The sequence below is a fragment of the Chlorocebus sabaeus genome, chromosome 1 (genome assembly GCF_047675955.1).
Source record: "Chlorocebus sabaeus isolate Y175 chromosome 1, mChlSab1.0.hap1, whole genome shotgun sequence".
In the NCBI taxonomy this organism is placed as follows: Eukaryota; Metazoa; Chordata; class Mammalia; order Primates; family Cercopithecidae; genus Chlorocebus; species Chlorocebus sabaeus.
The window spans coordinates 84,344,707-84,488,885 of NC_132904.1; the positions used below are offsets into that span (position 1 = coordinate 84,344,707).

General features: G+C 36.7%; 1 long non-coding RNA gene across 1 annotated transcript; it reads left to right on the forward strand.

Annotated features, from left to right (window-relative positions):
* The first annotated feature begins 13,755 nt into the window (after window positions 1-13,755).
* On the forward strand, window positions 13,756-110,384 carry LOC119626595 (uncharacterized). Its single transcript, XR_012092660.1, has 3 exons — window positions 13,756-14,200; window positions 108,462-108,585; window positions 110,259-110,384. It is a non-coding gene; the product is annotated as an uncharacterized lncRNA (long non-coding RNA).
* The last annotated feature ends 33,795 nt before the right edge of the window (window positions 110,385-144,179 follow it).

Below are 144,179 nucleotides of genomic sequence, written 5' to 3' on the forward strand. Positions count from 1 at the left end.
ACAAATGAGAAATCAAACACATAATAAATCTGTACATGCAGTGACATGGCAACAGAAAATGATAACATTAATCCAGTTATGACCATTTGGCTATCTAAGTCATTTCAAAGCAAATCTCTGGAACACAATTTTGTCTCAAAGACTGGAGAGAACAAAAATCTGAGTCAGAATTTTAATTCTCCATTTAATAACCCCGTAACTTGAGACATGTTACTTTACATTTTAAGGCTGTTTCATTATGTGTAAAATAAAGATACCGGACTGGAACAAATTCAAGAGCTATATTGTACAATGTAGTGACTATAGTTAATAACAATGTATTGCATTCTTTTTTTTTTTTTTTTTTTTTGAGACAGGGTCTCACTCTGTCACCCACATTGGAGTGCAGTGGCACGATCTTGGTTCACTGCAACCTCTGCCTCCTGAGTTCTAGTGATTCTTATGCCTCAGCCTCCCAAGTAGCTGGAATTACAGGCACATTCTACCACACCTGGCTAATTTTTGTATTTTTCATAGAGACGAGGTTTTACCCTGTTGGCCAGGCTGGTCTCGAACTCCTGACATCAAGCGATCTACCCACTTCGACCTCCCAAAGTGCTGGGATTTAGGCATGGCCACCGCGTCTGGCCTAAATATATTGTATTCTTGAACATTTCTAAGGGAGTACATTGTGTTTCCAACACAAATAAATGATTACTATGTGAGAGAATGCATAAATTAATTTGCTCAACTTAGCCATTCCACAATGTATACATATTTAAGAACAATAGGTTGTATAAAATAAACATATACAATTTTTATTGTAAGATAAAAAATTATATTAGAACTTCCTCACAGGTTTGTGTGAAGATTAAACAAAATTTATGTTGCATATTTTGTTGATTCTAAGAAATCATTGATTATAAATAGCATGGATTATTTTATTTTCAGTTAAGAAAAAATACAAAAAATTGTAAATTGTCATTGATTATGAGACACATCTGGATTTCAGATATGTTAAAGTGCAGAAGATGTATGTCTTAAACATCAATAAAATGCTTACATGCCTGCTCCATAGGCTCCCACAAAATGATTACCCTTGGGATTTTTGTTATTATCACTATTATTATCACCATGCACACGCATAAAAAACTGGCACAGAGAGAAGTTCCTAGAAAAAGATGTCTCAAAACATAGAAAAATGATTCCCTGAGGCCTCCAGGTGTTCACGATTCTCTCCATTGGTATATAAATCACTGTGATACCAGGAACTCACTCATTTGCCAACTATAATATCTGCTTTATTTTATTTAAATTGTGTTAGCATTAAACCACTATTGGTGAGAGGGTTTTCCAGAACGAATTATGAAAAGGACCAGAGAAAAATTCTCCTAGTGATACAAATAAAACCAAGTCCCTCTTGGTTATGTGTCCTGAGCAATACAGCTCTCATGTTTAAGGTATTTTCTTCTATTAACATCCATGAATATGGAGGAAAAAAAATCCCTGACACAGAAAAGTATCTCTTTTTTAAAAAAGGTAATATACTGATGATGGATGGATAGAGCCCTTTTATATATTCTATAAGGAAGATAACTCCTTAGGAAAAAAGATGATTTGAATTCAAATCTGGAGATTCAGTATTTTCTCATGTGTGATCTTAGAGCTACTCACCTCTCTGAGCCTAAGCATTCTTAGCTGTAAAATGGCACAATATCACTTGCCTTTCAGGGTTGTTTAAATGTCCTTCCCATGTGCAATTCCTTCTGTTCTTCTTGCTTTCTCCTGGTAACCTCTACTTGTACTTTACATCTTAGTTCAAGTATCTTCTCCAAAGAAAATTATAGCAGTACCCCAAATAACTCTCTTTTTGGGACATTATAAGTTTAATTGGAAAAATTGCCTTTGACAGATATGTTTTAAATTTGTCTCTTCCGCTAGATTATGGCTTCTGTGTTGTTAGAAACCATGTATATCATTGTTTTATTCCAAGTCCCTACTACAGCACCTGGCACACTGTAGGTGCTTCATCATTTTTTTTTTTCAAATGAATGCATGAATAAATGAATGGATGAAAAAAATGAGGTAGAATGCCTAGCTTAACTCTTAGCAATGAACAAGTCCTCAAATGGTAGCTATTGTAATTTCTCCAATAGCTCAATGCCATTTTTATGAAAACCTTTGGAAATTCCATTTTATCTTCCTCCTGTGATGCTGTGTTGCAATCATTCTAACCGCATTAAGCCTTCCTGTTTGGGACCTAGCTCTATTTTCAGAGAATGTTTGGACCCACATGTCTGAAGGAAGCTTTCTGAGCATGTTTGTCATTGCATGGTTGGTTGCAACAATCTGTATCCATCTGATCGGACTTTAGTGAAGATTTGTTTCTTTACAGATTTTGGCATTTCCTCCTACTGTGGGTGAGGGCAAATCAACAGCTGTTGTAGAACTGCCAGCACCTACGGAGGCTTTCCAATTATCCATGAAGCCCAGGTGACAGAAAGAGCAGCAGTCTTTGTTTGAGAAGTTGCCTTGGGGAGAAGCATAGCCATTTTCATATGCACTGAGCCAGTGGATTGGAAAGAATAAATGAGAGCACCTGAATGGACCCTCGGTAAGGGAGAATATTTTCATCATGATAATCTCTGCCAGGTCCAGTCCATCATTCTTAGGGTGCGAAGAGTCCTATTTCCACATGGCAAAGATGTACAGAATGAGCTGGGTAAATATTCTTAGAGATTGCTGAAAAATAATGCAGCTTATTTCCATGTGTATAAATTAGGCATGCAGAGACCATTGACCAAAGCTGTAACAGTCTCGTTTTAATCTAACAATGGAGTTTTTTCTACTTCACCTGGATTCTGAAGTCAGACTGTGTGGGTTTGAATCCCCATTCCATCACTTATTGGATGGGTCTAATACTATGTCCATTACCAGTGTTATTCGAGTGGTTCTAATAATCGTGTAATGCAACACCACTTTAAAGAAATGTCACAGGTAGTAATGCAAAGAATAGAATTTTAACCCAGTTATATCTGGTTGGAAAGTTCATGTTCTTTCCACTGTACAATGATATTCACTCTAATAACACCATTGACTAAAGTGTGCTTAAGTGCCACCCATCACAAACAGAATGCCATGAGGTATTTTTGACACAGCTTTTACTATTTAAATCCACAGTATTTGGATTCTGAGGATGAGTGATTGGAAGCCCCAGGGGCTAGGGTCAGAGACCAGGCCCTAATAACCCTTATTTCTCCAGTGCCCATCACAAGGCATGGTAGACAATGGGACGTAGTGTATGTTATAATGATACTGTCAGGAGGAAATGAGACGTCAGAAAGAAGAACAAGCTGGGTGGGAAAATGGCCAATGGTCTTGAACATCCTAGCTGCTTTTATTGTTTTTTGATATGTTTTCCAAGTCACTAAGTATTTTTCTTGTCCCCCAGTTTGTGTACACTCTGTTTATCCACCACTTCAGATACGAACACACAGTCCAGGTATTATGTGCTAATTGACACGTGATTGATGCCACATATAAAATGACGATTGTTTCTGCTAGGTTAGTATTCTTCTGTTAATGCAACCTCAGACTAAGAGTTTTTTTGGCAACTGCAACCCATTTACCCAGGTCTAGTCTAAGTTTGTTGTTAATCAAAACCCAAGAACTTTGTGACTTAATCTCCAATCTCTTGCACATATATAATTGATGTTCTTGAGCTAAAACTCAGGACTTGACAACTAGTTCTGTTGGGTTACTCATTGTGAGGTGGTTTTTTTTAAAGAAGTAGAGTTGTAGGAATTGTTTAGATAATGGAAGTGGATAGGTTGAACTTAAATGCAGGTAGAAAGGACTTGTCTGGTTGAGGGTATGTTCTGGAATTGCTAAAGAGATTGACAACTCTAAGGTCCGAGGGATGGCCTGGCAGAGGAAGGAAGACAGCTTGAGAGAACATCCTGCAGCAGAGGATGAAGGATCTAGAGACATGTGCTGTAATGAAAAAATGGCTGTAAAGCCTGGTGAGGGCTAGGAATATGTGAGCTTTGGGGAACTTAGAGTCTTTCATCTTTCCCATCTCCTTGAACCCCTTCAAGAAGACTTCCTGTACTTCAAAATACCAAACAGTGGCTAAAGTAATACATTTTCTGTGCCCAGCAAATTGGAATGTCTACCTCCATTGGTTAAAATAAGGGTAAAAATAACTTGAGCAATGCAAGCTTGATTTGAGGGCAGCATTTCTTCTATAAGTCCCATATATTGAGGATGATTCATAATTACAGTGGACGCTAGAAATAGGAATTCCATTGTGGCACTGCAGAATATTCAAACATTCAATTATTGCCTTTTGCATGCTATGCCTAATGACTCTCAGCAGTTAATAGCTAATATGAAAAGCATAAAGCCGTTTGTCACATTTTAAAAATATTCAATTTCTGGCTGCTTTTGTGGTTTTCTACTCTGAAAGCCAAGATTTATCTTCACTACCCCTTCATTCTTTTCCTTTTTACTCATTCTAAATAACTAATTTTCTTCATGCCCTGACATCATTTCTGCTTGAACTTCTTTCTGGAAAGAGTTTACAAAGTATTTGTTTTATAGCCTTAAGATTTGGGTAGGGACATTGTGATAAGTGAATTAAAGGTGGGAGCACAACCTAAAATGTATTTAAAAAATAATTATAGAGCCCATCTGGCTTCAGTCATCATAAGCAGAAGCTATTCTTGCTTTCAATGGCTTAGAGTATTATTACTAAAAAAAAATAAAGACAAAAAATGTAGTCATTTAAGAAAGATTAAAGAAATGGAGTTCCTAGCATGCTACCATTAACAGATCTTTTGAGAACAGCATACCTTTGTTAAAGCTACCCTGGACAACAACAACAACAAAATGAAACTATTCAGATCTTGTCAATCATTGGTCTCTGCAGCAGTGGGTGGGGAGGAGGATACTGGCATACGCACAAACGATACACCCGCCAGGGGCCACACAGGGCTTTGTCCCAGTTACCTGTAAGATGGTATTTAGAATAGGGTTGTCTTTAGATTATAGCATTGCTCCATCAACCTCAAGAAGCCTAAAATCCTCATCTCAAAGATAATCAAAGTATATAGAATATCTTCTTGGAAGCCACAGCTTACTCTTTCAACAAAGGTGTCAGTTTGTGTATTATTCTCTCCTTTTGCCCTAATTTCTCCATCTCCCTAAGTTGTTGTCATTGTTCTTTTTTTGTGAGACGGGGTCCTGATATGTTGCATAGGCTGGCAGGCTACTCTTGAACTTCTGGGCTCATGCTATGCTCCTGCCTTGGCCTCCCAAATCACTGGGATTATAAGCATGAGCCACCTTGCTAGCCTTTTCCTTCTTTCTTTCTTGCAGGAAATAACCTCCATTTTCCCATCCGCAAACATAGTGGATAACCATTACATCACTACTTCACAATGTAGATGGATTTTCATAGAAAGTGGTAATCACACATGACATATGCTATTTGTACTTTCTGGGTGAGTCAAGGGCAACATCTTATTTGTGCAGATGAGAAGGAGTTCCTTCTGTCACATAGATCCTTCTCGACCATAGCCACCCAGCTCAGATTGTCTGTCACCCAGAATAGATTTTCAGCTCTGCTGTTCCATAACTGTACTTCTTAGCTCCAGCGACAGTGAAATTAAGATCTTAGGAGGCTGAAAATTGGCCTAGTCAACATACTGGGCAGATCTGTGTCTGTGATGAAGAAAGTAGGTTTTCTTTATATTGTCTCATCCAGACACATGAGTGGAAAGACATATAGCATCAGCAGGGCTATGCAGATGAATCCTGGTATATATGCAATATTTTAGCTAAAATCCTCCGCTAGAATTCAGCAAATTTTGGAAGACGTTTAGGTGTTAGGAGGAAGGTGTGTCTTGATCTGGTAGTTGGAGAGGGCCTGTTTTGTAATCCAACATTGGAGGCCATCCTAGAGATTGAACGGCCACCTGAGAAGGTTGAAAGGTCTGGAGAGGGGCAGGTAATATTTTACTTACACATGAGTTTAACTGTTAGTTCTGCTTCTCTCAAAAATATTTTTAATAACGATGTGTGCATTGGAATACATTATTTTTATCAGTAGAGACATGGCTATAAATAGAAAAGATAAAGAATAAAATCCATATATCACAAACAAGGGAAGAGTAGTACATATGACCAGGCGAAGGTTATTCTCAATGACATCTGGTATAAGATCCAAAAGGAATACATTTATACTACCCAAAGAAGTTTAGGTTAGACTTAAGAAAGCATCTTTTCTGGGATAATTATATGATACTAGAAAATTTCAGTGGTTGTGGAATCTCCGGTGAAATGTCCAGTCATTTCCATTTATGTTCCTCATTTTCTTTCCCTTAAACTTTCTTTGGAGACTATTTGAACTAGAAAACTGATTTACTTTGTTTGTTTCATTGAGACTAACTAGACTTTGGTCAAGAAGTAAAGACTCTTGATTAGTTTAATTTTAGATTTGAGAAAGAATTAGAAAGACATTTTATTTCTATTCTTGTTAAACTCTTTTCAAGGTCTCTTTGAACCCAGTGCCTCTGCCTAACCAAGTCAAATATAGTGAATATTGGTGAAACTGTTTATTTCAGATAATGACCACAGTGACATACTTTTCACTCCAGTCAACTGAGCATTCACACGTGGGCCTAGTGACGCAGTAATGCCTAGTCACAAATGAGATGGGCAAACAGATTATAAACATAAAGACTCAGACTCTGCCATTAGAATTATTACATGTTATATAATATTATATATTATATTTGTATAACATGAATATATATATGTGTATATATATATATAAATATTTAGTGCAAACTTTTGTGAGAAGAGACAATGCCCAAATGAAAGAAGAGTGATGTCATGTTCAAGGTGAGGGAATAGGGATAATAATAAATGTAGGGCCTAGTCCTAGAAATGAAATTGTACTAACTACCAACTAACCCAAGGAAAACTAGTAGGAGTTGCTACATGAGGATAAAATGTTAACAAACAAATGCTGAAAACTGCTGGGTATTCTCGGGTATGTACTGCTATGAGTGCAGTTTGGATTTAATTTGAGCATATTTTATTATTTAAATTTTCAACTTATATCTGATTAGCAAAGACAAAACAATTTAGCATATTTTATATTCCTCAATTTTTCAATTTTTAAGGTTTTAAAAAATGTTCTTCTCTACCCTGCTCATTTTTTTTTTTTCTGTGAGAGAGCTTCATTGTTAGGATAACTGCTGATATAAATTTAAGAGTCATGAATCAGGATGCTGCTTAGAAAATTATTCTCTCTTTATGGAGTAAATTTTTATTAGTTCACATGCATTGCCAACACCTCTCCTCCATTTATTTCTTAAGGTTATATCTGGGAGATGTTGTGTCAGTCTGACCTGATTCATTAAATTAACTCACAGGAACAGTTTCTTGAGGTATTGGCTTCATGCCTGATCCCTGAAGGGCTTGTGTAATCACTGAGCTACTAAAGCTCTCTTGAAGCCATGTTCAAGATAAGGCTTCAGAAAAGGAGGTGCTGGATTTCATTACTTGTTTCTAGGATAATTTCCTTCCTTCCTTCCTTCCTTCCTTCCTTCCTTCCTTCCTTCCTTCCTTCCTTCCTTCCTTCCTTCCTTCCCTCCTTCCCTCTTTCCTTCCTTCCTTCCCTCCTTCCCTCTTTCCTTCCTTCCTTCCTTCCTTCCCTCCTTCCTTCCTTCCCTCCTTCCCTCCCTCCCTATGATTCACCTTCCTCTGCTCACTCCTGTTTCTTTCCTTCAATTGGGGTTGACTCCAAAGGCACTCCTTAATAAACACCCATATGCTTAATTCCATCTCAGAGTCTGCTTTACTAAGACAAACTTCCACTGAAGGAGGCTTTCTGTAAATAATGAAGGAAATAAAACGGGAGAGTCACATGATGATAACTGTGGCTTAGGAAGATCCACTTAGTACAGTTTGGAGATCATATTTTAATAGATCAGCTATTAGTCTATTGTCATAGTCCACATAAGAGCCGATAAGCAATTGAGGTTAGAAAGAACAGGCATAGAGATGCAGAAAATAGAAGAGGTGCTGTAAATACAGATTAGGGGGAAATGGGTCACGAATGTAATATGGAGAAACAGGTAACATAAGTTAGAAGAATGAGACTCACTGAGCTAGGGAACTCAGAGAAAAACTTTTTGATGTGTGAGAGATATACACGGGGAAAAAGGGAGTCCATATTGGCTATGTTGAAGGTGAGTGACTGTAGGGTATCTGGATAAAGATGGCCGGGACATCCAGGGTGGGTATGAATTTCAGCAGTGAGGTTTGGACTGGGAAAAAGGAATGTGGCTTTCAGTATTCTCTGTGAAGAGGCAAATGAAGGGAAGGAGATGAGCTCATTCAGGGAAAATATTTAGCAAGAAGAGAAGAAGGGTATGGACAGAACTCTGGAGAACAACACTTAAGAAGTAGGCAGAAGGGAACCAATGAAAGGGACTGGGGAGGAATCCTCAGAGTTACAGCCAAAGGACAGGCATTTGCAAAGGAATGGTGCGCAACAGCATAGGATAAACTTGAAAGTTACTTGTGTTTGATATATGATGATCAACAATTTATTCATCATTTATCATGTTGCAGGCAGTCTGCAGTCTGTGAAGTACAGGATATTTAAGACAGAATAATGCTATCTCCTGCCTTACAGTAACAGTAGTACACTCAAGGATAAATACAAATAAACAATTCTTGGGAAGTGGGATAAGAGCTTTGTTGAGAGTACTTACACAATGCTAGGGAGAAACCGAGTGAGTGGGGAGAGTTAATCAGCCAATCTAGTCTTTCTAGAGCAATTAATAGATGAAAAAGTTTGGGGAAGTGAATAGGCTTCACTAGGAGAAAAGTAGAGATGCAGTCCACGAAGGATCAAAGGTATGAAAAGGTTTATTTCAACATCAATGACTCATTGTTTATCTAATGGCCAAAAATGAAAGAACGACATTGAGTAGTTAAAGCATATTCTAACGTTCCAGCAGGCTAGACACAACTCCCTGCAGTTTCCCTTCATTCTTTGAAGAATTACATTCAGTGCCATTTTTTTTTTTTTTTTCCAAAATCAAATCACACGAGTCACATCTCATGCAAGAGAGAGGTCCAAAGAGTAGAGGGCTTTTCAAAGTTTATTGGCTGAAGCTGTCACTTGCTCTGGGGCCCCATAAGTAAAGTCTTATTTCTAACAAATGTAGCTTTTAGTTTTCTGCAGCCCAGGGACCAGAATTTTGAACTTGGAAAATAATGCTCTTTCTCAGGTTAGATTTTCAATGCTATTTGTCCACCTTCTTTTTAAAAAGCAGCATTTCTTTCCTTTTTTTTTTTTTTTTTTTTTTTTTTTGAGACAGGGCCTTGCTCTGTCACCCACGCTGGAGTGCAGTGGCCTGATCATAGCTCACTGCAGCCTTGACCTACCTAGGCGCAGGTGATCATCCCACCTCAACCTCCCAGGTAGCTACAGGTGTGTGCCACCACACCCAGCTAATTTTTGTAAAGATGAGGTTTCGCTAGGTTGCCCAGGAGCATTTTGTTTCTGATTTTATAGTCATGCCTTTTGACACACATAGAGGAAAGAAAAAAAAAAATCCTGTAGTTCCAGCACCTAGAGATGACTAGTTTTAACAATTTGAAGAATTCCTTCCAGTATTTACTTTATGTGTATGTTCTGTCGTATTAAAATTCTATTTACTGTTTTGTGTCTTGCTTTTTTCTTTATGGAAACATTCTCCTATGATATTAATCTTCTGGCTTCTCAATAATCGACATGATTCTTCCATCCAGTGATGTCTCTACATAGCATATACCCCTGTATTTCATCTGTTACCTTTTCTTAGAAACATTTTCTGAATGCCCCCGCTTCCCTGTGGAATTGAAGGTTGCACTTCATGTCCTGCCCTGTATTTTTTATTGGCTCTTTTCACAGGACATTAGACCTCCTCATAGTGTATATATTTGTTGGTGAGGTGCTCTAAGGCAAGAGTTATGTCTCATTCATTTTTGTCTTATGATATATGATAGACTTTTATTATATATCTGTTGACTTAATAATGACTCTAGTGATATAAAAATAAGTAGCATTTTTGAAAGCCTAGGTGGAATGCATTGTGCCTGGGATTTTATCTATTTTATTGCTAATTTGCATCACAGTTTTCAATTTCACAAGTAAGTATTATTATCCCATTTTTCAGATAAGGAACCCCATGTTAAATTTAATTTATTCTAAGTTATGAATTAGAAATCTTAATTAAGGAGAGTAACTGGAACCAGGCAAATTACTACGGTAAGACCTAGACCCACTCCCCTCACCTAGTCATAAGGTTAATGCCAGTCTCCATGAAAGCGGCAAATTTAAACAAGATATGGAAGTGGTCCTCTAAAAGCTAATGATCAAACAGAAAATTTGAAAAAGACACACTTATAAGATGAATAAGTAAGGAGAAAAGGAGGGGGAACTTTCTACTGTTTGAGTAGTATGTCAACCTAAAATACTCAAAAAGATCAGAATCCAGTCTGAAAGAGTTTAATCAAACACAAAGCTGGGAAGAGTTGTTTGGGTAACACAGATTCCAAAGGAACAGTGTCAGTGCTTTGAAGTTAAAAGTTATGGTTTTGTTTATATAGGTAGAAAACAGTGAAATTTAGTGGGATTATAACATTTCTATACAAGGCTAGTTTATGAGTTACAACAATTTAGATAGTTATAGTTTGTTTTCTTTTCCAAACAGCTTCTTTTCTTTTCCTACACAGTTTAAAGGAGTGTGCTTATTATTTTATCTTAGACATGATAATCCTGAAGTCTTGTGTGAGAGAAGAAAGAGGGAAGTTAATTTATGATGAAGATCAACAAACAGTTAAGAGAGGAGGGGGTCTTCACTGGGACCCTTACAGCATTTCACAAAACAATGTAGGTAAGGAAAAGGCTAATCTATAGTCGGGGAACAAAGATTATAGCTGCCTAGGTTATAGCTGCCTGACTACTCAGGTTCCATAATCACATGGCCTTAAAGCTGAAAATATCCTAAAATTTCAGCAGCTTAATTTTCAAATTACTTATTTTCACAAAGACTATTTTTTCACTGACATTGTTTAGAATTGCCAGTATCTAGTGATAATAAAAAAGCAGATCATCTTTAGTTGGTTTTATTATTTTTAAAATTTTGTACAGGCAATATATCTATTGATTGACTACACCAGTACAGACTGCTCCAGCCCATCACAAACCTTAGTATACTCTGCATATATAAAAATATTATTCATTATAATAGATTGATTTGGCAAATGTCAAATGAATACAGTGAGAATGGATGACATATAACTCATAGTTTAATCAAACATCACACTTTTCTCCTTATGTTCCATTATTTAAACATTGTATCTTTAAGCCAAAGATAATAAAAAGAAGAGGCTAGATCTGCAATGAGGGCACAGCAGTTGGCAATTCTAAGATTAATTTCGGATAGTGATTTTTGCAATCAGATATCTGGAAACATGCACAGATCCTGGGGCTGCATTCTGATTGTCTCTCAGCTGTGTCCTCTCAGGGACATTCAGAACCATACAGTAACATGTCATTATATGTTTGCATTATTGTCCCCAGATACCTTGAACACATTTATTCTTTGGTGATAATATGAATAATAGCTTCAATTTATTAAGTACTCATTTTGAGCTAGACATGAATTTGTATAGATTACTTCATTTATTCTAAGAACAACTCTCTGAGTAAATAAAAATAATCTCCATACAATAGCTACTAAGTAGGGGGCCAAGCCATTTAATGCCAAAATTTTTTTGAACCCCAGGCATTTAACACAAAAATCTTTGCTCTTCCTATTTTGTCAAGCCTCTTCTTTTTGATTTCCTGAGTTTTTTGCTTAAGGCAAGCATTATGCTTGTTGAACATCTATTCTCATTTTTTCTACTAGAATCATCTGTTTCTTTCCATTGGAAAATTATGTTTTTCTCATTACATACATTCATAGCAATTCTGTAAAGTGCACCATTCCTACCCCAGTTTTCCTGAAACAAGAGTGACTCAAGCTAGACCAATCAAATACTGTCTTTAGATTCTGTATTCTGAGCAGCATGTCATAGTATCTGGTCATTGGTATAATTTATTCATCTCTGAGCAAAGCCCTAAGGAGATTCTTCATTAATTTCTGCTGTCTAAATCCCAGAGTTGTCCTAGGTCTGATCGTTTCTGAGCCTTGTTATTCAATTTTTTTCCTTCATTCTGTGAGCGAACCCACAGTTTTCCAATAAATCACTTTTTGCCATAAATTAACCAAAGTAGATTACTGGATGTGTGTTGCCTGCAACTAGCCGCCCCCACCCCCCACCAAAAAAAGGGTCATGTCCTGTGCTTTGTTAGTTAAAAACCAAACAAGACACAAACAAAGAATTAACAATCCCTATGAGACACTTTGTTTTATGTTGTACCCTTATTCTGATTTCTTGTTTTGGAACAAGCCACTGGTGAGGATTGGAAGTTTCACTTGGTTTACGTAGAGACAGAAAGAGAGCAGAATAACATGGGCAATCTCAGATATATTGCAGACTTACAGAAGCTCACTCTGCAGATGCAGAAACTGAGAAATAGATGAGTCAAAGATCTGATCAATCATCTTGTAGTGTGTTAATGGGCAACCTAGAACCAAGCATTACCCATCCGCCATAAGAATGACTTTATATATATGCTTTGGCCACATAATTATGTCATTTAAAATGTCTCTTTACCATATAAAGATTTCCAAACTTTAGCCAATTACCCAGAAAATTGTTTTATTGCCAAATCCCAGTTTTAAAAGTAATATATAAAGCTAGTATAGTTTGGTCGGTTTTTTTTTCATTTATTTTAGGATTGGAGAGATGTCTTCATTTGTGAGATTATAGAACACAGAAAAAATGGCTAAGGGAATATCTCTCTTTCAAGATACCTGAGCATTAAATGACTCAGATGCCTGGTTCTAAGGAGCAGTTTATGATTCTAATCCATGCGCTGAAGGTGACTTAGTTTTTGGCCAGAGTCCCAGTATTGTTAAGGTGTTAGTTTGTTACCATGAGAGTATTTCACTTATTATTGTGCAACAGACTTCCTTTCCAATGGATTGAAAATAGAACTGCACAGAAAAATTCATTTATTCAGCTATTCAGAGATGTGCATATTCATTCATTCAGTACAGAATTATTGAGTGTTTTGAAGAAGAGATTAAAGATGACAAAGGTAAATAGCATTTATCACCTCAAGGAGCTATAATGAAGACAAGACATGTGAAACAAATCATTTTGTAATGTAGAATGCGCTGTTTGTAGTTGAAAAAGATACCAAAAGTTCACTTCCCAACCAAGAATAATTTTATATATCCTGATTTATTATTTGTAATACACTCTTCACGACTTTGAATTATATATTATATATTTATTATTTTGACCTACACTCGAATGTAAAATAAATGAGAGTAAGAACTTTGTCTGGTTCATCTGTATTTCTGGCATGGGAACAATACTTGACATATAGAAGATACTTGATAGGTTTATTGCTTGAATGAATGAATGAGCAATGAATCTTTCCTAGAAATTCTTGAGAAGGTTTCAAAGGGAAAGAAATGATTGAATTGCATCTTAAAGCCTCAATTTAAGTTCCATAGTAATGTGAGTAGGGGAAGAAGAACATTTTGGGCAGCAACATATTTCAGAGAATAACCTATGCAAATGCATGGCAGGGAGAGATGGAGTTCAATTTGATGAAAAAACACTAAATAATAGTTCAGGTTAGCAGAAAATTGGAGTGTGTGGATGAGTGTAACAGGTGATGAGACTTGAAAGGTTTCTTGGGTCTGATTCATGAATTTCACATTTTAATCTCTCAAAAACAGGACTGTCCATGAAAGGCATTGATATGGTTTGGCTGTGCTCCCACCCAAATCTCATCTGGAATTCCCACGTGTTGTGGAAGGGACCCAGTGGGTGGTAATTGAATCGCTGTGGCAGGTCTTTCCCATGCTGTTCTGGTGATAGTGAATAAGTCTCATGAGATCTGATGATTATAAAAAGAAGAGTTTCCCTGCACAAGGGCTCCTGTCTTTGCCTGCTGCCATCCACATAAGATGCAACTTGTTCTTCTTTGCCTTCTGCCATGATTGTGAGGATTCCTCCGCCACGTGGAACTGTAAGTCCAATTCAACTTCTTTCTTTTGTAAATTGCCCAGTCTCTGATATGTCTTTATCAGCAGTGCAAAAACAGACTAATACAGGTGTTATGAAAGGGAGTGACAGGATTCTGTTTGTTGTGGAATCACTTCTGCAGCACTAAAAAAGTTGACTGGAAAAGTATTTGAGTTAGGTCACAGAGACCAGTTAAGACGCTATTGCAAACATGCAGGAAAGAGATTATAAAAGTTTAAGTCATGGCCCCTTTGAAAGTGAGGAAGAAAAAAGAAAAATTAATGTTTCTGCATTCACTGAAGCTTACTTTACATGGGCTATCTCGTTTGCAGCACTTTATTCACTGAAGGCATTAAATACTACCAGGCACACCTGCTTCTTAACTTGAGCATCACTCAAGAATAGAACTCAAGCCAAGTAAAACACAATTTTCTCAGTATGGAACTTCAGCTAAAAACAAGTGAGCACAGCAGTTTCTAATTGCTAAACTGGTGACTTTTTACCAAGGTGGGGAGAGCAATTGGAAATAACAACAACAAAACAGGATGTATTCTGTAGCAAACATCACTCCAAAGACAATCTGGCCAAGGGGAGGTCTGCAAAATCCAAACCTCCTCTGAATAGGAAGTTCCGAAAGAAAGCTTCCAAGTGCTTAGGAATGGAACAAGAATCCGTAGTATGAATGACCTTACATTTCCAAAGTTTCAGAAATTCTCTGACTCAGGAATAAGATGGTAATTGCTCGCTTTTACCAAAGTCCTAAGATATATAACTGACTATATGACTCCACTGCTAGAGATACTATAAACTCTCCAGAATCACAATTCAATCATGATGTTGAGATGTAACAGTCTGGGAAGGGGAGGCTGTAAGGATTATCACAATGATAAATTCCCTAGAACAGTTCAGTCATGATATTGGGACATAACAGTTTGCGGAGGGGAGGCTATAAGAGTTATCACAGATCATTATGAAAAAAAATTGAAGTACTGACGCTTGAGAATACTTATTTTTTTCTTACTATGGCTGATTCAAGAATATTTATAAAATAAGATCACACTTACCCAATGTCATTACACCACGCTTTTTTTTTTTTTTTTTTTTTTTTTTTTTCCTGAGACAGAGTCTTGCTCTGTCTCCTAGGCTGAAGTGCAGTGGCACAATCTCACCTCACTGCAACCTCTGCCTCCCAGGTTCAAGGGACTCTCCTGTCTCAGCCTTCCGAGTAGCTGGGACTACAGGCATGCATCACTACACCTATTTTTTTTAAAAAAAAATAATAATTTTTGTATTTTTAGTAGAAATGGGGTTTCACCATGTTAGCCAGGCTGGTCTTGAACTCCTGACCTCAAGTGATCTGCCCACGTCGGCCTCTGAAAGTGCTGGGATTACTGGTGTCAGCCGCCATGCCTGGCCTTCACACCATGCTTTCTTGACTGTAAAGGAAGGGGCTGAAATGCCAAGTCATTAGGGATTTGCATTATCTTGGGTGTGCCCATGGGAGGAAGATGCAAATATGAAGATTGCGGTTTTTTTTTAAACAAACGAAAACAAAACAAAACAAAACAAAAAGAAAACTGTTGATAATCCTGACTGCAAGAAGCCACTCACTCTTAATGATATTTAAAATCTTTGGAATCTGGCCCTATCCTCCTCTACTTCCTCCATGATCTCTGCCTAGGACATACTTGATATTTGCCATTCTTAGAACATGTTGCATCTCTTTACCTAATTTCTTTTGCCTGGAGTGTTCTCCCTCTTCTTCCACTCTTCAGTCTCTTTGAAGTACTTTCCAACTCTCCAACTGGGAGTCACACCTCTCTAATTGCAGTACCTAATTTGCTTTATAAATTGATGTGTTAAGGGGCTGTCTCCCTTAAATAACTGCCAACCCTTAAGTAAGGGCAGATATTCTGTCTTAGTCAGTCTGCAACATATTTGACTCATAGCAGTGCTCAATCAATGTTTATGGAATGTTTAGTCAATATTGAGGCAGTAACATCAGGAAGAGTTAGATTTGTAGTAATTTTCCGTATCACAAGCCTAATGAAAATTTTAAAACATCTATTTTGACATGTGTGTGTGTTTTTTTTTTTTTTCTATGGGAAAGAGAATTACTTTACATCTTGGTAATGTTAATTTAGTAAATATTCCTTGAACGTTTCTGAGGCTCAATTTTGTGGCAACGACATGATCAAAGGTTAGAAAACACTGTCCTTCCCCTTATGTTGCTCACAAGATAATGAGACACGTGTTTAACCTCAGCCTTACCTTTGAATGTGTGTATGTGAACATAAATGCACATCACAATGAAGGGCAGAATAATTATAAGACATTAGGTTGCACTAAAATGAGGCCATAGGGTCAATACTATCCTCATAGAGCAGAACTGAGGGAAGTGGACATTAATTCTGATATGATTTATGCTTACAAAGTAGAATCTGGGGGCTCTCTGATTTAAGTACCTAGTGGCTTAAATTCACTTCCTCATAGACTTGAGTCATACTCTATTACAGAGTTGAAAAGATCCCCAAGTTCTCTGATAAATAAAAAATAGAAGTCCTCAATCCTGTATAGTCTTCTCTTTCCTTCCCAATTAAACTGAAACACTTGACAGCCCAGCTTTCAGGAGACTGCTTGCATGGCTGAGCTTTTTCATCCTGGATCTGATGCTCAATATTTGGGATTTAGTCAGCAGTAGGAGATGGGCTCTTAAGAAAGTGAGTGAATGTTATCTAATGATTGCCCTAGATAAGTGAAATGCATGACAGAAAGGAGGAGAAATAAATGGCACTGATAAGAACATTATTTAGAGTCCCGAAGCCTTGGTCTGAGATGCTTGTCTTAAATACAGCCAGTTTCCAGATGCCCTTACAGGGTAGCAGGAGGGACATCTGGGTCTAGTGATGCCACAGTAAGAGATATGACTTCCAAATACTGGTTTGGGAAACTGGGTGCATCAATCAGAATGCTTCAAATATTCAAGCATGAAGCATATTCAAGGATTCCGAGGGTTGTTCTTTGACCCTGGTCAACCTACCATGGATTCAACAGGGGAGACTGACTATGGAACAATGGGAAAAGCATTGGCTTTGGAGTCTGCAGATGTGGGTTAGTTTCTAACTACACCACTATGTACCTTTGGATAAGTCATTTAATTTCCCTGAAGCTCAATTTTCCTATCAATAAAATGGATACAATAGTAATTCACCATATTGTTGTTGAAATACTACTTACTTTAAGCTCAATAAATGGTGATTGTTATTGTTAATATCATAGTAATAGAGGTTAAGGTCAAGTTTAGAACCAGATACACCTAGGACCAAATCTTGACATGTGTCTTTTTTTTCTGTGGGAAAGAGAATTACTTTACATCTTGGTAATGTTAATTTAGTAAATATTCCTTGAACGTTTCTGAGGCTCAATTTTGTGGCAACGTCATGATCAAAGGTTAGAAAACACTGTCCTTCCCCTTATGTTGCTCACAAGATAATGAGACACATGTTTAACCCCAGCCTTACCTTTGAATGTGTGTATGTGAACATAAATGCACATCACAATGAAGGGCAGAATAATCGTAAGACATTAGGTTGCACTAAAATGAAGCCCTAGGGTCAATACTATCCTCATAGAGTAGAGCCTATTTCTCTATTACCTCAAGTGACAGAAGTATGATAATGAGATGAATGGAAACTGCATACATAGATTTAAATTATAGTCAATGTTCTAGTTTTTGTGTTAGGTAGGCGATATACCTGTGTTGATTACAGTCTGTTGTTTCAAACTAACAAATAAATAACAGTTATTCATGGACCAATGATAGAAATGTATTATGAACCAATAATTATTAATTCATTTTTCTTACTTAAGATCCAAACGCAAACCTAACACAATGAAAAAAAAAAAAAAAACAATGCAGCAATTCTCTCAGTGTATTGTCTTTTTTCTCTATTCTCAAGAAGCAGTTTTAAAATATTTTTTGAATAGTACTATTAAGTGTGGAGATCCATGTGTTGGAACGATGACCTAGACCAACCAACTCATTTTTTTTTCAAGAAGTTAAGAATTGTAAAGCCAGCCTTAGAACTGGGCTTTGTTCTAAAACCTCTACTAGTGAGTATGAATGAGAGAGAGAGAAAGAAAAGATCAGATAAGGAAAAGGAAAAGAGACAGACTACTGGGTTGAGAAATGTGTAGCCAGACTGTATGGAAGGCAGACAGACACACTAGGTAAGAAATAGATTCAGGGAAGTTGGAAAGGATATAACCAAATGGCTTATTAACTCACATTTCCTTCCTGTCTGAAATAATAGGAAATTTAATCTGATGCAGATGGAAGACTTAATGGGGATCAATAGTTCTCACAGAATTCTCTTTAGTGGTATAGTAGGGAAAGGTGCCACTTATTCTACTAACCAGCAGAACTTGTATGGGTATACCAGAAGATTATGATCCAGTTTACAAAAATGCTACAATAATTAATCTGCATAACTGTTCAGTGAATAATCTCAAAATCTCACTACCCTACTTAAACTGCTTCTGTCACCCTCCATAGATTATAAAGTTTAAGTTTCTTGTAAAACATTCTATGACTTGGCCTTTTCTTTCTGCCCAGATTTATCAACCACACCTCCCTAGTGGGCCTTTACATTAGTGTCTTAGTCCATTTTCTAATGCTATAACAGAATACCACAGACTAGGTAATTTATAAAGAAAAGAAATGTATTCCTCACAGTTCTGGGGGAAGGAAAGTCCAAGAACATGGCACTGGCGTCTGGTGAGGGTCATCTCATGGTGGAAGATGGAAGATGGAATATGGAAGCAGGCACATGAGACAGAGAGATAAATGGAATTATTTCATCATTTTGTTAGGAATCTACTCCCACGATAATGAACCCCCACCCACTGATATGGGTTGGATCTGTGCCCCTGCCCAAATCTCATGTTTAGTTGTAATCCCGGTGTTGGAGGTGGGGGCCTGCTGGGTGGTAATTGGATCATGGTTTCTCAGGGTTTAACACTATCCCCCTAGTGCTGTTCTTGTGATAGAGTTCTCATGAGATCCACACATTTAAAAGTGTGGATATCCCCCATCCCTCCCTTCCTCCTGCTCTGGCCATGTGAAGTGATTCTCTCACTCTTTGCCTTCCACCATGATATTATGTTTCCTGAGGCCTCCCCAGAAGCTGAGCAGATGGCCAGAATCATGCTTTCTGTGCAACCTGTGGAACTGTGAGGCAATTAAACCTCTTTTCTTTATAAATTACCCAGTCTCAGGTATTTCTTTGTAGCCATGTGAGGACGGACTAACATGACTACAATAATAGCACTAATACATTCATGAGGGTGGAGCCCATATGATCTCATTACCTCTTAAAGGCCTTACTTTGTAATATTGTACACATAATACTTAATACTGGCAATACTGGCAAGTTTCCAACACATGAACTTTGGAGGACACATTCAAACCATTCCATTAGCAGCCAGTCTTCCTGATTTGGTTGTCATTTCTTGACTGTATCTTGCATTCCCCATCTTATACACATTGGTCTGCCTGGAAAGCTGTTTTCCCCTTTCTAGATAATCCCTGTAAATTCTTCTACACTCAACTCATGGATTTCATCTCCAGGAAGCCTTTCTAAATCACCCAGCTGGATAGGTTCTCCCTGTATGTGTCTCTATCATAGTATTTGTAGTAACCATTCATTTCATTTGGTTCTCGAGGCAAGATATATATAAGCATATAGTCATCCATATATTCCCACTGTCTGAGACCAATGTATGTTGTTTTCAATAAGTATTTGTTGAATGGATTAAATATCTCAGGTAATGCTATACCCAAAAGTAATTTTCAGCAAGTAAGGGATGTTCAGTTTAATTGGGACACAGCAGATTCAGTATTTAATTCAGCTAGGAGGTGAGTTCAGAGAGGGCCTAGGTGTCTATGTGTCAGGAAGGCTGTGGAAGGGATTCAGGCATTACATTTTTAATGGGGAGACTGTATTGTGCCTCATTCTCTCTAGCTGTCCTTCTGATTCAGAGCTCCTGGGACCTTTCAACAGTGGGTTCTGTTGTTCAGCTCTGAGCCACCTGGAATGCTCCTAGACCCTGGAACAAGCCTAGCATAAGGCATGCTCCTAGACCCCGAAGCATAGGCATATCTATCACAGCTCATTCTCTGAAGTCACTGACACAGCTTGCCAAAATTCCATTCCATGTGGATCCTTTCAGGTGCTGCAAAGGGGCTTGTCATTAGATAACTGATATGTTTTCAATACACAGCAGTTTTAAGTATCCTTTTTGAGTTTCTTCTGGGGAACATTTGCAACAGTGCCTTTAAAATGCCAGTGAATCATTTCTAACTACAGCCTAAAATTATATGATGAAGCCATCTGTATCACACTGGGAAAATATCATGTGGCATAATTAATTCATTGGATGTGATGATTACTTAGAATTATAGAAATACAGTATCGGAAGGGCTCTCATGAGGTTTTGTAAAAAATTCTCAGACTCCTCTATAGACCTGTATTTAAACTTACCAGAAACATAATTACTCCATTCTTTGGATAATCTAGTAAAAAGTTAAATATTTGCCACTAATGAGCTTGCAAATTTGGTTAAGTAACTTAATCTGTCCAGGCCTCGGTGTCTCATATTTAAAAGTCAGGGCAGAAATGTATCATCTTTACTCAAACTCTACCACTGTGATATTGAAGGCCTATATAGAGCTTCTTCAGGTTCCTGGGGAATAAAGGGCTTCCTAGAGTAGATAGCATTCCCATCCCACATTATTGTTTATGTAAAACAATATGTTATCTTTTTATGTTTCTGCCTCTAATTTTACTAGAAAAAAAGAAAAAAGAGATCTGATAAACAAAGAGTCGTGGTCACTAGGATAGACAGTGTCCAAGTTTTCTGTATTAATAGGCAATGAATTTACCAACTTCATTGAGAAGTGATCCAGTGTAGACAGTACAGAGTTTTGAGTCAGAAGATATGATTAAGATGATGGCTCAGACCATCAACATCTGTGAGACTCTAGGTAAGTCACTGAGTTATTTAGCATCTGGTCTGCAGACCTAATGACAGCTTTCTCACAGTGCTCTTAACTTGGGCTCCCTGGAAATCAGAACCTGAAATAAAGGCTTTTATGGAACTACTTTATATGGGAGTGTGATTCCAGTAGCAGCCATGAGCAATGGGGAGCAAAACATAAAAGGAGAAAGAACCAGTACAAAAATGTGTTATTGACTTGTTGCTTGATCCCGAAAGATCATCTGAGAAGTGTATAATATGTCAGGGTGACAAAGGAGAAAACCTTTGTCTATTGGTTTCCATTCCCCATTGGTAAACTATTCACCCTGTGGCTGTAGCTGTTTTATATTTCTAATTTGTGCATGTGTGGGTATCAAGTGACTCTCACAAGTGACCTACTTCCCAATTTCAAACAAGAAACTATGGGGTGAGGAAAGAGATGAGCAGTATTAGCCTGACATGTCTATTTGTAACTGCATGAAGCTGCTTGGAACCTATGCCAAACTGGTTAAGCAACTGTGGACGGAATAAGAAGTGCATCTGAGAAGACTTCTAACAGTGCATAAGAGATTTTTGTTATATGTCACTGCTTGCATCACTCTAATCCATGTGTGCTCTCATTTAAGTTCCATCTATTATAGAGGTCCCTTTTAGGTTATGAATGGATTAGGTTAATAACCTCTATTCTCAATGGCTGCAACAGTTCACATGGCTCTAACTAGTATTGACCATTTCCCTCTTAATCATCATCCTAGAAATTGCTCACCTTTGATTAGCACTTTAGTTGGTCTGAGTAATTGTCTGGTGGGGTGATCCAGTATTATATCCCCAAGTGATCTGAGTCCTTAATTGCTTTGCCTTTTTCAGGATTTGTTTGCAACAATTTCCCATTGATCACTAGGCACAGAAGATAAATAAGCACCTCAGTAAACCCCTTGGACTCCATTGTCATTCCTGCTCCATTTTATTTTGTGACAGCAGCTCTAGCTCATCGTGGTAATTAGCTTTGGTTATCCTAACATGAGCAATTTTATTTGCCTGCTAGTTCTTGGATATTAAGAGACCAAAGTGACCACATTGTAGTCATAGCTTCAAGTTCAGAGAAGTCATTACTGTCTCTCTAGTAGAAACATTTAGTTACTGGGAACCATGCCTCTAATCTAGCAGACCTAAGATTTGGAAAATAGCAAATTTTGGCAAGTGGACCACTTAAAATGATGGTGACCAAAGCCAATGCCAGTTTCACTCCTTGATTCCCGGAACCATCTATCCTAGCTGTTAGAGACATAGCACCATGGTTATAGGTTTACTGAATACACTGTATCCTAAAGTACAATCTCCAATCCTGAGATGACACTTTAACTGGGAATTAACAGACTGTCTGCTTATGGGTTTAGTCTACATGATAAAATGAGCAGATGTTATGGTCAGACACCAATTGTTTCATATCCTTTGCTTACTACGATTATATATAAAACCCTCAGATAGTCATTCTGGCAGAGGTACTGTGGGCAAGAAAAGATAATACATAGCCAGAGGTTTCCATGCTGGTAAGATTAAATCACTTACCAGGTCTCAATTCAGGTAAAGTTAAATTAAAGTTGAAAAAGTCTGATGTACTTAATCTTCCACTTTACTGGCTGGTCTCCTCAAGAAACTGTTCCATATGTGAAGGAGAAATAATATCCTTTACAGACAAGTAAATGCTGAGATATTTTGTCACCACCAGACCTGCCTTACAAGAGCTCCCGAAGGAAGCACTAAACATGGAAAGGAACAACTGGTACCAGTCACTGCAAAAACATGCCAAATGGTAAAGACTGTCAATGCTATGAAGAACTGCATCAATTAATATACAAAATAACCAGCTAACATCATAATGACAGGATCAAATTCAAGCATAACAATATTAAACTTAAATGTAAATGGGCCAAATGCCCCAATTAAAAGGCACAGACTGGCAAATTGGATAAAGAGTCAAGACCCATCGATGTGCTATATTCAGGAGACTCACTCATGCGCAAAGATGCACATAGGCTCAAAATAAAGAAATGGAGGAAGATCTACCAAGAAAATGGAAAGCAAAAAAAAGCAGGGGTTGCAATCCTAGTCTCTGACAAAACAAGCTTTAAACCAACAAAGATCAAAAGAGACAAAGACCACTACATAATGGTAAAGGAATCAATTCACTAAGAAGAACTAACTATTCTAGATATATATGCACCTAATACAGGAGCACCCAGATTCATAAAGCAAGTCCTTAGAGACCTAAAAAGAGACCTAGACTCCCACACAATAATAATGGGAGACTTTAACAGCCCACTGTCAATATTAGACAGATCAATGAGACAGAAGGTTAACAACTGCTTGAAGTTGTTGGACTTGAACCCAGCTCTGGACCAAGCAGACCTAATAGACATCTACAGAACTCTCCACCCCAAATCAACAGAATATACATTCTTCTCAGCACCACATCACACTTATTCTAAAATTAACCACATAATTGGAAGTAAAACACTCCTCAGCAAATGTAAAAGAAGAGAAATCACAACAGACTGTCTCTCAAACCACAGTGAAATCAACTTAGAACTCAGTATTAAGAAACTCTCTCAAAACCACACAACTACATGGAAAGTGAACAATCTGCTCCTGAATGACTACTGGGTAAATAACAAAATGAAGGAAGAAATAAAGATGTTCTTTGAAATCAATGAGAACAAAGACACAACACACCAGAATCTCTGGGAGACATTTAAAGTAGTGTGTAGAGGGAAATTTATAGCACTAAATGCCCACAAGAGAAAGTAGGAAAGATCTGAAATTGACACCCTAACATCAAAATTGAAAGAACTAGAGAAGCAAGAGCAAACACATTCAAAAGCTAGCAGAAGGCAAGAAATAACTAAGATCAGAGCAGAACTGCAGGAGATAGAGACACAAAAAAACCCTTCAAAAAAATCAATGAATTCAGGAGCTGGTTTTTTGAAAATATCAACAAAATAGACCACTAGCAAGATTAATAAAGAAGAAAAGAGAGAAGAATCAAATAGACACAATAAAAAATGGTTAAGGGGATCACCACCAATCCCACAGAAATACAAACTACTATCAGAGAATACTACAAACACTTCTATGCAAATAAACTAGAAATCTAGAAGAAAAAGATAAATTCCTGGACAAATACACCCTCCCAAGACTAAACCAGGAAGAAGTTGAGTCTCTGAATAGACTAATAACAGGTTCTGAAATTGAAGCAATAATTAGTAGCCTACCAACCAAAAAAAGTCCAGGACCAGATGGATTCAGAGCCAAATTCTACAAGAGGTGTAAAGAGGAGCTTGTACCATTCCTTCTGAAACAATTCCAATCAACAGAAAAAGGAGGAGTCCTCCTTAACTCATTTTATGATACTAGCATCAGCCTGATACCAAAGCTTGGTATAGACACAACAGAAAAAAGAATTTTAGACCAATATCCCTGATGAACATCGATGCAAAAATCCTCAATAAAATACTGGCAAACTGAATCCAGCAGCACATAAAAAAGCTTATCTACCACAACCGAGTTGGCTTCATCCCTGGGATGCAAGGCTGGTTCAACATATGCAAATCAATAAACAATCCATCAGATAATCAGAACCAAAGACAAAAACCACATGATTATCTCAACAGGTGCAGAAAAGGCCTCTGACAAAATTCAAAAGCTTTCATGCTAAAAACTCTCAATAAACTAGGTATTGATGGTACATATCTCAAAATAATAAAAGCTATTTATGACAAACCCACAGCCAATATCATACTGAATGGCCAAAAGCTGGAAGCATTCTCTTTGAAAACCGGCACAAGACAAGGATGCCCTCTCTCACCACTCCTATTCAACATAGTGTTGGAAGTTCTGGTCAGGGCAATCAGGCAAGAGAAAGAAATAAAGGGTATTCAATTAGGAAAAGAGGAAGCCAAATTGTCCCTGTTTACAGATGACATGATTGTATATTTAGAAAACCCCATCATCTCAGCCCAAAATCTCCATCAGCTGATAACCAACTTCAGCAAAGTCTCAGGATACAAAATCAATGTGCAAAAATCACAAGTATTCCTATACACCAATAGTAGACAAACAGCCAAATCATGAGTGAATTCCCATTCACAATTCCCAGAAAGGGAATAAAATACCTAGGAATGCAACTTACAAGGGATGTGAAGGACTTCTTCAAGGAGAACTACAAACCACTTCAAGGAGAACTACAAACCACTGCTCAATGAAATAAAAGAGGACACAAACAAATGGAAGAACATTCTATGCTCATGGATAAGAAGAATCAATATTGTGAAAATGGCCATACTGCCCAAGATAATTTACAGATTCAGTGCTATCCCCATCAGGCTACCACTGACTTTATTCATAGAATTGGAAAAAACTACTTTAAAGTTCATATGGAACCAAAAAAGAGCCCACGTTGCCAAGACAATCATGAGCCAAAAGAACAAAGCTCAAGGCATCACGCTACCTGACTTCAAACTACAAGGCTACAGTAACCAAAACAGCATGGTACCAGTACCAAAACAGATATATAGACCAATGGAACAGAACAGAGGCCTCAGAAATAACACCACACAACTACAACCATCTCATCTTTGACAAACCTGACAAAAACAAGAAATGGGGAAAGGATTCCCTGTTTAATAAATGGTGTTGGGAAAACTGGCTAGCCATCTGTAGAAAGCTGAAACTGGATCCCTTCCTTACACTGTATACAACAATTAAAATGGATTAAAGACTTAAATGTAAGACCTAGCACCATAACACCCCTAGAAGAAAACCTAGGCAATACCATTCAGGACATCGGCATAGGCAAAAACTTCATGACTAAAACATAAAAAGCAATGGCAACAAAAGCCAAAATTGACAAATGGGATCTAATTAAACTAAAGAGCTTCTACACAGCAAATGAATCAAGCAAACTATCACAAGGACAGAAAACCAAACACCTCACTCATAGGTGGTAGTTAAACAATGGGAACACATGGACACAGGGTGGGGAATATCACACACGGGGGCCTGTTGGGGTGGGGGGCTGGGGGATAGCATTGGGAGAAATACCTAATGTGAATGACTAGTTGATGGGTGCAGCAAACCAACATGGCACGTGTATGCCTATGTAACAAACCTGCACGTTGTGCACATGTACCCTAAGACATATATATACACACACATATATATACACATACATATACACATATATATGTATATATACACACACATATATATGTGAAGAAACTGTTCCATAATAAGATTTAACATTGGCCTCTGCTCTGGTATGTTTCTCATTTCCTAGTGACAGAAGCTAAATGAGTCTCCTTCCTGCTGATAGAGATTCAAAATGAGCACATTTGCCAGATAAATAGGTGTGCGTCAAGTGCCAGAGGCTGAGTTGCTCTGTGTCAGTACACAGACCACATCTCATTAGCAGTTGAGACTGGCCTGCTACTTGCTTAAGTTTATAGTAGCCCTCCATCATCACTGTATGACCCCTGAGTTTCAGGGCTCATATATGGCAACTAAATAGAAACGGCCACCTCTTCAAGTCTTTGATGATGTTGGTAATCTCTGTTATTTCTTCTTGAATAAAGTGTTCTTTCTAACTTTCTATCTTAGTTGGTGACAGGTGAACAGTTTCAGAGATTTTCACGTGACCCTTCTTACAATAATAATTTTTGTTCCACAGGTAAGTAGATCAAAGAGAGAATTATGTCAGCCCTTCTACGAACTACAATTGAGGGACCAGGTAAATATCTAAAGGAGAGCAACTTGGGCTCTTTGGATCCACTGTGAGTTAGAACTGTGCAAGAATTCTAGCTGATACAAACCACCTATGTAACAAAACTTCCTGAATTTATCCAATTTCTGATCTTTGACTTATTCCTCTTTCTAAATTCCTGCATCTCACAGCTTACCAAACTGAGAAACTGACTGTTTTCTGGATCAGATAGTCGGAAATTAAATCTTACAATGATTCTATCTAAATGTTTTTATATCTCTTGCCTTCATCTTAAAAATATTTTGGAGAGTTATTGATAATGAACACTTTCTGTTCTTATTTGCCTACCCACCAGGAGTAATATATTTTACTCACATTTTTCACACTAACAATGGGTATATATGAGCCCCCCTTGTATTAAGTCTTTATTTTAATGCTATATTTTTTTCTTTTCAATATCTATTTTAAAGAGAACATTAGGAAGGGGAAACATAATGATCTAGGGTTTGTTTGACAAATATAATAGCTCCTGCTGGAGATGATATACACACAAATGTTCTTTCCAGCTGAAAAATCAGAATCACCTGCAGGGAGGAAAGATTTCTTTTCCTTACCCACTGCTAGATTCATGACTGAAGCACGTACAACAAAAGACACATTACTAAGAGAAAAGCATGCAAATTTATTTTATGTAAGTTTTATGTGATGGGAGACTTCAGAAATGAACAAACAGGTGCATTCGTATATTTTTCTGCTTAGGTTTGATAAAGAATGGATAGCTGTGGGGAAGTGTGATTGGAAAAAAGGAGTATTATGTAATGACAATAAATTGGGAGGAAGGGGTCAGCTAAGTAATGCCTGTTAGTGGAGATTCTTCTTGGCATCTCTGGGTCTTTGGATTACTTTCCCCAGGTATAGGAATAGTAACTCTCAACAGAGGAACCTACGACCTGCTTCAGAAGAATGCCAGACAATTCTTCCTAGGTTTTGTGACTTGCTTCAGGGAAGAAGGGCAAGGGGAAAGTGAGAGTGAGCATCGTGTTTCTGCTGTTTTCTCAATGCCAGGGTTTTATACTTTGGGGTGGCATGATCTGAACCCCATCACACCTCAAGCCAGCTAAAGTTGTTGAGTATTGGTCTTGGGAAATTAAGTGAGTCTCTGGCCTCGAGCAAATGATTTTATTCTAATTGTTTCTTTACCTTTCTCTATGGGACTACAATAATAATTGGCATTTACATAGTAAATTATAATTGACAATAAACTTTCATACGTATGGTCACTTTTCATGTTTTCCAAAAAACTGCTATGAAGATTGTCTGCACTTTAGTTTAGTTATAAGAGCTCATATTCAAAATTGGTATCTCTCTCCTCACAAAGCAATCAAGAGCCATCCAGACATAAACCTACATCTTTTTCCTCCATCTTTTTCCTCCATCTCCAATTATTTTTATGTTTTCCTATACTATCTTCCTTGAACTCTTACAGTGAATGTATTAATACAACAGTATAAATAAAAAGTGAATAAAAATAGCATTGAGAGTCAAGATAGTCACTTCAGTACGTAGAGGTGTTGTGAGACGCAATTAAGAAATGTGTGGGCTTTAAAGACATTACAGGGGTATAAGAAAATGTTATTAAAAAGGTTAACTGAAGGTGGCTGTGAGAGTGGAGGTAGACTGATCTAAGTTAAATAATATTTCTAGGTTGTGATTGTAAATACCTTGTACCTTGAAATACTTGAGACAACACAGGGATGTCAGATTATACATGCTCTAGAACTGATAAATATTTATTAAGTAGATGTATAAATGATTTAATTTTTCCATAATGTCAGAAGTTTCCAACTTGAGATTATATCTAGTTGGCATTAAGAAATACAAATCTCTCATGCAAATTCCACAAACATTTATTGAATATTATTTGTGTATCTGCTATTATGCTAGATTATGGTAGGTCCAATTGCTATCTTCTTGGATCCACAGTTCAATGATATAGACAGACATTGATTAAATCATCACCAGGAAGTATAAATCTCCAACTGCAGGAATACTGTGAAAGAGATATATATGGTCATATAAGTGTTTGAAATGAAAATTTGACTTCATCAGTGAGTCAAAGTATTACAAAGAAAAGGACAAAAGATTTGATTTGTAGAGGAGAGAATAGGACTTACCCAAATGAAGAAGGAAGAGTAGCTAAGGCCAAAAGGGAGCCCTTTGAAGATGACCTATTGCAAAATTTAGCATTGTACACAGGAGGGCTGAAAGAAAATATGGCTCAAGTAGAGTGTATAAAGGTATCAAGTTTGAGAGAACTCTAGATATAGTAGTGGTCACATTGTGCCAGGCCTTGCAGGCAGTGTAGATGAGTTTTACTTTTATATTAGGGCAATGATCAGTCACTGAAGATTTTTAAGAGGGATAGGGAGTGACTTGAGCAGTTTTTTGTTTCAATAAGGTTTAATTGCCTGCAGTTTTGTGTGAGCCAGGTAAGAGCAAATTTGGATAGATCAGTCGGTAGGTTATTCTAGCAAACCAGTAATAGATGATACTAATGAGACTGGTGGTGAGAATGAAGAGGAGGGAAGCAGAATTGTGAGGCATTAAAGGAATTAGGTCAATAGGACTGTAACTTGCATAACAAGGCTATGTCATTTACCCAAGGAGGGAGCTGTACAAGAAGACCATGGTTTGAAAGGAAGATTGTTAACTTAGCTTTGAAAATATTATGTGGAATGAATATTTGATCCTCAAGATGAGAGGAAAGACCTGTGCTGAAGATATAAGTTTGGAAGTTATAAACACATGGTGATTGAAGTCTTGGGTATTAATTAGATCGCTTATGGGGGCAGTACAGGGTGAGAGAAGAGGGTCTTGGAATGAGCCTTAGGAAACTCAAATATTTAATAATTAAGGGCAAGAAGTATCCTGTAAAGAAGACCAACAAAAACAGACTGAAAATAAAAAAGGACTGGAAAAATATGTCTAACAGTGAAGCCCCAAAATGCTCAAGAAAAATAGGCAGAACTGAAAGGAGAAACAAATAATTCAACACAAATTATTGCCAAGGTTAATATGCTACTCTGAATAATTGATAACTAGATATAAAATCAACAAGAGTGTAGAAGACTTGAAAAACACTAAGTTAGACTTAAAAAATAAAAAATTTGAGAAATCTCTAAATATTTTAAATTAAGTATTACATGTATAAATAATCTGTATGTCAATGAGAAAAGCCACAGGGGAAATTGGAAAATATTTTGAAGCAAAGAAAAGCAAATAAGAAAACCCCACTTATCAAAGATTATAGGATTTGCTGAAACAATGGTTAGAGGAAAATTGATAGCTTTAAATGACAGCTATATTAGAAAAAGAAAAAATGTCTTAAAACAATAATGTGAATTTACACTTTAAGGAATTAGAAAAATAGTTAATGATAGCACAACAGGGTGATAATAGACAATATTACAAAAAATCTAAGAGGCTGGGCACGGTAGCTCACACCTGTAATCCTAGCACTTTGGGAGGCAGAGGCGGGTAGATTGTCTGAGCTCAGGAGTTCCAAACCACCCTGTGCAACACAGTGAAACCCTGTCTCTACTAAAATACAAAAGAAATTAGTGGGGTGTGGTGGCACGTGCCTATAGTCCCAGCTACTCAGGAGGCTGAGGCAGGAGAATTGCTTGAACCCGGGAGGCAGAGGTTGCAGTGAGCCAAGATCATGCCACTGCACTCCAGCCTAGGCAACAGAATGAGACTCTGACTCTAAAAGAAGAAAAGAAAATAAAATCTAAGCAATCCACACACAAAAAAGTTCTAGAATTAATAAGTTTAGCAAGGTTGCAGAGTAACAGGTAATTAACAGAGCAACAAATAATTCAAAAATGAAATCAAGGCAATGACTCCACTTAAAATAACATCAAAATAAATAAAATACTGTGAATAATTTTTTTAAAAAAACTGCAAAATGTATATGCTTCATATACTGCTGAGAGAAATTTAAAAATGTCTAAATCAGAAAGGTAAATAAAGAATATTCAATAGAATCAGCTGAAACATGAATAAGTAAAAGACTTTAACAAGGCAGATGGATACAATATGAAAGTAGAAAACTCAATTTTTTCTCACATTCCAGAAATAAGTAATTCAGAAATACAAAAGAAAATACTTGACTATAGCAGAATCAAATAGAAAGTAACAAAAATAAGCTTTCTTGTATCAAATTTAAACAAAACCAAAAATAAGATTTAACTAGATGGAAGAAAAATCTTTTTTAAACTATGAAAACACCAATTTTTAAAAATTAATTTGCAATTTTGGTGCAAGTTAATCAACATTTAAAGAATTTTGAGTGAGATTGTCAAAGCAATTCTAAATCTCCTCTGGAAAAATGAATAAATGAAAACAACTAAAATATTTCAAAAAAGTGAGGAGAGGAGCTATTGCTTTACCAGATATAAATGTTTCCTATAACATCTCAATAATTGAAATAAAAATGGTAAGCAATAGTCAACAGGTAGATCAATGGGGCAGAAATGTAGTTCCAAAGCAGATTATGAATATACATTTATTTATGTATTATTTTATGTATTATTATGTATTATTTTTTAATGTATAGACAATTATTATTTGAGATAATTTAAGCAGGGTTATAATGGTTGTCCACTTGGCAAGCAATTTTAGATATGCATTCTGTAGAACAAAGTCCATTTCAGATGAAACAACGTGTTGAATGTCAAAAAAATCCTCAAACCAAAACAAGCCAAATGAAAAACATAAACCCATACAAATAGAAGGAATATGAGTGAATATTTATCTGATATGGAGGGGAAAGAACTTTATGACAAATAGTGAAAGATATCTTCCAGGAAGAAGTGAAATTAAGCTCATTAGTTAACAATAAAAGATATTCTTCAAAAATCTTAAACAAAAATAAAACGGAGGAGACTGATAAAATGTTCGCTGGAAATACGACAAGTGAAAGCTTGATACAAGCACATAAACTCAATTGGGAGAAAAAAAGACCACCCAGAATCTGTCACCCTGCCAAAAAGAGTATGTATGAACAAATAACAGCATAAGAATATTAAACAAACAAAAATCAAGATGAATATAGTTGACAAATGTAGTTGTACTTAGGAATACATCTAACTAGGACCGTCAGAAATCTCTACAAGGAGAACTACAACATTCTGTTGAAAAAAAAAAAATCAAATGATACAAAGAAATGGAAAAACTTCCCATGCTTATGAATCTGAAACAGCAATATCATTAAAATGACCATGCTACCCAAAGCAATCTACAGATTCAAAGCTATTTCTATTAAACTGTAAATGTCATTTTTGATAGAATTAAAATATTGTATTCTAAAATCCACAGGGAAACAAAAAGAAGTCCAATAATCAAACCAAATCTAAGCAAAAAGAAGAAAGCCAGAGGCATCACACTATCTAACTGAAACTATACTACAAGGCTATGGTAACCAAAAGAGCACACTACTGGTACAAAAGCAGACACACAGCCCAATTGAACAGGATAGAAAACTCAGAAATACAACCACACACCTACATACTCAACAAAGTTGACAAGCAATGCAGAAAGGATTCCTTATTTAATAAATGGTGCTAGGATCTTCAACACAGTTCAGGTGCTGATCCTTAATAAAGTTGACAAGCAATGTGGAAAGGATTCCTTATTTAATAAATGGTGCTGGGATACTTGGCTAACCATATGCTAGCCATATATAGAAGAATGAAATTGGACCCCTACCTTTCACCATATACACAAATTAACTGAAGACGGCTTAGGGAATTAAACGTGAGATATAAAACTATAAAAATCCTAGCAGAAAACCTAGGAAACACAATTCTGGACATTGACCTTGGTAAAGACATTATAACTAAGTCCCCAAAATTAACTGCAACGAAACAAAAATTTACAAATCAGACCTAATTAAGCTGACGAGCTTCTGCACAGCAAAAGAAACTATCAACAGAGTAAATATATAAGCCACAGAATGGGAGAAAATATTCTCTTTTTAAAAAAATTATACTTTAAGGTCTGGGATACATGTGCAGAACATGCAGGTTTGTTACATAGGTATACACGTGCCATGGTGGTTTGCTGCACCCATCAACCCATCATCTACATTAGGTATTTCTCCTATTGCTCTCCCTCTTCTAGTCCCCCATCCTCTGACAGGCCCTGGTGTGTGATGTTCCCCTCCCTGTGTCCATGTGTTCTCATTGTTCAACTCCCACTTATGAGTGAGAACATGCAGTGTTTGGTTTTCAGTTCCTGTGTAAGTTTGCTGAGAATGATGGTTTCCAGCTTCATCCATGTCTCTACAAAGGACATGAACTCATCCTTTTTTATGGCTGCATAGTATTCCATGGTGCATATGTGCCACATTTTCTTTATCCAGTCTATCATTGATGGGCATTTGAGTTGGTTCCAAGTCTTTGTTATTGTGAATAATGCCATAACAAACATACATGTGCATGTGTCTTTATAGTAGAATGATTTATAATCCTTTGGGTATATACCCAATAATGGGATCGGTGGGACAAATGGTATTTCTGGTTCAAGATTCTTGAGGAATCACCACAGTGTCTTCCACAATAGCTGAACTAATTTACACTCCTACCAATAGTGTAAAAGTATTTCTATTTCTCCATTTCCTTACCAGCATCTGTTGTTTCCTGACTGTTTAATGATCACCATTCTAACTGGCGTGAGATGGTATCTCACTGGGGTTTTGATTTGCAATTCTCTAATGACCAGTGATGATGAGCTTTTCTCCATATGTTTCTTGGCCGCATAAATGTCTTCTTTTGAGAAGTGTCTGCTCATATCCTTCGCCCGCCTTTTAGTTGTTTGTTTTCTTCTTGCAAATTTGTTTAAGTTATTTGTAGATTCTGGTTTTTAGCCCTTTGTCAGATGGATAGATTGCAAAAATTTTCTCCCATTCTGTAGGTTGCCTCTTCACTCTGATGAGAGTTTCTTTTGCTGTGCAGAAGATCTTTAGCTTAATTAGATCCCATTTGTCAATTTTGGCATTCATTGCCATTGCTTTTTATGTTTTAGTCATGAAGTTTTTGCCCATGCCTATGTACTGAATGGTATTGTCTAGGTTTTCTTCTAGGGGTTTTATGATTTTAGGTCTGACATTTAAGTATTTAATCCACCCTGAGTTTTTGGTTTTTGTTTGTTTGTTTGTTTGTTTGTTTGTTTGTTTGTTTTTGAATAAGGTGTAAGGAAGGGGTCCAGTTTCAGTTTCCTGCCCATGGCTAGCCACTTTTCCCAACACCATTTATTAAACAGGGAATCCTTTCCACATTGCTTGTTTTTGTTAGATTTGTTGAAGATCAGATGGTTGTAGATGTGTGGCATTATTTATGAGACCTCTGTTCTGTTCCATTGGTCTATATATCTGTTTTGGTACCAGTACCATGCAGTTTTGGTTACTGTAGTCTTGTAGTATAGTTTGAAGTCAGGGAACATGGTGCCTCCAGCTTTGTTCTTTTTGCTTAGGATTGTCTTGGCTATATGGGCTCTTCTTTGGTTTCATATGAAATTTAAAATAGTTTTTTCTAATTCTGTGAAGAAAGTCAATGGCAGCTTGATGGGAATAGCATTGAATCTATAAATTACTTTGGGCACTATAGCCATTTTTACCATATTGATTCTTTCTATCCATGAGCATGGAATGTTTTTCCATTTTTTTGTGTCCTCTCTTATTTCCTTGAGCAGTGGTTTGCAGTTCTCCTTGAAAAGTTCCTTCACATCCCTTGTAAGTTGTATTTCAAGGTATTTTATTCTCTTTGTAGCAATTGTGAATGGGAATTCACTCATGATTTGGCTCTCTGTTAGTCTATTATTGGTGTATAGGGATGCTTGTGATTTTTGCACATTGACTGTATTCCAAGACTCTGCTGAAGTTGCTTATCAGCTTAAGGAGATTTTAGGCTGAGACGATGGGGTTTTCTAAATATACAATCATGGCATCTGCAACAAGAGACAATTTGACTTCCTCTCTTCCTATTTGAATAACCTTTATTTTTCTCTCTCTTGCCTGATTGCCCTGACCAGAACTTCCAGTACTATGTTGAATAGGAGTGGTGAGACAGGGCATCCTTGTCTTGTGCCAGTTTTCAAAGGGAATGATGCTAGCTTTTGACCATTCAGTATGATGTTGGCTGTGGGTTTTTCATAAATAGCTTTTATTATTTTGAGATATGTTGCATCAATACCTATTTTATTGAGATTTTTTTTGACATGAAGGGTTTTAAATTTTATCGAAGGCCTTTTCTGAATCTATTGAGATAATCATGTGTTTTTTGTCTTTGGTTCTGTTTATTTGATGAATTATGTTTATTGATTTGCATATGTTGAACCAACCTTGCATCCCAGGGTGGAAGCCAACTTGATTGTGATGGATAAGCTTTTTCATGTGCTGCTGGATTCAGTTTGCCAGTATTTTATTGAAGATTTTTGCATTGATTTTCATCAGGGATATTGACCTGAAATTTTCTTCTTTTGTTGTGTTTCTGCCTGGTTTTGGTATCAGGATGATGCTGACCTCATAAAATGAGTTACAGAGGAGTCCCTGTTTTTCTGTTTGGAGTAGTTTCAGAAGGAATGGTGGCAGCTCCTCTTTGTACCTCTGGTAGAATTCAGCTGTGAATCCATCTGGTCCTGGGCAATTTTTGGTTGGAAGGCTATTAATTACTGCCTACATTTCAGAACTTGTTATTGGTCTATTCAGAGATTTGATTTCTTCCTGGTTTAGTCTTGGGAGGATGTATGTGTCCAGGAATTTATACATTTCTTCTAGATTTTCCAGTTTATTTGCATAGGGGTATTTATAGTATTCTCTGATTGTAGTTTGTATTTCTGTGGGATCAGTGATGATATTGCCTTTACCATTTTTTATTGTGTCTACTTGATTCTTCTCTCTTTTCTTTATTAGTCAGGCTAGTGGTCTATTTTGTTAATCTTTTCTAAAAAACACCTCCTGGATTCATTGATATTTTGAAGGGTCTTATGTGTCTCTATCTCCTTGTTTTCTCTGATCTCAGTTTTTTCTTGTCTTCTGCTAGCTTTTGAGTTTGTTTGCTCTTCCTTCTCTGTTTCTTTTAATTGTGATGTTAGGGTGTAGATTTTAGATCTTTCCCACTTTATCCTGTGGGCATTTAGTGCTATAAATTTCCCTCTAAAGACTTCTTTAGCTGTGTCCCAGAGATTCTGGTACATTGTATCTTTGTTTTCATTGGTTTCAAATAACTTATTTATTTCTGCCTTAATTTCATTATTTACCCAGTAGTCATTCAGAAGTAGGTGATTCAGTTTCCATGTAGTTGTGCAGTTTTGAGAGAGTTTCTTAATCCTGAGTTCTAAGTTGATTGCACTGTGGTCTGAGAGGCAGTATGTTGTGATTTCTTAATTTTAGAATAAGTGTGATGTGGTGCTGAGAAGAATGTATATTCTGTTGATTTGGGGTGGAGAGTTCTGTAGATGTCTATTAGGTCTGCTTGGTCCAGAGCTGGGTTCAAGTCCAACAACTTCAAGCAGTTGTTAACCTTCTGTCTCATTGATCTGTCTAATATTGACAGTGGGCTGTTAAAGTCTCCCATTATTATTGTGTGGGAGTCTAGGTCTCTTTTTAGGTCTCTAAGGACTTGCTTTATGAATCTAGGTGCTCCTGTATTGGGTGTTAGTTCTTAGTGAATTGATTCCTTTACCGTTACGTAGTGGCCTTGTCTCTTTTGATCTTTGTTGGTTTAAAGCTTGTTTTATCAGAGACTAGGATTGCAACCCCTGCTTTTTTTTTTTTTTTTTTTCCTTTCCATTTTTCTTGGTAAATATTTCTCCATCCCTTTATTTTGAGCCTATGTGTATCTTTGCAAGTGAGATGGGTCTCCTGAATACAGTACACTGATGGGTCTTGACTCTATCCGATTTACCAGTCCATGTCTTTTAATGAGGGCATTTGGCCCATTTACATTTAAGGTTAGTATTGTAATGTGTGAATTTGATCCTGTCATTATGATGCTAGCTGGTTATTTTGCCCATTAGTCGATTCAGTTTTTTCATACTATCAATGGTCTTTACAATTTGGTATGTTTTTGCAGTGGCTGGTACCAATTTTTTCTTTCCATATAAGGTGCTTCCTTCAGGAGCTCTTGTAAGGCAGGCCTGGTGGTGACAAAATCTCAGCATTTTCTTGTCTGTAAAGGATTTTATTTCTCCTTCGCTTATGAAGCTTAGTTTGGCTGGATATTAAATTCTGGTTTGAAAATTCTTTTCTTTAAGAATATTGAATATTGGCCCCCACTCTCTTCTGGCTTATAGGGTTTCTGCAGAGAGATCCACTGTTAGTCTGATGGGCTTCCCTTTGTGGGAAACCTGTCCTTTCTCTCTGGTTGCCCTGAACATGTTTTCCTTCATTTCAGCCTTGGTGAATCTGACGATTATGTGTCTTGGGGTTGCTCTTCTGAAGGATTATCTTCACGGTGTTCTCTGTGTTTCCTGAATCTGAACGTTGGCCTGTCTTGCTAGGTTGAGGAAGTTCTCCTGGATTACATTATGAAGAGTGTCTTCCAACTTGGTTCCATTCTCCCCAACACTTTCATGTACACCAATCAAATGTAGATTTGGTCTTTTCACATAGTGCCGTATTTCTTGGAGGCTTTGTTCATTCCTTTTCATTTTTTTTCCTCTGATTTTGTCTTCATGCTTGATTTCATTAAGTTGATCTTCAATCTCTGATATCCTTTCTTCTGCTTGATTGATTCAGCTATTGACACTTGTGAATGCTTCACGAAGTTCTTGTGCTCTGCTTTTCAGCTCCATTAGGTCATTTGTGTTCTTCTCTAAACTGGTTATTCTAGTTAGCAGTTCCTCTAACCTTTTTTCAAGGCTCTTAGCTTCCTTGCATTGGGTTAAAACATGCTCCTTTAGCTTGGAGGAGTTTGTTATTACCCACCTTCTGAAGCCTACTTCTGTCAATTCATCAAACTTATTCTCTGTCCAGTTTTGTTCCCTTGCAGGAGAGGAGTTGTGATCCTTCGGAGGAAAAGATGCATTCTGGTTTTTGGAATTTTCAGCCTCTTGGGGCTGGTTTTTCCTCATCTTCATGGATTTATCTACCTTTGGTCTTTGATGTTGGTGACTTCAGATGGGGTTTTTGTGTGGATGTCCTTTTTGTTGATGTTGACGCTATTCTTTTCTGTTTGTTAGTTTTCTTTCTAACAGTCAGTCGCTGCAGGTCTGCTGGAGTGAACCCCACCAAGCTCGAGCGTTACAGGTCAACTTCAGACTGCTGTCTGGCAGCAAGGAATTTCAAGCCAGTGGATCTTAGCTGGCTGGGTTCCATGTGAATGGGATCCACTGAGCTAGACCACTTGGCTCCCGGGCTTCAGACTGCTTTCCATGGAAGTGAATGGTTCTGTATTGCTGGCATTCCAGGTGCCACTGGGGTATGAAAAAAAAATTCTGCAGCTAGCTCAGTGTCTGCCCAAATGGCCACCCAGTTTTGTGCTTGAAACCCAGGGCCCTGTTGGTGTAGGCACCTGAGGATATCTACTGGTCCGCAGGTTGTGAAGACCATGGGAAAAGCGTAGTATCTGGGCCAGAATGCACTGTTTCTTATAGCACAGTCCCTCACAACTTCCCCTGGGCAGGGGAGGGAGTTCCCCGACCCCTTGCGCTTCCTGGGTGAGGCGATGCCCCACCCTGCTTTGGCTCGCTCTCCATGTGCTGCACCCTCTAACCATTCCCAATGAGATGAGATGGGTACTTCAGCTGGAAATGCAGTAATCACCCACCTTCAGCATTTATCTCGCTGGGAGCTGTAGACTGGAGCTGTTCATATTCAGCCATCTTGCCAGCCACTCTGGAGAAAATATTCTTAAACTATGCATCTGACAAAGGTCTAATATCTAGAATCTTTAAGGAACTTAAATCAGCATGTAAAAAACAACCCCATTAAGAAATGGACATAAAACAAGAACAGACACTTCTCAAAAGAAGCCATACATGCAGCCAACTAATATAGAAAAAATTTTCCAAATCACTAATCATCAGCAAAACATAAATCAAAACCACAATGAGATACTATCTCACACCAGTCAGAATGGTTACTATTAAAAAGTAAAAACTAACAGATGTTAATGGGGCTATGGAGAAAAGAGAATACTTATACACTGTTGGTGGCAATGTAAAATTAATTTAGTCACCATGGAAAATAGTTTTGAGATTTCTCAAAGAACATAAAACAGAACTACCATTTGATTCAGCACTCCCATTGCTGGGTATATGCTCAAAGGAAAAGAAATCTTTCTGGGGAAAAGTCACATGCACTCATGTGTTCATTACAGATGTATTCACAATAGCAAAGACATGGATTTAACCTAAATGCCCATCAACAGTGAACTGGAAAGAGAAAATGTGGTACAGATGCACCATGGAATATTATGTAGCCACAAAAAAGAAAGAAATCCTGTTCTTTGCAGCAACGTAGATGCAGCTGGAGGCCATTAAGTGAATCAACACAGAAACAGAAAACCAAATACTGCATCTTCTAATTTATTAGTGTGAACTAAACATTGAGTATACATAGTCATAAATATGCGAACAGTAGATACTGGGGATTACTAGAAGGAAGAGAGAGGGAGAACAAAGTTTGAAAAACTATGTCCTGGGTACTATGCTATCTGCGTGACAGGATGATTCGTACACCAAAACTTAGCAACACCCAATTTACTCATGTAATAATCCTCCACATGTACTCCCTGAGCCAAAAACAGAAAACAACAACAACAACAACAAAAAACCTGAAAATAGAAGAAAACATGAAAGATAAAATACATTAAATTTAAAAAATACTTAAAAATCAGTATTTACAAGACAACCTAATTTTAAAGAAATGAAGAAAATATTTCATCAAACACTTCGCCAATGAAGATATACAAATATAAAATAAGACATAAAAATATGCTCAATATCATTAGTAATCACATAGATGCAAATTAAAATCACAATGGAATATCAGTACATATCCATTTAAATGACTAAAATTTAAATGACTAAGAAATGTTGGAAATGAAGAAGAAAAACTGAGACTCTCACACAAAGCTGGTATTGGTAATGTAAAAGTGTATCATCTCTTGGAAAAAACAGTAGAGTTTTTCTTAAATATACACATAAAATATAACAGTAATTCCAGAACTAAGTATATACCCCGGAATAGCGAAAACTATGCTCATACAAAAACTTGTATACATTTGGTAGTTGTATCAGTTTCCTAAGGCTGCATGGTAAATCAAAAACTTGATGTTTTAAAACAACAGAAATTTATTATATTGCATTCTAACCTTGAAATCAAGGTGTCAGCAAAGCTGAAGGCTCTAGGGAAGAATCCTTCCCTGCTTCTTTCTAGCTTTTGGTGGTTGTCAGCAATCCCTGACTTTCGTTTGGTTTCAGCTGCTTCTTTCCAATTTTTGCCTTTGCTTTCACACAGCCATCTTCCCTCTGAGTATGTGTGTCAGTGTTTCTGCCTCTCCTCCTTTTATAAGGACACCAGTCACATTGGATTTAGGGCCACCCTAACCCAGTATGACCCCCTATTAACTTATCACATCCATAAAGACTTTATTTCCAAATAAGTCACATTCTGAAGTTCTAGATGGGCGTGAGATTTTGTGGGACACTATTTGACACACTGCAGTTTGCCATCTGTCCCCCAGATTCTCATTCATCCCACATGCAAGATATATTCAACCCAGTCCTATGTCCTCCAAAGTACGGATCCATTCTAGTATTAATGGTAAGTTCCAAATTTTCTTTAAGTATCAACTCAAAAAGTTTTGATGTAATCACCTCAATTATCAGAATCAGAAATGAGTGAAACTCAGGATATGGTCCATTATTTGGCAAAATTGCTCTTCATTCACTGACCTGTAAAACTAGAAAACAAGTATCTGCTTTCAAAATACAATGGTAGCGAAGGCATAGGATAGACACTGACATCGTGAAAAGGAGAAGATGGAAGACATAAAGGGTCACTCATCCCAAGCAAGTTCAAACCTCAGCAAAGCAAATTCTTTTAGGCCTCAAGGCCTGAGAATAACTTGCTGTGGCCCATGCTCTGCCCTTGAGAGCCACACTTTCTCTTTGATCTGAGAGTTACTTTGCATACTGTGACTGAGTGAATGTGTGTACTTCCACATATGCGTGTGCCAGGTCTGAATTTTTCACTCTGATGCAACTTGGGTGACCTAAACCGTGATTTTATTGTTTTGTAACTGAACCAACTAGGTTTAACTCTTCCTTTTGATAAATAGCAAATTTCTTGGTATATTTACATCCAAGTAAATTGAGTCATTTGCAGACATTTCTTTGTTTTCTTTAGGAAAATAGTCTAATTGAGGGATTTCCCCTTTGTTTTTACTTTCCTTACTTTCTGCCTGTCTCCAGTGAGTGATCTAAATGCTGGGTTGGGTAGAGGCAGTGGGTGTATGCATTGTCCTAGCATTAACTATATCAAGGTATCTGGCCCATCATTGTCCCTTGTTCTCTGTGGGTGTTTTCAGCACGAGTCTTAGGGCATTTGGCTGCATACACTGACACCTGCTAAGGTATCTTGTTTTCACCATGGTCATTGGTCAACAGGCCCATATTCTGCCTCTTCAGCCTTTGTGCTTCTCCCTGGGACATAGGAAATAAACATTTTATACAACCCTGTGAGGACTTAAATTTTGCTGATGCTCTTAGGCCCATCTGCCTAGGTATTCCACTCAGATTTTTTTTTAAATTTTATTGTGCACAACCATACCAGACAGTTAACTTCTCTACAGGGCTTTCAGTCTGGGAAGTAAGACAAGAAATACCTTTCTTATGGTGTCCTCCAAAACTTATCTGGGAATTCCATCATCGCCTTCTGCTAGGATATCTGGTCTACACTTCAAAGTTGAAGGCCGTGAATTATTTCTCCATAATCTGTAAGTCATTTACTATATTGCTCCATTTTCTGTTTACATGATAAAAATACTCCTCCAATGATGAAATGATTTTATTTCCTCATTCCATGTAAAGAAAACTGTTATAATCGTCATGATTTTTCTCAGTGTTATCATTTTTAGTTTAAACTTTCTGCCTTTGAATTTGAATTCAAAAAATGTCCTTTGTCTCTCAACATCTTAGCCTTGTGAAAACCTTTGCTTTCAAGGTTGTTGCATCTTGAATGAATTTTAAAGCCTGTTTTGGAACTTAATGCTAACATTTTGACTCTGTGTTCTAAGTAATATATGCCCTCCCTCAGAGGGCAGTGAAAAATCACTTTTCACTTTCTGCCTAAATGGTGTTGAAAGGGTAGTACAAAGAAGCATTGGTGTATCTGGAATGTGAGAAAGCCTGCTTGGTAACATTTAAAAATCTTCATTCTTATTTAATAATATCCCTTTCTTTTGTTATTACTTCCACCCATATGTGCATCCATCTATGGACATCTATGTTTATACATACACACAAACACATATGCATATGCACATATTCACAGGTACACACATACATATCATGTAGAATATTATATTTTTGTTTATTCTCTTTATCATTTTCATGTTAGAAGATATTATCTATGTCATCTTTTTTCCTGATGGCTAAATGTTCAGGCATCTTAATAGCTATCCTTCATTAATTTGCTTGACATGTTATTGGGCTCTCTTTAGATGCCAGAATTGTAGCAGACACTGGATAAGATATAATCTCTGCTCACAAAAGAACCATAGGATAGAGGGAGGGAGTGATTGGCAAGCATTTTAGTCAGGGTTCCACATAGAAAACACTATACACACATACATACATATATGCATTTATGTATGTGTATATATACATGCATCTGTTTATATACATATATACACATATAGACATGTATATATGTATGTGTATGTATGTATATATACACATATGTGTGTATATGTGTGTATATCTACAGACATACACACATACATCCTTCATTATACAGATAAATATCTCTTATACATAGATGTGTGTATATATACCTACACACATATGTGTATATACACATATGTATTCCTCTGTATATACGGGAATTGGCTTACACATTTGTAGGCGTAGGTTAGTCTGAAATCTGCAGGGTAGGCTAGCATGTTGGAGACCCAGGACAAAGACCCAGGAAAGAGTTGATGCTGTGACTCAGGTTAAAAGGCAGTCTAGAGGTAGAATTTCTTCTTCCTTAGGGACCTCAGTCTTTTTCTCTTAAAGCCTTCAACTGGTTTAATGGGGCCTACCCACATTATTGGAGATAATTTACTCAAAGTCTACTAATTTAAATGTTATCAAATCTAAAAGAATAACCCTCACAGCAACATCTAGACTGATGTTTGACCAAAAACTGGGTACTGCAGCCTAGCCAAGTTGATACATAAAATTAGCCATTAGAGAAAGTAAACAGAAAATTAAAGTGTGATAACTGATAAATTCTTAGAGAGTTATGAATATAGTTTTTTGACGGGAAGGATCTTCTCTTAAAAGGTGGAAACTTCATGATATGCAGCTTAGTCCATTCAGGCTGCTCTAAAAAATGCCATAAATTTCCTGGCTTGCAAATGGCTGAAACTTAATCTCTTATAGTTCTAGAGGCTAAGCAATCCAAGATCAAGGCACCAGCAGATTCAGTGTCTGGTGAGGGTCTGTTTTTGCTTCATAGATGTCACCTTCTTACCGCATCCTCACATGGTGAAATAGCTCTCTGAGGTCTCTTTTATAAGGGCATTACTCTTATTAATGAGGGCAGAGCTCTTGTGACCTAATCATCTCTCAAAGGCTCCATTCTCTAATACTATTACATTGGGAATATCTGGTTCAACATATGAATTTTGAGGGCCTACAAACATTCAGAGCATAGAAGCATGCTCTTATATCAATGCCCGAAATTAGGAAAAGAAATCCTTAAGCATTTATATCCTGTTTCATTTGTATTCTTAATTTTTTTGTTTTTCTTTTTGAAATATTTTTAAATACCACCAGATATAACTGAAAAAATATTTACGACAGTGGCAGAGTAAGGTAAAATATTTAAATCAAGACAATAAGCATTTTATTGTTTATTAATCAAAGTTGCACTGAGCTTATCAAAGATTTAGAGAGAAAACAAGTGAATGAAAAATGTACTGCTAACAGTGAAATGTTTTTAGTCCTGAAATCTTACAAGGCATTTAGTCAGATATTCCATTTCCCCTAATGGCTGGCTAGATATTTGAGACAAATAAAATTCTGGGTCTGGACTGGTACCAGACCACGGCCTGTTAAGAACCAGGCTGCACACCAGGAGGTGAGCGGCAAGTGAGTGAGCACCACTGCCTGAGCTCTACCTCCTGTCAGATCAGTGGGGTATTAGATTCTCATAGGAGCACGAACCCTATTGTGAACTGTGCATGCGAGAGATCTAGATTGCATAGTCCATATGAGAATCTAATGCCTGATGATCTCAGGTGGGACAATTTCATCCCAAGACCATCCCGCATGAAAGTCCGTCGAAAAATTGTCTTCAACGAAACCAGTCCCTGGTGCCAAAAAGACTGGGGACTGCTGATGTATAGAAAACATTTTCTTCAAAACTCCAAAATGCTAATACAAACAAAGTTTAAGGTTTAAAGTTTTCCACATGACACAGATGACCTAATGCAAGGAGTAAGTTACTTACAGGACATCCCTAAGTCACAGATTAAAGTGGATTATTTTACTGGAGTTCCAAACTTTGACGGGCCTAGGGCTTTTTTCTATGGCTGGAAAAAGCACAGCACAGCTACATATGCTGTCTCCACTGCATCTCAGATACCAAATATCTCAATGGTAAAAGTAGTTCTGTTTCACTCAGGGACCATTCAAGACATAAACCATACTATTTTAACATGTAAATTTAATATAAAAATTGTTATGGTTAACTAGGTAGAGAGAACAGAAAAAGCAAAAGGGACATAAATATCATAATGGTAGGTGACAGGACATAAATATCTACCAGTCCTAGTCCTGAGGAAAAAATGAATGAGAATGGAATCTTAGAGACTTGAAAAAGAGGAATCACAAAGGTGTGATGAAGACCTTTGGGAAGGAGTAATGTATGGCTGGTGCTGTTATCTCTGAGGAGAGTAGTTCTGATAGTATAGAAAATCCGCAATGTGGACCAAACAGCTGCTATCACCAGGGTCAAGAACAAAGCTGATGCTATGATTACACCAATAGGAACAGGAAGAAACAAGTCTGTTTTTCCTATCTATCTCCCTCTGGCATGTCCTATTGGCAGAGCCAGTTGACAAAGAGGAAATGTGTGTTGCAGAGTCTAAGCTACAGAGTGTAGACATACCTCCCCAGTCTCTCACCTTTTTGTGGACAAATCTTAGTTTGGTAGTTTCACACTTGCACATTTTTGGTAGGAATATAAAGTGGTACAGTCATTCCAGAACAAGTATGAAGGTTCCTAAAAAAAAAATAAATATAGAGCTACTGTATGTTCCAGCAATCTCACTGTTGGGTATATATCCAAAGGAAATGAAGCCAGTATATTGAAGAGATATCTACACTCCCGTGTTTAGTGCATTGTTTTTCACAATAGCCATGATATGAAATCAACCTAAGTGTCCACTAACAGATGAATGGATAAAGAAAATGTGATGTATATATACAATGATATACTATTCCACCATAAAAATCAAAATATGCTGTTATTTGTGACAATGTGGATGAATCTCAATGATATTATGCTAGGCTCAGGAAGACAAATACCTCATGATCTCACTCAAGTGTGAAATCTAAAAATGTTGATCTCATAGAAGGAGAAAGAAGAATGGTGGTCACCAGGAGTAGAGGTGATGGTGATGAAGGGGGTTGGGAAGATGTTACTCAAAGACTACAAAATTTCAATTTGCTAGAAGGAATGATTTCAAGAGATCTGAGGTAGAACACGGTGTCTAAGAGAGTAGATTTTAAGTTTTAAGTGTTCTCATTGCATGAAATAATGCATATGTTAATTAGTTTACTTTAGCCATAACACAATGTAATATATATTTCAGAAAACTATATATTTCAAATATCATGTTTTACTTGATAAATACATACAATTTTATCTATAAAGTTAAAAAGATAAAATACATTACATATATATATATCAGGAGGGATGATAAATACAGTTAAAGTATTCTAAGTCCTTTGCATTTTCATGGGTAAAAATAAAGATATCAATTAATATTAGATTTTCATAAATTAAAAATGCATGTTAAAAAGTAACCATGGAAATATTAGAAATAGAACACATAGCCTCTAAATTGGTAGAGGGGAAATAATTGGAATTGCCAAAAGTAATCAATTTAATAGAAGAAAATATGAGAGAGAAAAAGGGACATAGAGTTGGCATGACAAACAGAAAGCACATAATAAGATCCTGGGTTTAAATCCACATATATAAGTGATTTCATTTAATATAAATGAAGGAAGCAATCTAATTTAAAGGAAAACATTGCCAGGTTGGATAAAACAATGACAAAATTCAGCCACATGTTGTTCACAAGAGCCACATCTAAAATATAAGGATATAGAAGTTTTGAAAGAAAGGATACAAAAGATTTGCCAAGAAATCCTGACAAAAGATGGCACAACTACTGATTTGTTCAGGCTACAAAAGAATCTATGTGCCCAGTCCTAGATGTGAAAAAAGACTTTCAAATGTGATACATAGGAAACTTTTACTTGATCTTGCCTGGGCTGCAACCTGGGGTTCTGCCAACTTGCGCTTCCAGCAACACAAGGCCAAGTCACGGTCTCTGACTTCTGCTTATCACCACTTTGTATAGCCTGAGGAAGAATTGATATGAATCTGGACTTTTGATACTAAATCAAGACATACATTCACATGGGTAAAGATAGAAAATCTTACTTCAACCTGGGCAACCTTTCCATTTCCTGAATCCCGAAGACAGTACTTCTATTTTTAAAAGAATAATCAGAGGAAGCAGAAATTATCTACAGTTGAAAGCTCTGAAGAAAAAGTAAATTTTGGGAAGGTAAATGGTTTATTCACAAAGCTAGTTTTATTTTTCTGTCATTTTATCCTCAATTTCTTTGTTTTCTGCTTAACAATTTGGAGGCCATTAAATCCAGAAAATAGAATAACTTCGATTACAATCTTGACAGTTTCTTTTCTCAAGTTCTTTCCTATTCTTTATAACCTAGAAAAGATAGACATTAGATTTATCCAGTTTCAACATATTGTATCTCTTTTGAATTTAAAAGTAATAAAAAGCATTCAGATATTAATTGAAATTACTGTCTGAATAAGCTACTCCTAAGTTGTATGAATTTCATTATCTGTCAGCTCTCAAACATGTAAAATGAGCAAGGGAAACATTTTTCCAACAATACTTCAAAATTTCTGAAAAAATTAGATTGTCTATTATCATACAGACACAGAGGAGATATAAGGGGAAAGTAGACTTTACTCTTTTTTTTTTTTACTTCTATTTTTCTATTTTATGTTGAAAATATCCCCAGACACCTACTGTTACTCTTTCTGTCACTATAAACTTGCCTCAATTATCTAGATTTTTATTATTTTTCTTTTGAGATGGAGTCTTACTGTGTTGCCCAGGCTTGACTTGAACTCCTGGGCATAAGTGATCTTCTCACCTCAGCTTCCTGAGTAGCAGGGACTATAGGCATGCACCGCAATGTCTATCTCTAGAGTTTTTATAAAATGGAACCTTATAGTGTGAACTTGTCTTTGACTTCTTTCATTAAGGATATTTTGGGATTCATCTATGTTATATGTACCTATAATCCCTATTACTTTGTGTTATTCAAAATGTCATATACATGGTGTCATGCAGTAAAATAAAAAAGAAAATATGTACCATATATTTTAAGTTATACAGTAATTGAAAAGTGGAGGAAAACTCGTCCCAATGGTATGATTTTGTTGTTAATAATTCTATAAGCCAATGGTTATATTCTTTCCAGTGTGGTAGGGGCAAAGTTCTATTAGCATACATGTAGATAACAAATAGAGTCTACTCGTAAATATTTCTTTCTGAAATGTAAATAGGGTCATACGTCTACCTGCTTGAAATTTTCAACAGCATAACAATGAATAGAGAGAGAGAGAAAAAAAAACAAAACAAAACTTTTTTACAGGTGGAAGGTATCCAAGTTACCCTGAGTTACCAGCAGTGTATCCATACAGGTCTGTAGCAGCTTCAATTCTTGAGTCCTCAGAATAAAGAATTCAACTGAGGGCCATAAGGCCGAAGAGACTGAGGCGAGTTTCAGAGCAAGAGTGGAAGTTTATTTGTAAAAGGCTTTAGAACAGGAAAGAAAGGAAAAGTTGCTTGAAGAGACACAAGTGGGCCCCTGAATGTCAAAGACAGAGTTTAACACTGATCCTAGGACTTTATAGACTCTCCTCTTTCCCATGATTCTCCCTTAGGCTGGGCTTCCTGCGTGTGCAGTGTCCTCCTTACCCTTGGAAACTGAGCACACGCAGCATGTCTACAAAATTGTACACATGCCCATCTGAAGCTTTTCCTAGCGGAGTGTCCCTGGAAGTCACACCTCACTACTTTTTCTCTTAGAGCACATGCTCAGGAAGTTTCTTCTCCCTGGCCTCTGCATTCGGTTAACGCTTGAATGTCAATAGCTGTGGATCATCAAGAGAGTGTCTCTCCCGGGTGCCCTGGTGCCAACTGCCAAGTTATTTTTGTTAGAAAGGCAGTGTCATAATTGCGGAACCACGCACATGCCTATCTTACTACCTGTAACAAATTCATGAACATAAAATACCTAAACAACTGGCCTCTTCTTACCCCTTCAGGCCTGGTGTCCATCCCTATTTTTAAGAACCACATTATGGTCTGTACCTCTTTATCTTGCAGGGCCCTCTATTTGGAATGTTTATTCCTTTACCCACTTTCTTTGCTGTAGAATCTTTTAGGGGCTGCTGGTCTCAGCTGTACTGTGAACATTTATTTTTCTTCTCTCTTCATAATCGTTCCTTCATTGTGGTTGTCTTAAGCCTTTTATTGTGTTGCTTTTTAAATTACAGGGGAAAGAAAATGTTGACAGGGATTATATTTATTATTTAAAAAATTCTAACAACTTCCCTTAAATAAATATTACGCATGTTTTATACATCAAGTACATAAGCATTATAACAATGTAAGAAATTTGCTGGTGATCTTTTATGATTGAAAAGTGATTGAAATTGGGGAGAAATTGAAATGCGTACAATTTCAAACAGTAGCTTTTTCAGGCAGTAATTTTAATGAGCCATCTGAACTTCTGTTGTTTATTTCACTTACATAATGAATACATTTTGTATCCTTGTGGAAATTCGGATCAATCTGACTCCAGAAAGCTTTGCCAGAGGTCATACTATGAGCCTGGAGGCTTCTAGAGAATTTCAAATAAGATGCCATTCACTATGAAGTAGAGAAAAATTCCACATTTAGGAACTAGTATCTCAACTTTACCACCATTGACCATGGACAAATAACTTCATTTCATCATTTGTAAAATGAATAGATTTGACCTGATTAGTGTCATTCTTTTTTTAAAGTCTCTTTTTGTTTTGGTAAATACAAAACCTTCCTTGTCATTCTTGGGGATGCTCTGATTGCTCTTAGGCCAACCTCACTCCTCTGTTACTGATGAGCAAATCACCTCTGAAGCTGCATTGGACACTGGGCTGAGCCCACTTTCATTTTATTGGCTCTATAAATACATAAAAAATCAGGCTATGAAAAAAGTAAACACAATTTCAGTTTCTAAGGCTGAAAGAGACATGTAGTCATATGTTTCAGTTAGGGAAATAGGGTTTGTATACCTATTATTTATATTCAATCTGAATATTATGAAGAGTCTTTTGGGATTTCTTAATAAATGGGGCCCTGTGTGATGGTTTCCCAACCGAGACAAGCACGGTCCTGAATGCAGGCACCGGCTGTGTGCTTGACTCTTAAGCAGCTTTGGTGATCTTGCAGAGGCTCCACACTGCTCATCATGTATCCTCCATGCAACTGATCAGCAGAATAGACTTCTTGGCTTTTGTGCAAAACGCTGAAAGATTGAATCCTCATGTCAGTAATTTCTGGTTGCTTGGAAACAATTCTCCTTTGGTCACTGTGAAGGAATTTAGGTCAGCAGTGAATTAATCCCTTACAAATTAGAGAAATATTGCCTATCATGAATTCTAAATTGGTCTGTTGAAGATGGGAACTATAACACTGATTCCACCTTTTTAAATGAATGTGAAACAAATTGAAAGGCAACATTCCAAATAAATTCTCTGAAAATGAACAATGTTATTTTACATCAAGAAATTCCTGTTTTTATCAAGAAAGATCCAGTGATTCTTACAACCCACAACCAAATAGGATTTTTTACCACTTCACATTAGTAGCATATAGCAATGAAGAGACAGAGAGAATAAAATGAAATGCGTCCCTGGGAGGTACCCTGATTCTAAGAGAATGCAGATGGTATTTTATATCCTTCAGTCTGATAAGAACTGCAGAAATAACCATTTGAGAAACCTCACAGTAATTTATTTCAAGTGATGAATTTTGGAAGGAGATAAGGAGGAAGAAGATTCCCAAGCTCTTTTCATATTGTACCCAGGCATTAAGATAGTACAGTATGTTGATAAAGAATTGTGCCTGTTCCAGGGTGAAATCAATTGGGCATGTTCAAGGTTAAGATCACTCTCTCTCTCTTTTCAAGAGGTAGATAACCAAGACAGGGAAAGTAGAGAAAAATACGCAGATAAAATGCCCTAGTTCATCTTCCTTGACCCAAAAAATAAAGGCATGCCCACATACACATCACACACACTCACACATACACACACACACATATACACACACACATATCTCTATCAGATGTTTTAAGCTGTTGCTTTAAAGTTTAGGGCTAAGCATAGTGGGGTATCTAATCCCAGTTAGGGTCTTAGCTATTGTGTCTTCAGGGTATTAAAGACACTTTCATACTATATTTTATTTCAGCTGAAGTTTTTAAAAATTTAGATAGCGTTTAGCTTTATTGAGGGTAGATCTTAAATACTCTTTATGCTGAGTTCTATTAGCTTATTAGCTTGGGTTAATCGTATGATCGCAGTGGCTGGCACAAAATTAACCAACCCTAAATATTAGTATAGCTTAGTTAAACTTTTGTTTATTGCTAAAGATTTATCACTGCTGTTTCCTGTGGGGGTGTGGTTGAACAAAGTGTTTTGAGCTGCATTTGTGCTTGCTTGATACTTGCTCCTTTTCATTCGGTTAATCTAGAGGGCATTTTTATGGGGTTGGGGATGCTTGCATGTGTAATCTCACTAAGAGTCAATAGAAAGTCCAGGACCAAACCTATTTGTTTATGGGGTTGTGCAGACCCATCTAGACATTTTCAGTGTCTTGCTTTGAATAATTGACTACACCCCCAACTGTTATGGGCCTAGAGCAAGGAGGGTAGCACTCCCAAGCAGGATGATGATTTCACAGAGGTTGGTAGATTAACAGACTAAAACTTGGTAGGGGATATCCATGTTGATGAGAATTATCTTGGCTATAATGTGCTATGTCCGATTAACGATTTTATATACTATGTAATACTAAGGACTTTTAGTACGAGTCAATATCCACGTTAGCTAGGTTTGTTATGTGGGTGATCATCATGAATGTATTACAGTTGATCAAGAGATTTTCAGTATATGCTTATATGAATGTGGATTAAGTTTTTAATGTACTTTCATATGTAAATGTACTATGTACAATCAAGCAATTACAATACAATATTCACAGGGACTAGCAGTAATGCACGAAGTACATAAAAGCACTAATGTATTAGTGGTAGTTGGTTAATACTGACATGGTAAAGTGTGTGCCGAAGAAAGTACAGGGAATAGTTTAATTAGAATTTCAGCTTTGGGTGTTGATGGTGAAGCAGGAATGCTTTTTCTCTTTGTCCTGGGAAGGGATTCTTCATTTCCGGTTTATAAGACCAGAGTATTGAATTATACTACAGGGGCAGTTTCATTAAGTAGGGCAATAAGTGGTATAGGGTGAGGATGGTAGAGAAGTTCATAATGGTTGTTGTCCGTCAAATGATAACAAAAGGTTATTCGATGGGCTATCCTCCAATTCATGTGAGTGTAACAGGTCAGTCACTAAGATCTAGAATAGGCATTGAATTAATGGACGGAATATTGTGCTTTGTTGTTGAGACATGTAGAGTACAGAGATAACTGTTAAGATGAGAATGGAAGATATAAGGGCTAGTACACCTCCTAGTTTTTAGGGATGGATCGTAAGATTGCATATGTAAACAAAAAGTATCACTTTGGCTTAATGTGGGGTGGGGTATTGAGAGGGCTGGCTAAACTAACTATCTGGGTCACTCAGGAGATCAGGCAAAAATAGTACTAAAATTATTAAGAGGAGGAGGAGAAAAATTAAGCCTAGAATATCTTTGCTTGTATAATAGGGGTGGAAAGTGATTTTGTCAGGGTCTGATGAGATCTGTGAAGGATTGTTAGATCCTGTTTCATGTAAGAATAAAAGCTGAATAGTTGCTGGAGCTGTGATGATGAAGGGTAAAATGAAATGGAAGGTGAAAAATCATGTAAGGGTGACTTTGTCAACTGATAATCCACCTCAAATTCATTGTACTAGGTCAGTTCCACTATATGGGATGGCTGGTAGTAGGTTTGTAATTACTGTAGCACCTCAGAATGATATTTGGCCTCATGGGAGTATGTAGCCTATGAATGCAGTTCCTATATTTGTGAGTAGGAGGATAATGCCTACGTTTCAGGTTTCTAGGAATATAAATGACCTGTAGTATAAGCCTCGGTGAACGTGTAGGAAGAGGTAGATGAAGAATATTGAAGCACCGTTAGCATGAAAATAGTGGACTATTCAGTCATACTTTACATCTCGGATAATATGAGGGGCTGAAGAGAAGGCAGTTGAGGTGTTTGATGTATAGTGTATGGCCAGGCATAGTCCTGTAATGATTAGGCGAATTAAGCAAGCACCAAGAAGTGATCCAAAGCTTCATCATGTAGAGATGTTAGATGGTGTGGGAAGATCAATAAATGAGTAGTTGATCATTTTTATTAGCAAATGCAGTTTGCGTATTTTGGTCATTAGTGTTCTTATAGTTGAAGTACAATGATGGTTTTTCATACCATTAGTCATGGTTATAGTCCATGTAGGAACAATGGCATATGCTTTATTTTTATGAAGTCTTCTTTTGATTATAAGGTTTGCAGGTTTTTCTTCAAAACCTTCTCCTATTTATGGGGGTCTAGGGTTAATTATTAGTGGTGCTGCGGGTTGTGGTATTGTGTTACATTTTGATGGGCTTTTGTGGGGCTAATGGTTTTTTGAATTTATTTGGGTGGTATAATGGTTGTTTTTGGCTATACTGTGGCAATGGCTATTAAGGACTATCCTGAAATGTGAGGATTAAGTGTTGACATTTGAGGGGCTTTATTATTAGGATTATTAATAGAGCTGGTGTTAATTTGGTGAATAATTGAGTATGATGGGGTGGTAATACATATGATCTATAGGATCTCTCTCTCTCTCTTCATTGTTATATACTACTAATACAAGGTGGTAAAAAAACTCTCTCTATATATATTATTCCCTTTTTGCCACTGTAAAAGAGTTTGGTCTAGATAGATATACGTGTGTGTGTGTGTGGGGAGAGAGAAATCCTATATCCTATAGATTTTTTCTGAAGAACCCTTAATAAAACATAAAATATTCTGTAGTTAAATATCCAGGGAGCTTATAGCAATGCAGATATGGGGGACTCACTTTATTTCTGGGATGGAAGCTAAGAATCTATATTTTTACCAGGTACCCCTCCCAAATGATTCTAATACATACAAAGTTTGAAGACCACTGTGCTAGAACAATAACAGCATTGTGTGGAGCTCATTCTGTATGAATCAAGTATTAGGTTTATTTTCCTTTATAAGCTTATGCCATCCTTAGATTAATTTTATGAGGTAGGCAATGTTAATAGACCTTTAAATCACCTGAAGATATTTAGGTAGATAAGCTAACACCTTCAACCTAACTAGGATTTTCCAACTGTTCAAATCAAGACCTTCTACATAACTACTAAATATCAGAGCTTCCTGGAACTTCTATAAGGCATACAAATTGGTGGTCTTGTGGAAATCTCACAAGACTGTGCTCAAAACTTTTAAACTTTTACCTAGTCAGAGCTGGTTCCACTCCAGAAAGACTCCTGAAGGATTTAAACCTTTTATTGTTCAATATAAATGATTTCTTTCTTTCTTTCTTTCTTTCTTTCTTTCTTTCTTTCTTTCTTTCTTTCTTTCTTTCTTTCTTTCTTTCTTTCTTTCTTTCTTTCTTTCTTTCTTTCTCTTTCTTTCTTTCTTTCTTTCTTTCTTTCTTTCTTTCTTTCTTTCTTTCTCTTTCTTTCTTTCTTTCTTTCTCTCTCTCTCTCTCTCTCTCTCTTTCTTTCTTTCCTTTCTTTTTTTTTTTTTTTTTTTGGGACGGAGTCTCGCTCTGTCACCCAGGCTGGAGTGCAGTGGCCAGATCTCAGCTCACTGCAAGCTCCGCCTCCCGGGTTCACACCATTCTCCTGCCTCAGCCTCCCGAGTAGCTGGGACTACAGGCGCCCACCACCTCGCCCGGCTACTTTTTTGTATTTTTTTTAGTAGAGACGGGGTTTCACCGTGTTAGCCAGGATGGTCTCGATCTCCTGACCTCGTGATCTGCCCGTCTGGACCTCCCAAAGTGCTGGGATTACAGGCTTGAGCCACCGCCCCCCGCCGTAAATGATACTTTTCAATGTATTTATTGTACCATTTTTTTCTTGCAGTTAGAAGAATCCCAATGGATCAACTGAAACAATCTTATAGTTTTATAGATTAAGGAAACACTTAGAAAGGTTTAAACTCATTTAAATCATTTAAACAGTATTGTTTGTTTAAAATATTGATAAAATGATACTAACTTAATTTTTTTCTTGAAACAGTTTAACATACATTCTTATGAGCTTGCTTCCTGCATTGAAGCCGCCTTATCTGAAAGCTTGGTAGTGTGTCATTTTCTATTTATGAACCTTAATAAATGGTGTAAAACTTAGGATAATTAAAGACTTTACAAGTTAGTTCACATATTTCTCAATTGGAAAAACTTCACTGATTATTATTATTTTTATGCAGAAATAGAGACTAGTCTGCTTTTAGGGACACTTTAAATGTTCTGTCTGCATCAACTCTGAAAAATTCCAGTAGTATCTTTTAATGGCTGTGATAATCACAGTGTTTCATCTCATTCCACACAAGAGGAAATTATTATGAAGTAATTGATCATCTTAAATGCAGTCAAGGCAAAAAGATTAACGATTAATCAAGAATCTTAGTGATTAGATGGGCTCAAAGGAACAGAGTGATTGCAACATCCATTTGAAGTGTGAGAATTGATTCTAGAAAAATCAGAGCACCCCAGGATTGGTTCTAAAAGCGTCCTTTGGGCACAGTTGGCCTTGTTTAAAACTAGGAAAGATACAAAATCTTTTATCCCAGACTATTTCTCAAGCTTTGCATTTGTCAGAATCACCTGAAGGTCTTGTTAAAATACAGATAGCTGGGAGTTCCATTTCCAGAGTTTCTTACTCAGTAGATCTGGGATAAGGCTTGATAATTTACTTTTCTAATAAATTCCTAGCTGGTGATGCTGCTACTAGCTTGGGAACCACAGTTTGGGAACTACTGCCCTAGTAAACATGCTGCCCTAAAAGAAAAGGAAAACAATTCATAATTTTTATATTCCTCAAACTAGTATGCCATATTTTAAAACGAATGAACACGATGACAATAATTAACACTATTGAGATTTACTTGGCACTTATTCTTGGTCCTGTGCAATAGGTCATTTAATTATCTCAAGAATCCTCCTAGGTAAGTATTTTTATGACCTCCATTTCAAAGGTGAGAAAACTGAACAGAAGAGTGGTTAAGTAAATACCCTGAAGTTACATGAATAATCAAAGACAGAGCTAAAATTTGGATCCAGGCACTCTGACTCCAGAGCACAGGCTTGACACATGATCTATACATACACTTCTCAAATAGAAATTTTTAATCGTGTCAATAAAACAAGCATTAGGGTCAGATATACTTGAATGAAACCCAAACTTCACAACACTTTTACAAACTGTAAGTGACAGACATACTGTTTTTTTAATTTGTATTTTCTTTATCAGTCAAATGGGGCTAATAACACTTATTTTTGTAGGAATGTTAAAAAATAAAATCAAATAATGTATATAAACACTTAGATAAAGGTATAGCATGTATGAGTGGTCTACAAATTGGAACCATTATTTGCTCATATCAACCGTAACTCCAGACACATCAAGAATTAACTTCCCAATTTATGATTTACTATTCATACATCCATTCAATTTTCACATGTTAAATAATTATCAAACAAACTGATATTTTTCAAGAGATAAAGGAAAACATTATAAATATATAAACTAGTAGCATTCTGTAACACTAGTGATGAACTGGATTCAAATGAAGACCAGACAACTGATAGGTAGACTGTGTTTGCCAGTTCAGGTTTGAGGATTTCTATTGGAGTTCTATTCATTTTGCCTACCCATTTCAAGTGACAGCTCAGGACCTGTGTATCCAGTCTTTTAGGACAAATGCCTTTTTGAATTTTGGTATTGCAGAGAAATAGGCAGTGTAACCTATTGAACAGTTGCCTCAACCTTTGAAGTGCTGAATCCATCTGCACAGAGAGTTTTTACTTGACTCCTTTGACTGCAGTAAATTTTCCATATGGTTCACTGCAGCACTGCAGATGTAGTGCTACCAAGTGTGTGATTCATATCTGTAGATAGTATGGAGAGATTTCCATAGCAACGGGCCACTAAAAAATGAGAAAATGAGGAGTCAATGTTACATAACAGGATTTTTAAAATTGTTTTGTTTTTGTTCTTTTGCTGAAAGGGCAATTGGTTTGTATTTCTCAAGAATTTTAATGAGATAATATACTGAATTTAATAATTACATTAAAAATTAATTTCCCCTGTAGATCATGCCACAAAAAAGGAACACAGACTCTCAAAAGTACCTGAACTTTTGTTTCTCAGTTAATTGAATTTCAGGTTGGGATCTCTATCTTGTCCACGTTATAAGTGCAGCAATTTGCTTTATAAGTAATCTATAAGGGACAAGAAAATGTGATTTGTTATACAATCTACTAAGATTCATTATATATATATCCATCCATATTAGAATCCAGGCACTTAAATGAAAAACAGCCTCTATCTTCGAGAAGCTCCAAGCCTATTAAGGAAGAAAGAAACACAAGCAAATATATTCAACATTGATAGATACTGTGTTATGGGCAGCAGCAGGACTGCTCCTATTGGTTGGTTATATACGAGGCCAATTTTATGGATCAACCCTCCTGCTGAAATATCCTAAAAAATTCTGGATAAGATATTAAAAATAAGTGTAAAGTATTAATAAGCTTTCAGGGAAGTGAGCAGCTCTCAGATCAGGCACTGATAAAGAATGGAAACTCAAAGAACTAACTGCTATTCTTAGTGCTCTGCAGCTGGTGTTCACTCTAAGGACAATTGCCAAACCATGTAAGCTTGCATTTCGGTTTTCATGGACTCATGGAGTGAAAGAGACAGGAAACCAAGCCTGATGTCTGCCAAAGACAGGAAACCAAGTAGATTTCTACGGCAAAACTAGGTTCTCAGGAGTCTAAGGACCTCTTCAGTATAATGATGAGCCAAAACAAAACTAATAAAATCTTTCTTAGTGTACTGAAGAAACAATTGTCTTTTAATAACAATGAAATGAGCTCCAAATGAAAAATGACAGTGTGAAAATTGAGACACCTAACATAGTACTTGCCAAGATTTTCAGTATATAATCTCACCATCTGGTTCAAAAGAAACACAGCCACATTTTTAAATCAGAGTGGTCCAGTATTGGCAAAACTTGGCAAATCAAAGACAAATCAAATTCGGCAGTATTCACCTTTTCCCAGGTCTCGAATAATTTTCATGCATAAAACTCTAAGAAAAATAAGCTTATGAAAATGAACTAAATTCACTAGGAAATGAGGTTCTGTGAATAAGAACGAGCATTAAAGAACAGCAAACAAAGTTTTATAAAATCGTCACATAATAAAATAATCAGATCCAAATTATAAAATAACTCTCTAATATGCTTAAAGAAAAAAAGTTTAAAAACATGTATAGTGAATAAGGAATAGAATCAATGACCATATTGGGAATAGTTTAAATAGCACAGGTGACTTTGTAGCATATTATAGAGAGAAGAATAAAAAACTAGTAAAGTAGAATATGGTTCTAAAGAAATGATCTGAAACTAGTATGAAGCAATGACATGGAATATTTAAAAGGGAAACAAGGAGTCATGTATGTTGGAGTAAGACAATCCAACATATGTATCATCAGGCTTCCAAGAGGAGAAAAGGGAGGAATAGAAGCAATATTGGAATGAGTTTAGGCTGAGAATTTTCCAGCAGAAATAAAAGACCAATCCACATTTTTTAAGTCCAATAAATCACAAGTAGGACTTTTAAAAAGTCTGGCACATTATATTTAAACCAAAGTCAATAAAGAAAAAGAAAGCATTTTAAAAGCAGGCAAGCAGAAATGATAGACTACTTCCAAAGCAGTAATACAAGAAGAGTTGATTTTGCAGAAGCAACCACAGAAGCTAGAATAGTATGTTCAATGTATTGAGAGAAAATAACTGTTGGCCTAGAATTCTACACTCATTAGAAGTATGTCTGAAAAACAAGAGTGGAACGAAGAAATTTTCAGACGAACAAAACTTAAGGAGTTTACCAGCAATAACTCTCTATAAAAAAATTCTTAAGGATATATTTAAGGCAGAAGAAAATTCTTCTCAAACGTAACTGCAGGAAACAAAAGCAAAGTAGTAAATTTGTGACTAAGTCTAAACAAGCACTGGTTATAAAGTATAATAAAGGCTGGGCACGGTGGCTCACGCCTGTGATCCTAGCACTTTGGAAGGCTGAGGCAGGTAGATCACCTGAGGTCAGGAATTTGAGACTAGCCTGGCCAACATGACAAAACCCCGTCTCTACTAAAAATACAAAAAATTAGCTGGGTGTGGTGGTGGGCACCTGTAATCTCAGCTACTTGGGAGACTAAGGCAGGAGAGATTGCAGCGAACCGAGATTGCACCACTTCACTCCACCCTGGGTGAAAGAGCGAGACTCCATCTCAAAGAAAAAAAGTATAATAAAATATTGGGGATTCAAAAATAAAGGTGAAGTACATGATAATAATATTATATAATTTGGAGAAATTGTGAATGGGATTAAGGTGTTTCATGGCTTTTGTATTTCTTAGCAGGTGAAAAAAACCTGATTAATTTTAAACTTTGAGAAGTATATGTCTTCTAATTACTACACTAACCATTTCAAATACAAAGTAGAAATACAACATATTACTTCCAAATTAAAACAGGGACTAAAATAAGAAAAAAAATACAATTCAAGAGAAACCAAAAAGTGTGAGAAAAAAGAAAATCATTCAGGTCAGATAAGTACAAGCACAAAATAGAATAGTAGAAATAAATCAAAAATATATAAAAAATTGTTATTCTCTATAATTGAACAAAATATTACAGTTCAAAGCAAAAAATTGTCAGAGTGGATTAAAACAATCCAAGTACAAGCATGTATTAGATAATGATTGCTACATAAAAACTGCCCAAAAATGTAGTGGCTAAAAACAACATACATTTTTACTTTACAGTTTCTGTGGGCCAAGAATCTGAGAATGTCTTTCCAGGTGGTTCTTGGTCAGGGTCTCTCACAAGACTTCAATCCATGTGTTGACAGGGCCGCAGTCATCTCAATGCTCGACTGTGAATGAATCCTTTTTGAAGCTCACTCTAGTGGTTTTTTGGAAGGCCTCAGAAGATCTTCCAGCTTACTCAAGTGAAACTCTCACAGTGCTATCTTACCATAGACAGCTGGCTTTCCCTAGGGCAAGTAATCCAAAAGAGAGTAAGAGAGACCACTTAAAGCACAAGTCACAGTCTTTTTATAACCTAATCACTTCCTTCATATTTAGTACATTAGAAATGAGTCAGTTTAAGTCCAGTCTATATTCAAGGAAGGGATATTACATAAGAGAGGTAAATCAGGAGGCAGAGATCACTGGAGGTTGCCTACCCACATGATTTTTTTAACAGGACACATCTAAAACATAAGGAAATAGAAATAATGAAAAAAGGCAAACCAGAAAGGAAACTAATGCAATTATAGTAAAATCAGGTAAAGTAGACATTAATACAAAAAACATTACCAAAGTTAGGGAATTAATTTATAATGATAAAAAGTTAATTATAACAGGAAGATGAAAAATATTAAAGTCTTGTTAAATGACATCATAGCCTCAAAGTATGTAATGCAAAACTTGATGAACCTACAAAGAAAAACGGACAAATCTCCAATCATTATAGACAGAAGAGTTAATAGATATTTGAGTCATGTAATTAACAAACTTGATTAGCAGACATACATTAAAAACTGTAAATAGCTGCCTTAAACTCATGGGAAAGGTTTACAAAATATGTGATACTTGTATACTGAAAACCAGAAAACATTGGTCAATTACATTTTTGAAAAATCTAATTAAATGGAGAAATATACCAAGTTTGTATATTAAAAACTAAATATTGTTAAAATAATAATTTTCCCCAAATTCAACTATAGATTAAATACAAGCCCAATTAAAATCCCAGCAGTTGTTTTTGGTAAAAGTTGAGTTGTTTCTAAAATATACATGAAAATTCAACGGATGTAGAACTGCTAAAACACATTTTTAAAAGAAAAAACTTATTTTTACACTAATCTATTTGAAGAATTAGTAGAAAGCTTCAGTAATTGAGACAGTGTGGTATTATCTAACATAAGAATAGAAATATGGATCAATGGAACCAAACAGAAAGTTCAGAAATATATCCACATGTCAATTGACTTTTGACAAAGTTGCTAATGTTATTTAATTTGGAAAGTAAAGTTTTTTTTTGTTGTTGTTGTTTTTGAGACGGAGTCTCGCTCTGTTGCCCAGGCTGGAGTGCGGTGGCCGGATCTCAGCTCACTGCAAGCTCCGCCTCCCGGGTTTACGCCATTCTCCTGCCTCAGCCTCCCGAGTAGCTGGGACTACATTAGCTGGGACTACAGGCGCCCGCCACCTCGCCCGGCTAGTTTTTTTATTTTGTTTTGTTTTGTTTTGTTTTGTTTTGTATTTTTTAGTAGAGACGGGGTTTCACCGTGTTAGCCAAGAAGCTCTTGATCTCCTGACCTCGTGATCCGCCCGTCTCGGCCTCCCAAAGTGCTGGGATTACAGGCTTGAGACACCGCGCCCGGCCGGAAAGTAAAGATTTTTTCAACAAATGGAACGCAAATGGTCATAGCAACTTTATTCATAGTAACCAAATTAAACACTGAAAACCACCCAAATGCTCAATAGATGAATTGACAAATGTGATATGTCCATACAATGGAATACTATTTAGCAATAAAAAGGAACACAGATGATTTTTAAGAAGAATATACAAAGTGAAAGAGGCTGGACTCAAATAAGTACATATTGTATAAAATCAGAGAAAGCTAGTACACAATGCCTGTGAAGATACACCAACAAGACACGTTCAATTTCACATTGCTATATTTAAACAGCTCATGAAATTAAAGGCTTCAGTTTTTGTTTTATTTTGGAAAAAAATGTTGAAGTTTTTGTTGAAAGATGAGGATTAGTTAAAAGCATGTAAAAAGAGCAACGTGCCTCCAAAATCCTCCTCCCCATCTCTGTGCTGACAGATTGCCATCCCTTCCCCAGCGTGGTGGGAGGGATGTTTATAACTGCATAGGTGAAGATGAATCACTACACTAGGATTAAGAGAAAAGTCTACATGTTGAGCAGTGAGACTATCAACTGTCTTTCCTCTGAACAGTAAGAGAAATTGGCTCACTAAAAAATGTCTACAGATGCTAATATTTGGAGGCTTTCCAGAAAACATTTGAGTCTCTGCCTTATTACCCCACATATCACATACACCAAGGTGCAAATAAATTATTTAAGGCCTCCCTTTTAAATCTAAATGAATGGTCAAGAAACCCTATACATGTGTGTAATTACAGGTACTAAAATAAAAGTCAGAAAAATGAACATAAAATGCACTTGTAGGAGACATACAAAATTAGAAGAACAAGAAAGCTTAAAATAAAAACTGTAATTGACACTTCAGAAACACAAGGAAGTTATCGAATCCACTAAAAAATTGTATCAGTATCCAAAAAGAGACTAAGAGATTAAGAGAAAGCTTTTGGAAATTTAAAATGAAACAAATAAAATAATTACATAGAAAGATTGAAAGAAAAAGCTGAATAAATGTCCAAGAAAGAACTGACAGATAGATGGAAAATAGGTGGAAAAATAGAAGTCAATTGGAGGATCATTCTAAGAGGTTCAAAATGCCGGAGAGTTCTACGTAGAAGCCTAGAGACACTAGAGGTGAGAACTGGGGGAAAAAACAGTTAAAGAAAGTTAAAATTTCCCAGTAATCAAGAACATGTATTTCCAGATTAAAAGAGCCCATCGAGTACCTAACACTGCAAAAGATGAAAGATCACTGGTAAGGCACATAGATCATTGTGAAATTTCAGAACATCTGGAATAAAGAACAAATTTGAGAGAGAGAGAGAGAGAGTGTGTGTGTGTGAGAGAGAAAGAGAGACAGAGAATCAAGAATAGCATCGAACTTCCCAACGCCAAAACTCTAGAAGCTAGAAGGCAATGGAACCTTCCTGAAGACCAGTTATTTCCATCAAGAATCCTACATTTAGTCGCTCAGTTAAATTATATAGTAAAATACAGGCATTGTCAGACATGCATTATCTCCTATGCACCTGTTATTATAAAACAATCAGAATATTAGTAAAAATGAAGGAATAAATTAAGAAAGGAAGGAGTTCAGAAAACGGAGTCCTCATTGACTATTAGGGATGCTGTGTTAGTTTGCTAGGGCTGCCATAACAAAATAACATACACTGGGTAACTTAACAGGAATATCTTTTCTCACAGTTTTGGAGGTGGGAAGTCCTCAAGATGCCAGCAGGGTTGGCATCCTCGAAGTCCCTCTTCTTGCATCTTCACTTGGCTGTCCCTTTAAGCATAGCGGCCCTGGTGTCTGCTTGTATGTGCTTATCTCCTCTTGGAAGGAAACCAGTGCGATTGGACTAGGGCCAGTCTTGTAGTCTCATTTTAATTTAATTACTTCTTGAAAGATGCTATCTTCAAATAGCATCATATATTGAAGAATCTGGGGTTAGGGCTTCAATATATGAATTTTTGGTGAACACAATTCAGTTTATAACAAAGGCCAAAAGAGGGAAGCAGTCCTGAGTAAGGCTAGAGGACAAGGAGTTTGCAAAGATGTAGAGAAAAAGTAGAGAGATTGTTGATTGCATTTGCTATCAAGAGGTGATTGACTCTTTTATGGGAAATTTTGAGAAAAAGCAGTAATAGGGACATCATTTTTAAACAAATCATTAAACAGTTAACTTCAGGGAACTAAATGTGTACAAAATAGTCAAACTACATAGTTCAGCTATAAATTATATTTACATTGTTAGAATAAAAAATAAATGATGGTTTAATTAAAAATTGTATAGTATAACTATTTTGGGAAGATGAAGAAAAATATTGGGAAATTGGGTAGTAGTGCAAAAATGAAGTCTTTATCCTCCATAGTAGAAAGATAATAGATGTTTAAAATGGTAAAATGAGTGATAACATAGTCATGTTGTTTAGAAATATGAAGGTATACAATAGGAGAATCAATGAAAAGTTTTGAAAATGAAATCTACTAGGGATGAGGATTCAGTGGTAGGAGTGACAGGAAATAGGACTATGTGCATATCTTTGTTTGATAAAATGAATTTAATGTGGATGGTTAGAACAATATTACATTGCTTTCTTTATTTTAGATAAGATTAATGCATACTTATTGTAAAAAATTTGAAAAATAAATGTGCCAAAAGAAAGTATTTCATCGTTAATGTGGTTAATGCACATACATGCTGCACTTGCTGTTTTATAATCTTTATTACTTAAAAGCATATGGTGATTTTATCATGACATTGCTTTTTATATATTTTTTAAAAAAATAAAAATGCAAAGAAATCCAAAGAAGAAAAATTATATGTTAAGAACCAGTTCAATGTCACTTCCTTGGAAAAGACAGGAAGTGACATTGAACTGGTTCTTAACATATAATAATAAAATGATTGAGCTCTTTCTGAGTCAGTCAATTCGCTAACTGCTTTACACACATCATATCATTTAGTTCTCATAATAAATCTGAAATTTCAATGATAAATCTCACTTGTACAGAGTAGGAAACTACAGCTTAGCAAGATTTTTGTTCAAGGTCATTTAGCTAATAAATGACAGTGCTAGAACTTTAAATACCACAACCACCTGGTAAAAAGTGCTGTGGGTGTTGGTCTGGAACACACCCAGATAACCAGCCTCCCTGACTCCAAGGCCTGGGTCATTAACCTCTTCACCATATTCAGTAGCTGGGTAAGTGAAGGAAGAGGGGAGGATATTGCTGACAGAATAAACTATATATAGAATAGAAGAATGAGGACTTCAGGCATGGTTGGAGCCTGACATTTCTTTTTCCTGTGTGGATATCATGGTATTTATGGACAGGGATTTGGCTGAAAAGTTTAGTTGAGGTAACAATAAGGAGTACCTTGCCTAACGTGGACTTCCATCAACAGGCCTCTGGTTGTCAGACAGGGACATCCATACCAGTGAGGATCATCAATGTGAAAGGCGTCATCAGTCTTAACCGGTTGATAAGTAATTTAAAACATTAATTCTATATGAAAACAAATATAAATATTTCATGGAGTAGAATGGAAAACTTACGAATTTTTAAGTTGAAGCCGAAGACTTCAAAGTTTTTATTTTTATTATTTTTTATTTTTTTGCTTTTGGTTGGCTTTTATGACAATCTCCTGGATCTCAAGGGTCTAGCTTTGATTCTCTCTCATTAGGAGCTCTTTAATGGAAAGTTTTAAAGTAGTAATCTATGAACAATAAGAATCTGATTGAGAATAACGTGATTGATCAGATTTGTTTAAAATGTTATTTCCCTCTAAGGAAATATCATGATGCATAACCATAACAACAACAAAAATGTAGTCACGACTTTTCTTTTACAGACCCTAGAGTGAAAACATATTAAATTTTACTGATGGTGTTGATTTAGGAAGAATATTAATGAGTGACAGCCATAGAAATAAAAAATCTCCAAATCCATATTACTATAATATAAACTGACCTGTCTCAGAATATTTCTTGACACTGTTAGCCTGTTTTCCCAATATTAAAATAATCAGTTCACCTGGAGACAAGAATTACATGGAGAACTTCCGACAAATTCATCAGCACACTGAATTTATCCCTACTCACACACAAATTCTGGCAACCTATAGAAGCTGCTCTAAACTGTACCTGATGAAATAGCAAAGGAAGTTGTCTGTTGTAGTTAGATTTCTAAAGGGAAAAAGATAAGATTAAAACCTGACAGCTTGTAAATGCAGTGTAGTATTCTGGATTGGATCTTAGAACACAAAAAGAACATTAGTGGAGAACTGGTGAAATTCAAATACAGCCAGGAGTTTAACTAATAGTAATTTACCAGTGTAGGTTTCTTAGTTTTGACAAATGTATACGGTAATATTAGTGTTAGCTGAAAGTGGGTGAAAGATATATGGAAACTCTGTGCTCTATCTTTGCAACATTTTTGTGAATCAAATTATTCCAAAATAAAACATTTATTAAAAATATTTAAAAACCATTGACTTCAATGTTATGAAAACAGAAATATTTGTTGATCTGATACCGGGTCCCCAAATAATTTTTAAAACTATTGCAAGTTATGTTTAAAATTTCAAAAATTTTCACCTTCTTACTTAGAGTATCATGAATGCCTTGTTCCTTCAATGTTAAGAACTTTGTCTTATTTACTAGATAGCTGATCTATTTCCATCAAGATATTTGAAGTTCGATATTCATTTTTAAATCCCCATTCTACTACGTTTGGCAGTTAAAAATGTTTAAGAGGTCTGAGTATCTCTAATCTGTACTCCAGATAATGGGTTTGCATCCTTTCCTCCTGTCATAAAACACGTGCAATTATGATAGGAAAGCAGTGGCGAGGTGTTTTCTGCCTGTCGTATATTGCCAGTGAGTAAGGATGCCAGGGAAGGTAACTAGGTTGTTCTTGCTCAGAGGGCAATTGCTGGACAATGACACTGCAGAGGCCCACCCAGTGCACAAACGTAGGGTCTCCATGCTGTACTTTCTAGTCTGCCTTTTTTTGGGTAATTTATTCTTCAGTAATTGCTTATTCATTGACTTTTTCTGTAATTACTTTTTTTTTTTTTTTTTCAATTTGTTCATCAGCTTTTCTGATTGCCAAACAATGTGCTTTAAAGTGGTAGGCTGACTCTGTGATGAATGATTATAAATGCACATATTATTTTCTCTTAAACATTTTTAAAAGCTAATTTATCCACAACTTCCTGTTTGAACATTGCAGTCATTTAAATAGATTTAGGAAAAGGCAAACTCTATAACAATCTTTAGTTAAAGATCCATTTGGGGCTTAAAAACTTCAAGGGAATTAATCGCTGATTCACCTTGAAAGTACTCTGACAAATACCCTCTCTTTTGCTTCCATGACTACAAAATTCTGCCGTTTTCAGATTAACCGAGGATAAAATTATTGTGTGCTTTATAAATGTTAGAACACTCCTGCAAAGGAGTTGGTATTTCTTTTTTTTTTTTTTTTTTTTTTTTTTTTGAGGCGGAGTTTCGCTCTGTCGCCCAGGCTGGAGTGCAGTGGCCGGATCTCAGCTCACTGCAAGCTCCGCCTCCCGGGTTCACGCCATTCTCCTGCCTCAGCCTCCCGAGTAGCTGGGACTACAGGCGCCCGCCACCTCGCCCGGCTAGATTTTTGTATTTTTTAGTAGAGACGGGGTTTCACCTTGTTAGCCAGGATGGTCTCGATCTCCTGACCTCGTGATCCGCCCGTCTCGGCCTCCCAAAGTGCTGGGATTACAGGCTTGAGCCACCGCGCCCGGCCCTGAGTTGGTATTTCTTAAGATGAGGAAATGGAGGATTAGAAAGGCAAGTAACTACACACAGAAAATTTAGGGAAGATCATTAACTGTTGAGTACCATGATCACTACCTGGGCGATAGGATTAATCGTACTCCAAACCTTAGCATCATGCAATATACCCATGAAAAAAACCTGCACATGTACCCTGTTGTATCACTTCATTTTCTCACTGCTAGAAAGACATACCCGAGACCAAGTAATTTATAAAGAAAAGAGGTTTAATTGATTCACAGTTCCCCATGGCAGAAGAGGGTTCAGGAACCTTACAATCATGGCAGAAGGGGAAGAGGCAAGTCTTACATGGTGGCAGGTGAGCAAGAGTGACCAAGAGCGGGGACAATTGCCTTATAAAACCATCAGATCTTGTGAGAACTCACTCACTATCATGAGAACAGCATGGGGGAAAATGCTCCCAGGATCCAATCACTTCAACACCTAGGGATTCCAATTCAATATGAGATTTGGGTGGGGACACAAGGCTTAACCATATTGCCTCTGAATCTAAAATAAAATAAAAGTTTAAATGATTTTAAAAAACAAATAAAGTTAGGGAAGATCAGGCATGAAACTTTGTATAGGAGGTACCTCTCAGCAGTGTGGATAGTGAGGTATAAAGATAGAGGTGATATCTCTCCCGATTTCTGGAATTTCAACTTTACTAATAGCACATATTAATTTAACAATCAAGCATTTTCATGAAGCAAAATAAAATTACCTAATGATTGTGATTTTCTTTTTTCTTATGATGTTTGATCTATGTACAATGGAATAGTTTGTGGGTATCTTTGCTTGCCAAATTATTTCCTGATTTCTGTCAATTGAATGCTCAGTTCAGTCAATACTCCTTTGAATCAATTTTCTGATTTTCCTCTACCAGATTAGCCATCTAATATATCATTATTTTTCAATAATATTCAGACAAGAATATTTATTACATACCTACTCTGTGCCCAGAATTGTGGAAGGCGCAGATTGGTGGTAGGAATAAAAACTGACAATCAGCCAGGTGAAGTGACTCATGCCTGTAATCCCAGAACTTGGGAGGCTGAGGCAAGAGGATCTCTTGAGCTCAGGAGTTTGAGACCAGTCTGGGCAATACAGTGTAACCCCCATCTCTACAAAAAATTAGAAATTAGCTGGATATGGTGCTGTGTACTTGTGGTCTCAGCTACTTGGGAGGCTGAAGTGACAGAATAGTTTGAGCTCCAGAGGTCGAGGCTGTAGTGAGCCACGATTGTGCCACTGCACTGCAGCCTGGGTGACAGAGCAAGGCACTGTCTCACAAAAAAAAAAAAAAAAAAAAACGCTCAAAGCCTAATAATGGATAATATTTATTGAGTACTTATATGCTAGAGAGTATTTTCAAAGCCTTACATGCACTACCTTATTTTATTTCTCACAATAACCCAATGAAGAAAACTATTATAATCCACCATTATATACTATATATGGTACACTATTTATTATATTGTTAAATGATATAGCATAACATTTAATATTATAGGATTGATAGATTATAATGATATGCAATATCAAATAGATATTATACATCATTTTATAGATAAGGAAATTAAATTTTTATGAATTAATTAAATAAAATTTAATTTCCTTATCTATGAAATTTTGAGACAGAGTCTCTCTCTGTTGCCCAGGCTGGGGTGCAGTGGTGTGATCTCGGCTCACTGTAACCTCCATCTCCATGGCTCAAGTGATCTTCTCACCTCAGCCTCCCAAGTAGCTGGGACTATAGGCATGTGCCAGTCTGCCTGGCTAATTTTTGTAAACACATATTTTTGATAGAGATGGGGCTTTGCCATGTTGCCCAAGCTGGTCTCAAACTCCTGGGCTCAAGTGATCCACCAGCCTTGGCCTCCCAAAGTTCTGGGACTACAGGTGTGAGCTACAGTGCCTGACTGGAAATTAAGTTTTAGAGAAATTAAGGAAATTGCCGAAGGTCAGATTGCTGATAAGTGAAAGACAGGATTTGAATCCAGCATGTTAGACTCCAGAGCTTAATTGCTTAATTTTTTAGATGGCTTTCTGAGGGATTTACTACATAGCTGGAGAGAGACAAGACACATACACCACACCCCAAAACCCCACCAAAAGCTGTACAAAATAGTACTGGACAAAAGTCATAGTTCATGCTTAGCCCCATGTCTGTCACTTCAAAGGCATGCATTTTAGGGTGTGGAATAGACTAAATAAGTGCCAAAGAGCATGGATCAGGGCCTCAGTGCTGTAGGAATTCAGATGAGATCAATGAGATGTAGTGTTGCTAAGAAAGGCTTTGTGAAAAAGGTGGACTTTCAGGCTGGAGCATGGCAATATTTAAATAGGAAAGTCCAAAAAAGCATGAGCAAAGACCAAAGGTAACAGTGAGTCGTGGATGTATCTCCAACAGGTAGCAGATCATTTGGCTTACACAACGAGTCCATGCTGAGAAAGGTGAGAAATGTCAGAGAGGACAGGAAAGCCCTGAGACTGGTACCTTGGAAGCTTGACTCAGCAGTCTAGATTTCATGTGAGTGATGGTAATAATGGTGACAGTAACAATAAACAATAAACAAGCTTTACAGTTGGCCCTGTGCTTTCAAAGACATAATCTTAATATATGTGTTTGTAGAATATTAATGTGGCAGAAAATGGATTGCAGTAGAGAATGCTTAGATTCAGTGAGGCTCATTAGGACATTACTATTAGCCAGAAGTGCAAAAAGGAGAGTTTGAGCTAGGGTCCGGGTAATTAAGGGGACCTGGAGGATGTAATAGCTATTAAATGTCTACTATGTGCCAAAGACATTAAATATGCTGTGTTAATGTTCAAAAGAATTATATGTTATATATGGTATTCTGACATGAGCTCAAGGCCTGGTTCCAACACTTACCAATTGTGTGACATTAGATAAGCTATTTAAATGTTCACTGCCTCATGTTGAGCATCTATCAAATGCCAGCATTGGACTAAGTCTAGGAAAAAGAATGGTGAAATAAACAGTCACTGTCCTTGTACTTATGAAGCTTACAGTCTATGAAGAAGACTGATATAAATATGTAGATATATAGTTTTCTATTGGTGTATTAAAAGTTACCACCAATTTAGTGGCTTAAAACCATCAATCAGTCACTTAAAAAAATCCCACTAGTTTATTTCTCACAGCTCTGTAGTTCTTAAGTCCAGACTGGCTCAGCTTGTTTCTGTGCTCGTGGTTTCACAAGACAGAAATCAAGGTATCTGTTACCTGGGCTCTTATTGGATGGCTTTGGGAAGAATTGGCTTCTGAGCTCATTGAGATTGTTGGCAGAATCTAGTTCCTTATGGTTGTGGGACTGAGGCCCCTGTTTTCTTATTGACTGTCCACTGGGGACCTCCCTTAACTCTGGCAGGACTCTCTCCAGTCCAGGCACCCAGGCCCCTGTATCTCAGAGGCAGCACAGCAGGCCAAATCCTTCTCACACTTAGAATCTCTGACTTCTCTTTGTACCACAGCTCTGTGACATCCTCCTTTACTTCCATCTAGAGAGTGTTCTTTCCTTTTAAGAACTCCTGACTAGATTAGATCCACCTAGATAACTCAGGATACACATTGTATTTTAAAGTCCATAACCTTAATTCCAACTGCTAAGTCCCTTTTACCATGTAACATAACATATCACAAATTCCAGACATTAGAACATCTCACAGTGGGGGAGGGAAGGGGTGTGTGTGTGTGTGTGTAAGGGATGGAGGACATTATTCAGCGTACCAAAACTTCCAAAACATATCACAAATATGCTTAGTTATCTTTATTTCCATAGCCCCAAACCAGTCCTTCACATGGACTGTTACCATAGACCAAATTAGTCTTCCATTTAGACTATTCCTGTGGACTTCTAAACAGTTTATCTGCTTTCGTTCTTGCCCCTTTCTAATCCCTTCTCAAGGGGCAACGAGAGTGATCCTCTAAAATATGTTGCTTAGGTCCTGTCTCTCTACAGCTTCCATTGTTCTGACAGCCAAGTTCCTCATTCTGACCACACAGACTTGTGAGACTGACATCTTTTTTCTTCTTTAGCCTTTATTTATTTATTTATTTATTTTTTATTATTATACTTTAAGTTCTAGGGTACATGTGCATAACGTGCAGGTTTGTTACATATGAATACTTGTGCCATGTTGGTATGCTGCACCCATCAACTTGTCAGCACCCATCAACTCATCATTTACATCAGGTATAACTCCCAATGCAATCCCTCCCCCTCCCCCCCTCCCCATAATAGGCCCCGGCGTGTGATGTTCCCCTTCCCAAGTCCAAGTGATCTCATTGTTCGGTTCCCACCTATGAGTGAGAACGTGTGGTGTTTGGTTTTCTGTTCTTGTGATAGTTTGCTGAGAATGATGGTTTCCAGCTGCATCCATGTACCTACAAAGGACACACACTCATATTTTTTCATGGCTGCATAGTATTCCATGGTGTATACGTGCCACATTTTCTTTTTTTTTTTTTGAGACAGAGTCTCGCTTTGTCGCCCAGGCTGGAGTGCAGTGGCCGTATCTCAGCTCACTGCAAGCTCTGCCTCCCAGGTCTACACCATTATCCTGCCTCAGCCTCCCAAGTAGCTGGGACTACAGGCGCCCACCACCTTGCCTGGCTAGTTTTTTGTATTTTTTAGTGGAGAGGGAGTTTCACCGGGTAAGCCAGGATGTTCTTGATCTCCTGACCTCGTGATCCGCCCGTTTCGGCCTCCCGAAGTGCTGGGATTACAGGCTTGAGCCACCGCGCCCGGCCTAAAAACTTTAAATACAGTAACTCATTTAATTTTCTCAAGAATCTTATGTGATAAGTACTATTATTACCTTCATTTTACAAGTGAAGAAACTGGAGCACAGAGTTGTTAAATACCTTGTCCTAAATGACAGCTAATAGGTAGAAGAACCAAAAGAATCCAGCTCCATAGTCTACCCTCCTAACTAATAGGTAACATTGCTATTACCTCTAATGAGGTACGCATGTGTTTTCTTATGGTGGTTGGCAGAATAACGTCCTCCCAAAGAAGTCCATGCTCCAATCCCAAAACGTGTGAATGTCACAAAGCATGACAAAATGAATTTTGTAGATGCAATTAAGGTTATCACTCAGCTGGCTTTAAGGAAAAGTATACTTAATTATCCAGGCAAGTCCAGAGAACTTTGTCCAGCTGAAAGCTAAGAGATGCAAGGGAAAAGGAAATCAGAAAGATTCAAGGAATGAGTGAGACTGGAGTCATGATTATTGGAGGGTCCATTTGGAAAGCATATGAAGAAGGAATGCTGTCTTCAGGAGCAAAGACTGACCACCAAAATTAACAAGGAAACTGTGACCTCAGTCCTAACCACAAGGAACTGAACTCAGCCAACGCTTTAAATAAACTTAGAAAAGGATTCATCCCCAAAGCCTCTAGAAGAAAACACATTCCTGCCAACACCTTCATTTTAGTCTTATGAGATTCTAAGCTGAGAACTAGCTGAGTTGTGTTGTACCCAGACTTCTGACCTTCAAAACTGTAAGGTAATACATAATTGGGTGTTGTTTTAAGCTGCATCATTTGTTTTGATTTGCTGTATTAGCCATAGAAAACTAATACAGAGGTTAAATAATCAGGGCTTAGTTATGACTGGAAGTGGGAGAAATAAAGAAATGGGGAGTGCTAATAATAAAGATTAGCATTGAAAAACTTGGATGTCGTTATTTAGTCAACAGAATTTGGGGGAAAATTCAGTTGAGAGAAGGATTTAGAGCTCAGTTCTTTGTTAAATATAGTTTGAAATATGTAAACCTGGTAGTCAGATATATCAGTTTAGAGCTCATAGACAGGTCCTGAGTTTAGAACATGCATTTAGGAGTCACTGACATGCCGCATCATTGCTTAATCTATAAACCTGACAGTAGTACTAGTTATGGTGAAGGGTTGCTATGAGACACAAATGGCATGATGTATATATAGTACCAGAGCAGTGCCTAGAATTTGATAAGTGCCCAATAAATGTTTGGTATTATGATTTCAAACTTATTTATGAGGAAACTGATGCTCAGAAAGTTTCAGAAACTTGCCAGTGTCTGGAAAATGGTGGAGCCAAGACTTCAACCTAGATCTGCCCATTATGCAGTTTGTTCTCTTTCTCCTGTGCCATAGGAGATACTAAGTCTTCATTCAAACATGTAGAAGCATCCCTAAGTGTTTTCTTTAGTTGTCATGGTTCTTGATTAGAAACATGAGAAACCAAATCTGACTAATTGAATTGGAGAAACGAATGCATTGGGTGTCTTATAGAATCCTAGAAAAGCTGGGGAACTACACTAAGAAAATGAGCAGAAACCAAGGGAAGCCAGGGGACAGAAACCAGGCAGAAGAACTATTGGACGAGGGCACCTCTGCCACCAACTGGAACTAGGCTGTGTGGTGGGTACTGTCACCACCAAAGGCTCTGGATGCTGGTTATACTTGTAGTCGCTGCCAGTCTTGATCTTGGATGTTGTAGCTACTATCTCTGAAGCATTTGGAATAAACTCCCTACTGTCTCTACTTTCTTTGATTCACTCCCTCTGTATTAAGCCCTGGCTTAGGGCATTGTAGCAAGGATTCTATTATGGGCCAAATCGTGTGTCCTTGCTTCCCCCCATTGAAGTTCTAACCCCTAGTACATCATAATGTAAACTGTTTAGACATAAGGTCTTTACAGAACTAATTAAGTTAAAATAAAGTTTTTAGGGTCGGCCCTAATTCAGTACGACTGCTATCCATATCGGAAATAAAATGTTGTCATAGTCATATACAAAGGGAAGATCATGTGAAGATAGAGGGAGCTGTCCATCTACAAGCTGAAGAAACAGACCTGGAGCTGGTCTTTCCCTCACAGCCTCAGAAGGAAGCAAAACCTCTCCCAACACCTTTATCTTAGACTTCCATTTTCTACAACTGTGGGAAAATAAAAGCTACCCAGTCTATGTATTTATTATGGCAGCGCCTAGCAAACTAATACAAATATGAAGGAGATTCACATAGTAATCTCCTTCTTTGTCTGATTCTTCAATTTTACCAATTGACATCCAGGACATCTTTTCTTCTCAGCATTAGAATCAGGTCCAGGACACCAAATATAGCTTTTAACCTATACTTTTTCTTCAACAAGTCTCAAAATATCTACACAATATACAGTCATAGTGATGTGGGGGAAACTTTCTAGAATAATGCAATTTCCCCTATGTAAGGAATGCTAATGAGCAGATTCTGCATATTAGAAAACTGACTATAAGACCAATAATTGTGCTAGTTATGGTAAAGGGTTGTTATGGTAAAGTCTTTAAGAAAGACTTGAACCCTTCAGACAATTTCACCTCTGAAACACTACATTGAAAACTAACTTTGGGTTTTTCTACAAACAATTGTGTAGTTAGATGACTAAATATGTTTCTCTTTAATTTGTCCTTTCTCTGACATTCCTTTTTCTGGCAAATAAAAGTTCTTTCTACCTGATTTCTCAGTCGAGAAACCTGAGTAATTTTTTTTTTTTTAACTTTCTGATTCACCTTCCCTATTCAATTAATCATTGTGTGCTGTTGACTCCAGTACCTAAGGCAGTAGTCTACCCCATCCATTTTTCTCATGCCCTTTGCTACTATCTGAGCTCAGCATACCATCATCTCTCCCCAAAATTACCACCACAAAATCCCAATTGTTTTCGTTGATTCCAGGGATCATTCCTCCAATCTTTCCTGCATACTCTAGCTAGAGTCTTCTATGCGGCAGGTTGGTTCTGGAGAGCATTTAAATCGTTCATTGGTTTTTCATGGCCCTCAGGATAAAGCATAGGAATTTTACAGCATAGTTTACTCAGTTCTTGACTATCTCTCTAGTCTTTGCCTCCTTCTGTGATCTTACCTCTTCTTTTTCCCACAGTCCTACGCTCTGCTCTGGCCATAACACCAACATTAAATTTCTTTTTATACTCATTGTCTCCAGGATTTTGTACTTTAAATTCCCACTGTCTGGAAGTTGTCACCCACTCTTTCTTCCTAGAACTCCCATTTTAATGAAAAGTTTTTATTTAGATGTCAGATCTTAGTGCCTCACTTACTAGGTGAATCACACTATGCAAATTACTTAGTCTTATGCTTCAGCTTTCTCATCTGTAAAATGGGGATATCAAAGAATTCTCTTCAATGGGCCATTGTGCAGAATAACAGAATTAAGTTTTATAAAATGCTTATGATAGCCAAGTGATCATTGCGAGCACTCAATAAATGGTAGTTATTACTATTTTTTAATGCCATTCTCTTTGAGCATGGTTTCCTTATCATACCACTCCTGAACTCAAAACTGAGTTTGGAATGCTTCCTGCATACTTACATAGCTCCCTACATTTTCCCCATGTTAGCTCATATACGTTGTTTAAAGTGTTGGGTGCTTGTCTGTGAGCTCCATGAGGGTACATTTGTATTCCTTATGTAAAGAACAATGTGGATACCTAATGCATTTTTCTTAAATGAATGAGATTCTTCTATTTTCAGTTCTTCCAGAAGAGGCATCAAGTGTGATCTATAATCTACTCTGGTAGGCAACATCTAGAGCTCTAGAATGTTTTTCTGACCTTCTAGATCTGCATAAGCCATAAGTATTAAGCAAAAGATTAGAGAGATACAGCAGTGGTATGGTGTAAGTGTCATAAGCAATGATTTAACTACTGGACCAAATTAAACTAATGTTTACTGAGAATCAGTTTGGTGCTAGTCAATTATTATCACTCAGTCTTCACAAATATCAAATGAGTCAAGCATCATTTTGCTTATTTTATACATAGGCTATCTATGTAACTGATCTGTATAAATAAGAATCAAGCATACTATGGGTTTTTTGCTCAAAGTCACACAGACAGTGTTCCTTTGAAGCTAATTCTTGACTAAAGTCTTTGCATTTTCCATCTTACCAAGATGGATAGCCATTCACCTAAGGGAAAAGCAGTAATGACAACATGAAATATTACACATATATATAATAATATTTGGAGATTTTGTTGACATACAAGATTCCAAATTATTAGTTTCTTGTCTTCTTGTGAATTGATCTTTCTGAAAATTACCTGCTCTTAAGCAATCAGAGTTTAACTCTTAGTAAGTTTTTAATAAATACTTGGTTACTATTTCATGTGTGAATGTTGCTTAATACCTTGTGATACATGTGCAGCACTTCCCAATAAAACAATATAGGAATAAATGCTTAGTTTTTTTTTTTAGATGGAGTCTCACTCTGTTGCCCAGGCCGGAGTGCAGTGGTGCGATCTCGGCTCATTGCAAACTTTGCCTCCTGGGTTCATGCCATTCTCCTGCCTCAGCCTCCTAAGTAGCTGGGACTGCAGGCACCCGCCACCATGTTTGGCTAATTTTTTTGTATTTTTAGTAGAGACAGAGTTTCACCGTGTTAGCCAGGATGGTCTTGATCTCCTGACCTCGTGATCCGCCTGCCTCAGCCTCCCAAAGTGCTGGGATTACAGGCGTGAGCCACCGCACCTGGCCTACTTACATTCATTTTTATGCAACAACCAGCCTCAGGAATTAGCAGCTACTTTTTAACAGAAATCATTCTTAACTAACCAGTTTAATCTTTCTCCAGTTGGTATTAAGGTGGCTTTGTGAGATCTGCCTCTTTTGGAGGGGCAATTATACCTAACAGTAATTGAGCTCTCTCCATAAAACTGGGTGGTCTTGTTGCTTTTATCAAGGAGAAGCATTCATCTTGAACACACCTTTTCTGGGATAAATAAAACACCAGTGATGTGGGTGTATCTGAACCCCATGGTGGGCATTCATCACTTCATATTTCTATGTTTTAATTCAAATCCTACACTGTGGAAACAACATATGACATCCTGAAATAGTTCTGCCAGCTCATCCTCTGTTAACTTTAAAAATATCTAACATTTACTGACTGCTTACTATGTGCTGACACTGTGTAAAACTCATTACTGTCATCATCTTACTTAATGCTCATAACAACCCTGGTGAATTTGAATGTATTCTCCATTTCACAGGTAACTTGTTCAGACTGCCTCAGCCAGTAAGAGGCATAGCTGAGAATCTAATCTAGGCTGTATCACTGCAAAGTCCATGTTCCTAATCACTATGCTATGTTACTTTAGTAAAGTGTGCTACTATCCATCGGACACAAGAGAGATGTTAGACTGGAGTAATTTTATCCTAGTCAGAAGCCTAGTGAAAGATCCTTTATTTAATGGTTTTTGTACATTTTGCTACTAGAAAGTAAATTCCTAGTGCTTTTATTGTCTCTACCTGTTGCTTATAAATGTGTTAATAGATTTTAGTCTTGTGTTCTTTGATCAGGGACCATCTTTTATACTTCATGGGTATCTCCAAATATGTAATGCATTGCTTTGCAGTTGAAAACATAGAATAATGCTTTGCTAATTAAAGTAAATGACCAGAGATGTTGCAGAAAGTCGGGATTCAGACAGATAGTGGTCTACACAGGTCTGGATTTTGACCTGTGTTTATCAAATGCACAGGGGTATACATAGGCTATATTTGGCTGCTTTCTAATTATAGGTTGCCTGACTTTTCAGTTGTTCTTTTTCAGTGACATAGGATGAACAAATCAATCAAGCTATGCTTCTTTAATTACAGTGTACCAAAACCAACTTGGGTAGAGGGAGCAAAATTACACGATTTAAGTTACTTTGTAACACATCAAAGAAAAAACCATCTGCATTACATTTTTAACTGTCAAACTTATCAGCAGAAGCAAAATAATTTTTACGTACTTGAGAAATAGCTGAACAAACTCTTTTAATATGATATATTGCAAAAGCAATGAAGTAGAAGATAGAGATTTATCTGACTTGGATGCTAAGAAATTTAGGGAAAATTTCTCCAGCAACCTCCATTCATATTAACTTACTGATAATTGGGATACCCTAAACTGGATGAAACTTTTGAGTATAGTAAGAAGGAACTTTCATTTGGCCAGTAAAGAGAAATCTTTTTATCTGTCCTGCACATCAGCAGGTTTCAGTCAGATTGGTTGTGGCAATGCATATGATACTGGTTTCAAAAGTACAGAGGATGAAAACAAAAGAACAAGACTAGATCTCATTATATAGACCAGTGAGCCCATGTAATATTATTAGGGAAACTGGGCCCTCGGCAACAGGAAAATTTTGCAAATTATTTTACACGAAGAAGGCTCTATTTGTGGCTACTATTTGGTGGAAAGGAGAGAGACAGGGGACACAGAAAAAGAAGCAGCAGAAGAGAAGTGATAACAAATAAAAGGAAGAGTTGAGAAGGTGTTGAAGTTACAAATTAATGATCATTGCCATATGGCTTACTAAAGTTTTTTGGCATTCAAGCTAAAGAAGAGAAATAAATCCCCTATTTGCTTGGCGAAATTATGAAACATGGGGAGTCATGATGGGTTTTGGACTTTGGAGTAAGCAAATAGCATAAAACTAAGGTGCCCAAGTGGTAACTAATTTGGTCTCTGGTTATCTGAAAGTTGGTGATTGGGATTTTGCTAAGTGTTCATCAAGAAAATGACCTCTCTACAAAGTCCAGTGGAATGACGGACTACCTGTTCAACCAGGGTAACACAAGTCCTACACACATGGAATCAACAGCTCAGCATCCTGGTAGGAAAGCTTATTTTGCAACATTTTATACTAATGCTAAATTAAGGTAGTATGTGTTATAGTTTAACCCAGTGATATACATCTATTTTAAGAGTTTTTGTCTCATAATACTGAACTTTGTAGGAGTTCCAAAAGACAGAAATGTGTTGAAATGACATTACCATAAGAAGTAATGTAAAATTACTGGTGAATATGGATGTTTCTAATTTGTAAGACATATAGAAATCTGACTTTTAGCTTTATAGACACACCTCTACATAGGCTGGTTCAAATTAAAGCACTACTATTAGTATACATTTTCATTTTGTTACACTTTATTATTTTTTTAACCCATATTAATAACATCTTTCCCCTGGTCACCAAGGAACAGCTGTAGAGCATAGTGATTAAGGTTCGTATTACAGGTATTAAGCATGACAACTCTGAAACCAGACTAAGTCAAATCCAAATTCCATCATTCCTGGCTCCTTAGTCACTCTGAGTCTCGTGTTCATCGCCTGTGAAATAGTAACAAAATAGTTGATCATCTTTTTGGTGTTCCTTTGAGGACTAAATGAGTTAATATTAAGTATTTAGAATAGTGCCTGGTACATATATTTTAAAAATATCAGTGATATGGTTTGGCTGTGTCCACACCCAAATCTCGTCTTGAATTGTAGTTCCCATAATTCCCATGTGTCATGAGAGGGACCAAGTGGGAAGTAATTTAATCATGAGGGCTGTTACCCTCATACTGTTCCCATGATAGTGAGTGAGTTCTCACAAGATCTGATGGCTTTATAAGGGACTTTTCCCCCTTTGCTTGACACTTCTTCCTGCTGCCATATGAAGAAGGACATGTTTGCTTCCCCTTCCACCATGACTCAGCATAAGAACGGACTAACACAATCAGCTATCATTACTATTGTGCTCAAGAGATTATACTTCATACTTAATCATTAAAATTTCTGAAGGGTTCAAATTTTTGTCTCAATTTTATTTGCCTACCACTCCTCTGCTAGTATCCTTTCCAACAGAAGAGTGTGTATTCTCTGTTTATTACACATTTCCTTGATGAATTTTTCTGAGTTTGGATGTTTGTCTGAAGACCAGTCCACCCACAGACCAGAAACAGTGTTGAGTTTCAGATATCTGTGCCTATTTCTTGGAATGTATAACCTGATCTGGACATGAAAAAAAACTCATTGTTTATAGGTGAACACATCTAGATACCTTGGAGGATAAAAGGAGTGCTAACTGATTGGATATAAAGACAAAAAGTATGAACCAGAATGTCCTGGGCAACATGGGATGTATAGTCACTCCACTTGTAGTTTACTCCTGCTTTCTGTTAAGGGACATTTGGAGAATATGAACATTTGGAGTAGTTTTATATTCTCTGAGATTCACTTGGCTGAGTGTTATCTTTTCCTCCCTCTATTTTTTTTTATTTTCTTCTTCTTTTTCTTGCTATTTTTTTGTTCTATTTTTCTTTGAAACACTTCGTCACAGAAAGGGAAGGGAATAAGATTCAGAGACTGAAAGATGCAATTATCTTTGTATAACCTGACATTTTTGCCATTAAAGTAGAATTTGAGAAGTGTCATGGATGAGTAAAGAAAAACACATCAGAGAGGCTACTTACAAAAAGAAAAAGAAATTTCAGCAGCTTACTAGACCAGAGTAAATAATGTGAAGGGAGATGACATGGAAACCCACAGCACTAGTGAAGGACAAGAATTTCCCTAGAGAAGAGACAATGGAGCGTCATTAATCTGTGTCACTGAGAGACAAAGGGATAAAGAAGAAAAAATAAGATTTTAAAATGTATGTGCTGAGTTTGGGAGGAGTGTTTCAGGAGACAAGTTGAAATTCTGGAGTCCAAGTAAAGTTCTGCAAATGGCTCCAAGGCCTACCTCATTTGATATCATCAAAAGTCCAAAGGTGCCTCTTGCACAGTTGGAGAGGGGCCTTCATTGTACTTGAACATCTCAACAACTACTAATTAGTATCTGGGAAATTAATTTATGCCATAAATGCTTTTAAAATTGTGCTCATCCAAAATCTCTAATGATCTGTGAACTACACAAATAAATGTGTTCCTTAATCACCCCTTAACAAAAATTAGCTTGTTCATTATTTTCTACTTGATGTTTGCATATTATCTCTATTTTAACCTGACTTTCCTAGAAAGACTACCTCAGTAGTTCTTTCACTAGCACTCAAGTGCTCCTCACTAGACAAAATAAATCCCCCCATGCGCACACACATGCACGCACACACACATGCACACACACACACATCCACTTTTATAAAAAAAGGTTGAAAAACAAAAAACATTTTTTATAAAAGGTGTGAAATTAGTCTCAATGAGAAGTGCAGAACTGGTCAGGTTGGGCTTTGCAGCCGTGGGAACAAACTGTAGGGGAAAATGTTGACTGAAATAAGCAAAATGGGGGCTCTAGTGAGGGGCTATATTCAATCCCTCCCACAGGATCTAGACATATTTTATTTTCTCAGCTCCCAGATTCATTCTTTACACAGCTGTTTGGGCCCTGTTGAGAAGTGCTGAGAGGTGGGCAGCACAAACCACGTGTTGACGCACACATGTTTTGCTTGCATCCGCTTTAGTCTACCTCTCTGAATACCATGCTGGTCAGAGGTGAGGTGAGCATCTTTCATTGGAAGCCTAGTCTACATATGTTCCAAACAGTCACAACCTTACACTTTTCTCCTTACAAAGACTTTTACTGGCTAATCTTCTGATAGAATTACTTTGGTTCCTTTTTCCTTCAGTTTTTCTTGTTAGAGGTTATGATGGGCAGGTAAAGTACTAAGAGGTTTTACAGATCTGCCCAGATAAGAAGGAACCATGTGTTAGTGTTGCTGCATAGTTACCTATATATTACTCAGAAGTTGAACATTTACTGTCTCTGCTACCTCACCAAGGAAACGGGGTTGCACCTGAAGTGCTTCTAATTGACTAATATGTACATCAATAGTTCATGCTAAGAAAAAGGAAGCACTACTCTTGGAATCAAAAGACCCAGATTGAAATCTCAGTTCCATAGCTTACTTATGAGATAATTTTATATGTGTTACTTAAACACTTCAAACCTAAATTTGCTTGTACAAGTAACCTCTGTACTACTTTGCAAGGCTGTTGTGAGGATTAAATGAGAAAATATTTTAGTAACTGCAAAACATGATATGAAAATCAAGTATAGTTCTAAGCAAGGGTTCTAAGTCAAAGATTTATATGACTGAAAAAGAAAATCTATTATAGGGTTCTGGGTAATATAAATTCTCTGTCCTTTCTCTCGTGAAATGCTCAGTTTGTTATAAGTGACTCCTTCATTCCACTCACTACCTTTTAACTTAAAAAACTAGACAATCCTGGAGATACGATCATGTTTTCAATTCATGTAGACTTTTGATAACATCTTTCCTCATCTCTTAGTTTTAATCTACCTTGGATGCTTTAATTAACTATATTTTCTATTTTCTGTTCATGACCTTCATATAACGTCTCATCAGATTCAAACCTACAACTACTCCTTTGCATTTTGCATTATGCTCTATAGTTTTTTTTTTTTTTTTAAACCCTTTTTCCATGGGTTATTGTATTGGATCCCCAAAATAATCCTATGAAATAAATAGAGATTACTCTTTTTAAAATTTGCTTGCGTGAAAACTGAAACATACAAGGATAGTAATTCATTTTTAACTCAAGGTTTTTGTTTAACCCATGAGAATGCCATTATTTCAAGTTGTTTCAGGTATGCCTTAAGTATCTTCTTCTTATATATTGAAATCTCAGTATATTCTAGGCCTTATGCTAAGCAGTTTGCACAATTATATTGAATTATAAGAATTTTATGAGACAGGAATCATTTTTCCTGCTGTAGTTGAGTAAACTGAGGCACAGATAAGTAATTTACCTAAAGGTAAGGAGCTAGATAGTAGGAGATCTAAAACTTGCTTCTCGTTTAGTCTGATTCCAAAGTCAATACTATTAGCCACTATGTTCTATTCCCTCTCTAATTTATCTCAGGTTTCTTACTTTTCTCAAAGTAGGCCTTATTAACTTTCTCTGACCACTCTTGCCACTTTCATCACTGAGTCTGCTACAACTCTGCATCTATAATGACTAATTTATAAGTCCGAAGCAAAAGTTCACTTTCAACCTAATCAGTCTGACTTGTACATATGGGAAAACAAAGTTAATAGGCAAACCTTAACATAAACCCTGAACAAATATGCATGGGACAGACCCAAACCAACATAGTACAGGCCTACAAGACTGAACTGAGATTTGAACCACTAGCACAAGACTGAGCCTAACCTCTGAAACACACATGTGAGGGCACATTCAAACTAGCATAGCAAAGGTTTAGAAAACTAAAATCAGTTCTGAATTACCTGTATATATCTCAACATAATCTCCAAATCATGCATATTTATAATAGTCATTATCAAGAACACCAATAATTTAGAGAACTGAACTGAAATTTGAACCATCATCCACAAAAAGTAATATAGAATTTGATTTCTTGCTAATACAAAAATAAGAACATCCTGCAGATTGTAATAGATAACAAAGTTTAAGACACAACCCCAAATTACTTGACATACAAAGAACCAGGCAAATGTAGCCCAACTCAAAGAAAATAAAAGCAAAAGATACCAACACTAGGATGACATAGATGGAATAGGTCTTCCAAAAACTTTAAGGAATCTATATTTAGCTCCTTCATAAATTGTAAAAAATAAAACAGAAAAACATCAAAAATATAAAAGCCTCACACATATGAGATGAATTAGAAGATAAGTAAAACTCAACAAGAAATAAACTAAATTACCATTTTAGAACTGGAAATACAATATCCAAAACAAAGAATGCACTGGATAAACGCAAAAGCAAAATGGATATGATAGTGAAAATAACAGAGATTTAAGAAATGACCAGCCTCTGGAACGTATGGGATGATATCAAAGATTGAATATATGTATATTTGAAGTTCCAAAAAAGGGGTGGGGTGGGAGAGATTGCTGTAGGAAAAAAATCAAAATATATGGCTGATTGCTTTCAAGCTTTCATAAAAGTCTTGTATTTATAAATTCAAAATGCTTGGTGAATCCTAAAAATAATAAACTCAAAAGACAGCAATAGTAGACACAGACAAACTGCTCAATTCAAATATAAAAAAGGTATTGAAAGCATTTAGAGAAAATTGTGTCTGGAATTGGTGGGTTCTTGGTCTCGCTGACTTCAAGAATGAAGGTGCGGACCCTTGGGGTCAGTGTTACAGTTCTTAAAGATAGTGTGTCCAGAGTTTGTTCCTTCGTATGTTCAGATGTGTCCACAATTTCTTCCTGCTGGTGGGTTTGTGGTCTCGCTGACTTCAGAAGTGAAGCTGCAGACCTTCACGGTGAGTGTTACAGCTCTTAAAGGCCGCGTGTCTGGAGTTGTTCATTCTTCCTGGTGGGTTCGTGGTCTTGCTGGCTTCAGGAGTGAAATTCCAGACCTTCTCCAGTGTCACAGCTCACAAACGCAGTGTGGATCCAAAGACTGAGCAACAAGATTTATTGCAAAGATAGAAAGAACCAAGCTTTCACAGCTCAGAAAAAAATTAGAGCCTGTTGCCTCTGGCTGGCCCGTATTTCCTTATCTGGTCCCACCCACATCCTGCTGATTGGTTCATTTTACAGAGAGCTGATTGAGCTGCTTTACAGAGAGCTGATTCGTCCATTTTGACAGGGTGCTGATTGGTGCATTTCCAATCCCTGAGCCAGACACAGAGTGCTGATTGGAGTGTTTATAATCCTCTAGCTAGACATGAAAGTTCTCCAAGTCCCCACTAGATTAGCTAGACACAGAGTGCTGATTGGTGCATTTACAAACCTTGAGCTAGGCATAGGGCGCCGATAGGTGTGTTTACAAACCTTGAGCTGGACACAGAGTGCTGATTGGTGTATTTACAATCCTCTAGCTAGACATAAAAGTTCTGCAAGTTCCCACCAGATTAGCTAGATACAGAGTGCTGATTGGTGTACATACAATCCTCAAGCTAGATAAAATAGTTCTCCAAGTCCCCGTCTGACTCAGGAGCCCAGCTGATTTGGCCTAGTGGATCCCGTGCCAGGGCGCGGATGGAGCTGCACCTGCACTCCTCAGCCCTTGGGCGGCTGATGGGACTGGGCACCACGGAGCAGGGGGCGATGCCCATCTGGGAGCCCACCGGGGCGGGGTGGGGGTGGGCTCTGACATGGTGGACTGCAGGGCTCAAGCCCTGCCCCGCAGGGAGGAGGCTGAGGCCTGGCGAGAATTCGATTGCGGTGCATGCGGGCAGGCAGTGCTGTGGCGCTGGGGGACCCGTGGCAATCTCCGCAGCTGCTGGCGCTAGTGGTAAGTTCCTCACTGCCCTTGGCCGGGTGCGGCCCCGGCAGGCCGGGGAGCTCTCTGGGCTCCCAGTGCGCAGCTGCAAACAGCCCTGGTTCCCGCCCGCGCGTCTCCCTCCACACGTCCTGGCAAGCAGAGGGAGCCGGCTCCAGCCTCGGCCACGCTAGAGAGGGGCTCCAATAGTGCAGTGGGGGGCTGAAGGGCTCCTCAAGCTCCGCCAGAGTGGACGCCAAGGCCTAGGACGCGCGCCGAGAGCGAGGGCTGCTAGCACGTTGTCACCTCTTAAGATGGCATATTACTTATAGGGAAACAAAGATTAGCCTTTTTTTTTTTTTTTTTTTTTTTTTTTGAGAGGGAGTCTGGCTGTGTCACCCAGGCTGGAGTGCAGTGGCATGATCTTGGCTCACTGCAAGCTCTGCTTCCCAGGTTCACACCATTCTCCTGCCTCAGCCTCCCGAGTAGCTGGGACTACAGGCGCCCGCCACAACCCCGGCTGATTTTTTGTATTTTTAGTAAAGATGGGGTTTCACCGTGTTAGCCAGGATGGTCTCGATCTCCTGACCTCGTGATCCGCCCATCTCGGCCTCCCAAAGTGCTGGGATTACAGGCATGAGCCTCTGCGCCGGGCCTAGACTGTTGATTTCTCATCAGAAGCTGCCAAAGCCAGACTACATCTTTAAAGTACTGAAAGAAAGACAAAAAATTCTTGCAAACCGTAATTCTATATCCAATGCAAATATCCTTCAGTATTGAAGGTAAGATAAGGAAATTTTGGCATGATATAAAACTGAGAGCGTGTGTCACTAACAGATATTTACTAAAGAAATGATAAAAGAAATTCTAAGTAGACTGAAAAGTTAGGTGTGTATATTGTAATCCCTAAAGAACCACTTAAATCACGTCAAATCAAAACAAAACACAAATACAGCACTAAAAAGCCAGATAATAAATCAAAATGGAATACTAAAATTATTCAAAGGAAAAACAGGAAGGGGAGGATATGCAAGCAAAAACCAAAGAAGACAAACAGAAAATAAATAAGAGAATGGTAGGTCTAAATCTAGCTATGTCAATTATTACATAAAACGTTATTGGCTTCGTTACTCCAATTTACAGACAGAAATGAACAAAGTGGATAAAAACAAGACTGAACTATATGCTGCTACAAGAGCTACACTTAATATATAAACACACAAATAAGTTTAAATGAATGGGAAGAATTGATATGAAATGCAAATAGTAAGCATAAGAAGGCTATAGTGGCTATGCTAATATCCATAAAATAGGCTTTAAGATAAATAAGATTACAAAGAATGCATTTTAGACTAATAATAAGAGAATTAGAAAAAGCCTTGATATGCAGTACATAAATACAAAATATACAGAATTAAGTACAATTATTTTTTCTCATAGGAGATTTCAACAACTCTCAGTAATTGATAGACCAATGTGACAAAAAGTCAATAAAGACAAAGAAGACCTCAATAATTATAATGAACCACTTTAATTATATTTGTAGAGCAGTGTATCCAATGACTGAAGAATACATATTGTTCTCCAGTACATGAAATGCATACACTGAGACTACAATCTGGAGTACAAAACAATGCAGTGAATTTTTTAAAAGCTGAGTAATACAAAGTGCATTCTCTCACATCAGGGGAATTACATTAGAACCAAATAGCAGTAACTGTAGAGTTAAACTTCATTTAAATAAAAATTAAACTATACATGTAAATAATTCGTGGATCAATGCCCAATTACAAGAAAATCTATAGAATATTTTGAACTAATAATTAAAATATAACATATCAAAATTTTTAGGAGTAGCTAAAGCACAGATAAGTAGAAAACATAACTTCAAATGCATTTATCAGGAAAAAAGATCTAAAGTTCATAATTTAAGGTCCATCTTAAGAAACTAGAAAAGGAATAACAAAGTCAAAGAAAGATTTTATAAAGAAAACCCAGAAATCACTGATATTAAAAAGAACAGATGGTAGAAAAAAATTAGTAAAATTCTGTTTTTTTAAAAAATGAAAATTGGCAAACCTATGGCTAGAATATCACGAGTAAAAGAGAACATAAATCAACAATATCAGTAATTAATGCTTAATGTGCAGGATTTGTTACAATAGACTCTATACATTAAAAGAACAAGAGAATATTATAAACAACTTTGGACTAACAAATTTGACCCTTTACATGAAACAGACAGATTTCTTAAGACATAACTTATAAAAGTTTACACAAAATGAAACAAAAAAGCTGAATAGTCTTACGTCAATTAAATAAACTGAATTTGTTACCAAAATCCTCCCTGTCTTTCTAAACAAAACAAAATAATTCCTCTAGGCCTTGAGTTTCACTGTGGGGTCGGTATTGACTTCTGTGAATATGCTTCCCTTGGCGACATCACTGCATGCTCCCTGTGTGGAATGAGTAGGGGTGAGATGGTGGGAAGGTATAGCAGGTACACCGGAGGCTGCAGCAGAACAAGCCTCATACATAGAATACTCGGTTTCATGACCAAAGACATTCTTCTTTCTTGTTGTGATGATCAATTTAACCTCAGCAGCCACAAATCAAGCGGGAGAAAGGAAGAATCAAAATACAGAAAGACAAGACAAGTTCTTTCACTGACCCTCAATAAACAATGTCAGTGTTCTGGGCCAAACATGTCAATATACCTCCCTCTGAGGAATATAATATGGGGCAGAATAAAAGAGCTAAGAGAATACAAACCTTGAAATTCTTAACTGGAGGCCAACAATTACCAATTAAATAACTTTCCAAACATCAAGGTATACAGTGAAAGTCTACTAGTAGAGTTTTATTCTATTAAACCATTCTCTAGTTGTGCCATATTATTTCTACAGTTTTAAAAAGGATAACCAATTAATTCTCATTTATATCTACCTGTAGTTCTAATCTAACTTTGCTCCATCACCTTCCTACCTCATTCCTGATTTGCAGCTTTCAGAAAATTATCTTACCATACCGGGAAATAAATCATCATCTACTTAGCAAGCTCTTCAGATAAACAGGGGTACAGGATGTTCCAAAGGACAGCCAGCATCCAGTTTCCTCTGCCAGAAGTTTCTTAGTAACTCACAGCTTTGGACATTAAGCATATCCTTTCATGCTGGCTTGCAGTCAGTCTTTGACCCTTGCCACCATCTTCCAGGTCTAATGATTTATAGTAAGAATGAAAGCATATTGTTCCTCCTCCTAAAATATTGTAAGTTGACATTCTGTCTTACTTTGAGCAAATTAAGCTTAAGTAAGCCTAATTAAGTGATGTCTCAAAATCTGATAATTTATGATTTTATTTTTATTTATAACTTATTCTATTTTGCTCTCGTCGGAAATAACAAAATATGTTCACATGCCTGTATTTTCCACGACAAAATCCAGCCAATAAAAAGAACCAGTAAACACCAAATTTAAAGATGTCTTTCTTTTGTATTCTAGTAATGCCCAATACATAATAACATTTTGTGTTCATACAGCTTTGAAGTTCCTTCTCTCTCTGAGCTGTCAGATAAACAGTAAAGCTTTCCAAAAGCACTAACCCATCAGGTCCACACCTGAAAATTTTAAAAAGCTGAGACTTAATTAATAAACAAATTAACTACCAGAAAATCAGTGCATACCCGAGGGAGAAAATTATTTATTGCATTATAACATGTAATTATTAATTTAATTCCTTATTCACATAGACACATATTAATGCCAACCCCAATGTGGCCATATTTTAGTGTTTAGGTCCCATTTTATACTAATAAAAATGGCCTTCTGTCCCTAGCCTGCTTATTACAAGACACATATTTTTCCCTCCCTAGTCTTAGTAATAAGTTCCAGATTCTTACAGGACTTACTTCAGTTGAAACAGTACTATGGATTCCTCCCAGCAAACCAGAGGGCCCTGATAAACACGACTTTCGCCACCATAGAACATTGCTTCTGAAATCAGAAGTTGGTACATTGGTTACAGCAGTAAGGAGATAATACCCCATTCATCTGACCCAAGTTTCTTGGGGTTTGTACCCCAGTTTGCCCAGGACAATGCTAGTTGATGCCTCTTTATCTGGTTTCATGATTAATAGTCACCTTCCCTCATCCTTCTACTTTTAAACTGCTCTTCATCTGGGCTATGAGTTATGTGGTCACCATATATAGAATTGGCAGCTGAAATCTGCTTACTCAACGCTGACTGCTCCATTCAGAAGTACTCCGTATAAAAAGATACTAGAACTTTTGGTGGGTATCTTGTCACACAGACAGAACCATTCCCCCCAGGTCATGCCAATAGTGTCAGTGTAGCAGCATCAGAGACACAGTTTCAGCATCAGTCACATACTCTGTACCTCCCTAAAATAATATAGATTTTGATGTTAAGCCTAGATATCTCACCCCTCCTTCCTGTGAATATCTCTGGGTGTTGTCCTTTTCTGCCAGCTGGACATAGTATTTAATAACTTTAATCTTCAAAGGGAAATAATCATTGTTTTGCCATCTTTTCATCCAGAAACTTCCCTGAATAAAATTAATGAGTCAAGTAATAGGTAAGTATCATAGAATTTGACTTGCAAACAAAATTTAACCTTGGAATCCCACAGAGCAAAACAATGATCTTGTTCCTTGCCTCCTTGAACACTATATAGGTATTTGCTTTGACTTTTATAATTGAGGGATCATTATCATGACCTCAAACTAGTTGTATTCTGGTTCAAGGTGGCTTGATGGTATCTTCATCAGCAACAAAAATAGCAAGCAGCTTTTAAATGGCTGTTCTTTTGGCCTAATAATAATAATAATAAAAGTTATGCCTCATGGGGTACTTCATTGTAAGTACACATATTCTCTCACACATGTCCACATACCTACACACATTCTACATTAAAATCTTTAAAAGTTAGCACAAAGACTCACTCAACCTGTCAATTTAGTTATTTTGTCTGCAAAGGTAACAAGTCTTCGTAAAATAACGATAACTAAAGTACTAAAACATTGACTCAACAAAATAATATCAGTTCTTCTGCAGCCTCTTTCCCCAGGAACATCATTCCACAATAGTTGATTTTTTTTCTAGAAATGAAAAAGGTCATCTTTTTCTCTTCTCCTTTTAACATACACACATATGTACACTTCATAACCTTAGAGGTTACAATTTGAAAACTAATCATTCCCTCTCTTATTCCCCTATAACTCTGACAGTGATGCTGTTTGTAAAACTTCCCCACCTCTACAAATAATCGAAATCATATTCCTTTTAAAGCTGTGTGTGTGTTTGTGTGTGTGTGTGTGTGTGTGTGCTCACTCTTATGTTTTAGGGGCTGGTGATGGGTACAAAAACCCCCCTTGGAAACTCCTCTCTTGTTTTGGTTCATGGTTTTGTCCAGTTTTTTAGTCTTTATATTGCTACCCAATATATTGTAGGCAAAATATCTATACCTTCTTCGTCTTTTCTTCCCATGTGTAGGCACCTAAGACTGATTGAAGAATTAGCTTTTGGGGATCGAATCCCACAACACTGCCCCCGCTCCCCGACACACACACACCCCAGTAGACACACAAACAATACCTGCACTCTACCCATCAAAGTGTTAGAAGCTCTTTATATTTAATCTGAGGAATTTTAGCTTAGTGCTACACCTTTCTTTAACTCGCTTATGTAGCAGATCTCATTGAATGGAACATCAAAGTACATGTCCTTTTCATTGACCAGTGTGGCAATTTATCAGTATTATAAAATTCCAACATGCACACTAAGACTGCTCCAGCTATGACAGCCTGCATTTCATGGTTATGCCAATTCGCTTCAAGCCTGGGGACAGTCCACCATTCCCCTCAGGGAGGGAGGCATTCACACAGAATGCTGTCCCTCAGCCTTCCCTCTGAAAAAAGCATAGACAGTCTTTTACTGGAGTTACCTACACCTCCTTCAAATGAGTATAATAATTAGACACCGCTTACTGAGCCTGACTTTAGCACCTGTTACCCAAAGGACATTTATTTGATAGCCTTTCTTCCCTGACCCCTTCCCCAACTAAATTGTAGACCCCTTAAAAACAGGCTGTGTCTGGCTCACTTCAGTATCTTCAGCATGTGACATGGCAGATAATAAAAATGAATTGAACTGATTTCCACATCATATAAGTCATACCTCTTAAAATAAAAATGAGTCACAAGTTATTTTTTCCCACCATTTTCAGAGCCTTTAGACTACTTAAAGGCAGTATTTAGAATGGCATTTCATGCCTAAATGAGTGGGAATGTTGAAAGATAAACTGTTTTCATTGTTGTTTGTTTGGTCTGAATCATCTGGGAAACATGCTAATTTTACCTTTTCCCCAGCCATTACCCCTGTATGCACACAAGTTGAACCTAATGACATTAAAAGAAAAGGTAAGAAAAACAGATAGTATATAGCTGGGGAGGGAGGGTAGTTTCCACTTGCTAAATTTTAAAAACTCATATGAGGTTGAAGTTATTGTATCTCTTTGATCCTAAGATTAAACCCTGCCATGTGTAGCTTTGCAGAGAGTCTGGGTCTTTCTGGGAACTCTACTACCTGGAAGTGGTTGGCTGAGCTCTGAAATTCACAGGAGTACCATTGTCGGGGAGAAGAGGTTTTCATAGACACTTTTAGGGTCTCAAGCTGGGTCTGAAAATCAAACTGACAAAAACAGGTTAACAGGAGAAGAACATACAAATTTATTTAATAAGTCTTAGATGACACAAGAGATTTCATAAATGAAGACCTAAGGAAACAGTTAAACTATATTTTTTATGCTAAGTTTGATGAAAAAGTGAATAGTCATGGGAAGTATAATTGGATAAAAATGTACAATTGAATGGTAATAAACTGGAGAGAACTTAGCAGGGTCTTTTTGTTCAGCTTCTTCTCTGTATCCTTGTGTCTTCAGAGACAAGGATATTCCTTTCCTCTGGGTATAGAGAGAGCACCTTTCACATGAAGGTTGTATGACCTACTTCAGGGAAAGGTCAGAAAATTATTCTGAGGTTGTATGACCTACATTAGGGGAGAAGGGCAGAGGAAAGGTGAAAAGGATCTTTCTGCTTTGGCTGCTTCTCCAAATGCCAAGGTGTCGAGATTTTGGAGTAGTATGTCCTGAATCCCATCACCCTTCTAGTCATTTCACTGTTCTTCCTGCTTCACAACTTACTGTTGAAAACAATATCAAAGGCACACTTCTTGCTGCAAATACATTCAGTTTAAAAATATTCTGAGCAAAATATTCTTAAGCAAATGGTGTTTGTTTCTGGCCATAATATATCTTTTTTAATATTGATCTAGTAAAAGGCCCCAAATTGAGAAATTAGTGGTGCACCATGGTTCAAACACTAGGCAACAGATTCAAATTTTAATAGAAAGTTTCAACATAACAATAAAATGTTCTTTTCTTATCTCTGCATTAAATATCATTTATATCTTCATCACAGGATTAAAATTGAATGATGCTAGAAATAGAATGGTTTACATATCCAGACAGTAACCGCAAAGAGCTAAGAGAACTAGAATACAACAACACAGTTGTATACTGTGTACACAATGCACAGTCTTGCTTTGCTTCCCTCTCCTCCTGCCCTCATTTTTCTCGCCTCTTTTCAAATTCCTATGCATCTCTCAGAAATATTTACTACATTATGAAAATAAGCCTTTTCTTTCCTCTAAAATCTTGACAGTAGCTGAAACCCAGATCCTGGTGACTTAACATCTATCTTATCTAAAGTTGACTAAGCAAGACGTATTTCACTACAAAATGGGATGCCTCCTAACAAAAATATATGTGATAACTACTAGGGAAAATTTTAAAGTCTGAATCCTATTATTAATTATGTGTTATGGTTGTGATATCACAGATGGAGTAGAATATCTATTTGGGTTAAAAGAGAGGATATGGTCAGCTACATATGGAAAGGTTTATGAAGTCCCTACAAAGCACGTGGCATTTCATTCAAGGCAGAAAGAACATGGGCCAATGAGTGAGTTATAGACAGAACGTCTGTATCCTCCAAAATTCAGCCCTAATTCCTAATATTATGGTATGTTGAGGTGGAGCATTTGGGAGGCAATTAGGTTTAGATGAGTTCATGAAGGTGAGGCCTCCATGTTAAGATTAGTGTTTTATAAGAATAGGAAGAGATAAGAGCTCTCTCTTTCTCCACCATTGGAGAACACAGTGAGTAGGTGGCTTTCTGAAAGCCAGGAAGAAGGTCTTCAAAAGGAACCGAATGTGCTGGCACCTTGGTTTTGAGCTTCCTAGCCCCTAGAACTGTGAGAAATGTCTATTGTTTAGGCTACACAGTCTATGGTACCTTGTTATGGAACAGCCAAAGCTGACAAATACAGGGTAGAAGCAGTGAAAAAAAATACTATGTTCTGGGAACTGAAAGCTTAACTGGAGCAGACATTTGTGATATGGCAGTAGTGGAAGATTGGGCTAAAGAGAAAACCAAAATTGTAATCTTCGGTTCAGAAAAGTCTTGAATTTGACAGAAATTTTGATGAATTCGTTTTCTGTTGCCACTATAACAAATCACCATAAACTTAATGGTTTTAAATTACAGAACTTTCTCTTACAATTTTGTAGGCCAGAAATCTGACATGTTTCACCAGCCTATAATCAAGGTGTTGGCAAGGCTATATGTTTTCCTGAAGGGTCTAAGGGAAGATTTAATTCTGATTATTCAGCTACTGACCATCAGCTGAGGGTCTTTCCAGTTTCTAGAGACCATCTGGGATTCATGTCCCCGTCCTGTATCTTCATAGCCAGCAATAACAGGTCTAGTTCTACTATTGCATCTATCTAAAGGTTTGTTTGTTAGATTGGACCCACCTAGATGATCTAGGATAAATGACCTATTTCCAAGTCCTTGACCTTAATCACACCAGAAAAGTTTGTTTGTTTGTTTGTTTGTTTTTAGTTTTTTGCCATATAAGGTGATATATTCATAGGTTCCATGAGTAGGGCATGGACATCTTTAGACTACCATTCTGCCTGCCAAAGCTGGTAAATGAAGAATTTCTAGTGATGTGATATCAGATAAATTAGCTAATATTCTATACAATTTAACTAGAAATGTAGTATTCTATTAATATTTGAGCCTATTTTGTTCATTGTGCACATAAAGAGTGAAGGCTATGAGACTCTCCAAAAGTGTATGGATCTTTTTATTTCTCTTCTCATGTTCTTCTCTTACATTCTCTTTTCCTTAGAACAAACTTAACATTTGGTAGTGAATAGGAAAATGATCCACTCTTAGCACATAAAGATTTAGAATATGGATTTTGAGAGAACTAAATATCCAGTAGGAAGTCATTTATGTTTCCTTTTAACCACAAGTAAAGACATGGTAAGTGAAATGTTTTCCTCCTAGAAACCAAAATTTAGAATTGGAGCTCTGTTCATAAAAATACATTTTTCTACCATGAAAACACCAGAATTGATAAAAATGTTTAAAATAAAACATCTTAAAGAAAACACTTTTTAATTATGTAAAAACAGGACAGTACAGAAAGCTATAGGGTAAATTTTATTCTGAAGACATTTTATGCATTTGGGGGACTGTTTATGATTCCTTAATATATGAGCCTGTTGAAGTTCTTATGAAAGTTTCCCTCCAGTTTTTTCTAAGAAAGCTTCCCTGTTAGTAAGCTAAGGAAATTTATTGTCCCACATTTCTCTGAGGACTGTCAGATTTCTTAAAAATTAAAATCACTGCTTTTCAAACTTTTCATGATTTGTTCAGTGTATATAAATGCTTCCATAAAGTCTTCAGATATTATATCCAGGAAAAAGCATAGTTTCCATGGTGATCTCCTTTTCTTCAATAATCTCTTGCTCTTCCATTTCAACAAGACCCCTGTGGACCTCTATTGGCTTACTGAGATTGTCTATCAACTCAGAACAGTGGCGATGTAAGAATTATGCACAATTGCTGGGGAGTAAAAGAAATTTTTTGGTCATTATATTGGAAGTTTTATTTAATCTAAATCATTGTTGCAAGTTGATCATTCTATTATTAAAGTTAGGGTGGAGAATAGGAAAAAATACAGTGAAGTAGAAAATTTAAAATATACTTTGCAAATAATGGTTTAGAATTATTTTTATAGATGATAAGAGAAAAGAAATTACATAAAGCTCTCTTATAGAATAAACACCTAATCTATGGAATACAAATCAGAATGAAATGGTTAGAATTTAGTCTTTTCCTCCATAAAAATATCCTATGCCTCCCGATTGTAAAAGATTTTTGTATCATTTTTTATATTTATCCTTTAAATAAACATAAATAATTCTGACAGTTCTCTCATTTGATTAGGATAGCTTTGGTATTTTTTTTTAAAGCTCTATCTTTGTATTTGTTTGTGTATCTTTTTACGCTTCCTATAGGGCAACATGTAATCTGGGGGTACAACTCTCACAGAACTTTCCAACATTTAGTTTGGTGTTCCTTAAACTTTTATAAACTTACGGATTTCTTAGAAGTCACAATAATTTTGGAGCACACCACAATTTATTTAATTTCAAACTTAAAACCATTAAAGGTACATATTGTGGTAAGAGGTAATCTGTGGTAGAGACGGTGCTACAAATTCTCCAAAAGTATATCATTTTCCTCCTGGACATATGGGAGGGTTATGTGTCCTGATCTTTACAAATAAATTTGGAGCAATGAACTGAATTCTGACCAATGTAATTGAGTGGAAGTAGTGTGGTCCACTTCCATGACTGGCACATAAAACCACTTGAGTGATTCTCATATACGCTCTTCATATATTCTTAAATACTCTCTGTCCTGTGGGAATCTTTTATTAAAGATGGAAGCAACACAAGTTGGAAAGATTCTGAGTTTCTGGGTAACTATGTGGAGCACAATCCCAGCTAACTCACATTGGATTATGACATGAGAAAAAGGTAAATATTTATTAATGTAAGCCACAAAAATTTTTTGCTTATTGCAGCAACTAACCCTACTTATCTTAATACAATGTTTTATATAGATTTTAGTATGTGAACATAACAAACACCAAAAGTTTTAGATAAATGTATTATTAAAATTTTTTTTCTCATCGTTTCCCATCAAACCTGTGAATAGCAGAAATAATTCAAATTTATCATCAAAATGCCTTGGTCCCACTAGAGCATAGCTTGAGAACTTCTTCCTTCTTCCTTCTTCTTCCCTCCCCCTCCCCTCCCTCCCTTCTTCCTCCCTTCCTCCCTACCTCTCTTCCTCCCCTCCTCCCCTCCTCCCCTACTCCCCTCCTCTCCTTCTCCTCCTCTTTCTCCTCTTTCTCCTCCTCTTCCTCCTCCTCCTCCTCCTTCTCCTCCTCCTCCTCCTTCTTCTTCTTCTTCTTCTTCTTCTTCTTCTTCTTCTTCTTCTTCTTCTTCTTCTTCTTCTTCTTCTTCTTCTTCTTCAAGTTCTGGGATACATGTGCAGAATATGAACCAGTGCTTGTAAATGAAATAAAGTGTGTCATGAAACCTAGATCATCAAGGCTTCTCTGTACTTGATTGAGGCAGGTGACTTCTTTAAAATTTTCTTAATTCCTCTCCAATGCCTGGAATCAACATTGGCCTACAGTGTTATCCAGGTGGAGTTCTCTGATCCCAGACCAGAACTTTTGGACTCAGGTTGCTGTTTCTTTTCTTTGGCGTCCTCTTTGATCCTCTACTCTGTCGTAGAGTTGACCAAATGCTCCAAGGAACTCTGGACTCATGCCTATGTGTTCTTGCAAGAACTCAGTGGTTCCAGGAGGGTAGCCTGTCAAGCAAATTGTTGCTGAAGACCAGAAAGGTATTTAATTCATGGGATCACATTACAGTAGAAAGCCATTATGGTTCTAGCATGCTTATTTGGGATAACTCAAATTATTTACAGACAGGGACTCCACACAAAAAATTTATTCAACACCCTAAAAACCTTAAGGAAATCTCAGATGCCATTGCATTAAGGTTAAGAAATGAAATATAAAATATTTAATTTTGGGAATATGCATAGAATTTACAAGGGACATATAGTATTTATAAAGAAAACAGGAAATGATGGATTGGTAGAAATGGGATAGGAAGAAGGGATGTAGTTATATGTAGGTCATTGTCAAGGTCCTAACTTTAGTTTCCAGTGATGGATTTGGAGGTGTTTATTAAATTGTCAAACAAACAAAATAAATGACAATTCATTCATAAGCCAATGGTGACAGTATATCATAAACAAGAAATATGATTAATAAAATTGTGTCCACCTGAGTCCACAAAATAAAAATAATTCAGAAAAACAGAATAAAGCCAAGGAACAGACTTAAAATAAATGAAAATGTAAAGAAGAACATAACAAAGAATAAAAATAGCCTTTTGAATTACTGGAAAAGAATAGACTCTTTAATAAATAGTTTTAGCACAATTAACTGTTCATCGTAATACCTCACAATATACACTTGAATAAATTCTAAATGTTTTAAAAGAAAATAGTAAAATACAATTTTAAAAATAGGAAAAAAATAAAAGTTTAAGAATGTTTATATGCTATTGAGAAGACAAAAAATTAATCTTTCAGTTACAAAGAAATAATTAGCAGATGTCCCTAGATTTTAATAATTTAAAATTTTATTTAAAACTTTGATATGACTACTTATACATAATGTTTCAAGAAAAAGGGTGGTTTGAAAGAAAATGCTGTACTCTGTGTAATAAAGGGAACATTTACAGGCTATATGAAGATAATCAGAAAAATAATAAATGACCTAATAGAAAAATAGGAGAAATGTATGCACAATTAAGACACCTTGATGGTTGGAGGTTTGTGATTGTTTAAATTGGTAGCATTGATGGAAGTGCAATTTGTGAACATTTATAATAATTTTAATTGCAGATACCTTTAAATGGCTTGACAATTATATTTATATGTCTCTATCAGCATTAGTAACGTATCTTTTGGTTGTGATTGAGAGAAAAGTTAACAAAGTGGCTTAGGCAGCAAAAAGAAATTTATTGGCTCACATCATTGTAAAGTCCAGAGCTAGTTCTTGCTGGCATCAGAAACATCTTGTTTCAGAGATTAACAATAGGTCAACAGGACTTACTTCTTTTTCTACTTCTTGGCTCTGCTTCCACTATTTTGGCTCCATTCCCAGACAGGTTCATTCATGGTAGTGGCAGAAAGATTTTAGTGCTTTCCACATTGTATTGTAACAAGCTTGTAGTCAGCAGAAAATATTGTTTCTCTTTCTTTCAAATTAAGAGAAAGCCATGGTGCTTATGGGCCAGCTGGGTCATGTACCCATCTATAAGCCAAACTGTGTGTCTGTGGTATGGAATACTTCAACTGGCATCAGCCTAAAGCCCATGCTCCACCCTAATTGGGTAGGTAGGGTCTTCCCTGAATTACTTAGAAGGGCGATGGAGGAGATTCTAACAAAGGTGATTTAGATTTCATTACTAAAAAATAGATGCTTGATGGGCCAATGTCTAAAAGTGTTCACTATACTAGAGAAAGGAATCATAAGGATGTTCATCATATAATTATAGTAACAATAAGAACAATACTAAATATGCATCAATAAAGCAACATGACTTTAGTTTAACCCAATGAAATCTAATTGTATTGCTTTAGGAAAAAACTCTTAAGTTACAGAATTAAGTGAAATAATAATATTGCCAAATAACATAAATGGCATGGCCCTATTTCTGTAAAAATTAAATTATAACTTGTAAAGTTACATTTATGTGCAATGTATATAAAGTTTGCAGAATAATAGATGTCAAACTTTAACACTAATTACTTTTAGAGTAGAGAGTAGACAATTGAGAGGATAAGATAAAGTGAGACATTTACTTTCATTGTGAATACTTTTTAATTGTATGTAATTTTATAAGGAAGCATATAAATAAAATTCTTACATAAATATTAAAATGAATGCAAACCTTTGTAAATAGAAAGAATATGGAGTTATCTGTTGAGTGACTGATTAATTGTTTCACTAAGCTGATTTAAAATAATGCTAAGGAAATAATACAAATGAAAAAAGACTTCATATTGTTTTGGTAGAGATAATAAAATAAGTAACATCTGGACTTTTTATTTTCTGAGTCAAATGTGAAAGGTATTTTTGTTATTTTTATTTTACAAGTCAGAGCTATTTCCACAATGAGTTGGAGTTTTTTGGAGAAAGGAGCAGTATGTTCTAATTTAAAGTAAGGATCCCACTTTATATGTCATATATGTTTTATAAGGCCAAGACATCAGTTCAAAAGGAGTCCCCATCTGAGTAACATAAATTCTGCTAAAATTAAAGCAAGAACAAAAATCAAATTTATGGTGAAATTTTGCTGGAACAAAGGTGAAATTATTCATGCTTTATTAAATGTTTAGGAGAACAATGCCCCAAAGAAACCAGCAGTTTACAAATGGATAATTTGTTTTAAGAAGGGACAAGACAATATTGAAAATAAAGCCCACAGCTGCAGACTACCCACATTAATTTGCATGGGAAAAGGCCATCTTGTTCATGCCCTAATTGAAGAAGATGGATGCTTAACAGCACAAACAATAGCCAACACCATAGACATCTCAGTTGGTTCAGGTTACACAATTCTGACTGAAAAATTGAAGTTGAACAATGGGTGCCAAAATGGTTTCACTCAGATCAGCTGCAGACAAAAACAGAGCTTTCAATGGATGTTTTAAACATGTGAAAAATCAAGATACTGAAGCATTTTTTTCAAAGACTTATAATCAGGGATCAAACATAGCTTTACCAGTACAATCCTGAAGACAAAGCACAATCAAAGCAATGGATACCAACAGGTGAAAGTGGTCTAGTCAAAGCAAACAAAAACCAGTCAAGAGCAAAGGTCAGGGCAACAGTTTTTTGAGATGCTCAGGGCATTTTGCTTGTTGAATTTCTAGAGGGCCAAAGAGTGATACTATCTGATTATTATAAGAATGTTTTGAGAAAGCCAAAATTTTAGCAGAAAAGGACCCAGGACACCCTCATAGAGAGTCCTCCACCACAACAATGCTGCTGCCTATTCCTCTCATCAAACATGGGAAATTTTGCAAAAATTTCAATGAGAAATCATTAGGCACCCCACTTGCATTCCTGATTTGGCTCCTTTTGACTTATTTTTGTTTCCTAGTCTTAAAAGAGCATCAATTTTTCCTCAGTTAATAATGTACAACAGAGTGCATTTATATGGTTAAATTTCCAGGACCCTCATCATATGAAAACAAGCTGAACATCACTAATCATTAGAGAAATGAAAATCAAAAGCACAATGAGATACCATCTCACACCAGTCAGAATGACTACTATTAAAAAGTCAAAAAATAGCAGTGACTGGCAAGGTTGTGGAGAAAAAGGAACGCTTATACATTGTTGATGGGAGTGTAAATCAGTTAAACCTTTGTGGAAGACAGTGTGGCAATTCTTCAAAGACCTAAAGACAAATACCATTTGACCCAGCAATATCATTACTGGGGATATACACAAAGGAATATATATTGTCTATATACAGGCACGTGCACAGATATATTCATTGCAGCACTATTCACAATGGCAAAGACATAGAGTCAACCTAAATGCCTATGAACAACAGACTGGATAAAGAAAATGTGGTGCATATAGTACATATACACATAGAATACTATGCAGCCATAAAAAAGAAGGAGATCATGTCCTTTGCTGGGACATGGATGGGGGTGGAGGCCATTATCCTTAGCAAATTAACACAGGCACAGCAAACCAGATATGGAATGTTTTCACTTACAAGTGGGAGCTAAATTATGAGAACACATGGACACATAGAAAGAAACAACACACACTGGGGCCTATCAGAGGATGGAGGGTAGGAGGAGGGAGAGGATCAGGAGAAACAACTAATAGGTACTGGGCTTAATATCTGGGTGATGAAATCTGTACAACAAACCCCCACAACACAAGTTTACCTATGTAACAAACCTGCACGTGTACCCCTGAACTTAAAACAAAAGTTAAATAAAAACTAAAAAATGAGATTAATAATACTGATCTTCAAATAAATGTGCGAGGATTCAGTATATCTTATATAAACCTTGACACAATATACTAAGTAAATGTTTACAATCTTTTCTAAAAAGATAGACTGAATGGCTGGTATCATCACTTACAAAAATGTCTTGAACTTTAAGGAACTAATGTTGATAAATAAAGTTTACATTAAAATAAATAAATAAAGCCTTTGTCTTGATGAATGAATAAACCATTACCTGTAAAGCACATATTTTAAAATAGCACTCACTCTAATAGAGTAATTCATTTATAGCAGTTCCTTTGCACTAATCACTGAGCTTCTCTAGGACACAGGCTGAATGTTATTTAATATACTTCTTTAGTGTCTTGAACACAGTCTGGTGTATAGAAAATGCTTAATGTTGATGGGTGGATGAATGAGTAGGAAGAAGTGAGAAAAGAATGAATAGTAGAGGAATGGCACTAGAATGGTCTTCCAATGTTAAAAAGATCTGAATTCAAATATCAGTTCTGCAAAAGTAAAAGTTGTGTGACTTTAGGTAAATTATTTCTCTGATTCTTATTTCCTCATCTTTAAAATAGAAAATAATCTTGCTTTTATAAGGGGGAGAGAAGGATTAAAGAGAATAACATACTGAAAGTGTCAAGTACCCCAAAAGTACCCAACTTATGGCAAATGACAATACCTGTTAATTTCCTTTCTTCCTTCTGTACTCTTTTCATAAGACAACCACAGAGTAGTGTTTCTCACACTTTACCAGCAAGCATGAAGTAGGTAGCGGGCTGGAGAAGGGGGTTACAACCACTGGGTGGTGAAAAGTCCCAATTTCAGGCCTACGACAGAATTTGCAGAAATACATGAAAACAGAAACAGAAGGCAGGACTCTGTTTGATGCATGATAGTGTAAATAAGACAGTGTTCTAAGTAAAAACCTGGAGACCTAAAGCTAGATTTTAGGCCTCCTCAAAGTCTATAATTCATTGCTTGATAGAATCACTTTCTGCTTGATCTCGTATTTTTAAACCATCTTTCTAGCTATATTAAAGATATTCATAATAAAGTGTATAGCTCTTAAATCTTAGACAAGCATAGTTTACTATGCAACCTAGCCTCACTGACTTTACTCACCTAAAATCCTTATAGTATTTTAAAATGTCTAAGCATAATATGAAAACCCTTTAAATTAAATAATACAGTGCTTTTTCCTATAAATGGATGCTGCCAATGGGCTAATACATATCTTCCTATTCAGGGCAAAGCGGTTACCACCCCCTCTACTACCAAGGCTGAGCAGCTGAACCTAGTAGAGCTTTTGGGGGAGTGGTGGTCGTGATCATGGTAAAAATCTACCCTTTATTTTTCCCACATGCAGCAATACATGTGGGCTTTGAGAGAGTAACTCTTGCTCCAAAGATGAAGCTAATTGTTCTTAACCAGGGCTTCAGCAAAAGTCCCTCATAGGTAGATATGTGGACATTTTGGAAATGACATCCTACTGAGAAAACATTACCAAATCTTCTTTCTTAGTTGTGTCAGTCCCCTCATCATTCCACTCTCAAGGCTGGTGGAATCACAATGCTCATATAATTAATATACTATACTATACTATATATTATTTATATTAATATGTTATTTATTATATCATATAATACATTGATACAGTTCTCCCTCTACGGGGCCTACTCAATATATGTACATTGTTACTACTACTATTAACAGTAGTAGTAGTAGCAGTATTTTACCTCATAATTTACATACGTCATTTAATTTAGTCCTTGCAACAATCTTGTCAGAAAGCCTCAAACATAATATTCTTATTTCACATTTTCTTGGAATATCATGGTTTTCAGGTATAATATGAATTATCTTACTTTTTTTGACAGAAAATGTAACATTTTATCCTTTAATTAGGTGAAAGGACTGAGGCTCAAAGAAATAAAATAATTCTCCCATAGCCACATAGCTAGTGAGCGTCAGACTAGAATATGATACCAGTTATTTGGAATTCTAATTTATATTCTTCCCTCAACACTAGATGGGTGAAAGAATAGTGGAAGACTTTCAAATATTGAAAGAAACGAGTTAGACAAAGTATAAAATATTGTTAGATGGTGGTAAGGTAAAAATAGAATTTAACTTGAGTAATATCACAGAGAAGCAGTGCTCAGTGTGGTTGCTCATCACCTAAACAAACTTCCAAAGATAACTCAGCAGAACGTCTATCCAGCTTGTGTATCTGAAAGGTTAGATTTTCTATCTTATAATTTAATTGAGTAAACATGACCATTCTCTTGTCATGTACATTTTGTGATTTGACAAAATGAGAGTCACTTATTTTTACTGCACATGATATGAGGAGAGACTGATGTGTTCCTGTAAGAGGGTCACCAGAAAGGAAGACCTGGGACAGGGAAGGATGGAGGAAATGGGGGGAAAGGGAAGATGAACTTGAAGAAATGGGGTGCGATGGAGTGAATAACATCCCCCAAAGATGTCCATGTACTCATGCCTGGAACCTGTGAATGTGTTACTTAATGAAAGGATTTTGTAAATATGATTAAGGATCTTGAAGTGTGGAAATTTGCTAGATTATCCAGGTGGTCTCAACGTAGTCACAAGGGTCTTTACAAAAGAGAAGCAGAAGAATCAGAAGGAAAAATATAAGGAACTAAGCAAGGGTCATAGAGGAGAGAAGATGCTATACTCCTGGCTTTGAAGATGGAGGAAGAGGTCATAGTCAAAGAATTCTGGCGCATGCATTCCTAGAAGTTTGAAAAGGCAAAGTAAGGGTGTCTCCCTCCCTAGAGTCTCCCACAGGAACACAGACACTTAATTTTAGCCCAGTGAAACTGATTTTGGACTTCTGACTTCAAAACCATAAGATGAAATATGTTGCCTTAAGCCATTTAGTTTTGTGGTGATTTGTTAGATGAGCAATAGGAAGCTAATACATGATCAAGAAAGGAGGACATGAAGGGAAGGGAAGGTAGAGGAAAAAAGGAGGAAAAGAGAAGGAAGGAAGAAAAGCAGAGAGAGATTAAGAAATTGTGAGAGGCAGCAGACTTGGAAAACCAATCAGGGTAAATATACAACGGAAAGAGCAAGGGGTTTTGTAGTCACTAGAATTTCTCTCGGGAGAATATTGTACGTGTCAGGTTATATCTCAGAGACTATGTTGGTGCAACAGCAGATGGCCCCTAATCTTTATCTTTTTAGTCTTGGAAAGAAGGAAATGGAGAGGCATTTACATACACACTGAATAAATATTCACAATAAATTAGTTGTTAGCCTTTGCAATAGAAAATATTCTTAATTTTATAGAAGAGAAATCTTGAGTCTCAGAAAGTATGAATGAACAGTGGAGTCAGTATTCCAAGCCAGATTGATCTTCCTCTGGAATGAGGAATTAAAGTAACTGAAAAAGAGAAAAGTAGGAAGGACAAGGATATCCAGAGCAGGAAGAGTGTGGGGCATAGGGGATCAGGGTGGGAAGAGGGAGAGAAAATGACTTAGAGTTACTGATGTGCTTGCCAGAATTTTGAGGAAACAGTTAAGCAGCAAACAAATATCAAGATTTTGGGGCCTTTATGTGTACATTAATTTGTGGCAAGTTCTCTGGCCAGCACTAATACTACTCCATGGTTAATATCTTTCCAATACAGACTCTTCCAGTACCATTGCTTTCCATGGCATTGCTTTATTCTTCATTCACTTCTCTTTATAAACATGTTTATCAGGCACAAATAAGTCAATTCTACTTCATAACTGAAATAAGCTGAATTCTATTATTGATTTTAGCTGCTTTCTGGAGTCTTGGCTCTGTCTCTGTGATATATACTTATTGAGAGAGTTACCTTCTACCAAACCTCCTTTTCATTTTTTTCTTGTCTCTGTTCATTCCACTTCAATAAATGTATATTGAACTGCTACCATGTGCCATGTAGTGGGCAAGGTGGTAGAACTTAAACTAATCGGAATAATAGGTAGTTATGCAAGCTCCCCTGACCCCTGTACCAAAATGTGAAGAGCTGATTTGTGTTCACAGAATAACTTTGACATGCCCAAGATGGAAGAGGGTCACAGCAAGGAGCATTCAACTGAATGTGGAGAGTCAGGAAAGCTTCTGGCATGAGCTGGATTTTGCTATGGAGACTTGGTTAAGTTGGAGCTATGTTTTACCAAACACCTTTCCCTATAGAGAGTCCTAGGGTAGAGTTGGATAAATGAGAAACATGCAAAATATTTTGGAAACAGAAGTAAATCTGTGGCCATTGCCTTGGAAGGTATTTGAAATCAGTCATGATGATGGTTGAATGCAGACATGACTGGGTGGACCCAACCTGTTCTTGCTCTTCTCTGGTTTGCATCCAGCTCAGCTTTCTGAATGCTGGTTGTCCAGATGAACAGAAATTCAGGCCCACTACCACATGCTTGGCAGCAGACCAGAAGATATGGTAGCTACAGACCTAATTGGGATAATACCTCTCAGGGTAAATTTTGGAGTTCACTGGACACCATAGTAGCCAAACAATGATCCAAATAGTTATTTCAGTTTTAAAGACTAACATTTGGTCTCCATGAAGCAGTTTTAGTCTCAATGTTTAGATCTTGGGGTACATTAGATACAAGACAGAAAAATTAAAATGCCATAGTAAAAGAAAGAATCCACTGTAATGGGAGAGTCTTCTACGCAAAACTTAATCTAAAAGTCATTTTTCCTTTAGCTAAAAGCCAAATCTATTTTAGTATAGTCACAACAACTATTCATAGGCTTTTCTGGAAATTGTAGGTAGAAGACATTGGTGGAGCTTCCTGACATTCAAGAATTGGACTTTATGATTATCCAAAAATTGCACAGATATGGGTAATAAATAGCAATTGGGAGATATGGTAATAACTAGAAACACAATTGGAAGTCTGAAATTGAAAAAGGCAGCCTCTGCATTTTATGACTATGAATACTTAATATTTAGTGCTTACCCTGTAAGCACAATAGAACAACAGATACTATTCTATGCGTTTTAAATGTATCAATTCGTTTAATTACCATGGACTCTTAACAGGTAAGTGAAATTTTTATGTTTATGCTACAGATGAAGAAACTAAGATCTAGAGAGTTAAATCATCTGCCTCAACTCAGTGAGCTAGAAAACAGCAGAGATAAGATCCAAACCCAAGTCACCTGGCCCTAATCTGAGTGACACTATGTATTATATCACACTTTATGAAACAGAATACTCAACAGTTATGAACAAAGATGCTGAAACCCTTCACAGTTGATATGTCAAGACTGATACATGGAAATTGTCAGTCTCATATAGAATATCTTGAAATGTGGAACATTATGTGCTATAGTTTGGATATGAGTGCCCCTGAAAATCTCATGTTGGAGTTTGATCCCCAGTGCTGGAGGTGAAGCTTAATGGGAGGTGTTTGGGTCATGGGGGCAAATCCTTCATGAATGACTTGATTCCATCTTTGAGGTAGTGAGTGAGTTCTCATTCTATTTGTTCCCACAAGAGCTGTTGTTAAAATGAGCCTGGCACCTCCTTCCTCTTTCTCTTGCTTCCTCTCTCACCATGTGATCTGTGCACATCAGCTCCTGTTCACCTTCCAGCATGAGTGGAAGCAGACTGAAGCCCTCAACAGAAGCAGATGTTAGTCCTATGCTTCTTGTAAAGCCTGAAGAAGCATGAGCCAATAAACTTCTTTTCTTTATGAATTACCCAGCCTCAAGTATTCTTTTATAGCAACACAAATAGACTAAGACATTATGTGACAAAGAATGTGGCAACAGAAATTAAAGAGTGATCCAGATTAGGGCTAAAATGATAAGGGGTGAGGCCAGACAAAGAGACAGAGAAAGAAGGAGAGAGAGTGAGAGAGAGAGAGAGAGAGAGAGGTAGAGGCAGAGGCAGAGATAATGAGAATAAACAAAGAAAGGATAATTAATTTGGAGGATAGACACACAACAAGGCCATATACTCCTAGCACAGGATTTCTCTGCTACTGAATAGATCCAGCTGAGGAAGGATCCTAGTTGCTGGGGACACAACTTTTGGTACCCTGCCCACATCCTCTCTTCTGGCTGGTGTACCATCCCAGCTGCTTTGAGTGTTGCCTCCTTCTCAGGAGAATTGCCTCCCATAAGACAGAGAGGCCTGTTTCTTTCCTACCTTCTTCAGGTTCATACGCTGTCACCAAGGTCTGACTGCCTAGATGGTAACAAAGGCCACTCCCTGGCCCAAAGGTGAAACCAAGACTGGAACTGTTTGTGCTCCCAGAGATTCCCGCAAAAAACAGACTGCCATGACTTTCTAGCTGAGAACTTGCTTTTGATTCACTTTTTCCATTGCCTTATCCTGTTATCTTATTCCGGTATCAGAATCTAGGGAGCAAAGCCATAAAACAAACCATTTTAAATGTCACTATCATGATCACTTATATTTTTGTGCTAAACTGTCCTTTACTGCTGTCTGCTGAATTATCATCTGCTCTCTCATCAACCAAAACACAAGGTCAGCTACTACTCTTTAGATGATTTATTATACTCCAGGTACTGGGATAAACATTTAACATCTATCTCATTTAGTCTTCCTAACACTCATGTGGTGAGTATTATTATCCTAAACTGAAATATTAGAAAATTTAGATTCAGAGAAACTAAATAATCCCTCATAGTTACTTGGTCAGTACGCCTTGAGAGCCTGAATAAGAACACAGCTCACTCACCCCAAATTACTGCTCTGTTTACTCTACTACAGTGCATATGTACCCTGTAAACAGGTCTGCATTAATAGAAGTATCAAATCTTTTTGGAAAATGCAGTAATTTTATAGTTACTGGATAAATCACAGCAGCAGATGGAGTGCTATTGTTTAAAAAGTATATTTTAAGTCTGTAGTCCTTGTTTGTACTATATTCAAATACTTGTGAAGTTTTGAACTGAAAAAAATAACTTTAGGGTTCTTTCAAGAGTATTCCAATAATAACACTGTAATTGTTTGTTTGTGTTCCCTTATGTTTTCTTCAGTAGGAGACATCCCATCTACACAGTACAGCTCAAACGATCAGCTGCATTCCTGCACAGCCATCTCTTCAGTATATATAAATGAAGGAGAAGAGCAGTATGGTTTTATTACCAAATTCACAAAAAGGTATGCCTGTTGCCAATCAAAGCAACTCAACTAAGCTAACACTTAAAAAAGTTCTATAGATATGTTAAAAGTCAGAAAATTCTAAAATTCATTATAATGTGCCTATTTAATTTATAAAATCCATAATAACCCTTACAATAAAATAAAGTATATTCATACTTACGCTTAAATTATGTAATATTGTTCATCTTAATATTATCTGTAGACTAGAAGTCTGGAAACATATAAGACCTTTTAAAATTAATACTATTTTAGTTTAGTCATTATATTATCTAGCCTTTTAAAATACTTACTTAGTTGGGACAGATTTTATTATTCACATGCTCACAACAAATCTTTTTTATGAGCACCTCATTAAAGAGAAAATATTTTTGTGGGACTATTTACTGTACTTCCTTTCAAAAGCTTTCACAGTTCTGTAAAATATCTGTATATGCCCAGAATGTCAGATACAGAGACATCATCCACTGTGGGTCATCGTGAAAATGGCCTAGAATCACTGGAACAGACTTAAACCAAAACTAATATAGGTCTTATGTTTGTGATGTAGCTATTCATGTCCATTTTCATTCTTAATTCAAATTTTAAGAAATTCCTTTTGTCAAAAAAAAAAAAAATCATTTAAGGGTCTACACACATTTGTCATCAGGGATCCATAACTTTTCCTTACTGTGGTCTTCGGCTTTTCTGACCATACTAAATTTGTTTTTTTTTTTTTTTTTTTTTTTTTGAGACAAAGTCTCGCTCTGTCACCCGAGCTGGAGTGCAGTGGCCGGATCTCTGCTCACTGCAAGCTCTGCCTCCCCGGTTTACGCCATTCTCCTGCCTCAGCCTCCCGAGTAGCTGGGACTACAGGCGCCCGCCACCTCGCCCGGCTAATTTTTTTATATATTTAGTAGAGGCGGGGTTTCACCGTGTTAGCCAGGATGGTCTCGATCTCCTGACCTCGTGATCCGCCCGTCTCGGCCTCCCGAAGTGCCGGGATTACAGGCTTGAGCCACCGCGCCCGGCCTAAATTTGTTTCTTTATTCTTGTTTTTAGTTTGGTGTTTCTAAGCTAAGATAGCTCCTATTGTATTATCAACTAATGTGTGACATTAAGAAGATGCCCACATAAATTGGAGCAGGAAAGTGATAACTCAAGCAGGGATATAACACAATTGCTCCTGTCCTCTGCCCAAGCCAATAGAAATAGACTTACATTCTGCGATTGGAAGGGGAAACAAGGGGTTGAAAGTGACAACCTTATCATCATGTGGGACCTATCTCAGTCTGGTGTTTATGCATGGAATAACTATCGTTGTATATGTGTGCTTTATATTCAGACCAAATGAAAAACGTATTTTTTCATTTGCAATGCAATTATTTAATCCTGCATTTTATGCAATTGAATTTTTTATATCACACATAACATTACGTTGTGTTTTAGTATATCACGCAAAATGTTAAAATATTTTGTAACCATGTTTTATGTACAAACTACTCCATTTGTTTCAAACTTTAATCTGGATGCAAACACTGGGTTTCATATGTAACATGTAAAAATTAAACCAAACAATTTTCAGAAAATTGTTTTTATGTTTAGTTGATTTCACCTGAGGGTCTAAACATGATTCAAATTTGTTGTTAGTCTGTTTGTCAAAGCATGTCATTGTATATTCTGATTGCCTCCAGGACAAGCTGTGAAACGTCTAGATTCCAGAGCAACAGACTGTGATCCATTCCCAACCACCCCTCCCTACCGTCTGCCACAAGCTCCCGTAAAGCAGGAATCAGAGCTAGACTGGCTCAGCTTAGGTAAGAAGTGAGGCTTCATGTGAAAAAGACTACACCTACAAAACAAATTCTCAAATACATGATACATGCTAAGATTTTGAACTTGACCCAGAAGTTTGTGGTATACACACAAATACATATACACATGCACACGGTCATATACCTATGCTTAAAATTATTTTTAGTGCTTTCCAATTAAAAGCATAAATTACTCCATAAAAAGCTTGCATATTTTAAAGTATAATTTTATAAAAATATAAATATAGAAAAGTAGATGTATCATAAGTATGTAGATAAATGATTTTCCACAAAATATAATGGAACATTATCAATATCCTGGAAAAGTGCCTTATTCTCTCTCCTAGCCGCTACATTTTCCCTGTGGCTAACAAATATTCTAACTGCTAACACCGTGAGTTAGGATTGACTGTTTTTGAAATTTATATAAGTAGAAACATATGATATATGCTGCATTTTTGTTGCCTAACATTTTGTGAATTTTATCCATGACTTCTATATAGCAATGATTTACCTATTTTCATTACATTGCATTGAATGAACATACCCCATATTAACCTTTCTATTATTGATGGCCACATGGTTTGTTTCCACCATCGACTATTACAAATAGTGTTACCTGTATTTTAGTGAATATATGTACATATTTTTGTTGGATATATATACATCAAAGAATAGAACTCCAGAGTCATAGGCTCAGCTTTATAATATAGTGCTTAATACTTTATCAAATTGGTTGTATGAATTTACATTTCTACCAACAGTATCTGAAAGTACTATTTACCTGGTGTCTTTACTGACACTTGTTTGTCATTTATTTTTTCCGTTCTGGTGTGCATTTAGTAGTAAGCCGTTGAATATCTTATCATATGCATATTGGCCATTGAAATATCCTTTTCCTTTTCCCGTGAATAGACTATTCAACTTTTGTCTATTTTTAAATTGGATTTTTTTCTATAGAATATATTTTTAGAGTAATTTTAGGTACACAACAGTCGAGTGGAAAGTATGAATAGTTCCCCTATGTTTCGTCATCTCACATACGCACAGCCTCCCCGACCATCAACATCTTGCACCTGGCTGGTGCATTTGTTACAACTGATAACCAACACTGACATGTCATTATAAAATAAAGTCCAAAGTTTACACCAGCGTTCACTCTTACGTTCTATGGGTTTTGACAAATGTGTAGTGATATATATCGACTATTATGGTATCAGAATAGTTTCACTGCCCTAAAAATCCCCTGTGCTATACCTATTCATTCTTCCCTACCCTCTAACCCTGGAAATCATTGATCTTTTTACTGTCTCCATAATTTTGCCTTTTCCAGGATATCATATGGTTGGAATCTTTTATTTCATTTTACTTAATGGTATTTAGCCTTTTCAGATTGGCTTCTTTCACTTAGTAACATGCATTTAAGGTTGTTTTACAACTCTTTGTGGTTTGATAGCTCAGAATTTTTGATGCTGGATAATATTCTGTTGTATGAATGTGTCCCAGATTATTTATCCATTCACCCTCTAAAGTACATATTGTTTACTTCCAAGTTTTGGCAATTATGAATGAGGCTGCTATAAACATTTATGTGCAGGTTTGTGTATGGATGTAAGTTTTCAACTCATTTCCATAAATAATTTGAACACAATTACTGAATTGCATAGTAAAAATACTAGTTTTGTAAGAACCTCCAGATTGTCTTCCATCATAGTTGTGCAACTTTGCATTCCCACAAAAAATGAGAGTTCCTGTTCCTCCACATTCTCATTAGCACGTGGTGTCAATGTTTTCTATTTTAGACAGTCTAACAGGTACGTAATAATGTCTCATGGTTGTGTCAATTTGCAATCCATTAGTAATATATGATGTTGAGCATCTTTTCATATGCTTACTTGTTATCTGTATATCTTCTTTGGTGAGGTGTCTATTCAGATATTTTACCCACTTTTTAATATCTGTTTTCTTATTATTGGGTTAAAACTCAAGGCTTCTTTGCATATTTTAGATAACAGTCGCTCATCAAATATATCTTTTGCAAATATTTTCTTTCAGTCTCTGACTTGTTTTCTCATTCTCTTGACAGTATTTTTTGCAGAGCAGAAGTTTTTATTATTTAGTGATGAGGTTTAACTTATCAATGATTTCATTCATGGATTATGCCCCTGGTGTTGTATCTAAAAAGTAATCACCAAACCCAATCCAAAGTCATCTAGATTTTCTCCTATGTTATGTTCTGGGAGTTTCATAACTTTGCATTCACATTTAAGACTATAATCCATTTTGAGTTGATTTTCTGCAATGGGAGTAAAGTCTGTGTCTAGATTTTGTTTTGCATGTGGACATCCAGTTGTCCCAGCACCATTTAGGAAAAAAATTATCCTTTTTCCATTGAATTGTTTTTGCTTCTTTGTCAAAGATCAGTTGACTCAATTTGTATTATATTTCTTTCTTAACTCTCTGTTATAAATTTGATTTAAAATTGAATATGTTTACATTTCTTACTGATTTGCCAGTGTATAGGGGTGTGTGTGTGTGTGTGTGTGTGTGTGTGTGTGTATGTGTGTGTGTGTGTGTATTCTGCATAATAGTTCTTTTTCAGGTCTTCATATGACAGATATCTCAATCTGTGGTTTCCCTTCTTATTTTCTTTATGTTACTTTTTGATGAACAGAAGTTACAAATATAATTAAGTCCAATTTGACAATATTCTTTATGTTAATGCATCTTGGTCCTGTTTAATGAATCTTTCCCTACTCCTTGTTCATAGAGAAATTTTTCTATGTTTACTTCTAGTTTATTGTTTCACCTTTTACATTATGATCTATGACCCATCTAGAATTAATTATTGCATATTGTGTGTATTGTGTGAAGTACCATTCTTTCACTTATTAAAACACTGATAACAATAAAGAAAACAACAAAGTGAAGAGACAGTCACAGAATGGAAGAAAATACTTGCAAGCCATACATCTGATAATACCCCAAATATATAAAGCACCCAAACAACTCAGTATCAAGAAAACAAATAACCCAATTAAAAAATGGACAAAGGATGTGAACAGATACCTTTTAAAGACAGAAATGGCTTAAGAGGTAAATAAATAAATAAATAAACAATGCTCAGCATCCATAATCATTAGGGAAATGCAAATTAAATCCACAAAGAGATATCACCTTACATCTGTTAAAAATACCTTTTATCAAAAAGATAAAAGATAAGCATTAGTGAGGATGAGGAGAAAAGGGGGAACCCTTGCAGGTTGTTGGTGGGAATGTAAATTAGTACAACCGCTGTGGGAAATGGTATGGAGGTTCCTCAAAAAATTAAAAATAGAACTACCATATGGTCTAGTCATCCCACTTCTGGGTATATATTCAAAGGAGTTGAAATCAATATGTTGAAGGGATACTTATACTGCCATACTCATTTCAGCATTATTCACAATGGCCAAGATATGGATCTGTTGTTGATCAAAGGTTACAAAGTTTCAGATAGAAGGAGGAATAATCTTTTAGATCTATTGCACTGTAGGGAGACTCTTTATCCATTGTCTTTACCCAACCAAGTGAGGAAGTTAAGAATTGAACTTAGGAAGTTCGTCTCCAAACTCTATGTTTAATTATTACTCTATAATTTCCTCTAATATTTCAATATAGATCTCTGGGGGTAGAATTCGAAACTGCTATGAAAACATGCTGCTAAGATCTCTAGCTGCAGGTAACAGAATTGAGTGATGGTCTTAGCTGATGCCCTTCTGATCAACTACCACATTCATGCCAATGACTGAATAAAGCGGGTCTATTATAGAGATAGAAACCTCCTCTAGTGGGTATCTGGGCATGATGATGACCCTTTACCAGCCATTTTTCTACCATAGTCCTTTTTCTTTCTTTTCTTTCACAGATGTTAGACCAGTGTGATGGTCCAAAAGCTCTCTCCATCTCCTCTTTCTTCCTCCTTCAATAAACCTTTTGTGTATCTGGTTCCCTCTTGACTTCTCCTCAGCAAATCCAAACTAACACAGCTTTGAAAAAGTAACAAATATTAATTCTCACCTAATAAAAATGTTAGAATGAAGGGATTATGAAGACAGGAGACTTTAGAAAGCTTCTAGGACTTTGGAGTTGGTGGGAGGCTAGTTTGAGTCTATGTCTCTTCTTGATAGGTGGTTTCTTTAGAGCTCATGCACATCTTTGACTTTCCATTGTCTTTAAGTTTGAAAATTCTTTTCTTAGAAGTCACTCTGGATTATGAAATTCTAGTGAGGCCTGTGTGAGACTACTCTTCAAACAAGACTTCGGTGAAAGAGAGAAGGAAACTGTGTTCTTTAATGCTATTTAGACCTGCTCACCTGGTAGCAGATGAGCACTGATAACCGGGCACATTTTCTCCTTTGCCATTCAGCTGAAGTGTCCTTATAGTATCTCTCAGGAAATTAAACACATAATGCAGTTTCAATAGAGAATCCTAAAACAGCAAATGGGCATTAGAAGAAATCTTAAATCAGTTGTCAAATCAATGTGCCTTTTCACCATCACCAAAAGTGAAACACCCATCAACAGTAAATATCATGAGAATATTCATGAGTGGACTTCTGTATAAACAGTATAAACAGGACAGATAGGTGTCATCTTTTTATACCTAAGGAAAACAGTATCATACATGGAAGTACCATAAGTGCTGAGGACCTCATCCATGGAATCAGGACTATACCGCTTCTTTTGCACTGATCTGTAAAGCCATAGAGGAAAGGGCCTAGAATTTGGAAAGCACATAAAACTATTTGAATCCTAGCTTCTTTATGCTGCGATGGGTGTCATTAACAAGATATTTACTTTTCTGGGACCCAATTTTTTCATTCGAAATATGGGAATAATAAAGTATACATTGCAGAATTATTGCAAGGAATAAAGGAAAATTATTTCTATTCGTTGATGCCAGGTAACTATGAATTTCCTCCCTCCCCCCACACCCATGTTATCTCCTTTTCTTGCTAACTCTGACTCCTGTTCATCCATGTAATATGCCAATTATCATCCTTCCAACATATCCAGAATCCAATTTTCTTTCTTTTGTGTCCTGTATCCAATCTATTACCAAATTATTCATATTCAACCTCCACCATGACTGTTGACTGTGCCTATCTTCCTTTTAGTAATGGTGCCTCCACAGTTACGTCCACCTTACATTTCATCCTCAACTATAACAGTAGCCCTCCTAGCTATTCTTTCTTTTTCCAGTCTCTGCCCCCTTAATTGCATGGTCTCCACTTGGTTACTAAAGCAGTATCATTTTCACAGCTGAAATTCTCATTTAAGTTCACTTTACTATCTGGTTTTCTACAATAGCCGTCTAATCAATCTCTTCTTCTGTTACATAATTGCCAGATTTCCCACTTGCCTTATCTTCTTGTAGAGTGCATGACTAATTTATATTATAATAGCTTCATACCATGGTGTCTCCTCTGTTTTAGGCACTAAGCATGCCTGACTTATCCTTGTAACATGATGCAAATAAGTATTAATATCTCATTTTGTATGTAGGGAAACTGAGCCTTGAGCCACAGAGAATTTAAATTATCTACGGTCTCACAACTGAAAATGTTGGTGGGGCTAGGATCAGAACTCATTTTGCCTAACTGTAAAATCTATGCTTTGTCCATTTACTGCTTTTTTAAAACATTGCTCCTTTATCTTGGATGCCTAATATGTGCTAAATATATATAGATATAGATATATAGATAGACAGATAGATAGATAGATAGAATTAAATGAACTCAGTAGTTTGCTAGTGAACACCCTGGTTATGCAGCTCAGAAAACAGCAGAGGGCAGTGCAAGAGCTTCACAACATTAAATGAACGTAGACAATAAAATGTTATAAAACTGCAAATAAAGAGGAAGTGTTCTATGGTTTCTGGAAGAATTCATCCCAAGGCAATGTTGAGAATGTCGGAGGATGTTTTCATCAAAGCTACTCCCAGTTTTGAAAAAGCAATTCTCATTGCTGACAGTGAGGCTGTGCTAAAAATTGCATTTCCCCTCCCTAGTTTCAGCTTCTCTTTAGTTCATGTAATACCACATATGGGTAAGCAAATCATAGCTTTTAAAGCCAGCTGTGTGCCACTTACATCTGCAAAAGCAATGTGCTCACCAGGTGAGTTTCTTGCCCAATCCACCTTTTTAATTCATCCTGTGGAGAGAAAAATGTGACTTTGGCTCAAGGATGAAATTTGTACTCTACCTCATTATGCCATTCTTGTGCATTCTGTTATTTCTATGTTATTACAATGGAAAATATCCAAGTTAAGTACTCTATCCTAGCTGGCTTCTCTAATTTTCAGAGCAATTATTGATTTTTTTTTTTTTTTTTTGCCTCAATGGAAAATATGTATTGCCTAGGAATTTGAATTCTTACAGAAATGTTGAGGAAAGGGGTAAGTCATATTAAAGCTAAGCAACACTCTAGTGGTTTTGCTTTGTTTTTTCATTGTGGAAATATAATTGCTTTTATATTAGGCATATCATAAATATAAATTTCATTGTTTACCAATTCCTATATCAATTACCAAAACAATAAATGGCTTAAGTTGAGCATAAAAATTTTCATTTACATGGATACGGACTGTATACACTCATAAATATTTTCTTATGTGTTTACGTGAATATGTAACCACATTGTGAGAACATGATTCATCCTAGCACCAGGCATAAGGGACAGATTTGGAAGGGACCGCCTACTTTTCAACGTGTGGGGGATGGGGGTGGGGAGTGTATTCCAGTAAGTGAGAAGATTTTTTTTTTTTTTCACTTGGGACTATGAAAAGACAACAAAAAATATTTAAAAAGGCAGCACTTACTCTCTGGAATGGGAACTCTGAGCTTTAATTTTACAGTTTATGCAGTGGACTAAGGGGATGTGGAGTGGGTTCTGCTCTCACCTCTAGTTTTTCTTCCCTAGGAATCTAGTGAGAACCTCTGAGTGCTCATGGAGTAACCTCTATGCTCATCTCACGTGGGCTCTCTTCTGGAGATTTTCCATTCTTTTCCTTCTACATTATCTAATCTGGGGTAAAACTACGAGTTCTTGTTTTAGTAACTTTCATGAACAATGTTAGTCATTGCTCATTCAGGTACTTAAAGTACATTAATTATTGTGAGACCCTAAGCAAGTGGCTGTTGTAACCATAAACAACAACAGTAATAGTATTTCCTCACATTGTAAAGAAATAAATGCAATCATATCTATAAAGTACCTAATGTTCAAAATATTAGTAATTATATTTTAAATATTATTATAGATCTCCTATAATATGCTGTACTTTATCAAAGCACTCATCTTCATTTAATGGTTCATTTGTCCTCCTGTCTAGACTGTAAGCTTTAAGAGAGTGAGAATAGTGGAACATAGTAATAAGTTCAGATATAAAATGAATCAATGAATGAATATCTGATTCTTAGATATTTATCGAGGGATTTCCATAGATAATTTTGCTTCCTATCTGTATTTTCTACACTTGTTGGCTATGACTAGAAATACTATTGTTCTTTTTAATTTTAAACCTAATGTTGAAACTGTAACATTGAGATAATGCCATGTGTTCACCAAACCACTTCATTTTCCTTCTTGGCATACAACATAACTATGTTTTGTAGCCCTCTTACAACTCAGTGAGACTCTGCAAGCGGAATATGGGTGGAAGTAATGTACATCCCTTCGAGTCCTGGCCACAACATGCTCCACATATCTTTCCTGCTCTCTCTATCCCAATTTTGAAGCCTTGAAAACAAAGAGTTCAAGATGGTAGAGCCACAATATGGTAACAGCCTAGATCTCCAAGTCACAGCTGAAAGAAGAGCCACTCAAAGGACAGTAATATGAAAAAGAAATCATATTGTGTTATGCTACTGAAATTGTGGGGTTTATTTTTTTGCCACATTCAGCCTAGAATACACTGACTAATACACTGTTTGCAGTTGAGGCAGTTTATATTCAGTTTTGGAGAGAAGAGTCACTTTGTATTTTCAGTGAGAGCAGAAAGAATATATAGGGTCCCACAACATTGCTCTTTCTACATTATACACTTGAAAAAGTACCTTCCAAGATAACAGTTCAAAAGAAACTACTTTGCTGTTTAATCATTTAATGGCCAATATTATTCACTCGCTCAATTATTCATTCATTTATTCATTTATTTCACAAATAGTTAATGAGTGGGGCCTATAAAGGGCATTGGGCATAGAGTGGTGACAAGGACAAGCCCTTTACTTCATGAACTATATTCATATGTGGAATAAATATTACAGACACTTTAAAAATAAATTTATAATTAAGTATCAACTAGCACTGAGTGCTATGGTGAAAAATAAAGAAGATACTTTGTTTTGTTTTAGCAACAGGGTCTTGCTCTGTCACCCAGGCTGAAGTGAAGTGGCATGATCATAACCCACTGTAGCCTTGAGCTCCTGGGCTCAAGCAGTCCTCCCACCCTGGACTCTCAAATTGCTGGGATTAAGTCATGGGCCATCATGCCTAGACCGCTTTGCTTTGTTGTAATAGCATCTCCAATGCCTAACAGCACCTGGCACATAGAAAATACTGAAGAGAATGTAATAACGTGGGTTGTTTGGGTAATGCACTGCCCCTGCTGCCCTCATGTTCAGAACCCAGGATATTTGTTGATTCATGTTTTATCCGTGGGTTAGTGACTTAAAAGAAAGATTCTAGATTAGGCACTTAGGTATTGAATGCCTATCCAATTGTTAATAAAGCAGTTCTGACTCTTCTTTTGTCTTCTCTTTTTCTTTCTACTTTTATTTTTTATTAGGTTCACATGATTTTAATTTTTACCCATATCTTCTGGGCATGAACTCATAAATGTGGAGACTGCATCATGTCACATAGTGATCTGTTATTCTTTTCTCTACATTCATTTACTGTTCTCAGTGTTTCATTATTATAAAACTAATGTATTATTTGCCACACTACACTAACCTGTGAGTAAGAATAGGACTGTAATGACAATATGATCTTTCTCTAGTTCCAGCTACTTAAGATTATTGTGGGTTTGTCTAATATGAGCTCCATAATTTAGTTCTTTTTAGCCACTAAGTGTTTTTTTCCCTCAGGTTTCCCCCATTTTCTGCTCTGGCTTTCTGATTACATTCTTATACCTTCAATACCAAAAGTTAGAGCCATATTCTTTATCCTGCTAAAAGCACAACAGACAAACCTGTGAACCATGTTGCTGGCCATGCCTCAGTGTCCATGCCAAGACCACTGATGCTCAGTGAGCAAAGGGCTGGCTGGTGTCTGGCAGAGAGCCCCTGTATTCAATAGTAACCAGTGCCATTCTTCTTTTCCTGCCACAGTTGTACATTGTCCTTGATGCAAATTAATGCCACTCAAATATCCCCCTTTAGCACAGTTATTGTCAGAAGCCTCCTTAGCTCCTTACCAGTCTCCCAAACTATCCCAGACCTACCTGAATCTTAAAAATATCCTTGGTTTCGTAATAGAATTTTACATTTTGTGGGGATAGAGCTCCTCATTCTTGTATCCTTGACTGCCTCTGGCCCAGATTTGGCCACATTAATAGGCCCATCATTTGTGAAATAAGTTATTTCTATGCTTTTGCATGGGGGGTATTAATTCAAGGTTGGTTTTTGGCAAATGTGAATCTAGCATGTTGCCTATAAATTTGTATATAAGGCTAGGTCGTGGTTCTAAACTTTGGTGTATATTGGAAGTCCCTAAAGGGCTTTAAAGAAATGCAAATGTCTGGGCCCCATTAGATCTTATACCTGACAATGTCTATGATAAATATAGAGAACCTATATTTTCATTTCTCCTCAGGTGATTCTAGGATGATCAATCTGCAGATTATGTTTGAGAACCACTCTAGTAGGTAATGTAATATTCAATTGTATCTACCAATTTTTATGAATCATTTGCTTCCTGCTAGACATTGTGTTAAATAATGTGGATACAAACTGAATAACTTAGTTTCTGTCCTCAAAATATAATAGGGAGTGATGTCTGACATGTAAAGAAACAATTAGAACAGGATGTGATAATGAAACAAGCAGTTTCTATAGCTACACTCATTTTGGTCTCTCTGTCATTGTCACTTTTTGTTGTCAGTAGTAAAATTTTGGCATTAGAAACCATTCCCATGGAAACTGAGGTAACCTATTTTCTTACGGAGAATTTCAGTTATTTTTCAGGAAATGGCTTATGAGGCATGGTCTTTGTGAGCTTTCTCCTCTCTCCCCAAGAAAAAAAAAATAAGTTTGGCTGAGATTAAAATAGAATGTGCTATGTTTTCCCCATTTTTATTGCTCTAAGAGACAGTTCTGAGTTCCAATGCAACTATGTTGCAGAGGATTCATTGAATTTTTCACTAATTTATTTTTACATTTTTTTCAGTCCTATATGATATTTGTGATTGTGGTCTACAAGCCTTGGTGGAATCAGCCTAGCTAAAGTATAGAAATACTCTTGGTAGATATTTCTCTGGTTACTGCAGGAGGTCACTGCTGACAGCACATGCTATCCAGAGCAAATTTTATTTGCATTATCAACTCTAGGTCACCCCACATATCTCCAAATAAACCTCCATCCCTCACCACTACAGCAAGCCAACTGTTGCCTTGGAAATTTTCTGTTAAACCAGGGAATTGAATTACAGAATCCTTGATAAGGGAGATAGCAGAAGGAGGTGAATATGGACATAGGCTTGAGAATTATAGGACTTCAGTTCAAACCTCACCTTTGAAATTTCCCAGCTAGGTCACCTTACCATATTCATTTCTCTGAGCCGCAGTTTCTTTATCTGCAAAATGCAGATAAGAATCTCTACAGAATGGTGTTGTTGAGAAAATAAAGTAATGCATGAAAAGCATTATAAATGGCAGCCATTTGTGGTAGGTAGAAAAATGATTTGCAAAGGATGGGACCTGTGAATATGTTGCCTTACATGGCAAAGGGAACTCTGCAGAAGTGATTAAAGTTAAGCACCTTGAGATGGGAAAATGTTGCCCAGATTTTCTAGGTGTGCCCAACTTAATCACTTGTATTCTTAACAACAGAGACCCTTTCCAGGTTATGAAGAGAGCTGTGCCAATGGAAGACAGGTTAGAGAGATGCATTGTTGCTGGCTTTGAAGATAGTAGAAGGAGTCATGACCTAAGAAATGTAGATGGCTTACAGAAGCTGAAAAAGGCAAGAGAACGGTTTCTTTCTTAGACCTTTCAGAAAAGAACTCAGCCCTGCTGACACCTTAATTTTAGACCTGTGAAAGTCATTTTAGACCTGTGAAAGTCATTTTAGACTTCTAATATCCCAAGCTGTAGGATAATAATTTTATGTTAAACCACTGAGTTTGTGGTGATCTGTTATGGAAGAAATAGAAAACTCATACACTACTCTTATTATTAAGCATCATGACCACACTTGAAAAAAAATGCTTTATTCTCTTAGACAATTGAGCTAAGGATGATGACCTTGAATTTCTGACATACATGGTCTCTATAAACCATCATCTATCCTTATCTTTAGATTAGATACCTATAGGTCACCTATTAATAAAATGGTAATAACTAATGGAACAAAACCCCTAGAATTAACATCTGATGACATTATTTGAGGTTGCTTCTGCTCCTAAGAGTGGGGATATGTGTCAGAATGAAGAAAAGAAATGCTCCCTGAAGTAAAGGAAGGCAGGATTCCTTGGGGAGGAAGATAATAGTTATTTCCTTGAAGTGGGGCAAATTAACAAAGGAAAGATCAACTGTTAGTCAAATGACCTGGCCTCAGCCTGGGAGAAGAGGCAATGCCTCACCTGGAGCAACACCATGAAAATGACAAGATGGTTCATAGCAGAGAAAGATGTGCCCTGTCCTGAAGAAAGAATGCTCTGGGCCTTCACATAGCAATGGGGATGGAACTGGTACATTACTTCCTTAGTAAGCGGGAAAACACTGTGCTCACAAGTTAACAGCAGAGAGGTAATTTTGGAGGTTCTGAGTTATTACTGTAGGAAACTGAGCACTAAAATAAATGGAAGCCAAAGACAATGTCCCAAATACCTCCACTTTAGTCTCTGTGACTAGATGGGCAAAAAAGGAATATCAAAATCAGTTGAGGGACTCCTCTTTTAATTCCCACTAAAATAATAAACAACTAAGGCCCTACACTTCCATTTTATCATGACATTACCTGGATGCCATTCGGAATGCAGATTTTCCTACCTCTGACTCGTTGTGTCAAGAATCTACAGTTCAGCGAAATCCCCAGATGATTCCAATGTTGATTATCTGATCATTATGGCCCTGGATCAGGTAGAACATTTAACTGTGGGTTTGCTGTAAGTTAGTGGTTCCCAAACCTACCTTTACTTTAGATACATCTGAAAAACTTCAAAAAATAGAGACCCACAATTCCCATCTCAGAACAACCAAATTATCTGCACCCAAGTGTGTTTTCAAAATTTCTTCATGATGATTTCAATATGTAATCAGAATTGAGAACTACTATTTTAAGAGAAGACATTCATCCTACTACATAATCAAAATGATACGTGATACTTCAGATGTACTGGGTCTGTCAGGTGTGATCCTTAGTTGCTCTGTTGCTACACTTACCACCCTGAACATTCCTGCTTCTGTTCTCTCTGCTTTGGAGTTATCCTACCTGACATCTGAACCATGTAGCATAGGCAGGAAATGAGAGACAAGGCTGGCAGTGTACTGTGGGTAACACATGCAATGCCTGACACTGGAACCCTGCCCATTCCTGTGTAAAATTCAGGGCTATAAGTTCTGCTGTACTGAAGTTACTCTTCAAAATACTTCTGCACCTTGCCTTAATATTGGCTGATGTGAGCGGATGTCATGATTATTCCTCTAATCATCAGGAAATGAGTTTGGGGTAATGAACCTCATTTTTGTTTCTTCTTAAAGCAGTGTTACCTAAAAGGTAAAACTGGGGACCAGTTGCCCTGTGGCCTTGGCCTCTAGCATGGGATTTTTTAAAAAAATGAGGTACCAGGAATTTGCAGTTACTTGTATCAATCAAGGAATGAATAGGGATGGTGAAAAAATTACACTAAAATTTATAATCATCTATTGAAGTATTGTTTCATAATTCTTTTCTTTCTTTTCTAGTATTCTGTTGGGAGAAAAGCTGAGTGTTGGGAGAGAAGCTGAGGCAGGGCTTGCATGTCTGCTAGACTTGCTGGCTCCTTGCTTCTAGCACTCCCATTATCTCAAGTAGCCATATGTTTCTCATTCACCTGATACCTATTTCCTTTCAACTCCCACATCCTCACTACCTGTTTCCTTGTTTGATCACCAATAAATAGCGTGGGCTCCCAGAGCTCCCGGCCTTTGCAGCCTCCACATTCGTGGTGGCCCTCTGGCTGGTCCCACTTTCTTTCTCAAACTTTTTCTCATTCCTTTAACTCCACTGGACTTCATCGCTCCCATGACCTGGTGTTGGGTCTGATCACCCCAACAGTATTCAGGGAGGAAAAATGGTCTATGTCGTGAGTGTGTGTGTGAGTGTGTGTGTGTGCATGCACATGTGCAGAAGACAGAGATCTAACCTTCCTGATGATTCCAGTCCTCCGCTGGTGAGCCTGCATGTTGTTAGACAGAGTAAGATAAATAGCTATCGGGGCTGGGCTTGAATTTCTTGGAAGAATTTACACCATGGAAATCATCAAGTGCTACAAACGGGGATTGTTTTCCCCCAGACAACCTGTGGTTAAGGATTTACCAGCACACTAGCAGTTGGTTGGTTAATTTGCAACTAATCAAGGATCGTGATTCTACCCATAGCTATCAAGGTCAGGGGAAATAGCTATTACATTAACTCCTTCTTGGTACAAACATTTTTATTTAAATTATCTCCTCTAATCATCATGGCTGCCCTGGAAAAGAGATACTGTTATTCACTTTCAATAAACAAGGTGAGGATGAGAAAGAAAGATGAGCTGATTGTCCAAGCTGATACCACTTGATGGAGCCAGGTTTCATGAAGATGTCCTGATGCTGAAGCACTTGCTTTTTTTTTTTTTCCCTTTTACACTGATGTCAGCCCATCTTCTGATACATCACTGTCTATGTTCAATGGATATATGTTTCATCAATAAAAGGTTATCTCTGTCACCCAAACAGAAAACAATTTTCATCAACCAGTATAACTTTCATGAAGTAAAAGCCTTAGAGTAAAATCAGACTAATATATTCAGCCCCAAACTAACACCGTGAAATGGGAAAACAACTCTCTTCCCATGGGGCCCTTTGTGCTAGGTGGTGTGCTAAGTGTGACAAAATCACCTTCATTATTTCCTTTAAGGCAACCAAAAGCCCAGCAGGTTTGAGGCTATCATCCTCTTACATGCAAATGAGTCTCTGAGAGGCTAAGTAACTTTTCCAATTCTTGCAGTAAGTGAGTGGTTTATTTGAAATTAAAACTCAGTTATGTTTTGCTCCAAAGTCTGCCTGACCTCACTGTGCTGTGGCAAGAAAAGGCTAGATGTCTTTAGCAACTTACTGCTGCCCTGAGCATCCTTGCCCTCTTCTTCCTCAGTGGCCAAAACAGGAATTTGTTACTTAATTTTCCAGAAACTGACTAATACTTAGCATAGGCTCTGCAGAGTGCTTCAGGATCTCTGGTGTGATGTGCAGAAAATATTTGAAAAGTAATACAATGTTATATTCCACACCAAGATGATAAAGTCTGACTACCCTGTGTTAAAACGCTCTCTTTCTAGTAGTATGAATTTAGGCAAATTATTTAATGTCTTTAAGCCTCATTTCCTTATCTATAAGATGAGAAAAGTAATAGCTACTTGACAAGATTGTTGTTTGAAATTAAAGATATATGTCATAACATAAAATTTGGAAGATGATAGGATCTCAAAAACATGATGTTATTCATGTCATGGCCAGACCTTGGCTCTTTGAAACATTCATCTAGCTAAAGGAAGAAGGCAAATTCATGAATAATCCCAGAATTATGTGGTACATTTTGAACATGGATTTTTAAAATCACCTACCAATGTTACATAAAAGTAAAATGTAAGCAGAGGTAATACAGCAAAATGTAATAACAATATAAGAAAAACTAGTTTGACTATTCTGAGTAAGCTTTGCTATAAAAATCTTCTAGTTGATGCATTTTTTTATACAACATTGTCCCCTGTACTATCAAGGGCATTATTGATGCAGCATTTCTGAAAAGTACTCTACTCTTTTCCTAAAGATTTTTTTTCCCCAGCCCCAGACTCTTGTTCTGTATATTTTAGTGGTGGTGCTTTCTTGATCTTACCATGTTCCAAAGGAAGATTTTTCAGAAGACTACTAGGACACATAATCCTTCTTCAAATGTTTCCTAAGTGGTTTGTTGACAAAGACGTCAAGTGACTGCAGTTATCCAATCATGACTCCGAGAATAACACCTGAGTTTATGCACACAGAGGCAGTGACTAATAGTTACAATTCTCTCTTGGCTAATAGCAGTTGTAAAACACTGTGCATTTCCATTTCAGATATGCTCGCAATGTGGAAAAAAATGTGTCTTGGAATTGATGTAATACAGTAAGTTGCAAACAGCCAGAAAAAGTGAGAGAATGTGATAATGAAAAGAGCACCAGCTTTGGAGTTAGACAAATATGGGTCTAAATCCCAGTTCTATCACTCTTTATCTGTGAGATCTGGAACATTCATACTTTTACTCTCTTAGCCTCGGTTCTCATTCTAGGATAAAGATAATAATCTGTGCCTTGAAAGAATGTTGGAAATCAGATTATATATGTGCAAATATCATTTGTGTACTAATCTGTACCTTTTCTTCTTCTTCAACTGCTCTTCTGGTAAATATTCAAGAACAAGGGAGTTAGAAGGGACCTCGCTGCCTGCTCCTTCCACCCTGCTGGAAAAATACAAGACATGAGATTTAGTGCTGCGCTTAGGGGATGAGGAGCAATAAGCTATGGTTTACATCAAGGATTAGTTTACCTTTGTTGTAATACATTAGAGGCAATTTCTCACACACGTAGCCCAATGGATGGGTTGCCTAAAAGGTGAAATGAAGTACTGCACTATTGAACTCCAAAGGGACAATGGAGGCAAAGGCTACTTCCAAGGAGACACCACTAGCAATTAGTGCTGTCTGCAAGCGGTTCATTGGGATGCTTAGACAAAGCATTGAATACGGCTTCAAGGAAAAGATGTTTCCCTAATTAGCGCTCATGTAACTCTAAAGGGAAAAACATACAGAACAGAACACTCACTAATAACTTTGTTTTCCTCTTATCAGCAATAGTTTTTAAAGTTTGAAAATATGAATATGAAAAAAGCATGACCTTATGTTTTTCTCCAAATGCAAGAACTCCTTGATTATTAGGCCAGGAAACTGCTGAGGTGCCGTCTGCCCAGGAAGTACAGAGGAAGGAAAGAAGGTGGGAGTAGAGGGCCCCTTACCTCCCACCCTTCTCCACCTCCCTCTGTCTGATTCTACCATGCAGAGTTTGCTGGGGCCAAACAAGAATGCTTGCAATGAGCACCCCTGACCTCCCAAATCCAAATCACACGTGCTCTTCCCTCTGCCCAGGATGAGGCCTAATTTATTTCTTCTCACCTTTCAAGAATCTGCTCAAGATCACCTCATTGAAAAAGCCTTTCCTAACTTGTTGACTGGATTACTTTTTCCTGCGTGTATGCAGTAATAATTATAATAATTATCAATAATGATAATTATGATCAGTAATAATAATGATAGTTATAATTTTTGAGTAGTTACTGTATGTGAGATTGTTTACATATATTATGTATTAAAATCCTCTTAACATCTCTACAACAAAGTATTATCTCTAATTTTGTAAAAGAAGCACACAGAAGCCAAGTTAGCTTCCCAAACTGACAGAGTAGCTAAATAGAAGCATCGGGTTTGAATCCAGAGTTTTTCTTACTTCAAAGCCCATAGTCTTTCTCTTACATCACACTTTCCTTATACATGACACGTACTGTTCTATTCAACATGTAGATGTGTGTGTGTTTGTGTGTGGTTTTTTTCTTGTTATTTTTGCAACTAGAATGTGTCCTTAAGGGCAGATATCGTACCTCTCCTCTGTATTCTCAGTATCTAACAGAACTTCATTATGTTAGAGGAACACTAAATGTTCGTTGATGATATTAACAGTATAAAAATTATATACATTATAAATGATAGAATATTGTATGTATTATTTATTTGATAAATATTTGTGAAAAACCTTCTATGTTCAGGACACCACTCTAGTAATTAGCTATAAAGAGGTGAAGAAAAAAAAGCATCTGCTTTCTAGGAGCGCCAATCTAGTAAAGTTACAGAATCACCTCTGTATATTTTTATAAAACTTTAATAAAATCTGAAAAACTATAAAATCACACAAATTTTAAGCCTGGAAAACAATTCAATGATCATGTGATCCAGACTATTTATAATATATATGAAGAAGTACGTATGGGAAGATTAAGTATGTTGCCTAAGATTAAAAGTATTTTAAAGTTCAAACACATTCACTTTGCTATTACTTTCAACTTCTGTTTCCTTCCATGAGACGTGTGTCTTCCCTCCCAGCAGCCAGCTCCTCCTATGTTCCTCTGCTGCTTAAGTATCCCATGACCATACCAAGCCCTTGGTGCATCCCTCACCTGCCAGAGTGACCGTCTAAAATTCATACCCAATGCTTATTACTTTCATGTTTAATGGACTTCTATGGATTTCTTTATGCTATGGAATAAAGCCTAAGCTGTTTAGAATGGCATCTAAAGCTTTCAAAATTTTTATCAACTGTTGTGTTTTTTTTTTTTTTTTTCCAATTTCATCTCTTCCATAACTGACTCCAAACAGGCTGTTCTCTAGCCATAGTCGAAACTTCCTGCCACTCCCTGAATCATAGAAGTTTTCTTTATCCTCTGTGTTTTTGCATAAGTTTTTCTCGTACTAATTCTTCCCCACTTCAACTTGGAAATCTCTAACTTATTTTTCAAGAAAAATTTGATTCATTTATGAATTCATTCACTTACTGAGTAGTCACTATGTGCTAGATATTGCACTAGTATATCCATTTCAGGAGGAATAGCCTAATCCAAACTGGAAACATGGGAACCACATGGATGCAGCTGGAAACCATCATTCTTAGCAAACTATCACAAGAACAGAAAACCAAACACCGGATGTTCTCACTCGTAGGTGGGAACTGAACAATGAGATCACTTGGACTCAGGAAGGGGAACATCACACACCGGGGCCTATCATGGGGAGGGGGGAGGGGGGAGGGATTGCATTGGGAGTTATACCTGATGTAAATGACGAGTTGATGGGTGCAGCACACCAACATGGCACAAGTATACATATGTAGCAAACCTGCACGTTGTGCACATGTACCCTACAACTTGAAGTTTAATAATAATAAATAAATTAAAAAAGAAAAAAAAAAAAAAGGAAAATATTGGTAAGAATGTCAAAATAGCAACAGCGGAGCATTAAACCAAGAGTAAGACCCTTCCTTCTAAGTATAAGGCCATGTGCACCTGCATAGGTCACACTCTCATGAAACCAGCTCTGACCCACCCTCTCTCATCTAGATTAGGTTGATTCACAATACATTCCATGAGAAAGAGCAAAACCCCCTCAACTTTTACTATCTTTCAAGAAAAATAATTACACAGTGATGTGAAGAGTATTGGTAAAGATAGGTCTTCATTTGGGGTGGCCTTAGCAAGTCTGCTTTTCATTTGTTCCTCCATTTTCTTGCTTTTCATCCTTGCTAAAACACCAGACATCTAACAGACACCCTAAAGAATGTGACAAAAAAGGAACTTTACAATCTTCTACTTCAGTATCAAGAAAAAAATACAGATATAATCCCTGACCCTGAATCTAATGTTTTGTGTATGTCGTATTTATCATTACACACAGAGGAAGAATGAATATCACCTAATGAGACTGCTTACCACTTGTTCATTGATCAGTCAGATTTTGTGATTGGATTGTGCTTTCAATGGTTGGCAAGCTGAAATGGATTTTGCTCTTTCCTCTATTTACTGGCAGAAACTAGGTGAGTTTTAAGGATCATCTAAAGAACAGAGTTTCTGGACATCAGAATGACCCTTTTCATTAGAAATATATTTAAACTATGAATTGGAAACATTTTTCTGGCTACAAAATTCTTCTCATCCCAGTGAATAGGCCGCCCAGTAGTTCAAATGAATTACACCAAGAGTTTGAAATGTACATTATGTGTATCAAGAATTTGAAATGTGTTGTAGAATACTATAGCCAGGCCACTAGGAATCAGGAGTAAATAGAAAGAATACAGGTCTTGCCCTCCTGGAGCTTTGAATGTAGGTGATCAAATATCTTTTCATTTTCATAACTTTTATAAGACAATAATGCATTTAGTTTCTCTTTTGTTTTTTCTCCTCCCACAGCCCTGTGTACACAGCTGAATGAAACCCTGCATCACGTGATATAGTATTTGTTTGCCTGCCTATTTACCTTACTTGAGCCTTTTAACGATAAGAGGCATAATTTATACATCTTTTATCCCTGGAACCTAGCACAATACATGTTCAATGTCTCTTTGATGAAGAATGTGTGAGTGAAGGAAAAGCAGTAGAAATGGGCATGGAAGAGATGCTCAAACTGCCATGAGCAGTCTGACAGCCCTATTAGGTACTAATCTGGAAATTAAAAGACTCAAGTTCTGGTCCAAGCTCACTCACCAAGGAGGTAGCAGAATCTTTGCCATAACTTAGCAACATCTTGAATGTTACTTTTCTATTTCCTTGGTATTACTCCCTATACACTTCTAACTAATTACTGAGTCCTAAAAATTTTGCTTGAAAAGTATAGGTCCTCTCAATCTCTACTATCATGATGTTATTTACAGGGCAGTCCATCTTTCTCCTGGCTATTTGTAATAGTTGCATAACTGGACTTCCTTTCCATCTCCTTCAGATTCATCCTCCACAATGATGCTAGTGTAATCTAATTAAAATGCAAATCCAACATGTCATTCTCCTGGTCAAAGCTTTTCAGGGATTGTGGTTACTAGCAGGATGTAGGCAGAGCATGGCAAATCAAGCTCTAGCTGACTAGGCCTTCTCTACTTGAGTTCCGACTACTCTCACTCCCCACTGCAATCTCTACTCATCCTAAACACCCGAGGAACTGATTTTTGACTTCTTATATTGTCTAATGACATGATATATCCCCATTTCTTTGGTTAGCTCAATCCTATCCATTCTTTAAGATTCAGCTCAGGTACCATTTCTTTCAAGAAAGTCTTGTGTATTCTCTTAACTAGGATTAGCCCAATATTTCTCATTTTTAATGAGTATTATATAGCTCTTATTTAAAGTATTATTGGAATTGTTAGACCTTATTCATTATTAAAATTACCATATTACCTTATTCATATTTTTGAAATTGCCTGTTTGTGTACTTGATCATCCTGGTAGACTATACACTTTACAGATGTTAGAGACCCTGGTATAATGGTAAACTTACAACACAAGACAAACATACAACATTTAGTATGTTGCTCCATAGATACTCCATGTATAAATTGTTTCCACGATATTGATGGTAATATTAGTGGCTTAGTTATAGCTAACGCTTAGATGCTGGGATGCTTTCTCTTCATCTTTTATTGGTATTTTTCTCTCACCAAAGACCAGTTCTCTCATAAGGCAGGAAATATCACGCTGGCAGCTTCCAAACCTTGTAACTCAGAGTTTTAGTTATCAAAGATGACTGGTGTTATTTTTTCCAAATTTTGTGTGTGTGCATGTGTGTGTATATATATCTATACACACACATATATATTTTACACATATATATACCTATATATTTTACATATATATAGATACATATATATTTTTTTACATAGATATTTGGCTGAGCTTAGGTCAAGAGCCCACTGCTCGACCAATCAACTATGGTCAGGAGGAAGGAAGATACTTTGTTTTCTTTATTTTTCCCTTTTAAAAAGTTGTAGCAAAAAACCAAAACATCAAATTTACCATTTTAACCATTTTTAAGCGTATGGTTCTGTAGTGTCAAGTATATTTGCATTGTTGTGCAATAGAGCTCTAAAACTTTTTTATCTAATAAAACTGAAGCTATATATCCACTAAAAACAAATTTTTCCAATCCTCTTCCTCTCGTAGTTTCACCACCTCTAGCCACCAAATTTCTACTTATTTTCTCTATGATTTTGGCTACTTTAGCTACTTTGCATGAGTGGAATCATTCAGTATTTGTCCTTTCGTGACCAGTTTATTTGCTTAGAAGAACTTTGGGGTAGTATATGAAATCAAGAAGTGTGAGGTCTCCAACTTGTTCTTTTTTTTTTTTTTCAGGGTTGTTTTGGCTATTCAGTGGTCCCTTGAGATTCCATATGAATCTTAGGTTTTTTTTTTTTTTTTTTTTTGCTATTTGTGAAAATAAAATGCCTTTGGGATTTTGATAGGGACTGCATTGAACCTGCATATCCCTTTGGGTATTAAGGACATTTTAACAACATTGAGCCTTCCAATCCATAAACATGGAATGTTTTACCATTTATTTCTATCTTATTTGATTTCTTTCAGCAACATTTTGTAGTTGTCAATGTATAAATCTTTCATTTCTTTAGTTAGATTCATTCCTAAGTATTTTATCCTTTTTGATGCTATCATAAATGGGATTGTTTTCTTTAGGAGGTAGAATTTTGATAATAGGACGGCCCCAGAACTAAATAAGAGGGCCAATCAGTAATTGAGAGGCAAGGTATGAAGGAGAAATAAATAATTCTACAGGGAAAGGATATGCTATTCCCCAGTGTAAAGGAGTTTTGTTAGACAGCCAGAAGCAATATATATTTACTATAGTAGTCTTTTTAAGGATAATGATGATTGATGATGATAATCATGTTAATAATATATCATATGCTACAAATTCCCTGGGAGCAGTTCCAACATACTTTGGACTAATGGCAAAAATATTACACTAAGTGTGCTTCCTTTTAAAGAGATCATTTTGAGATAGTTGTATTAAAATCATCTGAACATATATAATCCTCTGTGTTATTAAAAAACACATTTGGCATTTTATAGTCTTAACTGATAGTGATGATATTCATTCCAAAATTTGAGACAATAGAATTGAAATAACATCAAGTATGCCTATAGGTGTGTGGGACACAGGCTGAGTGCCTTATGTATGAAATAATATGTACGCATTTTATATATATATATATATATAAAATTACACACACACATATATATATTTTATACATATATATATAAAACTTACCATAACATCTCTGTGACATGAGATGATAATATAGGCAAAATGTATAGTATAGTGGGGGAACTAGAACTACAGATATATTGAATTTCTTTTCATTGGGAAGAAAAAAGGATTAAGTAGCTCTGATTACAAATGAGACTCCTGGAACAGCTACAAGCTGTCAAAGTATTAAGTCATTTCAGTTTCTGTAAAAGAAATGTGCTGCTGTTCAGGACCCTCTGGCCCCATTTTGTAGGGTTGATGGAGTTCAACTGAAATGCTTACTTGCAGATCAGCTTGAATTTGTTTAACAGGAAGAAGAAAAGCACCCCCAGGTGTAAAATGAGGGTGAATTGCTCTAGTGGGGCTCTGGAAAGAAAGCCGCTTGTCTGGCTTATGACAGTGTTTGCTGAGTTGAATGCCATTAAACATTCTTGCCCATATCATATGTGAGTCAAACACAGAACAGATGAGGAGGAAAATAAACACTTAAAATAGCTTTTCTCTTGGTGTCAAATACAGTACATAAATTGGAAAATGAACAGAAGTTGTAGGAATACAGGATTGAGATCCTTGTGTTGGGTACTGAGGGAGGGCAATTTGGCTCACTAACAGCCAGGCTCCTTCAGGCTTTGTTTTGGAGAGCAAGAGAAGAAAGAATAGCAGAGTACTGAAATTTGTTTCATTTCAAGCATGGGATGGGCAACTTAACTAAGTATTTTAATTTAGTTCTCTTATCTTCCCAACTAAGTATTATTAGCCTCATTTCACAGATGAGCAACTAAGGCAAGTTTACAGTTAATTAAGCTAGACAATGGAGAGTCTCTTTGGCTCCAAAGATTACACTACTTCCACTGCACTGGCTGCTTTAAGAGGAAGAGAGTCTGCACTGTCTCTGCTTGGGATATGTTTACAATTCCATGCCAATAAGTAAGCAAAATTTGAAAGTCCGCTTTGTGCTGTCCACCGAGCCACAAAAAAATGAGACACAGGTTATGTCTCATTGACATAGTTAATGTAGCTGAGAAGATAGACATATTATTCTAAATGCAAAGCTGACAGTGATGAGTGCTATAAATGAGGGTAGAAACCAAGTCTTCAAAAGGAACATTTCCTGAAACTATTTCTTCACATATACTTGTGCCTTTGTACATGTTATTTTCTTCCCCTATTTCTTCTAAATTATTTAAGCCTGCTTATTATTCCGTATCAGTTAGTAATTCAGATGCCCTTTAAAAATGTTACTTATTTGGATAGATGTCATGTAATCAAAACTGTATCAGGTACTGACGAAGATACAGCAATGTATAAGAGTGAACCCTACTCATTAGCAACGTAAAAGGGAATGATGACAGAGCTGAATTAAAATCTTTCAGCTGTCCAGCAGCTGTCTGACCATAGCCAAGTCACAAGCCCCCAACCTTCCATTTCCACTCATACATTTAGAAGGAGACCATGCCAAGGGGCCATTCAGTCCTTCCCCAGCCATCTGTGGTAAGAATCTCTCACATTCTAGACAGCAAGATGTCTGTACCAAAAGTGATACATTATAGGGAGCTGACCCATCCAATTTGAAATCTGGAGAGACTGTGCTTGCTGGAATCTAGGGCAACACATCTAGGAGAAAGAAAACTGTTTCGAATTTGGGTGCAGACACATCACAACAAATACATTGCTCTCTGCTGAGATTTATGACAGAAAAGTCAGAAACTACAACATTAATTTCAAAACACGGCTGCTGAAAATTTTCCAAAGGAACCGTCTCCTGTAGTTGTTGAACTAGGGAGCAGAAAAAAGAAGCAGAGAATTGGTTGTCTTTTAGACCAATATTTCCAGACAGAGGAAAACAGAGAAGGCTTCTCTGCGTCAGACATGGGTTCAGGTCCCGAATGTGCTTGTTGTGCAAGTTACTAATCCTATTGACCCCCAATTTCCTCCTTTGTAATCCTGGATGGTCTTCCCTGTGATGAGTTTCTTTGTGAATATTCCAGGGCCTCATATGTGTTAAGTATGTAGAAAGGAGCCCAGCACATATTAGGCACTCGAAAGAGCTGGTATCTTCCTCCACCCTGCATTCAGGTTAGTTTTATCCTGCTCTAATTTCTTCAGGCACTGGAGTGTCTCATTAATAGTTTACTTGTTTGTAGAAAGATTCCTTATACATTTTTTACTAAAGCCAATCTTACTGATCTTTTTGCCTTTTAAGTATAGACATCTGAGGAACTCTATAGCTTAGAAGTCTATATTTTTTCTCATTAATTGGGAAGTTAGCTATTTTTAAAGTGAATAGAATAAAAACATGTGAACATGCATTTAAAATAATTCTTCAGATTTAACCCCCGCCCAACAAACCAATATTAACCATAAATGAAAATCTGCATCCTTCTTGGTAACCTCTCCTATATGTCTAAAATGATGAGTCAGCCAATATGTTTACAGATTTGGTGCCAAAGTCCTACCTGCTGATACTTTTCTTAACATTCCCATTTGAAAAATTATAAATATTTTACTTTTGTAGGTTTTGCAAACACTGGTATTTTTATGCCTCCAGCAATCCCTAGCTTCTAAATATTTTATCTTGGGTAGCATGCGGTATGTGAAGTTCTGCTACCATATTTCCCAGATCTTAAAAACCTAAAGGCCTTGAAGTTAATGTTGAATAGTGTTAAGAGGGTTATTTTTAAATTTCTTTTGTAGATTTGTTGTTGTTCCTTTTTAATAAAACTGAAAAGCAACAGAAATGTTTGTAAATGGAAGAATTTCCCCCAAAATTTCTAGAGCAGATACACATATTTGCCTAAATTTTGCTTGGATTTAAAAAATACCAGCCCATATGAAATTGTTTTTAAGAACTGAGAAAGAAAGAATGGCTTTAGAATCCATTTAAAGGCAAAATCACCATTATAGGATAAATGAGATGAATAGTTTCCTCTTCCATTTTTAATGCTCAATGTACTTTTCAGCTCTAGGATAAAATAGCTTTTCTTACTTTCTGAGACAAAGACAGGCATGTGGAATAGCCAGAACACTAGAACTGAGCTAGAGACTAACCACAGGAGAAGGAGCAGATGGGCTTAAGCAAAGACATGACTCAGAATCCTTGTCATCATATAATTATAGGCAGCTATCATAAATCTGTAAGAATCTGTAAGGATGGGCTCTATAAATATCTATTTTTCATCTCAACATTGGAAGTCTTTACCTTATTTAATGGATCTATGTTATATTTCCCAAAAATAAAAAGAGAAATATTCCAACTATTCGGGTGAATAAGCTAATCACCTCCAAAAGTTGCCTACTCGGCATATCATAGGGACAGTAAAAATTGCAACATGATAAAATGGATACCTGACCTTCACCAGAGAAAGTCATTATTAGGCAGCATGATCTCCAGTCTCTGTTCTTCAAAGGCTTTACTCTTCTATCATTCCCCAAATGTAACATGTCCCTACCAACCACAGAGCATGTGTAAAACCTTTCCCTCACCCTCTGCGCTCTACTTTTTCCCTTGTATGCTGTAGCCTTCCCCAGATCCCAGACCAATCATCTCCTCAGAGCCACTTTCCATGAATCTTCTCAATATATATGAAATCACTCACAGAGTGTAAATCTCAGATGCCATTTCACATTTGCTTTTGCTTTTTAAAATTAATGTCTGCTCCCCTTCTAGACTGTGGATTCCACAACAGCGGAGCATGTCTGCTTTTGTTCATCATTGTATTCTCAGTGTCGAGCCTAACATCTGGCACATACTAGGTGCTTAATAAACATGTGTTGAAGGACTACATGAATGAATACAATATTGTGCATTATTTCTAGGGTTCTAAAAATGAACATTGTCAGAATCTCAATGCTTCTCACTAGTTCCCAACTATGCTTTCAGGTTTTTAAAGGTCCCTTGTCATACTTCTAGTTACTGTAATCCACCACAGCAAGAGTGTAACTAAGACAACATAACAGAAACAGGTGCCAAAATGTGTCCATAAGACAAACTAGGATTTCCTCATGCAGGAAGGACCAAGATGCCTGCTATCACACTTTTAGAGCTTCATTGCTTTCTGTTAAGGTATTTTGTCTTCTGACAGCCTGTTAAGCAAATACTCTCAGGAGTAGTGCCATTGTCACCAACACTTAGGCAGGACTTTTGTTACTGGTGCACAATTGCTAATAGTAGACTTCCTATAGAGACAGATAATAATTAGAGCCCTCAACAGTGGAATGGGCTGCCTAAGGAAACAATAAAATGTCCATTACTGTGGATATTCAAGTAAAGCTTGGTGTCTACTTATGAAGAATGCAGTCCAGAGGATTACTGCACTGGGTGCAAGACAGAAGGTGTGGCTTCCAAGATTCTTTCTGCCTATAAGATGCTATGAGCTACTGCTCAGTTTCTAATGAACTGGAAGGAAATGCCTTTCAACTGCAGATGAAAGGCACAGGGGAAATGGGGAAATGGCACTGTCTGGTACTAGTCTGAAAAATGTCATTTATTAGCTAAGTGATTTTGGCAAAAAGTTAACTCCTCTAAGCTGTTTTTATTTCTTTATAATGGCTATTTGAAGGGTTTTGGAACAATGAAAGGAGAGAGAAGCTGTACTTTTTAAACATAAACTCTGCAGTGCTAAGCACATTTTTTGGCCACTATTATATCAAGAAAAGCTCCTTTTATCTTAATTGCTAAGTAGTTCCCACAGTTGGGAAGAGACTTTCTAGACAAAAAGCATCAGGGAAGGGGCACCGTTATTCCTCTCTACCCCAATGTCCTAAAGGTAGAAATATGATTAAATTTTCCAGGGAACTTAGATCCCTCTATAAGCTCAGGAATGGCATCTGTCTTGGGACACCAGAGCATATAATCTCTCTACCCTATGCTTTTATGGGCTAAAAAAATAAACAGTTTTTTGGGTGTAAATAAGATACAACTGCCAAAAGTCATGGAATTACCTGGATGGTTTGTTCAGGCTTTCTTCTTATAGAAACAGTGATTATTTGAAAACGTGCCAAAGCAAAACTGTCTTACCCTTGGAAAATCTTATTTGCTTTACCTCTGCAACAGGCAGTCAGCTTGTCTCTCTACTCCTTCCATCTTTTTTCCCCATAGTCATTCCATCATTCATTCATTCAACAAATATTTACTGACTCATCTCTGAATGAGACACTGATGGGCATGTTGGAGATATGATGAAAAACTGAAGTGGTCCCTACATCATGGAGCTTACATCATATGTAGAAAGATATGTAACAATAAGAAACTCTTTAAAAAGTTGAAATATGCAAGTGAGTAAAATATGAAGGAGGAGTATACAGGAGATTGACACTACATAATAGAATAATTTATCTTGTCAGGAAGATCAGAGATGGCCTAACTAAAGATAAGAAAACTGAGCCAAGATCTGAGAGAAAAACTAAGTTGAGAGTATCAACTAACAAACACTCCCATAGTATAGAAATCAACAGAGATGAGGTGAAACTCCATAGGCTTTCCAATACCTCTCAGGTGGGTAGGGAAGTGAATTGTAAGAACATTTATTGTTTAGTGAGATCATAATGTATAAAATCCATAAATTTGTGCAAAAAGCAGATGCAACAAATTAACAAACTATTTGGCAAGCAAATGTCTGAAGATAGCACTGTTTCTTCTTTAAATACTTATATTCACCAGCGAGACACTTGTTCCCAAGTTTACCTCCTGACATACCAACTAGAACTCAATGTTCCAAATATTAATATAATGTGCATCTCTCCTTACGTCCTCAGACCCTCTGTCACAGAAAGAAAGGTAAGACAGATGGATGGACAGAAGGAAGGAAGGAAGGAAGGAAGGAAGGAAGGAAGGAAGGAAGGAAGGAAGGAAGGAAGGAAGGAAGGAAGGAAGGGAGGAAGGAAGGAAGGAAGGAAAAAGGGAGAGAGAGAGGTAGGGAAGAAGGAAAAGGGAGGGATGGAAGAAGGTGGAGGGAGGAATTAAGTGAGAGGAAAGGAAGACAAAAAGATAAGAAATAAAGCAAAAAAGAGAATGAAATGAAGGAAGGAAAGGAAGGAAGCAAGGAAGAAAGGATGGAAACAAAGGCACCTAGTGTTTCCTTTTCTCATGCCTTCATCATCTTTTCTCATACATGTTTTATTCTTGTTTTTTAATATATGTTTGTTCCAATCCAAAGTCTTTCAGCTATGCTATCTGGAACTCTCAAATTCCATTTTTAACTCCTCAAACTTTATGCAGAAATTTTCTCCAACTAAATTTACCTCCAACTAAACCATCACATTTTTGGGAGGGACCCAGTTCTGCTTTCTGTGGCTGCACATTGGAATCAACGGAAGTGATGTTAAAATTATAGATACGAGTTGTCCTGGTGTATGCCTCCTTTATAAACATTTATTAAATGCTTCCCAAGCGATAAATGGGCATTGAGGGTTGAAAAATCCCTGCAGACTGGTTCCAGAGCAAGGCTTTTATCTTATGTATCTTTGTTTCCCTTATCCTTACATAGGGCAGCTATATAATATGATATCAATAATGGACTGAATTAAACTACATGTCAAACCTATTTTATTCACTGACTCCATAAAAAAATCATATGACTCTCATTTTCTTTTCCAGAATTGTTTTGGAGAACTTGGAACTCAACATTCCATAAAGTAAGTGTAGTCTTTTTTCTAAAGAATTTTATCCTCCTTTCACTAGTGTCATTCAAATTTTATCACCAATAGCTCTATAAACATCAGCCTGAAAGCACATGGAAGCATATTTTCTAAGGCTGCTAAAGCATTCATTCTCAACCCCAACTGAACAGTAGATATGTTGCCTTGCAAAGTGGTTAATAAACCGGGCATAGAAGGTCAAGGATTCTAAGCCAGGAGCAAATCCTACACCATGCAACTTAAACAGTACATTATTCCAGGATAATGCAATCACTGGAGCTGTACTTACACGACAAATCTTAAAAGTGTCATTCCATTATAAAAAGGACTTTGAGAACATAAGTAATCCTAGTCCATCAGGAAAGTCCTTCATTCAACTCATGGTCCAATCAAAACTGCCTTAATGTTATAGACTTTGGTATGGCCTATGTAGCATCTAGAATTAATTGCTACATTGAATTTATTACTGTTTGGCTGACTTTTTTTTTTAACTCAAGACATGCTGATAACTTTTATGCTAATGAAGGAGAAGGCAAAACAAAAGCATGATGGAAAGTATAAAGATTGGACTGCAGAAGATATGTGAATACTTTGATTATCCTGTTTGATATTGCCTTATTTTTGGGAGAAGAAAAGGATGAATGTTAATAAGTCCATCTTACAGAGAAAGAAATGAAGGGTCAGAAAAAAGCTCATGTGGCTAGTAAGTGGTGGAGTGAAACCCAAATGCCAATATATAGCTAATATTCCAGAGAAAGGAAAATTTCTATAACAAGGCCACCAAACTTTTAGCGTATTAAGTAAGGCACTGCTATATTTTCTAGAAATTATCCTTTTGCAAATACTTTTCATTTCATATAGGTATCTAATTATTGTATCTGTAATAGTTGAAAAGACTCAACTGTCTCCCACTGAATTGTTTTGGTGCCAAAGTAGAAATAGATCAACTGTATATGGGTGGTCGACTCTCTTTTTTGATATATTGATTTTTTGTTCTTATTTTGTCAATACTGTTTTGATCCTTCCAGGTCATTTGCATTACCACACAAATACATGAAGCTTATTCATTTCTACAAGAAAAGTCTGTTGGGGTTTTGATTAGTATTGTTTTGAATCTAAACATGAGTTTGAGTAGAAGTCACTTATTAATAATACCTGTGTTGAATAATTCTAGATTATGAATGCAGCATATCTTTCCATTTATTTAGATTCTCTTTAAATTCTCTCAGCAATATCTTATTGTTTTCAGTGTACTTGTATCTGTGCATTATTTTGCATATTGTGATGCTTTCAAAATGATATTTTAAAAATGTTATTTTATAACAGCTCACTGACAATATGTATTTATATTTAGATAGATTTGTATGTATATTTTATATATTTTAAATTGATCATATGTATGTATGTGCATATATATAATGCTTGTATCTTATAGTCTTTCCAAATATATTTATTAATTTTGATACAAAGTGTTTGCAAATTGCTTAGACTATTCTATATACATAATCATGTAGTCTGTGAATAAAAATTGTTTTAATCATCCTTTCCTATTGTTATATTTATGTATTCCCATTATTTATTTATTTATTTTTTGCCAATTGCATTAAGTAGAACGTCTAATATGTTTAATGAACATGGTGAGAATACACATTCTTTGCTTTGTTCCCTGGCTTAATAGAAAAGCATTCAGTCTTTCAACATTAAGAAATGATGTTAGCTCAGGCCGGGCGCGGTGGCTCAAGCCTGTAATCCCAGCACTTTGGGAGGCCGAGACGGGCGGATCACGAGGTCAGGAGATCGAGACCATCCTGGCTAACGCGGTGAAACCCCGTCTCTACTAAAAAAAATACAAAAAAACTAGCCGGGTGAGGTGGTGGGCGCCTGTAGTCCCGGCTACTCGGGAGGCTGAGCCAGGAGAATGGCGTAAACCCGGGAGCTTGCAGTGAGCTGAGATCCGGCCACCGCACTCCAGCCTGGGCGACAGAGCCAGACTCCGTCTCAAAAAAAAAAAAAAAGAAAAAGAAAAAAAAAAGAAATGATGTTAGCTCAGTATTTTTGGTAGATGCTTTTTATTAGTTTATGAGTCTACTTTCTACTCCTATTGTTTTGGGAATATTTTTATAAATAAATACACATTTTTTTCTTTTGCATTTTTGAAATGGTTATATAATTTGGTTATTTTATTCACTTGGTAAGTTGAATTATATTGATGGATTTTTTTCAGTAGGAATCAGACTTTCAATATTGGGGAAAACCTGATTTCTTCTTAAGGTACTATCTTTCTATGTATCTTTGCATTTGACTTATTCATGTTTTGTAAAGAATTTCTGAACCTTTACTCTTGAAGGATATTGGTCTCTGGTGAGTTTGTATTGTAAATGCTTTGTTTGGTTTCAGCATTAGGCAATGCAGCCTCATAAAATGAGATAGAAAATATTTCTTCGTCTTGTATTTTCTGAAATATTTTGTGTAAGATTATTTTATTTCTTTCTTAATTGTTTGTTACCATTCTCCAGTGAATCCATCTGGGCCTATACATTTCTTGGTGGGACGTTTATTCATAACTATGAAATCATTTCTTTAGTAGATAAAAGCTCTTTAATTTTTCCATTTTGTTTGGGTTGAATGAAAGAGCTTTTATCCATTTCCCTTAAGTTATTAAGTTTATTAGTATTAAGTTGCATATTAATTTTATTATTTCCATTTTGTTGTTGGTAGCATATAGAATAAAGTACTTTTTATCATTCCTGATACTGGTATTTCATTTTCTTTTTTCTTTGTTTGTCTGGTAGTTTATTATTTCACTAATATTTTCAAAAAATTATCTCTTGGTTATGTGAATTCTATGTATTATTTGTTTTCTATTTATTTTATGGAATTGTGGTTTTAATTTTATTATATCCTTTTTCTTGTTAAAATACTTTTTTAAATTATTGGTTTACAGTTTTAAATTTCAACTCTGATTTTATATTCAGGAGGTACATGTGCAGGTTTGTTATTGGGTATATTGTGTGATGCTGATGTTTGGGGTATAATTGGTCTCATCACCCAGGCACTAAGCATAGTGCCCAACAGGTAGTTTTCAGCCCTTGCTATCCTCTCCCCTTCAGTAGTTCCCAGTTTCTGTTATTGTCATCTTTATGTCTACGAGTACCCAATGTTTAGCAGCCACTTAGAAGCATGTGGTATTTGGTTTTCTATTCCTGCATTAATATGCTTAGGATAATGGCCACCAGCTGCATCTATGTTGCTGCAAAGGACATGATTTTGTTATGTTTAATGGCTGCATTGTATTCTATTGTGTATTTTTACAGCATTTTCTTATCCAGTCCACCACTGATGGGTACCTTGGTTGTTTCCATGTCTTTGCCACTGTGAATAGTACTATGATGAATATATGACTGCATGTATCTCTTTGTGTAAAATGATTTTTTTTAATATCCAGTAATGAGATTCCTGGGTCAAATGATAGTTCTGTTTTAAGTTCTTTGAGAAATCTCCAAACTGCTTTCTACAGTGGGTAAACTAATTTATATTCCCACCAACAGTGTATAAGTGTTCCCTTTTGTCTGCAACATGCCAGCATCTGTTGTTTTTTTGACTTTTTAGTAATAGCCATTCTGACTAGTGTGAAATGGTATCTCACTGTAGATTTGATAAGGTTGTAGCATTTTGATTATGATGTGTATTGGTGTGATTTTCTTTGCGTTTTTACTGCTCAGAGCTTATTACACTTGTCGGGTTTATACAATTATATTTTCCATGAGCTTGAAAACTTTTCACCACTATTTCTTTGCATATTTTTCCACCACCCTGTCCCATCCGTAAGTCTCTTTTGGCCTCTTCTGGGACCCCAATTGTATGTATGTTTTACTACTTGATATCATTTCACAGTTTACTGAAAGTCTCTTCATTTTTTTCTTCCTATTTCAGTTTGCATAGCTTCTATTTTCCCATATTTAAAGTGACTTTTCTGTAGTTTATAATGTACTGAAAAGCCAATTGATGAATTTTTTATTTTAGATATTGTATTTTCAATATAAAAATTTTGTCTTTCTCATAGTTTGTATTTTTCTATTGAAATCCTCTATCTTTTCCCTCCTTATGTTCATTTAGTCCTTTTAAGTCCTTGAACATATTTATAATAGCTATTTTGTGTCTTGGTTAGCTCTTTCCATCATGTTGGTTATTTCTGAATTTCTTTATCTTGATTGACTTTTCTCATAATTATGGGGCATATATTCCTGTGTCTTTGCATGTCTACTCATGTTTTATTTAATCCTAAACATTATAAATGGTGTATTTTCCTCTTATTTAAATAAGATTGGGTTTGATACTTACAGACTTAATTTTCTTGTACTTCAGAATTGTTTATAAGAGTAATTACATTTGGACTAGAGTAGCTTTATTCCTGAGATGTGAGATTTCTGAAGTGTCATTTAATTATCTGAAGTTTCAACAAGGTCTCTCTGTTCTGGTTGGTTGGAACTCAGATTTTTCTAATGGATATGCAAGCTTTGGAATCTTCACTGAGTTCTCAGCAACTTGGTAGGTGTCCTTTGCCCAGCGTTTTCAAGTATCATCCTGTGCATGCATACTTTAATAATCAGCCAAAGACTAAATAGGAGTCTCATGTAGCAAGCAATCTAGGGCTGCTTTTCTTCACAGTTATTGATTCTGTAGTATTCTGACTGCAAATTAGATTCTCTAGTACTCTGACTGCAAATTCTAGTTCCTTACATTATGTCCAAAACATTATGTCCAAACTTTGATTTCTGTCTCCTCAGCTTAGTCAGATACCTGTGTACCTCCTGGTCTTCAGCTCCAAGT